At 48.4% G+C, this 143,216-nt stretch overlaps 3 long non-coding RNA genes across 5 annotated transcripts; 2 read left to right on the top strand and 1 right to left on the bottom strand.

Moving 5' to 3' along the window:
* Positions 1-42,810: 42,810 nt before the first annotated feature.
* Positions 42,811-44,355, top strand: LOC137484386 (uncharacterized). Its single transcript, XR_011004856.1, has 3 exons — positions 42,811-43,674; positions 43,961-44,017; positions 44,211-44,355. It is a non-coding gene; the product is annotated as an uncharacterized lncRNA (long non-coding RNA).
* Positions 44,356-50,355: 6,000 nt separating this feature from the next.
* On the top strand, positions 50,356-51,933 carry LOC137483948 (uncharacterized). Its single transcript, XR_011004685.1, has 3 exons — positions 50,356-50,441; positions 51,136-51,273; positions 51,733-51,933. It is a non-coding gene; the product is annotated as an uncharacterized lncRNA (long non-coding RNA).
* Positions 51,934-78,033: 26,100 nt separating this feature from the next.
* Positions 78,034-122,174, bottom strand: LOC137483965 (uncharacterized). 3 transcript variants are annotated; one of them, XR_011004694.1, is made up of 6 exons: positions 98,513-99,470; positions 97,564-97,675; positions 92,707-93,471; positions 84,851-84,913; positions 84,165-84,254; positions 78,034-78,664 (listed from the first exon to the last, which is right to left on the bottom strand). It is a non-coding gene; the product is annotated as an uncharacterized lncRNA (long non-coding RNA). The 3 variants fall into 3 exon arrangements; XR_011004692.1 differs by lacking the exon at positions 78,034-78,664 and adding an exon at positions 82,394-82,690; XR_011004693.1 differs by lacking the exons at positions 78,034-78,664; positions 97,564-97,675; positions 98,513-99,470 and adding exons at positions 82,394-82,690; positions 122,103-122,174.
* Between the last annotated feature and the right edge of the window lie 21,042 nt (positions 122,175-143,216).

The raw sequence follows: 143,216 nt of genomic DNA, 5'->3' as shown, positions 1-143,216 counted from the left end.
AGAGGGACTTGGGACAAGGGCCAGGAGTGCCAGGACAAGGGGAATGGCTTCCAACTGCCAGCAGGCAGGGTTAGATGGGATATTAGGAATTAGGAATTGTTCTCTGTGAGGGTGCTGAGGCCCTGGCACAGGGTGCCCAGAGCAGCTGTGGCTGCCCCTGGATCCCTGGCAGTGTCCAAGGCCAGGCTGGATGGGGTTGGACCACCCTGGGATGGTGGAAGGTGCCCCTGCCCATGGCAGGGGTGGCACTGGATGGGATTTAAGGTCCCTGTGAATCAGCCCCTAGGACCTGCCAGCCTCACCACCCTCACAGCCACCTCCCCACAGCTGTTTTAGCACCTCTGCAGGCTCACACATCTGGAAATCCTGAGGTCTCTGGCCACAGGATCCTTCCCTAGCTCCACCAAACCCAGCACGGACCTTTTACCCTGTACAGAGATATATGGTGTGTGTAACAGCATTTGAGCACCACTTCAGTGCTTCTTTTGGCCAAATTTGTGCCTTGGTGCCTGAATTGCACCAAATCCTTCTGCTCCTTACACCAGGGCAGCTCTCTGAAGAGACTCAAGCAATAGAGGCCTTTACCCCAGTCCAGACCAATGTAATGGGGAAAAAAATTTAAATTTCTGGCTAAATTCAGAAAAAGAAAATTTAAGTGCAGATTTTGACGTGTTCCTGCACTGATAATCCTGCCCTGGATCAATCAAGGGCAAAAATGCCCTAGGAGCCACATTCCTTATGAAAACAGTGATAATTTCCCTTTGCTAATGTTTTGTGGGTTGCAAGCCCTGCACTCCATTATGGCAAAGAGCTGAAATTTGTACATTTGCCTGTATTCTGTTTTCTTCTAAAGGCATTTTTTAACTGCATTTTATTCAGCTGAATGAAAATGGAAATGACCTGCTCAGCTCAGGCAGGGACAGCCCTGTTCCAGCTGGGCTGCACTGTCCCAGTGCCACCTTCCCATCCAGGGAAGCTCTCCTTGCAGCTTGCATTTAGGGGCTTTTCAGTGGCAAATTAATATTTCAGCAAAGCTTTCCTGACTCTTGCTCTGGGAGAGAAATCCAGCTCTTTCAAACACAGAGCAGCCCAGGGTGCTGGGCATGTCCTGGGACACAGGTCTAGGGAAAGGGAGGATCACTCTTCCTTGTCACCATTTGTCCTGAAAGGAGTTTTGCTGACACAAAAAAAAGGAAAAATTAGCCAGGGAGACTTTAGGAACCACAGAACTGCCAGCATTGTGCCTGAACCATGCATTTACCTTGCTCCAGGCCATGCTCACAGGCTCCAACTCATCCACAGGAATAATTCACGAGAAATAAATACGTCTATATATAAATTCCATATCCTCTGCAGCATTTTTGCACGGATAAGGATATGACAACAGCAATTAAGCACCAGACTGACTAGAAATGGTCTCCCTCTGGCCACAGGGAGGATTTTTCAGACAAGCAGCTTTAACACCTGCCAGGGATTGGGGTTTAGCTGCCCTAGGACCCCACAATGCAGCATGAACTGCCTTCAGAAATGCAGCTCCTCACCGCTGACCACGGTGTGCAAACAGCTGCTGCATCCTCTGTGCAGATCCATGTCTGAGGCTGGAAATGGGGTTGTGTGGGTTGTCCCCATCTGTCAGAGCTGGGGCAGTTCTCTCTGTTCACTGGGCAGTTTTTTCTTCATCTCTGCCACAGCCAATCCTCCCTCCAGGAGATCTCTGCTGTCCATGGCCAGTGAGTGTCCCTGCATGGCTGAGAAAATTCCAGCATCCCATGGGGAGATGCTCCACCCAGGGGAGGAGCCAAGCATTCCTACCTGGATACAATCTGACTTTGGAACCCCACAGCAGCCTTTGCCCACTGCATTCCCAGAGGAGCAGCTTTCTTGCCCACTGCATTCCCAGAGGAAGCCCAGGCCCATCTCCAGCAGCCCTGGAGCTTCAGAGGAAAACTCCACCCTTGTGCAGGATCCCTGCTCCAGCAGAAGCACAGCTGGCACTGCAGGAGGGCTGAGCCACCATGGCATGGGACTGCTGCCACCTCCCTGACCCACAGGCTGCCAGGGCCTGCTCTCACTCTGGCAGGGGTTTGGTTTTTTTTTTTTTTTTTTTTTTTTTTGTACTATTGCATTTGTATTTTTAGTTTTCCTAGAAAAGAACTGTTATTCCTCCTCCCATATCTTTGGCTGAGAGCCCCTTAATTTCAAAATTATAATAATTCAGATGGAGGGGGTTTGCATTTTCCATTTCAGGGGGCTCCTACCTTCCTTGGCAGACACCTGGCTATTCAAACCAAGACAATCCAAATGAAGCTTTTCAATTGCTTTGGAGATGTTGGACCCAGCAAAGGTCCCAGTGCTCCTGCACATGTGATGATGCTGGGAAAGGTGCTGTAGGAGGTGTGAGCATTTAATGACATTATCACAAAAAAATCAGGATTTTAGAAATCAAGGCTTAAAAATTCCAAGTGTCCAAGGCCAGGCTGGATGGGGCCTGGAGCAACCTGGGATAGTGGGAGCTGTCCCAGCTCATGGCAGTTGGGTTGGAACAAGGGTGAGCTTTAAAGTCCTTCACAACCAAACCATTCTGTGATCCTCTTAGTCTATGATCTTGTAGGAACTCAGAAATAAGTTGAAAATCTTGTTATTTCACTCTCTGCTTTGGTTTTGGAGAGCCTGTCCCAAGCTTTTCCCAGCAACAGGAAAAATCAAGTTTATCATCACAAAGAAAATTGCAAGGAGAAGTGCAGAGCAAATTGCAGTTTACTCACAGTAAAATCAAGGAAGAATTTGGTTTAAATATTTGATTTGATAGATGAGCAAAGAAAAAGTAGCGGCCTCTTTCATACATATGTGCCTCGGTTCTAACCATTAACTCTGTTGTATTTCACTTACAGACCACAAGGTTGATATTTTCAGGGAAACCAGGAACAAATCCATCTTAGCACATTCAGTGGTTCTGGGAAATATACTCTGCAAATCAGGCCACGTAAGGTATCTTCAGTTAAGAACTGAGAATGGGTCTGTCTACCCCATCAGGGTAAAAATCCTTGTCTGGGATTCCAGTGGGAGGGGAGGGTTTGGTGCTGCCTGGCTCTCCAAGCCCACCTTGGCTCGTTGGCCTCCTCAGCCCTGCTCTGAATTCAGCTTTTCCTGCCTGCTTTGCTTCCCTGTCCCTGCTGCCAGCAGCTCTCCCTGCCCATGGATGCTGGGGATTCCTGAGGGAGGGAAATCATCGCTGTCCTCCTCTGGAGCCTGTCCTTCATACGCCACAAACTTCACCTACTCCGGGGTTTGGTTTGGGTTCCTCATGGCCTGGAAAGGATGGATGGATGGATGGATGGATGGATGGATGGATGGATGGATGGATGAGGGATGGATGGATGAGGGATGGATGAGGGATGGATGGATGGATGGATGGATGGATGGATGGATGGATGGATCATGGATGGATGAGGGATGGATGGATGGATGGATGGATGGATGGATGGATGGATGGGGGATTGATGATGGATGGATGGATCATGGATGGATGAGGGATGGATGGATGGATGGATGGATGGGGGATGGATGATGAATGGATTGATGATGGATGGATGGATGGGGGATGGATGAGGGATGGATGGATGGATGGATCATGGATGGATGAGGGATGGATGGATGGATGGATGGATGGATGGATGGGGGATTGATGATGGATGGATGGATGGGGGATAGATGGATGGATGGATGGATGGATGGATGGATGGATGGATGGATCATGGATGGATGAGGGATGGATGGATGGATGGATGGATGGATGGGGGATTGATGATGGATGGATGGATGGATGGATGATGGATAGATGAGGGATGGATGGATGGATGGATGGATGGATGGATGGATGGATGATGAATGGATTGATGATGGATGGATGGATGGATAGATGATGGATGGGGGATGGATGGATGGATGGATGAGGGATGGATGAGGGATGGATGGATGGATGGATGAGGGATTGAGGGATGGAAGGATGGATGGATGGGGGATAGATGAGGGATGGATGGATGGATGATGGATGGATGGATGGATGGATGGATGATGAATGGATTGATGATAGATGGATGGATGGGGGATGGATGAGGGATGGATGGATGGATGGATCATGGATGGATGAGGGATGGATGGATGGATGGATGGATGGATGGATGATGGATGGATGAGGGATGGATGGATGGATGGATGGATGAGGAATGGATGGATGGAGGGATGGAAGGATGGATGGATGATGGATAGATGAGGGATGGATGGATGGATGGATGGATGGATGGATGATGAATGGATTGATGATGGATGGATGGATGGATGGATGGGGGATGGATGAGGGATGGATGGATGGATCATGGATGGATGGATGGATGGATGGATGGATGGATGGGGGATTGATGATGGATGGATGGATGGATGGATGGATGGGGGATGGATGGATGGATGGATGGATCATGGATGGATGAGGGATGGATGGATGGATGGATGGATGGATGGATGGATGGATGGATGGGGGATTGATGAGGGATGGATGGATGGGGGATGGATGAGGGATGGATGGATGGATGGATGATGGATAGATGAGGGATGGATGTATGGATGGATGGATGGATGGATGGATGATGAATGGATTGATGATGGATGGATGGATGGGGGATGGATGAGGGATGGATGGATGGATGGATCATGGATGGATGAGGGATGGATGGATGGATGGATGGGGGATTGATGATGGATGGATGGATGGGGGATGGATGGATGGATGGATGGATGGATGGATGGATGGATGGATCATGGATGGATGAGGGATGGATGGATGGATGGATGGATGGGGGATTGATGATGGATGGATGGATGGGGGATGGATGGGGGATGGATGGATGGATGGATGGATGGATGGATGGATGGATGGGGGATGGATGAGGGAGGGATGGATGGATGGATGGATGGATGGGGGATGGATGGATGGATGGATGAGGGATGGATGGGGGATGGATGGATAATGGATGGATGATGGATGGATGGATGAGGGATGGATGGATGGATGGATGATGGATAGATGGATGATGGATGGACAGATGGATGGATGATGGATGGATGGATGGATGGATGGATGGATGGATGGAGAGATGGATGGATGATGGATGGATGGATGGATGCATGGATCCTGCCAGAGAATTTTGTGCTGTTTCACAGGATTTGTAAACCCATTGCAGGGGGAAATACGTAAATATTGTTGTGGCTTACAAAGGAGTCAGGTGTTGTGGGGACACCTCAAAATTTAAACAAACAGATTCTTAGTCTGGGTTCCAGTGGGAAGGTGTAAAGATTTTAAAAGTCCAGTGTGAGATGCAGAATGAGACCTCTAGCACGCAGTTTTCTGCTCTAAACTCCAGACTAATCACAGCTGACATGGTGATTGACTAAATAATCCTCTCTTGTTTTCTTTTTTTCCTACAAATGATCTGCATCTCTGCATTTTCACTGCTGCAGCAAACAGCCAGAGCTGAGTCTGTCCCAGCCCTGCTGTCAAGGCCAGGCATAGCCTGAGGTGACCCCCCAGTCCCCCAGAGTGGCTCTGCACTGGGAGGGACCCAGCTGTGCTGCCTTCTTAATTTGCAGCTTTCCAAAGCAATGGCATTAACGCCCGTCCCCAGCGTCCCACTTTCCCAGCCTGTTCCTCATTTCCACAGAATCACAGGATCCCAGAATGGGTTGGGTTGGAAGGGACCTAAAAGATCATCCCAGCACCCCCCTGCCACGGGCAGGGACACCTTCCACTATCCTAGGCTGCTCCAAGCCCCATCCAGCATGGCCTTGGACACTTCCAGGGATCCAGGGGCAGCCACCACTGCTCTGGGCACCCTGTGCCAGGGCCTCAGCACCCTCACAGGGAACAATCCCTTCCTAAATTCCCAATCTAAACCTATTCTCTCTCAGTTTGAAGTAATTTTCCCTTGTCCTGGCACTCCAGGCCCTTGGAAATTCTTTCTTCATCTTTCTTGCAGGCTCCCTTCAGGTACTGGCCACATTTAGGTCACTCTGAAGCCTTTCCTCGTCCAGGTGAACAATCCCAGTTCTCCCAGCCTTTCCTTCCTGCAGAGCTGCTCCATCCCTCTGATCCCCCTGGTGCCTCCCCTGGACTCTCTCCAGCAGCTCCAGTTCCTCCCTGTGCTGGGCCAGGGCTGGGGCACTCTGCAGGTGTGGTCTCACCTGAGCACAGGGCACAGGGGCAGAACCCCCCTGCCCTGCTGCCCACCAGGGCAAGAGTCATCCCTCAATGCTGACTGTTCTGGAGGGTACAGACAGCTCAGGGGTTAAATAGAATTCTGGCCCTGCAGACCTTATTCCCAACTGGAGATTTTAGGACTTCTTCCCTTTTACATCTCCCTGGAGACATCTGACACTGCCAGAGCAGCAGTTCAGAGCTCTCTCCAAAATGGGACACTTCCTCCAAGAGGGAACATGGAGCTGTTTGCTGCTCTTACAGGACAAGGACATTTATGTTCTCACACAGCTGGGAACAAAACATGAAGGGTACCAGAGTTTAGGTGACAATGTTCCTTCCCAGGTCTGCAGGCTGTAGTGTGGAATTTTGTAGGAAAGGAGAAAAAAAATCCTCTGAGATTGGAATTGGAGAGAGAGATGTGAGGAAGAAGGGAACTCAGAGAGGGGGAAAGGCTCCAGAAGAACAAAAAGGACATTTGGGAAAGGCACCTCAGTGATAAACATATTAAAATCAGGGATTTCTGCTGTGTTGTGCCCATCTGGGAAAGGCCCCTTGGAGCAGGGATCCCAAGGGTTACCTCCATGCTGGGGGTAAGCTCCCCTGGCTGCTGTCTCCTCAGAGGGGTGGGCACAGCTCTGCTGGCCCTGGCAGAGGGGACTCTGCTCTCCAGGCTGGCAGCAGTGCCATGGCTCCAAGGAAATTGCTTTTCAAGGATGCACCAGAGCAATAGGCTTAGACCCAGGGAGCTGGGTGATGTGGGAGAGGCTGAATGGGAGAATCCTGAAATGGCTGAACGTGGGACAAAGTGGCAGCCCCGAGGTCACCTCCAGAGGGAGGAGGGTCCATGAGTTCACCAGCACCTCCAGTTTGGTGAGGTCATGTCCATAACTGCACTTTGGAGGCAACACAGCCCTTCCCAGGCAGCTGCCCAGGCCTGAGCAGCACCAGCCAGGGTGATACCTACCAATAACCACCCCAGAAATGTACAAAACTGGGGTAAAATAGGGGCTGTGAGGGGAAAAATCCAGTTTCTAGCAGAGCCCGCACCCACTTGGTCCTCCATTTCCACCAGTGCACAGACCTGGCCATGGACAGGAGCTCTGGGAGGTCCCCAAAGGTTTCCTTCCCCCTGTTTCCCCCAGTACAGACACAGCCCTCAGGAGGAAAACCTGGCAGAGGCCCCAGATCCTTCCTGCCAGGTGTTCCCTCCTCTGCACTAAGATCCAGGTTCAGGGGCTGACAAATGTGCTGAAGTCACTGCTAAACCAGACTGTTTGTGCAGACTGATGGCAGCTGCTTCCTGCCCAGACTACAGGTAAAACTGAGCTCATTCTGTGGTAAGGAACACAACCGAGAGCTAAAAATAGAGAGGATGATGAGCAGATGCACGAGTGTCAAAACAGAAACAGAGCCCTTGCAGCCCCTCCCCGTCACTCAGAGCAGAGCTGGCACTGGGAATGGCAATTTGGCTCTCCCCTGCTCCCATTTAGGAACTTTATTTTAAATCAAGCTAAGGAAAATTGGAATTTCTGCAGAAGTGTTGAAAATTTCCAGGGAATACAGGGTTTGGAAAGCTTCCAGTTTCAGTTGCTGGTAGAGAGAACTCAGTGGGGCTCATACCAGGCTGGGAAGTTCCACCCCCAGTGGGATGTTCAGAATTTGTTGCCATTGAGCCCAGGGCCAGATAAAACATTTGACTGCAAAATCAAGTGTTTCTAATGCCTTTTTGTTGTTGTTGTTGTTGTTGTTTTTTCTGCATGCTAAGAACAGCTGCTCCTCCGAGCTTCCTAGGGACAGCACCTGGCAGAGTCTCACCCGTGACACGAGGGGCAGCTGAGCCTGGCAGGGCTCTCCGGAGCAGAAATCTGCACTGAGGGAGCGGCTCCAGCCTCCCCATCCCTTACAGAAGTTCTCCAGGTCTGTTCATCCTTCTACAGAGAGGTGAAATAGGGGTGTAAAAACAAACTCCTAAACTGTTTTGTGTGCAATTTTGGGTGCCCAGTGAGAGGTGCCCCATGTCTCATGGATGGGACATCCCCAGGAATCAGTCAGGAGTCCCAGAAAGGTTTGGGTTGGAAGGGATCTCAAAGCCAACTCATCCCAAACCTTCCTCTAGACCTCTAGAAGGTGCCCTCTGAGCCTCCTTTTCTCCAGGCTGAGCTCCAAGCCCTGTCCAACCTGGCCTGGAATCCCAAATGCTTTTGGGAAAAAAGCCCCACACTGCAAGAGTCACTCCAGCTCCCAGCTGTGTGGGAGCCAAGTCTTCCAGGCTCTCCAGGATCTGGGCAGAGAAGGATTTCTTCTTCCTTTAGCACAGAATCAACATTTTGTTCTCAGTGTTCCTTTTATTTTAGAAACCCTGCTTGATAAATTACTAGAGGGGCTCATTAACTGCAAAGATTTGTCAGTTTTCCCAAAGCAATCAGGGTGTTAGTTAGACCAAAGGAGCAAATGGGAAACTGAAGGGGAAGCCAAGCACAGCCCCATTAATCCTGGGTTATGGATCGACATTTGTCAACTCTATTGAAGTCTGTTGTACCAAATAGAGCCCAGGAGACCACTCAATTACTTTATCTCTGAGCAATTAGGATCCTGCTCTTTCAGGTCAATCTGTTAGCACGGAGGAAAAAAAAATTGGATACAAGATTAACAGTAGAAAATCCACTGCCTTGTGTTGTGGGGTCTTTTAGAGGGGAAAAGAAAAAAAAAAAAAAGCCCAATCAGATTTTCCCTTTGAAATGCTGGATTTGAGAAGTAAAGTTCACTGAATTGAGCATCGGCAAGGGGCTCCCAGTATTGCAGTGTCCCCAAATATCCTCCTCTCCATATCTTCCCAAGCATTTCTGTGTTTGCCAGGTGACTGCAGAAGGATCAATCCATTCTTGGAGCCAAAAATCACCCAGGGCTGCCTGTGTACTCTGCACTGGGACATGTCCAGCACAGCCACACTGAAGTGGCTCTTGTGCCACATAAGCAAAGCCCAGTCAGGGTTTAGGCTGGGTAAACCAGGAGCCCCTTTTAGCTCTTCCTGAGTGAGAGTGAGGGATTATTAGAGAAGGGTCTTAGGCTGGAAATGGCCTGTGTGTTCTGTCCCCACCTGTCAGAGCTGGGGCAGTTCTCTCTGTTCACTGGGCAGTTTTTTCTTCATCTCTGCCACAGCCAATCCTCCCTCCAGGAGATCTCTGCTGTCCATGGCCAGTGAGTGTCCCTGCATGGCTGAGAAAATTCCATCATCCCATGGGGAGATGCTCCGCCCAGGGGAGGAGCCAAGCATTCCTACCTGGATCCAATCTGACTTTGGAACCCCACAGCAGCCTTTGCCCACTGCATTCCCAGAGGAGCAGCTTTCTTGCCCACTGCATTCCCAGAGGAAGCCCAGGCCCATCTCCAGCAGCCCTGGAGCTTCAGAGGAAAACTCCAGCCTTGTGCAGGATCCCTGCTCCAGCAGAAGCACAGCTGGCACTGCAGGAGGGCTGAGCCACCATGGGATGGGACTGCTGCCACCTCCCTGACCCACAGGCTGCCAGGGCCTCTTCTCACTCTGGCAGGGGTTTGGTTTCTTTTTTTGTACTATTGCATTTGTATTTTTAATTTTCCTGATAAAGAACTGTTATTCTTCCTCCCATATCTTTGCCTGAGAGCCCCTTTATTTCAAAATTATAATAATTCAGAGGGAGAAGTTTTGCATTCTGCATTTCAAGGGAGGCCCCTGCCTTCCTTAGCAGACACCTGTCTTTTCAAACCAAGACAAGAAGAAAAGGAATTTTTTGGGTACATATCCTTTTTTCTGTAGCTCATAATTCCCCTTCAGAAGGCACAGATGTCAGGAGATACACAAGTTTGGAGGAGTTTTTAAAAGGGTACAGAAACTTACAGAATTTATAACTGAGTCATAAATTTCCAATACTGAGGGATGCTCATATTTAACTTGAAGGCTGCAGCTTCTGCTTCTGACCTTAAATAAGGCCCACGAGTGTGGAGGTGGGTCCTTTAAAGCAGGAATACCTGGGATAAAAGATCCTGCCTCTCCCAAAAGCCTTCCCTTCACATCCTCATGCCCAGAGTGATGGTGGCACTTGGGAGAACTTGGCAAATGAAGCTGAGTCCACATCATGACCCAGAGATGTCTCTGCACTCAGTGCCACCCTGCTGGGCTGCTCTGACCCAGCTCATCTGAGCCAGGCAGGACTTCAGGCTGCAGCTGCCAGCTCCTGGGGTGATGGATGGACCTAAGGGACACCTGGAATGTCACAGCTTCCTTCCACTGCTGTTCTGGGAGGGCTGCTGAGGTGACACGGAGCTGCAGTCAGGAGCTGCTCACACAGAAAGGAGCCTCCTGTAAATCTGTAGCCTGGTTTGGTCATTCCATGATTGTCCGTCAAAGGATTCTTTTTTCATGTCAAGTAGAGATGCTGGAGAATGGAAATAGCGAAACCTTGGATCTGGGGCTGCTTCACATTGCTCTTGAGATAATTTAAATATTGGTCTACAAAAAATGGTAGGGAATGAGCAACGAGAAGCAGGTTAAACAAATTATTACCTCCAGGTTCAGGATGCTGTTTGACTCATTGAAGACTAGAGAGATGGAAAGAGGTTTCAAAAAACCCCAAAAAAGCCAAAAATCCTATGATAAATGGCTTTCAATGAATGATTCCACCTCTTTGTACAGCTTTTCTTTGCTATTTTAGAAGATGGAAATAATATATTGGGATTAATTTAACCAGTGAGTCAGGTTTGGTGATTTAAATCACTCGCTTCCCCCCTCCTCTATCATTTCTGCAAACTCAATCCTTCTTTTTCTGTTCGTGAATCATCCCTGCTTTCCAAAATTCCATCCCTCACTCTCAGCTGTTGAATGAACACAGTGAATGGATGTGTTTTCTCCTCTGCACTGTTGACTCACTGCTCTTTTTTCAGGAAAGGCAGCCTGACCATTAGGCTTGAGCTGCTGGCAGGGGGGTTTAAAGAGGAGGAAAATGAGCTGAGCCTGTGCAGCTGGGTCACTGAGACCTGTGCTCAGCTGATGGTGCACACACCTTGTTCCTCCTGTTCCACCTGCAGGGATTTAATCAGAGCCACCCCTGGGAGCTCACTGGGGTTGCAGTGATGCTTTCAGTCATTAATGCCACTCTGTCGAGAGGTTGGCTGTAAATTTCTTTTATTTTCCACTTTACCTATAGGGAACTAAGACCAAGGGAGATTTTCTGACACACAGGAGGGCTGGGTAACCCCAAATATCGCAGGCAGGATGTTTGGGCACCAACTGAGTCCTGTGTCCTGGAACAGCTGGGGAATGTTCGTGCCTGACCCCACAAAGAGCTTGGCATTGATGTGCAGGGATTTGTGTCAGGAAGGGCTGAGATGGGGACAGGGACACAAAGAAAGCTCTGCTGTTGTTCAGGAGGAGGGCTGGGAGTCCTCTTGACTTGAAACTCCAATCTCCCCATGCACAGGGGCACCAGGAAGACTGCACTGGATGGCTGAGCAAATATTATGGAGATGTTTGTTGGCTCAGAAAATCACAGAAACCCCAAATCCTGCTCCTGTTTGCTGAGACTCTTGTCTATAGGCTCTGCCTAAACTGGGAACACTTCCCAGTCTGCTGGGAATGTGCATGTGAGGCACCTTTTGTGCTGCTGTGAGGAGAACAACTCCAAAATTAACATAAAGACGTACATATATTTCTGGTATGTATATGTATATATATATAAAAATATTAGAGACATATAGATTGTATAGATGATATAGATATTTATATAGGTGTACATTACATAGATATAGATACAGATACAGCTATAGATAAAGATATATAGATATAGATATAGATATAGATTAAATATAGATACAAAAGCCTCCTCCAGGGTGGCTGGGAGTGTCTTTTCCCCCATGGAGAGCCCCTGTCTCCAAACACCTCAGCAGGAATTCTCCTTTCATTCCTCAAACCCTGTGGCTTTCAGCATCAGAGGGAGGAGCTGGACACATATATCCCTGGAATATCCTTTCCTCCCTGGCATGGAACGCTCTGTCACAATAGCAGAGCTTAGTGCCAAGTGCCAGCCCCTGGGTTCCTGGGATCACTCTGTGATGCCACTTTAATATTTAATGAAGGGTAACTCGTTTGCCTCCTTATTGCAGAGATAAGTTGAAAAATGCAGGCTGTGGGTATTGAAAAGGTCCAGAGAGCTGGAGGCAAATAAACAGATTGTTTTTATTTTAAACCTCATGGGTTTTTGCCCAGCCCCCTCAGCTGTCCCCTCCTGTCAGGAGTTGTGCAGAGCCACAAGGTCCCCCCTGAGCCTCCTCTTCTCCAGGCTGAGCCCCTTTCCAGCTCCCTCAGCTGCTCCTGGTGCTCCAGACCCTTCCCAGCTCCGTTCCCTTCCCTGGACACTCCAGCACTTCAGAGCAGCATTTCTTTCTGCCCTGTAAACCCTGTTACTTTTTAATCCATCTTGGATGGCTTTTCCCAGCTTCTGCCAGCCCTGAAATATCCCATAAAATAACTTTTCCACAGTATCCCTCTAGATGCTCTCTAGGTCCCCCTTTAAGCAATTTCAGAGGGTTGGAGAGCTTTCCATGCTACATTGCCCTCAGAAATGGAATTCTCCTAAAGCACAGCTTTGAGCAGCACGTACATCAGTGTCTGGAATTATGCTAAGCACTGCTCATCAGAATTATTATATTAACTGGAAAGGGGGAGCACACACAATTTAACAGGGGAGAAAGAGAAACAAATCCAAGAAGAAAAATTGGTGTTTTACAGAGAGAAGAAAGCCAGGAAAGCAGTGACTGTAAAAGCTTTGCTGCAATTTAGGGACCTTTTATTGTGGGCATTTAAAAGCTTTTACTTTTCAGGGTACACATTATGGAAGGCAGTCCAGGGATCTGCTGGGCACAAGGGTGTTGGCAGGTGCCCAGGCACCAGGGCTGACAGCAAAACCTGGCTTTTATTAAAGCAAGCTTTGGTAGACCTCAGAACTATGTCAGACATCAGCAGGACAATTACTAGCTCCAGCCTGCCTGAGGAAGAGGCACGAGTGGCAGCAGGAGAAGGATCTGCTGGATTAGGGATTTCTCCTTCTCCCAGCCACCTGGGGCTGGTCTCAGCTTTGTCCTAGGCTCAGCTGTGTCCTGGGCACAGCTTTGTCCTGGGCTCAGCTTTGTCCTGGGCACAGTTCTGACCTGGGCACAGCTCTGACCTGGGCTCAGCTTTGTCCTGGGCACAGTTCTGACCTGGGCACAGTTCTGTCCTGGGCTCAGCTTTGTCCTGGGCACTGCTCTGTCCTGGGCTCAGCTTTGTCCTGGGCTCAATTCTGTCCTGGGCTCAGTTCTGTCCTGGGCTCAGCTTTGTCCTGGGCTCAGCTTTGTCCTGGGCACAGCTCTCTCCTGGGCACAGCTCTGTCCTGGGCTCAGCTCTGTCCTGGGCTCAGCTCTGTCCTGGGCACAGCTCCGTCCTGGGCTCAGCTTTGTCCTGGGCTCAGCTTTGTCCTGGGCACAATTCTGTCCTGAGCTCAGCTTTGTCCTGGGCTCAGCTTTGTTCTTGGCTCAGTTCTGTCCTGGGCTCAGCTCTGTCCTGGGCTCAGCTCTGTCCTGGGCTCAGCTCTGTCCTGGGCACAGTTCTGTCCTGGGCTCAGCTTTGTCCTGGGCACAGCTTTGTCGTGGGCACACTGTCACCCTCTGAGGCTGCTCCTGGCACAGACCAAAGCTGCACTCCCAGCTCTGCTGCCAGGGGTGCCCGTGGAAGAGAAGCCTCACTAAAACATCCCCAGCCAGGGGCAGAAATGACATTAAAATATTTATCTGCAAAAAGTTAATGATTCCTGTGGCTGTTCATTCAGCACACGAGAGGTGTGCTGGGATCAAAACAAAGAGAAAGGGAATCAGAAATCCTTGCCTGGTTCTCCCCATAGCTCATTCCTTTGCAGTGGGAAATGGTATTTAACCATCTAAGAACTTTTCTTTCTCATCTGGAAACAGAAACAGATAGGAAAATGTGTATATAGAGACAAATGCAAGCGTGTGTGAGCACAGGCATCTCTGGATGAGCATATTTTACAGAGTGTTGGGAGCCAAATAATGAGCATTTTGGAGTGTTTGTAGCTCTGTTATTGACAGCAGCTGAAGCAATGCAAAGCATCATTCAACGTTTCAGAGCTGCTTCTGCAGTGCATGCAAGGAACTCAGCTGGGGGAAACAGAGTAACACATTGTGTTATGTTGTATTGAGAGAAAACTTAATTTGTTTGATGGTTTTGCTTTGAATATAAAAAAGACCAGTAAAGGAAAAGTTTTGTTATTACTGCAGAGCATATTGGCTGAGATCTCAGAAGCAGTGGGAGGTTAATTTATCATGGAACAGCTGCAGGAAGAGCTAATATGGACATAAACCTCCCCAGACCCAAAGCAGACTGAAGGAAAGAGTCCCAAAAAGACTCTGAGAAGACAATGCTAACTCATAAAGTATTGGTTTCTTATTATATTGATTATATTGCTGTGATAAAATATAAATTTGGTGTATCCAGCAATGACAGCTTTACTGCCTTATTGTGCTGATTATTACAGAAAGCATAAATTGGGTCATAATTCTGAAGAGTCATCGAAAGCCATGTGCATCTCTGAGTTATTCATTTGAAGTAAGGCTTAGGAGACCTTTGGGAGAAGATCAATACATCAGTGAGTGTGGTGGTGCACGAGCAGGGCCCTGACACACACCCTGGGTTATCTCCACTGCACACCTGGGCAGTCCTGTCTCGTCCAGACCCACGGCCAGCTCGTGCTCCTGATGTCCCCCACCCCCAGGAGTGGCTTAACACCTCTGCTGTGGGGAAATGCTGAGGGAATTGGGGTGTCCAGCCTGGAGAAGAGAAGGTTTTGGGGTCACCTAATTCATTTCCTGAAGGGAAGCTGTCAGAAAGATGGGGAGTCACCTGGGAGAAGGCGTTGGTGTGCCTGGACAAGAGGGAATGGCTTCAAACTGCCAGAGGGCAGGGATGGATGGGATATTGGGAAGGAATTGTTCCCTGCAAGGGTAGGCAGGCCCTGGCACAGGGTGCCCAGACAAGTTGGGGCTGCCCCTGGATCCCTGGCAGTGCCCAAGGCCAGGCTGGACAGGGCTTGGAGCAATCTGGGATAGTGGAAGGTGTCCCTGCCATGGCAGGGGCTGGAATTAGAGTATTTTTAAGGTTTTTCCAACCCAAACCATTCTGTGATTCCATGATTGATAAGCAACTGAGGTCAGCAGCCCGATGCTGTTTGCAGAGGTGATTAATTACAATAGTCAGCATTTCAGTCCCCTCACTTTTGATGCAATCTCAGAATTTGGTAAAAATGTGCCTCAGGAGCTGAAGGGACTGAGGAGAGCCCAGGGCCAAGGCCTGTCACAGAGCACTGTCACCTTACACCTCCAGCTCTGAGTCCTGGGTGTGTGCCCCTGCAGTCTCCCTGGATCCCACCTGAGAAATCCATGCTGGACAGGGAAAGCCATCGTGGTTAGTCCGTGGCTGGGCAGACTTGACCCTGTCACTCTGAGGAGCAGCCCTGCACAGTGCATTTTGGCCACCTTTCCCTAAGTGCTAAGCAAACAACCACTCGTCTCCTCCATGGGCTGGTTTCACAGGGGACACAGAATTCTTGGGAAAAACCATCCCAGCTCAGGTCCCAGTCAGCCCAGGGCCCTTCTCTGCATCTCCCACAGTGGGGCCAGCTGAGATGCTCTGCCATAAGTCCAAGCTACAAACCTTCCACAGCTTGGCCCAGCCTGTTTGGTTTCCCCAGAAGCCAGAGCTGGTTTTGAGAACATGACATTCCCAAGAACATCTCCCAGTCCTGCCCTCCCAGGGGGAGCAGGGGCTGTGGGTGATGTTCTTCTCCCAGCAGCCACCCAAGGGACAATGCCCAGCATTGGTGGTGTCCAGTATCATAAATCCCAGGATGGTTTGGGTTGGAAAATACCTTAAAGCTCATCCCATTCCACCTCCTTGCATAGGCAGGGACATCTTCACTGTCCCAGGTTGCTCCAAGCCCTGTCCAACCTGGCCAATATCCCTTGGGAAGTTTGATTGCAGTGAATAATTGGTCACTTTAAGCCTCAGACAGAATGTAATGGTCTCCAAGTGCAAATGCAATAAATTTGGTGAACTTAAAGGTACCACGACATCAGATAAGAAATGGAATGCGAAGTCCTCTCTCTTCCATTGTATTTTATCAATTAACCTTCAGCAAGCACAAAGGTTCCCCTGGATCTGGTGCTCCTGCTGGCATCTGGAGAAAAGATACAAACTGTACAGATTTCTCTTTTTTGAGGAGAATACCTTTAATAACCAAAAATGTTTCTGAACTTGGAATAATGAGAGTGGCTTTTCTCTTTCAAATGCTAAATTATTTCAAGCTGAGCTGTTGGGAACCATTAATAATTCAAGGAACTCTGCTTTCGGTAAGAACAACATCTGTTGGAAGGTGTTAAGGCATAGGAATAACCTGACTTTCAAAGTTATTTTACCATTTCTTTATTCTCTTTGTGAGGAAAAAGGGCTGCTTTGGTAAATTATAGGAAGGAGCTGCTAAATTGGCACTTGCAAAACAAGGAGGGCTGGATGTCTGCAGTGCCAGGGGCACCAGCTCTGCTATGCTTTGCCTTCCTTCTCTGGAGCACCAGCTTCTCAGAGATGTGGCCTTCAGCCTCTTCTCATCTGCAGACCCCAAAATGTTCTTTCAGACCCCTCATGGTTATTTTTATCAGCGCCTCATGATTATTTTTACAGATTTATTATTTATCAGCCTTTTAACATTAGGCTGTGTTTCCCAGCTCCTTTTCCTTGGCTCTTTAGAAGTTGTTCACAGATTATTAGCAGACCATAATCATCTCAGAGGGTGGTTGAGGTCAGGAAAGAGCTTTAAGATCATCAAGTTCAACCATCAACACACCACCACCATGTTCACCAATAATCCATGTCCCCAGGTGCCACATCCACAAGTTTTTTTGTCACTTCCAGTGATTCCACCACTTCCCTGGGCAGCCTGGCCCAATGTTTTACAACCCTTTCCATGAAAACATTTCCCTAATGTCCAATCTAAACCTCTCCTGCTGCAGCCTGAGCCATTTCCTCAGAATGAAGGGAAGAACTTCCCCAGTTCTTCTTGCCAAAGAGGAACGAGAGACATGAAAAGCATGGATGGATCTTTGGAAGGCAACTCATCCCTTAAGTGTAGGATCATATGGATCACACTGTGGAGGTGCCAGCCTCTGGCTCTTTCCACAGACACCTGTAAAAGAGTTAGATGACTGAATGAGACCCAAAACCTAATTTTTGAGGGGTAAAGCTGAGAAACATCTTGTCCTCCTTCCAAAAATGAGTCAAATAACCAATGTACTTATGAGATTAACAGAATTTAGAAGGCAGACCCACATGCAGAGTGGCATTTCAAGGTCTCCACATGTTTGGAGATGGGAACTTGAGGCAGCTTATTGACAAAGCTGCTTTTCCCAGACTCAGTCCACAGGCAGGGTTGAAATTCCGTGCCTCTGCAAAGTTCAGCCGTGGAATTTTGTGTGTTGCTTATGTTCAACTAGAACTTTCTTCATCCTGAAAAATTCCTCTGTCAGCCCAGCTGAAGTAGGAGCAGTCCTAGTGATTTTTCACATGAGTTGCATAGAGATGTTGCAACCCAGGTACGAGTCTCCCAAAACAGAGCTGTGATGTTACATCTGTCCCTATTCCCTCATCAAATATTCCTCCCAATTTCCTTGACTTTCCATACAATGTCTTTCTTGAATTCTCAACTCTTGAGAAAAGTGCATATCAGAGCAGGGGGTTCATTTTTTCACTGTTGCAAAACTGAATGAAGAGACTCCAAAGAAGGAATAAAAGGAAATTTTCATTAGACAATCTCTCCCTGGCAGCTGGGAAGGCATCCCTGATCCACTGTCCAGCCTTAAGGAAGTGATCCTTTGGTGGCCTGCAGGTGAAATTGTTTTTTTTTTTTTTTTTTAAACATGTCCTGGCACTGCTGAGGCTCCACCTCAAATCCTGGGAGCAGTTTTGAAGTACTCATGACAGGAAGGAAATTGAGGAGCTGGAGTGTCTAGGGAAGGGAACAGAGCTGGGAAGGGTCTGGAGCACCAGGAGCAGCTGAGGGAGCTGAAAGGGGCTCAGCCTGGAGAAAAGGAGGCTCAGGGGGGACCTTGTGGCTCTGCACAACTCCTGACAGGAGGGGACAGCTGATGGGGGGGTCGGGCTCTGCTCCAGGGAACAGGGATGGGAGGAGAGGGAACGGCCTCAGGCTGGGCCAGGGGAGGTTTAGGTTGGATATTAGGGAACATTTCTTACTGGAAAGCGTTGTCCAGCCTTGGCACAGCTGCCCAGGGCAGTGGTGGTGTCCCCATCCCTGGAGTGATTTAAAAGCTGTGTGGATGTGGCACCTGGGGAGATGAGTCAGTGGTGGCCTTGGCAGTGCTGGGTTAACAATTGAACTCACTGATCTTGGAGGTCCCTTCCTAGTAAAATCCATCCCAATTCTCTACAAATGATAGCTGTTTTACTGGAAATCAAAAGGCAGCTTTGGGTACCCTTCGTGCTTGAGCCCCCCTAATCCCAGTTTCAGAAATGATGGAGTTTGTCAAGGCCAAGTGAATTTAAAGGCTAAGCCAAGTCCAAGCTTCTGCAGCCTCCAGTTTGGGGATGGAGTTTGATTGGAATGGTTTGGATCTGAGCACAGATGAAAGCCCTGTGCTGTGGTGATTTGACAGCAACATTACACAGCTCATGTTATTCATTGAACCTCATTAATTTAAGCTTAGGGTTTAAGAAGCTGCTGGAAGGGGAGTTGTTGTAGGGGTCATTCCTGTGTTAAACTTGTCAATGTGAAGGGATCCTGGGAGATGAGATCTGAAGGAGTTGTTTAAAAATCACATTGAGCAGCTAAGGCAGCCATCAGATACTCCATGCTGGGCTTCTCTTTATACTTCTGTGCAATCCTCAGCTGGGATAAATACTGACAACATTGGGATCTTGTGGGCATTGTGAACAATCTAATGGGGTTTGTAATACCTCATTCTGGTACTGATGGAGCTGCTGATTCAGGAGGTTGCTCATAGCTTGTGACACTTGGAGGGAGCAGATGTGGCTGCTCAGCCATGGGGATGGCAGGGGACTCTTGTCATCCCTTATGGCTCTGCTCACCTTCTAGAGAGGAAACCAAGCAAATTACCTCAGAGAAAAAAAAAATCTTGGAAAGAAATTAAGGTTTAAAGCACCTCAAAAAAATTATGGTGGATGAGGGGTGACAAAAGCACAACCTTTAAAAGAACAATACAGGACAGACTTATCCTTCACTAGAGGGAGACTTTCCTTCCAGGCCAGAATCAACTCATGTATAAAACTGTGGTGGAGAGTTGGGAGATCACTTTGGACAAGGCTGAGATGTGTCCTCTGCTTGTGGTATAAACACCCTTAAAGCACCTGTGTGCCCTCATGGCACCAGGGAGAGAAATCCCTGCGCTGACATTGAAGCATCATAAAGGTCTCCCCATGTGGACTGAAGGAAATTCTTCTGAGGCTGAAATGATCAAAGGATGGGAAAGATCCCTGCTCCTTGGTCCTGCCCTCCTCAAAATGGGGAGGGCAGAGAGGACCCAAAGTGCTGAAGGGCTGCAAGTCCCACCACCCCTGAGCAGGGGAAGAGCCACTCCTGAGCTGCTGAGCTCCAGGCCCACTGAGCTCCTGCTGGTGAGGTTTGGTTCCTGAGGCTTTTGGGAAGTGTCCTTCTCCACCAGAAACCTGGAAGGATGAAGGATTGGCTTTTGTTTAACAAAACATATTTCTGCAACAAAAACCTGTTAAGACCAGATCATTCCTGTGTTCTCTCTCCTGTTTTACTGTGTCTACATTCCATCTTCCCAGTTTATAATCTCTTATATTTAAAGCCTGTTCTAAACCCTCAAGTTTTATGTTGGACTTCAGAATCAGCTTGTTTGTCATGCACTGCACTTCCTTACCTTCCTATTTCCCTCTCATTTTGTAGGACTCTGGAACAATAACCAAGTCAAGAAGAAAGTCATCCGATAAAAACATTCTGGAGGACAAGCATTGATTTTCCTGACAAAATTTGGAACTCATTAGCATTTTCTGTTGCAGTGTTATATCACCCTTTCTATCAGGTGAGCTGCCTTGGACTGTTTTTTAAGAGGTTCTGTCCTGAGAGCATGTGGACTATGGGGTGAAATCCAAAGAAAAAATCCCAAGGGATGCTTAGCAGTGGAGTTATGAGTGATAGAAATTAAAGGCACAGGATCAACCGTGCTTGATGCTCTGCAGATGAAAGTTGCTGAGAGCTCTGTCTTGTACAATACCAAGCTGTCCTGGTCCAGTTTCCAGTCTCCATCACCACCAGGAATCCTGGCAGAGGCAGCTTTTGGCCATGGGCTGTGCCTTTCCAGAACCTTCCTCACAGTCCCTGGGAGCAGGCAGGGCAGGAGTGCAGAGGGTGAGACAGGAGGGAAGCTCAGGCACAGCCTGACAGCCAGGCAGCAATCCTGGGAATTCCATTCATGCAGGCACAGACACCTGGATTTTCCATGCCTGGCTGGAGGGGACAGGGCATTCAGCAACAGCAGGGAACCAGATTTGCCTGCCGCACCCAAGTCCTGTGAGTCCTGTTTTCATTTCACAGGACTCAGTGGCTGAGAAAGAAAGGAATCTCCTTTCTTTATCCTGGCTCAGTGTCTTAGGCTGGAAATGGGGCTGTGTGTTCTATTTCCCGTCTGTCAGAGCAGGAGCAGTTCTCTCTGTTCACTGGGCAGGTTTTTCTTCATCTCTGCCACAGCCAATCCTCCCTCCAGGAGATCTCTGCTGTCCATGGCCAGTGAGTGTCCCTGCATGGCTGAGAAAATTCCAGCATCCCATGGGGAGATGCTCCGCCCAGGGGAGGAGCCAAGCATTCCTACCTGGATCCAATCTGACTTTGGAACCCCACAGCAGCCTTTGCCCACTGCATTCCCAGAGGAGCAGCTTTCTTGCCCACTGCATTCCCAGAGGAAGCCCAGGCCCATCTCCAGCAGCCCTGGAGCTTCAGAGGAAAACTCCAGCCTTGTGCAGGATCCCTGCTCCAGCAGAAGCACAGCTGGCACTGCAGGAGGGCTGAGCCACCATGGCATGGGACTGCTGCCACCTCCCTGACCCACAGGCTGCCAGGGCCTGCTCTCACTCTGGCAGTGGTTTGGTTTTGTTTGTACTATTGCATTTGTATTTTAATTTTCCTAGTAATGAACTGTTATTCCTATTCCCATATCTTTGCCTGAGAGCTCCTTAATTTCAAAATTATAATAATTCCGGGGGGGGGGGGGGGGGAAGGTTTGCATTTTCTGTTTCAAGGAAAATGCCTTCCTTAGCAGACACCTGTCTTTTCAAACCAAGACACTCAGACATAGCAAAAAGGCAAAGATTAATGCCATTAAAACATAAGCAATTGGTACTTAAATGCAACATGGCAGATTTACTCTGAGCACATTCCAAACTGTGGAGTTTTAACAGTGGTAATAAAGCATTAAGGGAGACATTGAAGCTTGAAGGAACAGCAGAAAAACAGTTGTGTGTGGTGGGAACAGGAATGAATCCCATTCCATGTGCAGCCTGTTTGGAAATGGCCTTTGAGCCTAATGGGAGAAAGAACCATTTATTCCCTGGGAGTTCTTATAACAACTCCAACTGCTGAGCAATTTAAAACCTATGCATTTTTATAAGTGTCCATTTTTTACATTGGATGAAAAGAACCCTTTGGCATTGGTTAAATGATAAATAAGGCAAGCGGGGGGATGCACTGCCAGCATACCTATGGCACAGCTGGGAGGCACCAGCAACACTGCAATGTACAGCCAGTGTGCCTTAGGAGTTAGAGCACACCTGTGGAAAGGTGATCTCATGGGAAAGGTCCCAAACCAGCAGGTCTGGAGTTGTACAGCCCTGTGGGAAAGTCTGGCAAGCCTGGGAGGTCCTGTGATGTGGGGAGCGGTCTGCAGAAGGGGAGAAGGGCACTTGCAGGAGGGCACATCCCTGAGCTCTGTGCCCAGGCTGTGCTGGGCAGGCACAGCAGCCAGTGGCTCCTTCCTGCTGGAATTGTGTGCTTGGATTCAGTGTGAGCTCAATGCCTTTGTCCCCTCCCTGCCTGGTGCAAACAAAACATATAAATAGGAAGAGCATACACTTTACATCTCCTGGTTGCAATGCAGATTCCATCACCTCTTCCCTTCTCCCTAATCCACCTCCCAGGATCTCATTCCAGCACTCAGAACCCTCCAGGAGCTGAGCTCTCTCCTGCTGCACAGGCTGTGGGTGGCCCTGATGCACGTAAGGATGTGTGTGCCCTCCTGGATGCTGTGCTCCCTCCCTCCCAGTGTGTCCCAGCCTGCAGCTCATCCAGCCCATGCAGAACAAGGTGCCACCACCCATGTTCCTGGTTTGGGACCTTGTAAGTCCATGGGAACACCAGCAGACAGCTGGGCCCCTTCTCCCAGACCCCAAAGTCGTGCTGGAGCTGGGGGCTCAAAGGCAGCACAGTCACATCTTTGCTGGCATGAGAAACACTTTGGTTATCACACTGAATACTCACCTTCACCATTTTAGAAGATATCTGGGTTAAGTGGGATGCTGGGAAGAATTCCTTCCTGTGAGGGTGGGCAGGTCCTGGCACAGGGTTCCCAGAGCAGCTGTGGCTGCCCCTGTATCCCTGGCAGTGCCCAAGGCCAGGCTGGACAGGGCTTGGAGCAACGTGGGTTGGTGTTCCTGCACATGGCAGGGGGTGGCACAGGGTGGGCTTTAAGGACCTTTCCAACCCAAACCACTCTGGGATTCTGTGATATTTGTGTGGCACATCACAAGCATGTGAGACACAACACAGACACGCTTGAAGCTGAGAAGCCAGCTCAGCTTTCAGGGCTGAGTAGCATGTGGACAGATATTTTCCAGAGAGATACACACAGCAAAGGCAGAATTTAATCCAATTTCATGAGCCAAAAAAATGACAAGAGAAAATTCAGATACTTAAAAAAAATTCAGCTGAGGAACACTGAGGAAGCAAGATAAGCACCTCTGAATAAGCCCTCTCTTGGTATCATGTTTGCACTTACCACAGGTGGTGAGCAGCCCTGGAACACCTTAGAACTCAGATTTTTTTATACCCAGAGTTCAGTAAACACAACCTTCAACATGGAATTTTAATTTTTGACCATTCCCAAAAAGGTTGACTCCGAATGGCTGAAAAACTTCACAGAGAAGGTGCTTTAAGAATTGACAAATCTATAGAAAAATAAAGAGGGGTTTTTTTTTTTTTTTTTTTTTCCATTTTAAGGCTTTTCTATCAATGTGCCAGGGTATGAACAAGCTGGCAGTGCTGTCTGCATGGCCCAACTCAGGAGTGCGTCACCACTTGTCCCCAGGCCAGCTCTGCTGCTCTCAGGGGTGCTCTGTCCTGCCAGGAACCCCTGGATGAGGAATGGGGTAGGCTGTGACTCCCAGAACTGGTTTTGGCCCCAGTTACCCAATGCCCTCCCCTTTAGGAGGGGGACATTGCCTGGGGACCAGTGGCAAAGGCCATGGGGCAGCCTGGGCTGTCCTGCTCCCCAGGGCCACCTGGCAGAGCAGGGAGCAAACACTTCCCAAGGGCCAGTGGGGACAAAGGAGACGTTCCCGTGCCAGGAATGTTCCTCCTCTCCCTCGTGTGACACATGGAGTGAAGGTGTCCCAGTCCATCACAGGCTGAGGTGCCAGCAGGCGCTCACCACATTTTGGGCTTTCTGCTGCCCCTCCAAAGGGAGGTACTGTGGCAGCAGCTCTCTAGCCACAGAGAGAAACACAACTTTCCCAGAAGGTCAGAGAAAAGAATGAGAAACAATTCTTATCTTAATCTGCTGCACCTGGTGTTGTGCACATGTGGAATGTGTTGAGGAGATTTGTTTACCAAAGGGTTGTTTCAATTAGCCAGTGGTGATGGTGTTTTAATTAAAGGATCAATTAGGTCAACCTGTATCGTAACTGTCTGTAAAAGCAATGGGTTTCTTAATTATGATATATGTAGTAAAGAGATTGATCAGCCTTCTGTGACTCATGGAGTCAATGCTGATTAGTACCTGGCTGGGGGCCCATTGTGATGACCAAGGTTCTGCTGCTCCCCACCCCTGTCCAAGGGCAAAGAGCAGCTGCAGCCCCTGGGGATGCACTGCCAGCCTGTGTGATGAGCTGCAGCTCATCAGGAGACCAGGGGTGCACTTGTGATAACTTAGGCTCTGTGGGTGCTCTCTGTTGTTTGTCAGCACCTAAAGGTTGTTCCATCCACTCTGCTTCATAAATGTGAAATAATTCATACAAATTGCCCTGCTGGCGTCAGCCTGACTGACAAGATTATTTTCTTAAATTTACTCCTTTACTTATATTTTTTAAAATTTACTCCTTTTGAGTAAATAGTTGCACTGTTTGAAGTTTACCCTCTGTCCTTACTGGCTGTACAAACTGCTCCTCCTCATTCCCTCTGTTGCAGCATGGTGGACAATCCTGGAGACACCCAGTGAGGCAGAAGAGGAACCCCCAGCACCTGGGAATGCTGAAGGGCTCTCCCAAGCTTTTGCCAGGACTTGTTCTTTTGAGGATCCCTCACACAACTTCCACTGGGGTGTCCAGACTGGAGAAGAGAAACTCCAGGGAGACCTCAGAGCCCCTGCCAGGGCCTAAAGGGGAGCCAAGAGGGCTGGAGAGCGACTGGGGACAAGGGATGGAGAGACAGGACAAGGGGGAATGGCCTGAAGCTGAAGGAGGGTTAGTTTAGATGGGACATTGGGAAGGAATTCTTCCTGTGAGGGTGGGCAGGCCCTGGCACAGGGTACTCAGAGAAGCTGTGGCCACCCCTGGATCCATGGAAGTGTCCAAGGCCAGGCTGGGTGGGGCTTGGAGCACCCTGGGCTGGTGGAAGGTGTTCCTGCCCATGGTAGGGGGTCAGGTCCTCTTTAAGGTCCCTTCCAACCCAAACCATCCAGTGAATCTTTGTTTCTATGATCCCTTCCTCTTCCCATCTTTTTGTTTTCTCATGTATTTTCACACTCTCCCACTGCCAGTGTGTCCCTTCAGACCTGTGACTGGGTCTGGCTGTGGGCACTCTCACTGGAGAGTCTGATACAGACCAAGACCGATAAGAATAACATCATTCACTGAAAGGCATAATAATGTTAATTAGCCATTGCAGTACCTGGTACAAATACAGCTGTTCCTGTGAAAGTCAAGCCTTGGTGCACTACCAGAGGTGCCCAGATTCTGACACCCAGGGGTGTCAAAATACCTCATTCCAACGTGAAATGCATGCATTTCACTGCTTAAAATAGACATTCCAGGCAGGCACTCTGCACATTTGAAAAGCCACAGCTCATCCTCCTTCTCCTTCCCTGAGCAGGGAGTCCGTGGGGAGATGGTTTCATCCATACCAGAAACTTCCAGAGCCTGAGGATTCATGGAATGTCCTGAGCTGGGAGGGGCCCACAGGATCACCCAGCCCAGCTCCCAATCCTGCACCAACAGCCCCACCCTGGGCACCCCTGGCAGCGCTGTCCCAACGCTCCTGGAGCTCTGGCAGCCTCGGGGCTGTGCCCATTCCAGTCCTACAGGAATGCCACACCTGCTCCCTGAGCCAGGCAAGGCTCCTGGGCTCTGATCCTCAGGGTTGCACCCTCCAGCCTCAGCCCATCTCTTTCTCTTCCTGCTCTCACTCTGCAGGAGACAAAGGTGGTTTCTACTTTAACTCATTCCCCACCTTCCCTGGGGAATCTTAATAGTCAGTTACAAATCTTGAAAAAAAATCTTTAAAATCGTGAAAAAAATTTGCTGAGAAAATGCAAAAAGTGGAGAAAAGGAAAGGAAAGAGGGTTTATCTGGGTCTGAAAAGGAGGGAAAGCAAGGTTCTGCTAGATTTTAGCCATCAGAAATTAATTCCTTATTTGTCCTGTGGAACCTGGGGGAAACCCTTGCAGATGCAAGGGAGAAGCAGGCAGGAAAAGCAGCTTCAATGTGAGGGATGAGTGACTGCATTTTAAAATTCCTTCAAATTCCCTGCGTGCTGTGCAGCCCCAGGGCTGAGCAGAGTTGGGAGCCCAAACTCACGGGGGATTTCAGCATCCTCCAACTTGGCTTCATTCCCAGTCAGAGCTGAACAAGAAGCCTTTGAAATGATCTGCTGTGACAAGGGCACATCCTTGTTGTTTGTTCCCATTTTGCTGTGATTCAAGATTCCCTGGGTGTGGTACTGAGCCAGGGGCTGGCTGGGAGAAGGTGCTGGAGGAGCAGGAAGAGAAAGAGATGGGCTGAAGCTGGAGGGTGCAACCCTGAGGATCAGAGCCCAGGAGCCTTGCCTGGCTCAGGGAGCAGGTGTGGCATTCCTGTAGGACTGGAATGGGCACGGCCCCAAGGCTGCCAGAGCTCCAGGAGCGTTGGGACAGCGCTGCCAGGGGTGCCCAGGGTGGGGCTGTTGGTGCAGGATTGGGAGCTGGGCTGGGTGATCCTGTGGGCCCCTCCCAGCTCAGGACATTCCATGAATCCTCAGGCTCTGGAAGTTTCTGGTATGGATGAAACCATCTCCCCACGGACTCCCTGCTCAGGGAAGGAGAAGGAGGATGAGCTGTGGCTTTTCAAATGTGCAGAGTGCCTGCCTGGAATGTCTATTTTAAGCAGTGAAATGCATACATTTCACGTTGGAATGAGGTATTTTGACACCCCTGCAGCTGGAATACATTCCCATGAATTAAGAGGAGCACAGAAAGCTCTGGAAGAAGCGTGAGGGCTGCATGGCTGAGCAGCTCCTGCATGTGTGTAGCTGCTCTTGCTCTGGGAGCTTCTCCCAGAGTCCCAGTGGAGGGGAGCTGGGCTGTGGCTTGTGCTGGGCTTTAGGAATTCCTCCCCAGTTTTTCTGTGCGGGCTCAGGTGTGAGTTTGGCTCCCTGGGCCTCCACTGCTCTCATCAGTTCCCTGCAGGGAAGGCTGAGAGCCCAGCAGTGCTGGCTGCAGGATTCATTATTCAGGCTGGATACAGCACAAGCTGGATTTGCTTTGAGCAAAGGGCAGCAAGGGCAGCTGAAGGCTTTGAACTTTGTTTTTACCTGGATCCTGCAGTTCCCCCAAGGACCCCAGGCAGCTCCTCCAATGGAGCTATGAACAACTTCTTCCAGCACAGCTCTCCTTGGGTCTCATGGTTTGGATGAGGGATGTGGCTGTTCAGGATTCATCTGGGGAGAAAAGCAGCTTCTCTCACAGGCCCCTTGCGGGGACCAAAAGAAAACATTTAGGTTTCAAGCCAGATTTTTAGTGAAAAAAAAAGTGTTTTCAGTGCTTTCTTGCTGCAAGCAGAAACCCCAAATGGTGAAGTTCTCCATCTTTCATGACAAGTTTTCATCACCTACACCTTTCTGCAGAGCATCCACACTCTCACTGGGCATCACCACCTTCTCATGTGGTAAAAACTCAATTTTCAGGTAAGAAATTGAGATGTGATGGATTAGCCATCAACCTCCTCTCCTATCTCCAGGCTGCTCCCTGGCAGGGTGTTGGAGGCAGATGGAATCCCTGAGAACAGAGGGAGTTGGGAGGCTCAGGGAACATGTGCAAGTCTGTCCCACATGGCCCATGGAGGTAATTCAGCAGCAGACACTGAACAGACCCAAGGGATGCACTAAACACAGATTGGGATATCTAATTATGACCAGCTGCTTACTGGAAGCAGGATTTAAAGCACAGAATGTTTAGTGCCTTTAAATATTTTAGAGAAATCCATAATATTTGCCATTAAAGACATTCTTATGTGATCCAGTGTCACTTGCACTGCTTAAGAGATCCATTATGCAAGATACACTCAGCACCAGAACACATCTTTGCCATGTTTGAAGTGGTACTGGAGACAATTTCTGTGCTAGTCATGAAAGGATTATGGCAAAATTCTCATATTAAAAAAAAAAAATAGAAAAACTAGTTATTGAATCTTGTTAGAGTATCATCATTAAATGATCATGATGAAATTCTCAACTGGAATGAAATAGAAAATATTTATGATAATGGTAAGAAGAGAAAAGCAACTCTTTAGGCACCTAAATCATCCTTCTCCAGGGATTTCTACTCGTATTTTTAATTACTGGAGGGTGTTGGATTCGTCCATTCTTTTCATTTTGGGTCTGTCATGATCCAGAACTGGAAATATATTCAATTAGTCATTGCTTGTGTTTGGGAACAGACCTGTGAGCATCTCCTCGGGAGAGGACCAAGCTGCAGAACACACCATTTCACACTGGCTTCATTTGAAAGGCAGCAGAGCCTTTGGGCATGAAACGGGAACCAGCAGCCATCCCCACAGCTGGGGTAAGCTGGGAGTGCTCCCATGGGGTAACCCAGGAGCAGCTCCTTCCCTGCACAAACCAGGGAAGGGGAAAGTGAGGCTGGAAGAGCTGCAGATTTGGAGCAGAGGGAGCCCCAGGACTGGAAGTGGCTCACTGGAGAAGAGAGGTCCCAGATGGGTCCCTCTGCACAGCTCCCAGGGATGGGGAGGATCCCTCCTCCTCCAGGGTTGCAGCTGGAAGGGAGGGCACAGCTGCATGGACCAAGGTGCCACGGCAGAGATCCCATCAGTGAAACCAAGGCTTTGGCCTGATGCAGAGAGAAACAAACACTGTAACGTGAAAATTGGCATTCTCTGGGTGTTTTCTGACATTTGCAGGTCATTTATCCTTGGCAGGTGTGGTCTGAGCCCAGCCCGCGGGGCTGTGCGGCTGGAAGGAGAGGGATGTGATGGCAGGAGGGTGCCAGAGGCATTCAGGTGTGTAAATCTCTGGCAGTACACACAGAAATACCTTCAAAACTATTGCTCTGGAAAACTTGGCTGCCTCACACATTCCCTGACTCCCCAGAGAGGTACAAGTACAGGGACTTTTTTCCAGGAGAGGAGCTGGCAGTGCTGCCTGTCCCCTCCCTCCCCGGGGCAGGCTCCCTGTGGTACCCCACACTTTATTTCCAATGCAGAGCCATTAACATGCTACTGAAGAATTCCCTGGACCTGCTATTTTTTCGTGCCTCTGTCACTCTTTGAGTTTGAATCAAAAGGGGAACACAAAGTCCTTTGTTTCTGCCTCCCCTGAGACTAAGGGATGGCAATTATCCTTCAAACACAGCAGAAACTTTCTGAAAACTCTGGGGGGAAACTGGCTAATGAATCCAACTTGAGCAGCAGCACAGAACTCACACACAACTCCTCTTCAGATCACATCATGTCAGCCCTGAGCACAGGAAAGCTTGGCCATTTGGCTGGGTACCCTCTGGGACAGAGAAATTAAATGAGTGAAAACAGATGCTCCAAAGTTATTCTGAAACTGGGAGATGTCAAGTGCCTTGTAATTCTCTCACTGGAGCCACATGAATTTAACATTGTGAGCAAGAAATCTTTCCTAGGGATGAGTGTCCTTCTAGGGAAATTTAGGGTAATAAAATTCAGTGTGTGATCTTAGGACAATATTTGGTTTGATGCTCTTTCACACTCACAGGCTCACCAGCACCAAGACACATTTATCCAAGTGCAGGGACCAAGGTGACACGTGTGTGACACAGAGAACAAGGAGTTCTGGTTGTCTGGGTGCCTCTGAAATTTCTTTGCACTGGCAACAAAAAATGTGGGCACAACAACTCTCCTAATCCTCCTACAGTGCACATTTCAGTGTGTGTCTCTGTTTGAAAAGACAGGTGTCTGCTGAGGAAGGCAGGAGCCTCCCCTGAAATGGAAAATGCAAACCCCTCCCTCTGAATTATTATAATTTTGAAATTAAGGAGCTCTCAGGCAAAGATATGGGAATAGGAATAACAGTTCATTACTAGGAAAATTAAAATACAAATGCAATAGTACAAACAAAACCAAACCACTGCCACAGTGAGAGCAGGCCCCGGCAGCCTGTGGGTCAGGGAGGTGGCAGCAGTCCCGTCCCATGGTGGCTCAGCCCTCCTGCAGTGCCAACTGTGCTTCTGCTGGAGCAGGGATCCTGCACAAGGGTGGAGTTTTCCTCTGAAGCTCCAGGGCTGCTGGAGATGGGCCTGGGCTTCCTCTGGGAATGCAGTGGGCAAGAAAGCTGCTCCTCTGGGAATGCAGTGGGCAAAGGCTGCTGTGGGGTTCCAAAGTCAGATTGTATCCAGGTAGGAATGCTTGGCTCCTCCCCTGGGCGGAGCATCTCCCCATGGGATGCTGGAATTTTCTCAGCCATGCAGGGACACTCACTGGCCATGGACAGCAGAGATCTCCTGGAGGGAGGATTGGCTGTGGCAGAGATGAAGAAAAAACTGCCCAGTGAACAGAGAGAACTGCTCCAGCTCTGACAGATGGCGACAGAACACACAGCCCCAAACCCCATCGTACCACCCAGGACAGGACCCATCTGCTCCAGCTGGGAACTGGAAGTGCTGGTCCAGGGAAAGCAGGGAGTGTTGTGGTCACACCAGGGCTGAGTTCAGTCCCTGGAGCAGCTCAGCTGCAGCACCAGCCCTGTCTGCAGGGAACCACAAACCTGCTGGTGCCAAACCCCTCTGAGCAGCGCCCTGTGCTGCAGGGATGTCCCTGCACAGCCAGAAGACACCCCTGAGAGCCAGGGCCTGCCAGGGCAGGAGGTGGCTTTGATGGGAAGGACACACAGCCAGCAGGGAGCTGTGCTGGAGCCACCTCCTGGTTTCACAGAAGCTCCTGAAGAGCCATCAGCCGGTGGTGACTGCCCATGCTACTGACCTGGGCAGGCTGGAGCCTGGAACTGAAACACTCCACAGCCCGTGGGCAGCCCTCTTCCCACCCCCCTCTTTATTGTGCTCCTCCATACAGTCCCACACCACTCCCATAACGAGCTGGGATGTGCTTTGTGTTCAAACCACAGGAACTGCTGAGACACGCTGCTGCCACTGCAAAGCCAGAACACTTTAATGTTCTGGAATAAATCAGGGATTTCTGGGAGCCATTTAAATATTTACAGCACTTTGCATCCTCTACCACAATCCCTGTTGTCTCTCTGTGACCTTTCCCAGACCTTGCAGAAGAAAATTAATTAGTTTTCTGCATTTCACATCACTCCAATTACACTCACCTTGCTCCTCACTCATTATGATAATTTTGCTTTGAGAAACTTGACTTATTAAAATGACTCCCTCTTAGAGTTTAAAATGTGGTTGTTTGCTGCCTTAGCGTGTGGATGCTCACTCGTGTTTCTGTCACTGGAAATGCAGATGAAGAGCAGCCTGGGACTGGCAATAACAACAAGGTTTGTCATTTATGGGGCATTGAGGCCTAATGGAAGGCTGTGAGGACCCTTCTCCACCAGGCCCTACACAAGTACCCAAAGCACTCACGGTCTGCAATGGGTAAATATTGCCTTATTATCTCAATTTTGCAGAGGCACAAAGGAGACAAGAGATTAATGATGCTTTTGCCAGTCCTAAGCATCCAAAAATCACAAATCAGTTCATTCTCCCCTTCAAAGGATGAGTGATTTAAAAATTAAAATATGCTTTGGGTCCTTCTTAGCATCCATTGGCAGTTAGGTTTTTATTTGCCTACTCTCCTCCTAAGCTCCATTTCAAGCATTCTGTGCAACGACAGAGAGCAAAATGTTGCAAAAATGAAAACTGAGACATTCACTTGACTCCAGGTGATGTGACTTCAAACAGAGTGATAAGTAGAGAAAGACTGCAGAGTAATAACTCCCTTGCCTTTGAGTGTGGAAGGAGCCAGGAGTTAAATCTCTCCAGTTACATTCTAGTGCACGGGCTTTGTATTCAATGCCCAAATCTTTCAGAATGAAGAAAATTCAGAAAAATATCTGTATTTCCTGTCATTCTTTTTATCCCCTGGCTCAGCACAGCTCTAACTTGTATTGTCAGGGTCTGACACACAACAGCAAAATCTCTCCCCATGTTCAGAGCTGACTCTCTCCAGAAGGAGACTGTTCCTCAGATAAATACCCTGACAGGATTTGGGATTCCCCACTGGGAGCCAGGCACTGTGCTGGGCCAATTTTGGTAAAGCTGAAAGAAACCAGAGCTGGAGTTGGCTCTGCAGCTTGTGCCTAAGATGCCTCTTCACTTTAGCTTCAGAACAATGCAGGAAATAATAATTTCCTTTTGGTTTTTGATTAAGGATCTTTAATTCCACACGGCATATGGCTACATCAAAGAGCCTTTTCAGCTTTGGATAAACAAACAACAGTCACAAAACCACTTTAGAAGTCGGTCCTTGGAGCAGGCACAAGAAAGAGCTTCCCTTGCAGTGTGACTGTAACCTGCCTGTGTCTGTTAATGACTCCAGGCTTGTTAGCTGGAGCAGCAGCTCTGTCCATTGGGACAACCTCTCATTCCAGGCTGCTTGGTCGCAGTTCAGTCTGGAATATTGTAGTGGTTTTGATTTGTTAATTTGAGATTTTGCTAATTTTGAGATTTTTTGGTTAATGTACTAATGAGTGTCGTGGGTTTTAGTGCTGGTTAATTATTAGTGTATTCACTTTTTGCTGTGAGGTAGGATTAGGAGAAAGGCAAAGTAGGTTTAAAACTTTAAAGGGGTATAAAGAAAAAATTATTAATAGTAACTAAAGAAAGAGTAATAAGAACCAGAATAAGACCTTTAGAATAATTCCCATCTTTTTTGGCATATACAACTTACCAATAGTTCTACAGACTATCAATTTTTACATCACTTCCCTAAATACATCCCATACAAAACCACCACAAATATCAACAGCAGAAACATGGAAGGTTCAAACACAGCCAGTGAGATCGATACAGCACAGCCTGGCTGCTCCTCCTGGGCAAGAATCGCTGTCACCAGGCTGGATTTGATGGTGGATCAGGGAGTCCCAGCATGGCTTGGGCTGGAAAGGACCCATGGGCAGTGTGGTAGGCATATTCTTCTCTCTCTCAAGATTTTTTTATAGAAGAGTATAGAGAGAAGAAAGAAAACAATTTCTATTTCTGCTCCTTGTTTTTCCCATGTGGAATGTGTTTGGAGAATTGTTTACCTGGGGTTATTACTTAATTGGATTCTGGTGAGGATTGTATGAGCTGATGGCCAATCCAATCCACCTGTGGCTGGACTCTCAGAGAGGGTCACGAGTTGTGAGGGAGTTAGATATGGTAGTTAGAGAAAGTAGGTTTGTAGTTTTAGTATCTCCTTTAAATAGTATATTAACGTATTATAGCATAGTTACAATAAAGAAATCATTCAACGTTCTGAACTGCAGTCAGACATCATTTCTTCCCACCAGGTTTACCTACATTTACAGTATTGGCAGGGACACCTTCCACTAGCCCAGGGTGCTCCAAGCCCTGTCCAGCCTGGCCTTAGACACTACCAGGGATCCAGGGGTAGCCACAGCTTCTCTGGGAACCTCAGTGAACCTTTGGGAAGAAAGAACCCAGTGATGCTTTAGGAAGAGGCTCCATCCAAAAACAGCCTCTGCTCATTGGAAAGGCTGCATCCTCTTTTTTCTCTCACATCAAGCAAATTAGAATAAAATTTCTCCCTGCCTGTTAATGTTTTCCAGTTCTTTAAAGATCTGACACATTTGAAGTTGAAAGTCCTGTTGAGATGAAAGGCCCATTCCATGATGAGTGGTATCTACAGAAGACAAAAGCAAGGAGGAAGGCTTTGGGGGTTCTTGCTAGAAGCCTGAAAAGAGAATTTGCACTGGCTGCAAAGCACCAGTCTGTCTGACTGTTGATTATTTATACTGGTTCCTCACCAGAGAAGTGGGCAAACAAACCAAAGTGGAGCCAGCCACAGTTTCTGGGTGGAGAAGGGATGGATCAGCATGGAAGCAGTCTGTCCATCTGTCCCAGACTGAAAAGCAAGATCTGCTAGAGGTGGGGGAGTTGTTTGCTGTTCACTGGGCAGTTTTTTCTTCATCTCTGCCACAGCCAATCCTCCCTCCAGGAGATCTCTGCTGTCCATGGCCAGTGAGTGTCCCTGCATGGCTGAGAAAATTCCAGCATCCCATGGGGAGATGCTCCGCCCAGGGGAGGAGCCAAGCATTCCTACCTGGATCCAATCTGACTTTGGAACCCCACAGCAGCCTTTGCCCACTGCATTCCCAGAGGAGCAGCTTTCTTGCCCACTGCATTCCCAGAGGAAGCCCAGGCCCATCTCCAGCAGCCCTGGAGCTTCAGAGGAAAACTCCAGCCTTGTGCAGGATCCCTGCTCCAGCAGAAGCACAGCTGGCACTGCAGGAGGGCTGAGCCACCATGGGATGGGACTGCTGCCACCTCCCTGACCCACAGGCTGCCAGGGCCTCCTCTCATTCTGGCAGTGCTGATTTGTGTTACTGCATTTTTATTTTATTTTTATTTTCTTCCCTAATAAAGCACTGTTATTCCTGCTCCCATATTTTTGCCTGAGAGCTCCCCTTAATTTCAAATTTATAACAATTCGGAGGGAAGGGGTCTACATTTTTCCATTTCAGGGGAGGCTTCTGTCTTTCCAAACCAGGACACCATCCCAGCCCACGTGGCTCCAGCATATCCATGGGTCTGAGGGGTCAAACTCTGGGCTTGTGGAAGAAGGGCCTTGGAGCTTTGGTTTCAGTGTGACAAATGCTGTGACAGCAACTCTGTTACACACCTAAGCCAAGCAATAATCTCATTTCAGTTTTTATACATTCCCTTCTCTGCCACTAACATGAATACTGTTATAAAAAAAGGCATTTTAGAAGCTTTTTTTTTGGATAAATATTAAAACTTTGAATTCTTCTAGCCCACAAATTAAATTATTTTGGTTCTGAAAATCACTGTGAATATCTTTGGAAGCTTCTGCTTTCCCTTCCCAGCCATGCTTTGGTTTTCCAGCAGTTCCCATGGGGTGTCTGGAGGAAAGGCTCACTTTGAGCTTGGGGCAGTGACTGCTCCCAGGGCCACCAGCCAGCTCTGCAGTCTCTTCCCCACTGCTGCTGCTCTGGGTGCCAAGGACAGCTCCAGGATGGCACAGCTTGAACCTGGGCTTAGCTCAGTGGGTACCACCCTGCCTCATCACAAGATTTACAAGAAGAAAATGAGTGGGAAGCTTGGCATCTCCCCATGTCTGTCTTCTCTAATTGCTGTAAGAATATTTGCCATTTGCCATCCAGTACCTCTTTCAAAACCAGTTGCTTCAAACTAACATCAGGCTAAATAAATGAAACTGCATTGGCAAAATTCCATCTGGTCCCTAAACCTGCTGGGGCACAACCAGCACCCCATTGCTCTGTCCCCTCTCCAAGCCACTCATGCTCATCGTGGTGGCCATTTCTACCTATGCCCAGGCCACTTTGGCTCAGCTGCAGCAGCCATTGACCTGAATTTGAGATGTGGCAACATTTGCTGGTGCTGAGAGTGCCACAGGCAGCTGCAGTTCCATGGGGATGAGCCCCCCCCAGCCCTGCACAGAGCCCTCACTCCTGTGTGGCATTGGCTCACACCTCTGTGCCCACGGGATGGTCAGAGGGGTGGAGAGAGCCCCTGAGGGCTGAGCAGGACCTCCCTGAGGTTTCTCCTTTGTCAGCTGAAACACAAAAGCACAGAACAGCTGAAATCATCCAGGATCAGCAGGAGAACCAGGCTGTCTCCAAGGACAGGACCAAGACTCTTGCCAGCTTTCACAGGTTGGCTCTAGCCACACCAAAACACTCTCTGGTGACTTTTCCACCTCTCCTGTGTTCCAGCCCTGAGGAGGGGCCTCCTGCAGCAGCACCAGCTGGAGCATCCCTCCCACAGCAATCCCACCCTGCCTGTCCTGCTCCCTGCTGGGCTTCCTCTCCAGGGGTTTCCATCACTCCTTCCTTCTCCTGCCCATCCTGCTCCCTGCTGGCATTCCTCTCCAGGGGTTTCCATCCCACCCTGCCCATCCTGCTCCCTGCTGGCATTCCTCCCCAGGGGTTTCCACTGCCCCCAGTGCTGAACTCAGACCTGCTGCCTGAACTCATCCTGGTGTCTGTCATACACAGGAGCTGACAGATGAGGTCAAACCATCCCTTCTGGCCTCCCAGGACAGGAGTCTGGTGAGGACCAACCCTCCTCCCTGGGAGAAAATCCTCAGAAATTTCTTTCTTTCCTTTGACCCTCGACCTTGACTTTCCTTTGCACTGTAGAGCATCTCTTGCAGGGACTGTTATGGGGTTTGCATTGCATCACAGCCATGGGAAGCAGACATGGGTGTCCCCTGCTCACAGGCTCCTCCTGTGATGCTGAACCCCTGGTGTCACTGCTCACAGTCAACACTAAAAGATGTTCTGATGGAGCTAGAGCAAAAAGTGTTTCCTGAGCTCCCTGTGCTGGGAGGGATGTGTGTGAAAGCCTTGCTACAAGGAAAGGAAGAGAGATCAAGATAAAGGCCAGCTGCCTGGGGACAGTCTCCAAATTGATCGGCTTTTCAACAGAGGACAATTAAGTGTCAGGGTCCCAGAGGCCTCACATCATCTCACTCCTGCTGGTTCTGGCAGAAACAGCTCAGAGAGCAGCAGCTGCTGCTTGGAAAGGCTCAGCTGCTGCTTGGGAGTGCTTAAAATGTAACGGCTGCTCACTTAAAGGTCGTGATGATGATGATGATGATGATGATGGTGAGGGGAGACCTCACCAGGGTCTGCAGCTTCCTCCTGAGGGGCCGTGGAGGGACAGCCCCAATCTCTGTGACAGGGACAGGACCCAGGGAACGGCTGGAGCTGTGCCAGGGGAGGCTCAGGCTGGAGATCAGGAAAGGCTCTTCCCCAGAGGGTGCTGGCACTGCCCAGGCTCCCCAGGGGATGGGCACGGCCCCGAGGCTGCCAGAGCTCCAGGAGCGTTGGGACAGCGCTGCCAGGGGTGCCCAGGGTGGGGCTGTTGGGTGTCTGTGCAGGGATGGGGCTGGGCTGGGTGATCCTGGGGGTGCCTCCCAGTCAGGACATTCTGTGATTCTGTGGTTTTCTCACTCACTGGTGCACAAAAAGGCACTGGGGACTTTGGGAGCCCTCTGCAGAAGAGCAAAATTTTAACCTGTCAACAGCTGCCTTTCTGCTGTTTACCCAGACACTGGAACTCTGTGAAACTGAGCAGAAAAGGAACATTCCTCAGTGCCCCAGAATGAGGAGATCATCCCAAATCCTCCTCTCTGGACCCCCTCTGCCACAGGGAGCCCTGGCGTCAGTGCCCTGAGCAGTGGGTGCAGAGGTTGTCACAGCCTTTCCCTGCCTCAGCCACCCTTGTCTGTGCTCCACGAGGGAAAAAAAATCCTGTCCTGGGGCTGATCATGTGTCACTAAGCCTAAACACAACCTCAGTGTGACCAGGATTTGCTGAGTGAGGACCCAGAAGGGCCCATGCTCGTGCTGAAGGCAATGACCACAGGAACCCCGTGCTTTAGGGTCAGGGTGTGCATCATCAAAGTCTCCAGTGCCCATGATGGAAAGGCTGGTGAAAGGAAGGAGAGACTGTGCAAAAATTATTGCTAGCCCATTACAGCAGCCCCTGAGAAGCTGTGTCTCTTGCTTTTGTGCATGGATTAAATAAATCATTAATTAAGAAATGCAATTATCCTGAAAATACCAACTTGGAGCCATGCTCTCCTCCACTTGGAACCCTGCACTTGCAGGGAAGGACTCTGGGCTAAGACACTCTCCAGAAATATTTAGCTCCAGAGCCTGTTTTTTCAGCCACTTAAGATTCCATGAATTGTTAATGAGCATTTAAATGCAATAATAAAGGAGGTATCTACACCATTACAGAGGGAAAAAAAAGTGATTTGGCTCTGCAAAACTGGTGCCAGGAAATAGTTCAGGGCCTGGTTATTTTGTGGACAAATAAATGATTGTCAAGATGAGCTGGAAAGAGCAATTTCAAAGCAAATAAGAGAAATATACAGCAGCTCATGTACAGTAACTGTAGCATCAAAATTACAGCCATAAATAAGAGACAAAAGGTATAGCTGGGAGAGGCAGATGGAAGGAACTGGGGAGAAAGCTCTGCAAATGGCATTTTCTGCTGCATGCAGAAAGCACTAAAGCTCCTGATGAGCTCCCCACCTCCACAGGCTGGCATGGTGTTCCGGGGATCCCATTAAAAGTGGAATTACCTTTTGGATAGATACCCTATCAATTAAAAAATATCAGATCTGTCCTTTGTCCTGACTGAGGCTTGTGGTGATTAATGCCAGCCAGGGTGGGTGGGAGAATGACACAGAGCTCCAGCTTTTACTGATGAACTGCAGCCTTCTCTGGCTCTGGGGAGGGACTTCTGTGTCCATGGGATCTTTGCTTCCCGAGGCAGCTGGGGCCAGGCAGCTCCAGGGCCTGGGGGTTAACAGCCTAATAAAGTGGGTTTTAATCAGTGTAAAGCAAACAGCACAACTGCTGGGTGTCAACTGGTGTTTTTATGTGCCCTCAGATGAGCAGGTTGTGTGGGGAGGGGTGGAGTGAGGGAGAAATGCCAGCTGGAAGCAGAGAGCAGGCAATTCCAGCTGCTGGGGGAAGTGGGAGCTGGGCAGGGCAGGGCAGAGGGGCATCCCTGAAACCTCTGGAAACACGTGGTGTCTTTGCACATGTCCCATCCCAGGGTATCACCCCCTTCCTGGCACCCAAGTGTCATGGGAAGAGCTGGTATCTCAGTGTTCTTCTCCTTATGGAGAGTGGAGACCAGTTAATATGGACATGAATCAAAGGGGTGGAAGCAGAAAATAAGTGAAAAAAAAAAGCTTTTAGGGAACCTCAAGTGTAGGGGGTTTCCACACAGATTTTATTGAGGGATCTTTAAAAAATAAATAACCCAAAATACCAAAAGCCTTTTGTCTCCCCTCCTTCCCAAAGTGCAGAGCAGGCTGTGACAGTGCATCAGGATTTGCAATTTTAGGAGGCCCCTGGCAGCCCAGCTCAGCTCTGGTTTGAACAATCCCCACACACCACAGGCAGCCACAGCTCAGATTTTCAGGGACAACTCCAGGAGCCCCCCTGAGTCTCTGCCATCCATCAGCAAATCAGATCACAGAACTACCAAATTTCGGCGAATTCTGCCCTTGTTTACCTAACCAGGTTCCTAAACAGAAGTGTGGACATTTATTTTTGCATCAGCCTCCCTTCCTTCTGGAGTCTTGGATAATGCTTCACCTTCCCAGGTGCTGGCAGGTGACAGCAGCCAGGGGACAGCAGCCAGGGGACACACACTGATGGGAGCTGATGGCTGCATCCTCCTCCCACCTGGGTCATTTCCAGCTGGGAACTGGCAGCTCTCTTCAGAGGAAAGCAGCGCTTTGATACCTCCCCCAGAATAAACACCTCTCCCCCTGCGAATAGCGGCTTTTAATCCTTCCCTTCCCTTCGTGCCCCTGGCTGCTCTGCCTTTGAACCACACCTGGGGAGGGCCAGGCGTGCCAGAACAATCCGGATTTTCCAAACTGCAACACTCTGAGTAAACTGCTCATCATTTCAAAAAGCTGAAGTGTCTGAGTGCAGGCAGCCAGTGCGAGAGGGATGGTTTCCAGAACAATTTCAACAAAACAAGGGCATTGTAAAAGAAACATAGTGGGGATGTTTTGCAAGCCTTTCAAAGTTGTCAGTTCTCAGGTGTTATCAGCAGAGTTCATTTTGAAAGCTTTGCTGTGCATCCACCTTCAGCCCTGACAGTGACAGAACACAGAGCCTAAATAGGTTATAAAAATAAAATGAAGGGGTTTATTAGGGAACAAGGAGTAGTACTATAATTAAAGCATTTTATGGCATATAAAGCTCTGGCACAGGGTGCCCAGAGCAGCTGTGGCTGCCCCTGCATCCCTGGAGTGTCCAAGGCCAGGCTGGACAGGGCTTGGAGCCACCTGAGACAGTGGAAGGTGTCCCTGTCATGGCAGAGATGGAGTGAGGTGATCTTTACGGTCCCTCCAACCCAAACTTTTCTGTGATTCTGGGATACATTGAATTTCAGTTTGAGAGGTGCAGAACTGACAATGGGGAAAACATGTGTAGAAGTTTGGACTTCATGTTCTTGGAGGTCTTTTCCAACCTTAGTGAATTCTGTGACTGACTTTTCACCAGGAGGGGGGTGTGGTTTCAGAACAGGTCAGCACAGAAGAAACATCCATCCTGGGAGGGCTGCAAGGTTTAGCTGAATAAAATCAGAACCTAGCAAACGTCGGTCAGGTCGGATGTCACAGGAGGTCATGCTTAAAATGTGGCTGAAACATTTTCTTTTGTGTGTTTTCAGAAGTGCAGAAGGTCTCCCTCCTCTGAGGTGGCTGAGTTGCCCTGTTAAGATGTCACCCGGAGAGCAGCCCCTGCACAGGATTCACTCCAGCTTTATTCTTCCCGTTTGTCAGCCACTTCTCACTTTTGTTCTTCTAGCTGGAGAGCTGGGAACTGCACAGCATAATCAGTGATCTTTAGCCTGTCAGCAGCAAACAAGGACTCTGAAATCCTCGGGAAGCCTCTTTTGAAAGCCATGATTATGCACTGACCTCCTCATTTACTGCATGTGCCCTAATTCTTGGCACTTTCTCCAAGTTTGTCAGGAAATCGATGATCATTTGCATTGAGAAACTCTTTCTCACAGCAAAGCTCAGCGTGGCTGCTGCCTGAGCTGTGTTTAGGACTGACCCTCGGGGTGTTTGCTGCTCAGACCTCACAGTGCTGCACCATCCTGGGACGTTTAGAGGGAATCTTCAGTGATGTGACAGTTTCTAGTGCAGGTTTTAGGGGCTGCATTCTACAGGGTACGAACCCATGGAGTGCCACCCCCTCCTGCCTCCAATTTGTCTTTACTATGGCGATGCTCCACTAATTCAGCCACATTTGGGGAAATAGTTTTTCCTTTCCCCCCTTTTTTCCCTATTCCCCTTTTTTCCATTTTTTTCTTTTTTCTCCTTTCCCCATTTTTTTTTCTCTTTTTTTTTTTCTTTTTTTCCGTCCCCCCCCCCCCCCTTTTATTTCATTCTGTGGGCTAATCAAAAACCCTCCAACCACTCAGGCATTGGTTGTTCTGCAGCACATTCCCATTCCATGCAAACATTGAGCCTTGTTGCTTTAATGGTGCTATTAAACAGCACAGGGGGTTGTACTCCCCACTCCCCATCACAATAAGGAAAAATACCCTATTTTTTCCCCTGTCCATTCCACCATTGGAATATGTTTTCCTGTGCTGGTGGCCAGATTATTAGCATGTTATTTAACAGCCCATATTTGCCCCAAAGGGGAAAAGAGAAGGTGCTGCATGGGACTGAGAGGAATGACAGATTTCTCTTTACAAACAAGCTGTGGGTCTGCTGGTGGACAAAGCCAGCACTGAGAGAAAAAAGAAACAATGGGAAGGATTCCACTGAGTGATGAATGGAAAAATAAATTTGCCTTTACAAATAAACTTTAGGTTTGCTGCTAAATGAAATTGGGTATTGACAGATGAAAGAAACAATGGGGAAAACCCCCAAATTCTGTAAGAATTAAAAATTAAAAAGGGTTATATATTAGAGGGAAATCTTTGGTATCAGGTGTTCTAGGAAGTCTGAACCTCTCAAGTACCTCAGCCAATGGGAAAAGAGAGAGGGAAATACAGCTGGGAAATCTGGATAAAAAGGAGGCTGCGTCCTCCAAAAAATTTGAGAGACCCCAGGGGAATTCCCCATGGCTTCTTCCTTTATTCAAATAAAGTAAGAGGACTCCTCTGGCTCCTTTTTGGACATAACCTCTGATGTTTGTGGATTAATTTTCCTGACAGGACTGTGCTACAGAGGATCAGAGAATCATTAAGGTTAGAAAAGGAGTCCAGTCATTAATCCAGCACTCCCTCTCTCAATTCCTGCCCCTCCCAGTGGCCATGGAGCTCTCTGGCTCTGCATAGGGAAATTGGAAGAGGATAAGTGTGCGGTGGGAGGAGGCAGCAGTGCAAAGACAGCAGTCCTTAGGAAAACTGCTCCTTTTCCTGGCTGGGCTCCAGGTGGAAGCTCCCCCAGCCCCACCAGCTTCCCCGGGGGTTCCTGCTGGTTTGGTCTCTGTTGGAAGAAGAAACATTACTTGCTAGAGAAGGTCCTTCCTCCTCCTCCTCACCTGACAGCCACCACAAACATCTGATTATTCACAACCCAGAGATAATCCAATGCAGCTCCATGGAGTTACTCCACCTGGTTTCTACTTCCAAGAAGATCCTTCCCTCCCTAAATGCCACCATCCAGCCTGCTTCTGCCAGGATTGCCACATTATCTTCCAGAAAGGTTTCATAACCACATCCAAACAAAGCAAAAACATCCTGGCATGACAACCTACCAAAAAACAAAACAAAACAAAACAACAACAACAAAAAAACCCCACCAGGTTTTCCTGGGATCCTTCTCTTTTTCTTCTCCTGTTTGGGAGGAGAGGCACTGACTGCACACACAACTGGGAAAAAAGTTGTATTTTTATGAAGCAAAGGGCCTTTGAGGTTTTTTAAGCATCACAGATGTTCCACATGTTGCCAGTGAGCCCCTGCATGTCGATTTCAAGACTGGAATGATGTCTGGAACCACACATGACCCTTCAGATGGAGCTTGCTGGCATTCTGTGAGTTGTTCCATTATGTTGACTGGAATGACAAGACTGGAGGGTGTTTGGTGGTTTTTGAAAGCAAATAATTGCTCATATTCTGTTCTTTCACCCATTCCCTGTTTTGCAGTCCCAAGCCTTTTACAGCCTATAAAGAAGTTGCCAAGGTACCCTTGGGGAGTCAAGTCCATGGTCTCAAGCCATCAGATTGCTCTGCCATCATTGATATTCTTCTCACCTGAATTTGGGATCAGCTTCATGAATTTGTTATCACACACCTACAGGATTAGGGAGACCTCTGGTCTCCTTTTGAATTCCCCACTCCACTTCCCTGTGTCTGTTGGATTAATGAAATGGACAGCGTTTTATGGATGAATTATCAGATCCAGCAATCTGGGAGCAAAGAGGGAGTGAAAAAATAACAGATTAGTCAGTGAGTGATATTGGGCAAGGCAAATATTGAACCAATTTCCCCTTTATTACAGATACAGGGTAACAAGTTAATAAGAGAAGCAGCAGAATGTGGGTAATGGCCATCACACTGCTGGGATGAATTATATGAGAGAATAAAATCTTATATGCACTGCATACATTTTTTTATAGTTATAATGAGCTGTACTGGAAAACACGGGAAAATGCCTGGTGAAATTTAAATATTCGGAGTCAGTGGCACTTTTGTCTTTCTCTGTAGCTACCAGAACTACCCTGTTCATTGGCTTGTGCAGGACATTCCCTCTCTCCCCTAAAGGTGAAGCTCACACCTCCAGGAGTCACAGCCCAAAACACAAAATGGGTTTTGGGAGACCTTACTGAATTTTGAGGGATAACCATCTGGAGCACAGCACCTGCACATCCCTCCTGACAGCTGGGGCCAGAATCGGAAAGCTCAGACCCCAGATGTGAAACACATGTGAGGATTTCTGCAAAAACATTTGGGATTTCACCTCAAGCAGGGCAAAAACAAAAAATATTTTACTGCACAGTACTGGAGAACACAGACTGATGCATTTTCATTACAATCCTTGCTCTGAATTTAAGACAGGGAGCAAGATGGGTTTGGTATCATTTAAATTCTCCTCTGTTTCTAAGCACTCCAGGCACTGATGAGACTTAATTATCTCCTGAACAATTTTAGTAAAAAAAAAATTAAGACAACTAAAACTAATAAAATATTAATAACAGGGTTTTGCTCATAGGCTGGGGCTGACCTTTTGCTGACATCACTTAATGTCTCGCTGATATTGAAATACCAGGTGAGTCTCATCCCTTTGAAGCTGGAGCTGCCTTGTGGGCAATGCCAGACTCAGTGGAGCAGTGAGCAGAGACTCTTGCTAACCATTAATTATAAGATCTCCCATTGGCAAAAAACTGTCTGAATCGTTGGTGACACATTATAAAACACACTGCAGCTTCATGAGACACACTGCAACTTTGATCTGTTTGCAGGTGGTCATTTGCATCTGGAATGTCCGTGGTGAATTTTACTCCTTTCTCTTCTCCCCCCTTGCCTGGCTGAGAGCAGCACTGACAACTCCAACCACTTAAGAATCAGGGTTCGGGTCTAAGAAGCACAAGCAGAGTGGTTGGAAAATCACGGTGTATTACAGCCTGGGGCTCCTGGGGTCCGTGCGACCCCGGCTGCCGTAGGTGTCCCGGATAGCGCTGGGCTGATAAGCACAACCTGTCCCGGTCCCTCAGGCATGCTCCCAGCTGCAGGCAATCTTAGCAAGCAGCTCAGCTCTAAGTGAGATCAGCTCTTTGGTGAATTCAGCTCTTCAGTGATTTCAGCTCTTTGCTCGCTAAGTGCCTTGGCAGACACAGGGAGAGAGAGGGGAGAAGGTTGTGTGAGGTTCCACAGGGGTGTCTTTATTGGCAGCTTCTGCAAAGGGTTTCAGTGACAGCTCTTCTGCCAAACTGGGCAGAAATGGGGCTTTATATAGGGTACAGGGGTGTTGGAAACAGTCCAATAGTAAGGGTCGAGGCAAATGTGACCCATGGTCTTACAGAGAGATAACGAGGGTCCCAATGTGGAAGAGGGGCTGCTTTGGTCCAGTCATCATGACTGGGCATTTCTTACTGTAGGCAAGTGACCGCCAGGGAGGCCTTGCAGGGCCTCTGGCTGCTACAGTGGTGCTTCTAAAAATAGGGCAGATGGGGGCTGCTGGGTTTGCTGTGTGAGGCCCAACAGGATGGGGGTGACCAATGGGCACTCATTTGCATGGAGAGGCTCAAAGCTAGGCTTTATTCACCATCACCTCCTCGGCTGCAGTCTGCTTTTCTGAGCAGCTCTGCATCCTGACAGGGGCTGTGCAGGAGCACCAAACTCCTGATCACAGGATGGATGAGCCTTGGGTAAGGCTCAGTCCAGCCCAGGACAGCCAATGAGCCCTCCTGAATGGCTGCTGGCCACCAGGTCTGACCAGTCCCTGGTGAAAGGAATGACAGATTTGTCTTTACAAACAAGCTGTGGGTCTGCTGGTGGATAAAACCGGCACTGAGTGATAAAAGAAGCAATGGGAAAGATTCCACTGATTGAGGAATGGAAAAAGGTATTTGCCTTTACAAACAAACTGTAGGTTTGCTGATAAATGAAACTGGATATTGAAAGAGGAAAGAAACAATTGGGAAAAACCCTAAATTCCGTAAGAATTAACAATTAAAAGGGAGGGTTATACATTAGAGGAAAATCTTTCGTATCAGGCGTTCTGGGAAGTCTGTAGCTCTCATGTACCTCAACCAAGGGGGAAAGAGAGAGGGGAAATTAGGATAAAAAGGAGACTGTCTCCTCCAAAATTTTGAGAGACTTCAGGGGAATTCCCCAAGGCCTCTCCCTTTATTCAAATAAAGTAAGAGGACTTCTTTGTCTCCTTTTTGGACATAACCTCTGATGTTTGTGATGAATTTTCTTGACACTGGAAAGCCTGGAGGGAAGGAGCAGAGGTGACTCGTGACCAAAATTTCCAGAGAGGCTCTGTCCCCTGGTCTATATCTAGCCAACCCTGCTCCACTGTGGGACAACAAGGTCCCTGTGAGATGTTGTCACCTGTGGGTGTTAAGTTTTGGCCCTCTAAGAAAGGTTGACAGGGCAATGGAGCTGGGGAAGGGGCTGCAGCCCCAGGAGCAGCTGAGGGAGCTGGGGAAGGGGCTCAGCCTGGAGAAAAGGAGGCTCAGGGGGGACCCTGTGGCTCTGCACAACTCCTGCCAGGAGGGGACAGCCGGGGGGTTGGGCTCTGTTCCAGGCAACCAGTGAAAGGACCTCAAGCTGTGCCAGGGGAGGTTCAGGTTGGACATCAGGAGGAATTTCTTCCCTGAAAGGGTGGTGAGACATTGAAAGGGGCTGCCCAGGGAGGTCTGGAGTCCCCATCCCTGGAGGTGTCCAAGGAAGGGCTGGACACGGCACTCAGTGCTGTGGCAGGGGACACTGTCACATTATGACACAAAATAACTCACACACGGACGCTAGATGCAAAGGGGGAAAGAAAAGAACCTAAAAAAACCCCTTTATTTTCTGATTCTACTATATATAGCATAGCAAAAATGACAGTGGATTGGAGGGTGAAACTGCCACCTCTCCAACCACATTGGTCAAACCAGCAGCCCATCAATTCTCTTCACCTAAAAAGAAGAATGCAAAACAATCATTATTTACATTAACAGCATGAGAAAATTCAGTAGAAATATGTAATATCAGAAGGCATAAGAAACTTTTAGAAGAACTTTAAAACTCTCAAAAGAACAGGGTGACAGGACACAGTAGGGATTGGGCACAGCCTGGACTTGATGGTCCTGGAGGTTCATCTGAGGGGTCTGTCCCATCTGAAGCTCTCAGGGAGCAGCTCGTGGCTCAGCCTTATAGGACTTGTCCTGGCAGATACCCCAGGGGAGCTGGGCAGTGGGAGCAGAACTGCTGGGACAACAAAGGGCACAGCCTTGACCAGATGAGCACATTGCTGCCAGAGAGGTGCCAATCCCATCTCTCAGCAGGGAAGGTATAGTAAAGAATGTGGCGATTCCCAGCTCAGGGAAGAAATGATGATGTCTGGCTTTAGATCAGGAGGCTGAAGGACAGCTTTATTACAACTCTCCTATATGACATCAATATACTATTTAAAGAGAGACTATCCTATTCTACATACTTACTTCTTACTTACCTATCTATCTAACTCAAACTCATGACTCTGCTGAGAGCCGAGCCACAGCTGGATCCCATTGGTCACTGACCCCAAACAACCTTCACCAGAACCAACTCAGCAATCACTGCAGGTAAACGATCTCCACACCACATTCCACATGGGGAAAACAGAGGGGCAGAGATAAAGATTGTTTTCTCTTCTTCTCTCTGTGCTTCTCCTGAGAGACAGAGTTATGTCTCTCTGTCCAGAGAATGGGAATGTCACAGGAGGGGTGTCCATGATTTATGATTCTATGAATAGTTGGACCCATGGGCACAGGAAGACCCAGGGCTGGGCATGGCCAGGTTCTGTCTGGCCCTCAGGGGCTGGGGCTGTTGCCAGGGCAGGACCCAAAACTCCGACAGAGTCAGGGAAATGCCTTCCTTGATTCTTTTACCAAGTGCAGAGAGTTGCAGCACAGAAAAAGAAGATTGCACAAATTGTCCACAAACAACCCCTGTGCTCCAAAACCTCCAGCAGTGACTGAGAACAAATCTTTGATGCTCCCAGGGGTGAGACATTAAACACAGAGGTCACAGGTGAATGGTAGCAGTGCTGCTGTGACTTTCCTCTCATGTCTGTCACCAGGCCAGCCCAGAGAGCAGCCAGCTGTCCCCAGGGTCCCAGCCAGCTGTCAGGGCGGAGGGAACACAGCACACTGACACACGTGCTACAAGAATTTTGCAAGCTCAGTCAGCTCCTGGCTGAACAGGACTCCTGGAAGACCTTGTGCAGGTTTTTCCAGGTCAGCTGCACAAGTGGGAAAGGCGGTGCTGGTACAACACCAGCACTTTCCAGTTCCCAGTGGTCAGGTGTGGCTTCCTGCTGCCCATGGCTGTTGTACAGCTGGGAGCCAGGTGTCCTCCAGCGTGTCCAACACCTGTGACAGTGCAAATAGCTGAGCGTCACACTGTGATACAAAATAACTCCCAGACACAGGCTAGATGTAAAAGGAAAGAAAAATAACTCAAAAAAGCAGACTTTATTTTCTGACTCCACTATATATACACCAGCAAAAGTGACAGTGGATTGGAGGGTGAAACTGCCACCTCTCCAACCACACTGGTGAAACCAACAGTCCATCGATTCTCTCCACCCGCAAAGAAGAATGCAAAGCAATCATTGTTTACATCAACAGTGTGAGAAAATTCAGTAGAAATATATAAATATCAGAAGGCATAGGAACTTTTAACTTTAAAACTCTCAAAAGAACAGGGTGACAGCTGAGACAATGCTTTTGGGATGTCCTGAGAAAGACTAAGATTCACCTTGTGTTACATTGAATTAAATTCCATGTTCATTCCTGGGATTGCTCCTCCTTAGGTACAGGACTTGGCACTTCTCATTGAACTCCATGATGTTCCTGCCAGCCTCTTCCCAGCCTGCCCAGGTCCCTCTGGGTGGCAGCATGGCCTCTGAGGTAGCTGCCACTCCTCCCCGCCTATGTGATCTGCAAATTTGTTTTAATGAATGTGTTAAAGAGGGCTGGACCCAGCATTGACCCCGGAGCCTCCCTGGGCGCCCATCCCACCTCACACTCTGCCTGTGACTGTTCCCAGCCCATCTCCTGTCTCCCTCTGAACGGTGGGATGGATCCCCTGACAGCCCAAACACTCCATTCTGTCACTCTCAGAAACCTGGAGACAGCACTAATCTAAACAGTGCGTAGGTAACAAGAGCTGAAATAGCAAACAAGCAAGAAAAAAAAAAGAAAAAAGAAGTGAATTCAAACAAATATTGTCTGTGCTGCTTCAGGAGAGCACTGTCTGGAGTGTAATTCTGTCAGCATGCACCCAAACAAGGGAGGTGAAACATGGTCACACAGAGACATTTAAGCCTGGCACAAAATCTCTGAGCCTGGCTTTCTACCTCCAGTAGAAGTGGCCTCACATGGTTTCTTGTGTAGGTTTTAATTTCTCTTAAGCTTTTAAGGAGTGCAAAACAGACGCTTTGCTTGAGCCATCAGCTTTGATCTCAAGGCTCGTTAATGGGGCAGGGCTGGGGCCATCCCCTGGATATCTGCCCTGGGGGCTCTGAAGAAGAGAATGACCAGCAGCAATACCAGGGCCTTAGGCCCTCTGCCTAAAAGAACCTGGGAAAACCATCCCTGTCCCCTTCTGCCCCTGGGGCAGCCCTGGAGATGAACAAGTCCTGGGGCACAGCTGTGGGATGTGTCTGCCCTGTTCTGCCTCTCTGCCATGCTGGGCTCTGCCTTTTGTAGTTTACAGAGAAACTTTGGTTAAAATGAACCTTTGAAGATCTCTGACCCCAAACTGAGCTGAAAATGGATTAGGTAGATCAGGTTTATGAAGGTCTCTCTGTACTGAGCCCCTGCTCTAGTGTTTGATCTCACAAGAGAATAGTTCTGGTGTTCTGGTGTTCAAAACCTTGTGCCCGTGGTTTAAACATTGCTGAAGAACAACAGGTGATGAGCAATGCATGGAATCAGAGCAGGTTGTGCCTGATGTGTTGCAGAGGTGTCTGGAGGGGTCTGGCAGGGTTCATGGTAACCTTTAATCCTGCCTGGCTGCAATCCCTGAGTGCATTGTGCAGAAGGAGCTGCTGGCAGCAGCACAAGGCAGATTCTTCCTGCCTGGTGAACAAATAAGCCCCAGCAGGTCAAACTCTGAGCCTGAGCTGGGCCAGCTCTGTGTCAGCAGAGGAGGAGCTGCAGCATCCTGGGGTCCTGCCCCCACAGGACAGCAGGGACAGACATTTCCAGCCACCCCTGCTCCGCATTTCTCCTCTGCAGGCACAGAGTGTCACCCCCGCCTGGCTCAGCTGCTCGTCCCTTCTTCACCTTTCCCCACCCTGGTCTGTCCCTCTGCTGTGTGGGACACCTGGCCTGGCCTGGCCATGGCAGGGGATGCCTGAGATAGGTGGGAAAGGCTGCAGGGAAAATTCCTGGGGAGGTGCTGGAGCCTCCAGCCCTGTCCACTCAGCCTGGGGGAGCTGTCCCCACTGCCACAGCAACTGCACTCACAGCCTGCCCTCTCCATCCTCCCCAGCAAACCAACCCCAGCCAAGTCCTTCTTCCCAGCATGCAGCCAGCTCCCAACCCTGCCCAGCTCACTCTGGTGGAGTATTGTCGCCCTGTTCTTTTGAGAGTTTTAAAGTTCTTCTAAAAGTTTTCTATGCCTTCTGATGTTTACATATTTCTACTGGAGTTCTCATGCACGTTCATGTAAATAATGATTGTTTTGCATTCTTCTTTGTGGGTGGAGAGAATTGATGGACTGTTGGTTTGACCAATGTGGTTGGAGAGGTGACAATTTCACCCTCCAATCCACTGTTACTTTTAGAATCCTATATATTGCAGAATCAGAAAATCAAATCTCTCTCTTTTGGTTCTTCTTCCCTCTTTTACATCTAACGTGTGTGTGTGAGTTGTTTCGTGTCCTAGTACGACAGAGTTCCTAGGCCTGGGAACAATTCCTGAGCTGGTTTTTCTGATGGGCTCCTCAGGGTGAGGGGTGGGACCGGCAGCTGCCTGCCCCAGGGCTGGGTGTGAGACATTAATTTTGAAAAATTAAGAATTTTAGGAAAGCTAAGATGATAGTTAAATTAGATGTTGCTGAGTTAGCGGAAGTAGATAAATAGGCTTTGCTCATAGTTAACAGTAGCAAGATCTTAGATAAGATATCCAGGATCTAGTAACTCATTGCTTGTCAACTTTATGTTTGGGTAGCTGTGCTTATCATGAAAAACAGAATGTGATAAACAGATTTCAGGGACACAAAAAGAGTTGCAGACTTCCCATACTTGAGGAATCCATTGAACACAGGAAAACTACAAGGATTCATTTGTCACGTATGCACGGGAAAGGTAGAAAGGTCAGAATGAGGAAGACTTATTTTACTTCTTCATTTTGGAGACCCCTCCCCAAAGTGGACCCCTGACTCATTTCAGGGAACAAAACTACGAATGCTTAATAGACTTTTTGCCAATTAGCATACGAAGCAGAACAGAAGAAGTGACAGGGACATGAATATGCATTCATATTTTGTGTATTCAAGACTTCTGTAAATAAAAGGGCTTTGTAATGCCTGTGATTTTTGCAGTGCACATTAGGGAGTTATCCCATGTGCTGCCCGGCCGTTGTAATAAACATACACTTTCTAACTTTAAACTGTTAGAGAGTTTTGTCCGTCTAAGGTAGATATCGATATTAGATCGATATTCATATTTTAGTAAATCAGGTGTGCTGTGTAGCACAGGGACCAGACACCCTGAGCTGCCTCAGAACTGTCCCTCTGTGCCATGCAGACCTGATCCAGAACTGCAGATCCTAAAGAAACATGAGGTATGGATGTCTGATCGAATTAAAAATCTGCCAGGTGCCTTCCTACAACTTCCACTTAACATTATCCATAATGCAAGGCTCTGTTCCCTGCGATCCCGGGAGCAGCACGTCCATCCTTCATCATTACTCTGCCCACACTGTCCTGATGGGCTGGGAAGTGAATTATGGAGGAGACATTACCCTGGGAAGAGCTGACCTTGTCCTTAACCTCAGCACATTCTTCAATTAATGCCCCACAAGACAAATTAATTCTATTAATCCTGAGAGGCCTCTAAGCAGATGAATTGGGATTTCTGCCTTTCTCCCTAAACCTACTCCTTCCTTCCCCTCCCTAATGAACCTGTGCTTGCAATCAATAGGTAAAAGTCTGGCACTGTTTGAAAGCAAAAATAAGCAGAGTTGTGCTTACAGCCTGGCTTGCCTCCTAAACCCTGCTGTGAAGGAGAAAGGATTCTAAAAGCTGATATGTATTTCATTTTCCTGTCCCCAACAGGCTCGGCAGCTTTTCCTCACACAATTGGTGCTGCAAAATCCAACCTTAGCAGGAGGAAGAGTCACTTCCAGAGCAGCTAAAATTTGCTCACTCTGCCTGTACTGCAAGCAACAGGCTCTGCTGAACATGAGGGAAAATGGAAAGGGTGGTTCTGTAAAGATTTTGGGGTGGAAAAGGCTGAGATTATGTTTTGGGGATTTCCCAGTGAGATTCTCCAGGGAAGTGCCCTGTAATCCCCATTCAGTGCAGGAGAACACTGAGCATGGCTGTGTCCATGGGGCCTGAGCATGTGGGGTCTTGTCCAAAAGATCCCAAATTACCAGGATAGGGCGTTGTGCTGGGGCGTCCTGGAGAGCCGGAGGGGGCCAAGTTGGAGGTGAAAAACTTCCAGTGCACAAAGGAAAGGTTTCAGGGGTGAGAAATGGGCTACAGGAACTCCTCATGGGGCCAACCACAGACAGCCCCACGCTGCCTCCTGACTCCTTCCTGGCTCCCAAACCTTCTGTAGCCCTCCTGGGCTCTTCCCAGAGCATTCCTGCAGGTACAGACCGTTCTAGGAATGCTGCTTCCCTCTAGCTGGCTGCTGGCACCTGAGCAGGGTCAGCAGTTCAACAGGAACAACAGTGTCAGACAGGCAACAGGAACAACCAGCTTTGGGAACAGCAGGAACGGCTTGCTCAGACTGAGTCTGACCTCAGAAAACACCAGAGGGAACCCAAACTTCACTGGTTTGCAACCCTCTGACCACTGGTTTGTAGCCAAGCAAGTCCCTGCATTGTGCCTTGGCTCCTAAATCATCCTTCAGACAGTTTGCCCTTGGGAAAAAAGTGGTGCTTGGACATGAGGTGTCCAGCTGAGACCTCCTGGGCTGCACTTCCCAGTCCAGGGACAGCATTCAAGGGACTGGTTTAAGGATCTTTTCAAAAACTTTGCCTGACTGGCAATCACCAGTAACACTCTGAGCACTTGTCCACTTTGCAACCTCAGTTTTATTATTTTATTTTATTTTATTTTATTTTATTTTATTTTATTTTATTTATTTTATTTATTTTATTTTATTTTGTTAGACAGCTGTGAGTACTGTCAGTACCTAAGACATGCCCATGGTAATGAGAGAGACCATTTCTTGTGGCATAATGACCATAATTAAGGATGGGATTTTTCAAAAGCAATCAGGGAAGTCAATAAGAGTCCATAAGAAGTGGGTGCCTCATTTCCTCGAGGTGCTTTTGCAAATCCTACCCTAAAATATTGATATTTCATGTGGGCACATCTAAGTCTGTGTGGGAGAAGCCTCAAATCCTTTTTGAAAAGTGCTATGCATATTGTAATTGGAACAGATTAATATGAATCTCTGTGGCTGCTTAACCTTTTATTCTCCTTATTTCAAAAATCACTGAGTATTTCAGTCACAAGCAACTGTATCCTGCAGTTAATGAAGGGCCAGATCCAGCTATGTCACTGGCACGGCTGCCCTGACTGCAGCAGAACAATCCTGATCCACCCCAGCCAGGGATCAGGGGCTAAGAAGCAACCAGAGTCATATTATCAAGCTGCAAATATATGCAGAGAAGTGTGTGTTATCCAGTGCTCAGCATACTTAATGTCTCTGCAGGCAGCCAGCATCCAGCCTGGAAATAGGGCACACTCTCCTGGCAGCCGGGGCAATTCGTGGTGGGGCAGCTTCACCTGGGCAGCAGGATCTTCTCCACGGGGTGGAATTCCCAGGCAGGGGTGGAGATCCATTGGAAAGAGATGCTCCAGGGCACACAAACAGGGTGCTGAGTGCAAGGATCACAGGGGGAAGCCGAGTTTGAGTAAAACAGGAGTTTAGAGCTGATCATCAAGGCAGGCTCACCATGAGAGCTGGATGTAGCTATTGGGTGTAAATTCTGCTGCTGTCCCCAGCAGCCCAACTGCCTGGGACACGAGTGGATGTTCCCTCTCCTCTGCAGTCACTTGTGCTTACTGATCACGTGCCTCACTTCATTTGATGCCTTTGATCAAACTCAGAGTCCCAAAAGAAGCCCCATGCAGAAAAGCCACATCTCACCTGGTGTCACACCAGGGCTGGGACACCAAGCCCAGTTCATCTGTTCAAGCCCATGGAATGGCTTGGGAGGGTTCACAACTGCCTCTCTCCATCCACATCATCAGTTATCCCCCAGCTTGCACCAGAACCTCAGCCCAAATCCCTTTCCTATCAATGTTTCGGGTGAATTGACTCTTTCCCACCTCCGAAAGCAAAGACTTAGTAACAAGCAAGTGCCACACATCGGTGAAGAGAAGGAGGTGGGAAAACACAAAGGAAAAGGAAGTGTTTGGGCTGATTAAGGAACACTGTGCGGCAATTAATTTCCATTTGAATGCTGACAGACAGGGATAACCTCTGCATTCCAGAGGGCAGTGCCTCATCAGATGCTCCTCAGGTACTCCAGGCTGGATTTATGCAGCAGGCAGTAATCCAGCTCGAAATGGAAGTGAAACAGGGTGGAAAGTAAATCACCGACTTGTTCTGAGTAAATAGAAACTCTGTGTTATGGCTGGCACGTGAAAATGGGGAGGGCAGGGTGTGCAAGTGGTTGGCTCATCCCTGGGGTTGAGGGGCTGGAGCAGAGCAGGGTCACCCTGTGGAGTGGGAGGGAGGGAGGGAGGGAGAGGTGGCAGCAGGAATCTTCTGGTATTGCTGCAGGCCCCCAGGCACAACTCCCTGAAGGATTCCAGCCCTTCTCAGGGGTGGTGGGGCATGCCAAGTGTTGTTCTCTGGGGCACTCTGTGGGCTGGGCCACCCAGAGCTGCACCGAGCCTCTGTCCTGTCCCTGCTGGTGGCCCGTGCCAGGGCAGCCCTCCAGAGCTGGGCAGGCACAGCGTGATGCTGCACCAAAACAATTCTGTGCCTCACCCTGCAGTCCTTCCAGGCAGTCACTCCTTCCCGGGCTCCAGGAAAAGCAAAGTGTTCCCATCATCACCCAGTGTTCAGCTGAGCACCTCCTGAGGCACCTAACACTGATCCACCTTGTAGCTGCACCCGCTGTGGTCCTGGTGTGAGAAACGACCGCTCACTTTTTAAAATTTTAAAGGTTTATTAAACCTTAACAAAAAATGCAACAAAAGGACTAAATAAGGAAAAATTACAGCGCTGGGAGTCCCCCTGGTGACTGCCAGCCACGTGCTGCTCTTCAAAATGGATGCTCTCCCTTTTATACCTCTAGTCCCTCCTAAAGTCCTGTCAGTCGGCTCCTTCCTTGCTGTCCAGGGGTGGAGATCACTTTCTTACACCTTGGTTGGTCAGGTTTTACCACAGTAACAAATCAAGCTCCCCAAATGCCCCGAGTACCAAGGCCATCCCATGATAACAATACTGGGGGGAACACATTGCAGTAACATAACTATACCTTTATAAAACTTCTCTTAACATACATATAATGTTCACCCTTTAACTGTGAGCGCCAACTATCTCATTACTCATCCATAACATCCTCCTTGCATTGTTATCATGGGATGGCCTTGGTACTCGGGGCATTTGGGGAGCTTGGCTTGTTACTGTGGTAACACCTGACCTCCAACCAAGGTGTAAGAAAGTGATCTCCACCCCTGGACAGCAAGGAAGGAGCCGACTGACAGGACTTTAGGAGGGACTAGAGGTATAAAAGGGGGAGCATCCATTTTGAAGATGAGCCACATGGCTGATAGTCATGGGGGGGACTCCCAGCGCTGTAATTTTTCCTTATTTAGTCCTTTTGTTGTATTTTTTGTTAAGGTTTAATAAACCTTTAAAATTTTAAAAAGTGAGCAGTCGTTTCTCACTGGGAGGACATATTACAGTAACATAACTACACATTTATAAAACTTCTCTTAACATACATGTAATGTTCACCCTTTAATTGTGAGAGCCAACCATCTCATTACTCATCCATAACACTGATGTGGCTCAGCTTTGCCCCCTTCCTTGTCTGGGCCTCCCTGCACAGCCAAGCTCCCCCAAACCCCACTGTGTCCAAAGACCCTCAGGATCAAACTGGCCAGCTGCAGCTCCCGTCTCGTGCCAAACCTTCCTCCTCCCCACACCTCTGAGCCAGCTGCCTGGCCCTGGATCCCTCGCAGGGTCCATATCTCTATTTCTCCCTCTTCCAGGTGTGTTCTTCTAGGCATCCCAAATACTCTGAGCCAGGCTACAGCCTCCTGGCCAGGCTCCTGCTGCCACCAGCCCAAGGTTAAAGCCACCAGGATTCTGGGGACAGTCAGGTCCAGTGGAACACTACCCATGGATTCCATTCCTCTGCAGCACAGCACAGACCTGGACGGGAAATTGCTGGAGCAAAAGCCTCGACAGCACCTACTGAGAAGAAAAAATCAGTTAAAAAGCATGTCCTGGACTGTGCAGGGCCAGAGACTGAATGTGTCCCCTCCATGCAAGCACCATGAGAGGCAGCAGAGAGTCAGGTGTGACCTAAGTCTCAGCAATCTTGCAGGAAAAAATGAGACTGATCCTTCCTCTGCTTCTGGATCAGGCTGAGCTCTGGGTCATGATTTACTCCATCATGAGGGAGAACAGAGCTGGGCCAAGAGCTTCAGTTTTGCCTCCCCATCTCCTTCTGGTTTTGTCATTCTTTGAAATATTTGGGGGCTGTGAGAACAGCTCCCATTAAATGTATCACTGGCTTTTCCTCTTGGTATTTATGATTTAATAATTCCTCAATCTGTCACAATCAGTATTGAAAGAGCGTGGCTGGGTATAATGGAATAATTTGAAAGGGAATGCTGGAGTGCAGGAACAGCCTGAGCTCTTTTCAGCAGATGCAAAAGTGAATAATATTTAGGGAGGTGTTTATAAATCAGCACACCCTTTAATTAAGCAAAACATTTTGCTAAGGAAGAATCAATTAGCAATTCATGGCACTAGGCCTGGCCTATTATCAAAGAGCTTGTACATGATAAAGCACAACTGCTTGTGTGTCTTTGAGCTAATTATCAGTAAATTGTTTTAGCTGTCTTTCAAAGCTCCGTGTTAAGAGACAAGATAAAGATCTACATGGGCAGGGGGGCTGGTGCTTTGCTTTTCCCTCCAATCTCTTTGTGTTTGTACCAATTGCCAGGAGTGGAAAGTGGATGGTGTGAAGTCCTGGGATGGAGAGGTAGGGCATGGAACATCACTCTGGTCCAGCAGCGGAAAAAATGGGATCAGGCTCATCCCTGATCCCCTCCCATTCATTTTAATGTCTCATTTTCTAATCTTTACAGCCATGACAGCAGCACTGCTGGCTTGGTGGGGGTTTGCTGAGGGGGAACAGGTGAGATTTGAGGAGGGGCAGGACCATGGGATGGTCCCTGCTATGGATCAGTAGGTGGGAGACAGAGAGTGGTGACTGAGAGTCTGGGGATTCTCAGTGTGGCTCCCCAGCCTGCAGAGCCCAAAGCACAGCAGGGGCTCATTCTGGGCTGAAGGAAGAGAGAAAGCTCTCTGTTCCATCAGAAATCCATAGAAATGGCAAAGAGGGCTCAGATCCTGTCTGGGGTTGGGGAACATTGCAGCAAAACCTACAAATTTCTGTGTCTTTTGGGCACGTGCCAACTCAAGAGCTTAAACACACCATGCTAGCACAAGTGACAGGATTATGAGCAGTTTCAATCTGATGCAGATGGTCTTCCCATTTGCTTCCTTGTTTAAACAGCAATTTGGCAAGTTTGTCATTCATAAAGCTTTTATAGTGCTCCATCCGCTCCTCCCCAGGGCACATGGGATGTTTGTGGCTGCCTGCAGCACACATTAGTCTGTGATGAGGGTGTGTTGGTACACCCTTGTGTCTCCTTCAGTCAGAGGAGCCTTGGGAATTCCACTCTTGTCTTGGTTTGAAAAGACAGGTGTCAGGCAGGAGCCTCCCTTGAAATGGAAAATGCAAACCCCTCCCTCCAAATTATTATAATTTTGAAATCAGGGGGCTCTCAGCAAAAGATATGGGAGGAGGAATAACAGTTCATTACTAGGAAAATTAAAATACAAATGCAATAGTACAAAAAAAGAAACCAAACCCCTGCCAGAGTGAGAAGAGGCCCTGGCAGCCTGTGGGTCAGGGAGGTGGCAGCAGTCCCATCCCATGGTGGCTCAGCCCTCCTGCAGTGCCAGCTGTGCTTCTGCTGGAGCAGGGATCCTGCACAAGGGTGGAGTTTTCCTCTGAAGCTCCAGGGCTGCTGGAGATGGGCCTGGGCTTCCTCTGGGAATGCAGTGGGGAAGAAAGCTGCTCCTCTGGGAATGCAGTGGGCAAAGGCTGCTGTGGGGTTCCAAAGTCAGATTGTATCCAGGTAGGAATGCTTGGCTCCTCCCCTGGGCGGAGCATCTCCCCATGGGATGATGGAATTTTCTCAGCCATGCAGGGACACTCACTGGCCATGGACAGCAGAGATCTCCTGGAGGGAGGATTGGCTGTGGCAGAGATGAAGAAAAAACTGCCCAGTGAACAGAGAGAACTGCCCCAGCTCTGACAGATGGGGACAGAACACACAGCCCCATTTCCAGCCTAAGACAACTCTGTAGAACAGATCTCCACTTAAAAACTCCCTCAGCCAAGCCTGGTGTCACAAGCACCCCATGGGAGGAAGGAGTGCCCTCAGATGTGCCAGGGGCTAAGGAAAAGCTGCAGGCTGCTGCTCAGATTCAAGTGGGAAGTAGGATTCAAGGGCAGAGGCAGGACCAGGAGGCTGCTCTGCAATTAGCCTGCAGGGAAGAGAAGGTTGAAAAGTCTCACCGTTCGTGGTGATCAGAGATCTGGATCATCTCTGCAGGGTGCTGGGAGAGCTGGGGGTTTCCAGCCAGGAGGGAGAGAAGGCTCTGGGGAGAGCTCAGAGCCCCTGCCAGGGCTAAAGGAGCTCCAGGAGAGCTGGAGAGGGACTGGGGACAAGGGATGGAGGAACAGGACACAGGGAATGGTTTCCTACTGCCAGAGGGCAGGGATGGATGGGATATTGGGAAGGGATTGTTCCCTTCAGGGTGCCCAGAGAAGCTGTGGTTGCCCCTGGATCCCTGTCAGTGTCCAAGGCCGGGTTGGATGGCACTTGGAGCAGCCTGGGACAGTGGAAGGTGTCCCTGCCCATGGCAGGGAGTAGAACTAGATGGGCTTTAAGGTCCCTTCCAACCCAAACCATTGTGAGATTCTGTGATTTGAAGAGAGGTTGAGAAACCAGATCTGGGCATCATGTGGTCCAGCTTCACAAACCTTGGCTAAAACACCCTTTAGTGAACCAGGCAGATGGACTGTAGGAGTAGAAAGGGCTTTGTTTGCCCACAAGCACCCAAGCAAAGCACAATGAATGTTTAATCAATTAACAGCTTCCATGTGGTTTTGTTGAGTGTAAAAAAAGGAGGCCTCATGGCTTGCATTGGCATGAGCTGCTCACATCTTAAGACAAGTAAATATTTAGCCAATAATTCTGATATTTTTTTGGCAAGACAAGGCATCTTTGTTCTTCATCTGTTTACTTGTGTTTTTATTGTGGCTAATACACAGCAGGGTACTGGATGTTAACTTCCTCTCTAATGGGATATCCAGAGTCTTTGCAGGAGCTGAATAGAGAATTGGGGGTGGTCTCAGGTTCCTGGGCAGTGATTAATTAGTGTGTAATTATCACCTCTAGAGCTATCTGTGCTCATAAACACTCATGGTCCTTATTGTTGTGAACACAGGTTTATGGACAAGGACTCCTCGTTTCTTCTTCAGCCTCCTCAGAGGAAGCCCACCCTGTTCCACTCTAGATCAGGCTTATCTCCAGGCTTCACTCCATGATAACATGGAAATCTTAACCCTTTTCTTATCTGAATGCTCTTATTTAAAAATATTATTTCATGGGGCTTGCAAAAAGTGTGAAATGAAAGAAGCGGGGTGGGGAGGCATCTGGGGACAGGACAGACTGAAGTGGCTGTGGCACCTCAGACAACTCATTTAACTCTTCTGATTCTCACAGTGTGTCGTGAGACAACAGAACAGCCCAGCTAGGAGCAGGGTAGGAGGCCTGACAGCAATTAGCTGATGACACCCAGGTGATGAGGTGCACTGAGTGAAGATGGTGGCATTGACCCGGGTTCATGACAGGGTGACTTGAGCCAGGCTTTGCCTCTGGACTCCTGTTTGGGAAGGAAGCACCAGGCAGGCCATGGGCAGGCTTTTCTAGGAGATGAGAAGTGCTGTGAGGGGCCAAAGGTTCCTCTGGTGTCCTGGAGGACACCCAGGGCCATCACCAGAGGAAGGACATGGGGACAAGGGTGGGACACACTACTCCCAGCCAGTTTCAGGCCAGGGTCTGCCTGAGCTGGGGCTGGGGAAACTCCTGGGCCAGCTGAGCAGGAGGGACAGGTAATTCCATTCTGCCCAGCCTGAGAGCTGGGACAAGCCATGTGTGGTGTCCTGTTTTGGGGGGCAGGTGCCCAGGACAGGGGTGCAGCCCTGAGGGATGGGCACAGTCTGGCAGAGGCACTGGTTGTAACTCGGGAGTAGCAGCTCTGCCCTGAGTGGTTTCTGCACTGAGAGGATAAAAATAATTGGGAAAGCAACTTTTTCCGCCTGGCATACACAGCTCCTCCTGCATTCCTGTCGAGGCTCTGGGTGCTGCTGCCATACAAATGCCTCTTTTTCTCTGCTCTTTGTGCAGCTCCCAGGGAATGCATTATCAGGAGGATGAATTGTGACATTTCTGCAATCCCATCCTCTGTACCGTATTCCAGAGCATCTCCCTGACAATGGATTTCCCTCACGTGCAGCTCCTGTTATTAGTGCCCTTCCCAGGGAGATGTTCTCAGGAGTGATGGCTTTGAAAAGCAGTGACAACAGTTGGGTTATAAAAGGGGACAAGAGGTTATGCAGGAGTCCTAATGGATTTCAGTAGAGACAGGGTTGAAAGCACCACACATCTCCATTATTGGGAAAACACAGCCCCAGAATTCAGACTTGGTCTGGGCACTTTCCGTTTATTTATTTATTTATTTTAACGTGCTGTTTCTTCTCTGCCATTTACTCTGAAAACAGATTTGGTTGAGGCAGAACTGGTCAGGATCTTTCAGTTTGTCTCTATTTCATGTTTGATTTTCTCCCAAATAAAAGGAATCAATTTCATTTCTGAAAGTATCCTAGGAAAGTCATGCACACACCAACTCTGCAAGGAAAGCTGCTACAAATGCCTTGATTGTACTCCTTGATTGTAAGTACAAATAGAGATGGAAAATATCTTCACTTTCATGCAATTCTGATCAAATTTCAATTAGAACTTGGCTTGGGACATTGTCTTGTGTTGATGGGCATCAGGATGTGTTTTTACAAGTGCTTTAAGGCACAAAGAAAAAAATAATCTTGAACATCTGTGGAAAATTGGATTATTGAGCCCAATGTGGCTCAGAAAATGCAGTCCCCTTTGGCTGGAGCTCACCCACAAGACTTAGGTAGGAGCTGATTTGGTTCTTTGTGTTGACTGCAGTATCTTGGCTCCTGTTTTGGAGGGTAAAAGGATTGAATGGTACCTGTATTTACCATCCACCTCTGCAAGGGTTCTTAAAAATGCTGGGCTCCAGCTTTTCAGGTGGTTGGCTGTACCTGCAGAGGTGTTTGAGCTGGGCAGGTGAAGATTTCCCAAAATCAAAGGCTAAAAAATACTACTTCCAAACGTTTAGGGCTGCTGGAAAACCATGGTGTTAAAGTGGTTTGCCATTTGAATTTCCTAATTATTCATTTCAAAGGTGATTGTGGAAAAGCAGTGATTGTTAATTGGAGCAGGTGAGGAGATAGGAAAGAGTTCCTTGGGATCATTTAGAGGGACAAGGCCCAGACTGCTGAATGGGAGCAGAGGGAACACAAGACAAAGGCTGGACACTATTCCAGCCTTGCTGCATTTCCTCTACAACCACCACAGCCACGAGCTCCTTATTGCTAATTAAAATATAAGATGCAAGCAGGGAGAAAATTAAAAAAAAAACTGAAAAAAAAGGCAGATAAAAGCACGGCCAAAAGCTGAGGATTATGAAAAACACGCAATAATGAGAAACAAAGCAAATAGATCCAGGATGAGGGAGGGGAAGCATCTGCAGTGCTCCTCAGGAGAACCAGGTTCTCTGCCCTGCCCCATTCAGCTGCTGAACACCTGATTTTTGTCAGTGCTGCCTGTTTGTCCCACGTTGGGGACAATGGCTGGGTGAAGAGAGGAGGGATTTTGTCATCATACTGGAATTCAGTTTCCTTTGCATTGCCATGGCAATGCAGGCAAGATTTTGATCACTGGCTGAGACACTTCACAGTAGATATTAATACAGCTTTTGCCAAGGAGGGAGCTGAATGACAGCTCTGCTTGTAAGGCTGATTTGAACCTTCTGCTTTTTAGGCTGGATCAAAAGCCATGCACCCAGAGAAAGTGGAAAGGGGTGGAAAAAAGGATCTTACTTAGGGCAACTTATGAAAAACGCCTGAAGTTGAGAGAATACATTTAATTCCTACTAAATTGGCATCAACATCTTTGCCTGACTGCAAGGCAAGAAAGTGCAAACTCCCTTGAGGCAGCAAGTTCTAAAATAACCTTCTACTGCAGCACTCTGCTGTCAGAAGTTCTAACTCGTGTTTCTACTCCTCTGTCTCCTGAACGTCTCCTTGCTCACGGAGCTGCTATTTTATCCCTTATTTGTATAAGGTGTGACATAATAAGAACACCAAACTCATGTCTGAGACCCCTCAGGTCAGGAGAAGCACTCACAGCCCCACTTTGTGCTTCTGAAGGAATTAATTTTCCCTATTCTTACTCTTTCATAACTATGAGAATGTTAATTATGTCCCTAATGAATGTTTTAAGCCCAAGCAGAGGATGCCCAGCAGCAGCCAGGGGAGGGTGGCAGGAAACCAGGTGAAGTGGCTCCTCTGAGCACTACACTCAGACACAAAGGGGCAAATCCTGCTCCCTGCATGGGCAAAGTCAGTTCCAGCTGCCTCCTACAAGCACTGGTGACCACCACGAGCAGCCAAGGGGCTCCAAGTGTCTCCCAGTCCCAGCTGGAGCTGAGGAAATCTCCCACCACTACACAGGGTTTTGTTGCTCTGGTTGTTTTTCTGGAATAATTAAAGCTGGCTTGACCACTGGAGGCAAAACTCCTCTGAGGGTGAAATAATGACTCCTGAAAGGTTTGGAAAGCTTCAGAACAGGCTGAGCCCAGCCATGCAAGCTGACATCAGTGTGGGATACAAGGTCCATCCCCACGGAGCATTCCCTTGGGTAGGAGAGCCTGGGCTGACATGGCAGCTGCGACAGAGCTTCTGCCAAAAGTCTCTGAATGCTGAGAATTGGAGCCTTTTGAAGGAGCTCCTGCTATGGAAATGTGCTTCCTGTTCCCTGTCAGATCCCATTGCTCACCACCCCACCTCCTGCTGACACTTCGGGCTCTCCAGGCAGGGTCCCTCACGAGGAACACGCCGGATCTGCAGCCTGGATCTCTCAGCTGGAACAAAGCCACAGCCTGTCCAGCCCATGGCTGAGAGCTGTGACAGTGCCTGAGAGCCAGAGTGACATCCTTCCCACTCAGATACACATCCCTGTCAGCTCGGGGAGCCCTGGCATGCTGGGGACCTTTGCACTGCTGATCTGCTGCCTGCAGACTCCCAAGCCTTTCTGCACAAGTGCATTTTGTTCTCCAGATCGTTCTTTTTCCCCACTTAGCAATTTATCCCAACAGGAAATGTTCTGTAAGGCCACCAGCCTAATTAAAAAGTTCTCATGTCGAGGCTGTTCTGAAATGTGCACATTTCGAGCTCACTGCACATGCAGAACAGGAACGTATGCATATGGATATCTGCAACCATCTTCCTATTTTTGGCTGAGTGAGCATATTTTCTGGGATCACATTCTGATCTCTGACTAATTAGTGTGCAGGATTAATATTTTTCAAGGGTGTTTAGCTGTGAAAAAACATGTGTTTGGCTACATGTTCAATTTGCAAGTGTGCTCCCTGAACTGCCACGGACTGATCGGGAATTGTGTGGGGAAAAACAAGGTCTTTGTCCATTTGTATCAGTGGTTTTTGGTTTACCAGCACAAGGAGACAGGTGGTTGAATTTAGATTTTGTGAATCTTGTGCATAGCCAAATCCCTTGGAAAATCTAGGTCAAACCCTGCAGACAACATTTGGGCTGACTTCTGTTTCCACACACTCTTTGCTCTGCAAGAAATCGATTCTAAGCACATCAGAGAAGGGAAGTGGCAAAAGAAAGTTCTGCTCAAGCCAAATGGATTTGAATCACCCAGCCTCCCCCAAACAAAGGTATGAAGACTTCCTCAAATCTTCCCATTTTGTTCAAATCCATTGAAATGGAATCCAGCAGTGCCACCACTGTGCTCACTAACACAGCCCTGCAGTCTGACCCACATCCTGCTGCTTCCCTTGGAGTTCAGACTGGGTACTGAGCTTCCCTGGGGATTGATCCAGTGCCTGGGTACAATTCCTTCAATTCCAGCTGCTCCTGTGTCCCTGCAGGCCCCCAGCCAGGTAATAATTAGCATTGACTCCATGATTGCAGAAGGTTGATCAATTGCTTTATTATATCATCTTATATTATACTATACTTCTTAAGAAACTCAGTAACCCTTACAACCAGCCCGATACAGCTTTGACCTAATTGGTCAATCAATCCAACCATCCAGTGTCCAATTAAGAAATCACCCTTTGGTAAACAAATCTCCATGGCACATTCCACATGCGCACAACAGCAGGTGCAGCAAGTGGAGATAAGAATTGTTTCTCACTCTTTTCTCTGATCTCACAGCCTTCCTCAGGAAAATGCCTGGGAAAGTCTGTGCCTGCTCTCTGTGAAGAGAGCTGCTGCCACACTCCTGCCCTTCATTCTCTAGAAAGCCCCTCAGATTTACTTGGTGGGAAAACAAACACACCTGGAAGAGCTGAAGCATCACCTTGTGATCTGAGTCTTTGTCAAAACTCAACCTGAACCATTTTGGTGGGAGGAAAAAAAAAAACCCAAAACTTTCTCTTCTCTTAAATGCCTGTCACAGTTCTGGGTCTTTGATAAAATGACACCTCCAAACATTTCATTTTGCTGAGCCCATCACACACCTCAGAATCATCCCAGCAACTTGTAAGGCAATTTGATGAACATACAGGCAGAAGTTGTTTGAAACAGGGAGCTGGTTCATAGACAACTCTGGCTTAGGGTAAGTGGGTGATGTCTAGAAGAGAAACAATGTTCTCCAGCCTTCATGTTTGTGTGACAGTGATCACTGTCAATCACAGTTAAAATGAATTCAGCTTCACACTGACAGGACCCTGCTGTCACTGCACTTATCTCAGAACAATGTAAAGAAGGCAGAGAACCAAAACATAAAGATTGAGCTTGTGGAGAGAGGGAATGACAGGCTTGGAAAGAGCCACCAGGGTAAGCAGTCCCAGGCAATCATGGCATTGACCACCACTCCCATGGGATCCAGGGGTATCTCCCTCTGAACATTCCCACCAGGCTATAAAACATCCTTCAGCAATCTCAGGGGTGTCACTGAGCAGAGCAGTGACAGAATTCCCCGAAACAAAGAGCCCTGAGTACATCTCACCCCGTGTGGAGGACACCAAGAGCTTCTTGCTGTCTGTGCTTCCTGTGTCCCACAGTCCCTGCAAATGCCAGGAACGAGCAGGAATGAGCAGGACTGGGATGTGTTTGTCCAGTGGTTATTTCTGATGGCACAGGGGACATTGTCTCACTGAAAGGAGGAGCCTGTCAGTGAGAAGGGCACTGGTGAATACATCACAGAAGTTGTGAGCCCTGCGTTTTATTGGGCTGTATTTCCATGAAAACACAGGAAAGACATGGCTGTCCAAAGGGAAGAGCAATCAGAAATGGGAGTTTTCAGAACCTGCTTGAAGATGTCCCTGCCTCGTTCACTGGTGCAAAGTTGGTGCGTGAAAGGTCACTGAGCACAGCAGGAGAGCCAGGAGCTGAGGGGAGGGCAGGAGCCAGAGAGGTAATGAAAGAGCAAGGGGAAGAGCTAGTTCTGTGGCACAGGAGAAGGGCTCCTCTCACAGAAATGCCAGCTCTGAAGTGTCCTGAAGGGACACACTGAGCAACAGCTGAGCCCTGAGCTAAATTATACATAGGTATTAATGGTGAGGTTGATTATTGGACTCATGTTTAAAAAAAAAGGATTACAAAAGGAATCTTGTTTCTTTCTTCCCATCTGTCTTAGGTTGGAAATGAAGGATGCGGCTGGGGTGTGTGTTCTATCACCATCTGTCAGAGCTGGGGCAGTTCTCTCTGTTCACTGGGCAGTTTTTTCTTCATCTCTGCCACAGCCAATCCTCCCTCCAGGAGATCTCTGCTGTCCATGGCCAGTGAGTGTCCCTGCATGGCTGAGAAAACTCCATCATCCCATGGGGAGATGCTCCGCCCAGGGGAGGAGCCAAGCATTCCTACCTGGATCCAATCTGACTTTGGAACCCCACAGCAGCCTTTGCCCACTGCATTCCCAGAGGAGCAGCTTTCTTGCCCACTGCATTCCCAGAGGAAGCCCAGGCCCATCTCCAGCAGCCCTGGAGCTTCAGAGGAAAACTCCACCCTTGTGCAGGATCCCTGCTCCAGCAGAAGCACAGCTGGCACTGCAGGAGGGCTGAGCCACCATGGGATGGGACTACTGCCACCTCCCTGACCCACAGGCTGCCAGGGCCTCTTCTCACTCTGGCAGTGCTGATTTGTATTACTGCATTTTTTTTTTTCTTCCCTAGTAAAGAACTGTTATCCCTACTCCCACATCTTTGCCTGAGAGCTCCTTAATTTCAACAATTACAATAATTCATAGGGAGGGGGTTTGCATTGTCTATTTCAAGGAAGGCTCCTGCCTTCCTTAGCAGACACCTGGATTTTCAAACCAACACACCAGCCTGATCCAGCTATGAGGAATTTGGGGTCTGCATGCAGCCACAGAGCTGTGACCTCAGAGGTCAGAGGGACATGGTGGGGTGGCTCCCAGCAGGGATGTGCTGCCAGGGATGGACACCGGCTCGGTGGAAAGCACAGATGGAAGACAAGGTGAGACAGGGACAATATTAGAAGAGTCCTGCTGGTGGCAGAGGGACAGTCTGGCCTCCAGACCCGAGCCACAGAGGTTTGGAGTGCTGAGGAAGAAGGGAGAAATCCCTGCAACCACACCAAGATTCCAGGTGAAGATCCCCTGGGTCACACCGCCCTGCCTGTACAATGTCCATGGTTTCAATCAAAAAGTTCCCCTTGAAGCCACTGACAGTCACCCTGTCCAACACCTCAAAGAGCCCAAGAAACAAGCCTGGAGGTGGCAAACCCAATATTTACTCAAAGACTGGTCCTTGTCTTGTCCGACCCTGTTGCCCTGATTTTTAAAAGTATTAAGTTTTGTTTTATAGTTCTTTTGAAAGTGTTAAGGTTCTCATAAAACTTCTTTAGCCTTCTGATAATGTTTACATATTTGAGAGTCAAGGTTCCCACACAATGTCATGTGTAAATAGAGCAGTTTACATATTTCTCTGTAAGTAGAGAGAAATGATTGATTAATCTTTAGACCAGTGTAGTTAGAGAAGTAATAATTCCATCCTGCAATTCACAATCACCTTTAGAATTCTATAAATACCAAATGTTCAAATAAAAATTCCTCTTTTTCTCCTTTAAACATACCAAACTTTTGTGTACTCATTTTGTGTCCAATAACAACACCACCCCTAGATCCAGCCCAAGGCAGGGCAGGAGCCTGCAGGGATAACTCTGGCTGCAAGTCTATCATTCCTGCAGTAAACCCCACACTGGCGATAAATCAGGTAGCAAGCAAATGTGATAGCAGGCAAATAGATCCTGCCAAGTCATTTTAAACTGCAATTGCCGGGGCTTTTTTTGTAGCATTCTGATGTACATATTTGGCCCATTAGAAAAACAACTTCATTTTCAGCCACAGCTTCTGTAATGGAGCAATTCCCTGCTTCAGTGCAGATCTCTCCGGAGAGTTAGGGTGAAAAGCACACGGTGCTTGGCTCGGGGTGGAGGTGTAAACCAGCTGGCAGCGCACAAAATCCATTTCTCAGGAGCCTGGTGAGACTGTTCAGCCCCCTCTGAAGGGCAGCACTCACAAGGGCCGGGAAATGGAGACAGCAAATGCAGCAGCATCATCACCCCTGATCTGCTGGAGTGTGGATCCAGGTTTCTGGGAGAGCAGAGCCAGCCCAGGCAGGCAGGGATGGGGCAGAGGGATGCAGGACACACACCAGGGCAGCTCCAGGCAGCTCCCCTGCAGTGCTCACTGGGATTCTGCGCTGGAGGACTCTCCTGAAGGATTTTATGGCTGCATTCACCCTGTCACAACCCCCCAGCACAGACAGCTCTGTGGATAAAGCTCCAAGCACACTCTGTGAGACCACGGATACAGCACCAGGCCTTGGGGCTGTATGAGCTAACTCTCCCCTGGAAGCAAATCTGCTGGCAGTCAGGGCTGAGCCCTGCCCTCCCTCGTTCCTCCTCACAGCCCCTCTGAGGATTGTCCTTCCCCGGCTCAGGGGCCAGACCCAGCCCTGGAGCCGTGGGATGGCCCCTGTGGGGGCTGCAGGGCCTGGCTGACCACCTGAGTGCGTGAACCACAGAATGGTTTCGATTAGAGGGACCTTAAAGCTCATCCCATGCCACCCCTGCCATGGGGACACCTTCCACTATCCCAGGCTGCTCCAAGCCCTGTCCAGCCTGGCCTTGGGCGCTGCCAGGGATCCAGGGGCAGCCACAGCTACTCTGGGCACCCTGTGCCAGGGCCTGCCCACCCTCAAAGGGAACAATTCCATCCTAATATCCCATCTATCCCTGCCCTCCTTCACCCTGAGGCCATTCCCCCCTGTCCATCCACTCCATGGCCCTATGAAAAGTCCAACTTGTCACTCCAGCCTCAGGAGAGACTCCAGCACCCCTGAGGCCAGGATCCTCCCAGCATAACCACCCACCTCACAAGAGCAACGTGGACATAAAAATAGGAGTAACACCAAAGAATTCAGAGGCAAAACTGAACTTAAATGCAAGAATGGAGAGCAAGAAGTATCCCAGAACTGATCCCAGGCACAGCCCCTGGGGCTGGGAGCCCCCTCAGTGAAATGCAATCTCTCCCCTTCCCTTCCAGCCTCTCCAGCATGGCCTTGGGAGATGCTGCTTAACATTTTTCAAGCCTAGGACAAGGCAAAGAATAATTTGGTTGAAAAATGGCCTTTAGTAGAAAATGAAAGATTTTATGAAAAACTATTGGCTTTTTAGAAGTGTTTCCCCCTTTTTGATTTTTTTTGGTGACATCCTCTATTCGTCTTTTTTACTGCAGCCTGCAATGTAAACCAGCCTTTGCTTTCTCTTCTGGAATTATTCTATGTTAAGATACTTTTTCAATCAAAAAAAGTATCAAAATAATTCATGTGCAGAAAATCTGCTGTGGGGAAGAAGCAGCAGTTTGAATTTTCTGGAGGGTGACCCATGGAGGACAGGCATGGAATCCTGGAGGAATTCCAGGAATCATTCCCTCCTGGAGCAGAGGAACAGGTCAGGCTGCTCCCACCCTGCCCCTGCACCTCTGCACAGCCCTACCAGACCCTCATTTTCCTGCTGCCCATTGCAAACTGCCCTTCTGATTTCCCCAGCCAAATTCCCTGTTCTTGCTCTGCTTTACGAATTCCTGATGCAGAAGCAGGAGCCTGCTCTCCTCCAACTGCTCCCCTCACCCCAATCCTCCCTTTCCCCAGAGCTTTGGGTAAAGCAAAGCCAATGTGGGGCAGAGAGCTGCAGCTCAAAAGGGCTCTTTGTGCTCATTTCATCGAGTGCTGCGAGCTGAGACTGTGAGAGCAATATCTGAACAGAGATTTGAAGAAGTGCTTATGTGATGGTTTTGTTAACAGCACTGAGAACATGCACAGGGCAGCTGATCGATCCCTTTATTGGGCAAAATTTGCTTCCTAGAATTCCGAGCTGGAGAGGGGCTGTGACTGAAATGCCAAATTGCTGGGAGCTGTCTGTCTGGAGCAGCCAGCCTCATCCCTCTGCTGAGGCACAGGTGCATCCTGACCCCTCCCAAGGGTCAGGAGAGGAGCAGGGGGGAAGAAAACCAAAAGGAGAGCAGCAGGAGAAGGTTTGTGGCAGGTGTGTGTGGCATTCTCTGTATGGGGGAAGACCCACCCTGGGAAAGCTGCCCTGCTGTCCCAGGGACCCCTGCTGCTGCTGGGGGCATCCCACTGATGGATATGCAGTGCTCCATGGAGACAGGGAAAGCTGGGCCCACAGCCAGGCATTTTCAGGCCCACACAACCCTTTCCCACCCTAAGCCCTCCTTTTAAACTTAGATCAAATGAAAAACTGAGGTGCAGCTTCTGGTCCAGCAGGTTTGGAACTCTGAGTGCTCAGCAGACAGGAGCTGCCCCTGGGTGGGATGAGATACCCTCCCCTCAGCCTGCTCAGAGGTCCCTAAATAAAAACTGGGAATTGTGGGGGCTGGTGTAATGACACAGACAAAGAGGGAAATGGGGGGTGTGGAAGGAATGGGTGAAGAATCAACGATACTCTTGGAGCTGAGTCAGCAGCAAGTGCTGGAAGGAAGAGGGGGAGAATCACAGTCAGCCCTCAGAGTTCTCCACAAAACTCCTCATCTCCCACTCCTGGAAATGTTCCAGGCCAGGCTGGATGGGGCTTGGAGCAACCTGATCCAGTGGAAGGTGTCCCTGCACATGGCAGGGACCTTATCCCTCCTGCAGAACCATGAGGGAACTGAGGGATCTTTAAGGTCCCTTCCAGCCCTGTCATTCTGTAATTCTGTGACCTTCATAGATTCATGTTAAAAATCTCTCGAAATCTGGTGTTTCTCATCCTGCAGACCCCACACAAATCCCTGGGTCTGTGGTTTAGACCCCTGCCCCACTCCCCCACGAGCTCAGCACGGAGTTACACAGCTGGGATCAGCCCATGGTCCCTGCCCCAGCACACACATGGATGATTCCTCTGTTGGTTGTTTTAGGGCTGTTTTCCCCATATTTGCAGCTCCTGGCCCCTCACAGAGGAGGGTTTCAAGTGCCCCAATGTGGATATTCTCAGTTCAGTCAAAGAGAAAAAGAGAAGGTTTTTTAACCAGGCGAAGAGCCTGAGAGACAGTTGGGAAAAAATGTAAATAATCCTCTAATCTATCTTGTTGTTCACATTGTTTATAGATATGTTCTGCCACTGTGCGTCATTCACTGCACACCAATGGTGTGAGATGTTTTTACTCTAGGACCAATGAAATTAGTCTGCACGATGTTCTCTATAAATAGAGCGGCACATTTGAAATAAATCAGTCCATTCTCTAGCCTTTGACTTGGAGTCATTTTGTTCCCGTCCTGCTCTACAGCGACACCCCAAAGTGCAGAAAGGGAAGGATCCTGCATCCTCCCTTCCTGCTGGCTCCAAAGCACATTCCCACACAGCTCAGCCCCACGCTCTGCTCCACCCTGCACCTGGACAGGTGTAGCCCAGGCTGGGCCTCCCTTTCTCAGTAGCTCATCCCTGCTCCATCCCCCTCTGCTCCTCAGGACAACCAGTCCCTCGTGCTCCTCTGCTCCATGGTTCTGTAGGAGGGATAAGGACATCCCCTCCCAAGTTACCACTCCCCTTCTGCAGCCAGGGCTGGACTTTCTGTGAATTTACACATCTTTCTGTTAACTCCTAGATGAGTGAGCATCAATGTGGTTGGGGATCTGAAAAATTGGACCATTTGATAACAGCCTCTTGCTGGAGCTGCTTCCGCAGCTGTCCTGCACGGGGAACCTCACCAGCACCTTAGAGCTCATTCAGTTGGTTTTTTTCCCTTTAATAATACCCCTTATCTCCAGAATTATTTCCATTCAGCAGAAGCTGATCAGTAATCAGCCCTGTCTCCTCCCAGGAGCCATCGTGTCCTTTGGGAGCAGCATGGGAGGGGGAATTGTTGGTGTAAAGGGAGAGTTGTTGGTGTTGAGGGGGAATTGTTGGTATAAAGGGGGAATTGTTGGTGTTGAGGGGGAATAGTTGGTGTAAAGGGGGAATTGTTGGTATAAAGGGGGACTTGTTGGTATAAAGGGGGAATTGTTGGTGTAAAGGGGGATTTGTTGGTGTAAAGGGGGAATTGATGGTGTTGAGGGGGAATTGTTGGTGTTGAGGGGGAATTGATGGTGTTGAGGGTGAATTGATGGTGTTGAAGGGTAATTGATTTTGTCAAGGGCTCAACCCAGACCATCCCAGCACCTGGAGCACAGGGACATTGCCATGTTTTCTCTGGAAAGGTGAAAGTTCAGCAAAACTCAAAAAGCTCCCCAAAGCAATTCCACAGGATAAACCTGAAAGGGAAGTGTATGTTTGTGTGTTTCTATGCAATAGTTGATTTGTTTGCTCTGGCTTCTCTCTGTTCCTCCACAGCAGAGTAAAACATCTAGATAACACTGTAGAAGCAAAATATTTTTTAAAGAAGAAAATTCAATTAAAAATTTAATTTAAGAACATAAAACACCTCACCATGATATTATAGGCGTGCTCTGACTTTACATTTCTTGCACAGTACTTCTAATTTAATCCTTTCAAAGTTAGCTAAAACTGTGTTAATTTTTAACTGATCCATTTCAAGGTAAGAATTATTTCTGAGCTTGTAAACATCCTCCAGGCTAGGGGTTGAAAGCCAAGGAACACAAGGCCAAGAATGAAAACTGAACTCGTGGGTTTGCTCCTCTCTGCCTTCTCAGTGTCTGTGCTCCCAACAGCCAAGAGTAAATTAATGAAAGGTGAAAATAGAAACAAAACTCGCTGTGATTTCTTTAAAACTCTCTTTGCTGTAGGAATAAACATCACCATAATTCTGTGCCCCAATAATGGGAACATACTGAGGACTTACAGTCCTTAAAAATCTGGATGTGACATATTCTCTATTTTCCTTGCACTTAAATTTAATTAATTCCAAGTTTCTGATGCTTATTTCATGGAATTACAGAATGGATTGGAAGGACCTTAATGCCTGTCCAGTTCCAACCTCAAACCTTCCACTGTCCCAGGCTGCTCCAAGCCTCAGTGTCCAACCTGGCCTTGGACATTTCCAGGGATCTAGGGGCAGCCACAGCTGCTCTGGGCACCCTGTGCCAGGGCCTCTCCAGCCTCACAGGGAAGAATTTCTTCCAAACATCAGATTCTCTTTTAGTTTAAAAACCCTTTCCCTTGTCCTATCACTGTCTGCCCATCTAAGAAGTTCATGGAATCATGGAATGGTTTGAGTTGGAAGGGACATTAAAGCCCATTTAATTCCAACCCCCAAAGTTGCTCCATTGCTCCACTGCCTGAGGTGCTTTAACTTGACTTACAGATCTGAGTTTCCATCCTTCTCTTGCCCGTGGTGTTTGTGTAGAAACAAACCCAGCTCTTGGCCCAGCACTGTCCTGGCCCAGCTCCCTTTGCACAGATGCTCTGCACTCACTCTGCTGCCTCATCTGCACTGAAGTCGTTCCAAATGCTTTCCAGCTGGGGGTTACATCTTTTAGGGAGGTAATATCTCGGAGGAAAAAATGAATTTAGTACCTTTATTGCTCCTGAAGGAGTCACACCAACTCCCCTTTGTGGTTTTGTGTCCCCACATGGAGGGCAGGGCCCCAGCCCTCACTCTCCTCCTGCTGCAGAGGCACGTCAGCCTGGTGTGTTACAAACAAGAATTTGTCATCAACCATTGCCCAGCTGTCACTGGGATGCTGTCACAGGGGAGGCCACACAGCTCTAATGGCACCTCAGCTGGCATTCATCTGCCTCCAGCAGAGACTCAGCAGCTTTCTCCTGACCATCTGCATGGAGACATTTGAAGCACAGGTACCAGTGTCCCAAGCACAGAGCATCTGAAAGTGCCCACAGGCACGTTCCTAATGGAATTCTGGATATCCTGCAGTGGCCCCAGGCCCATCTGCAACAGCAGCAAATGCATGTTAGGCACTGTTTCATTATAATTCCTCAGAGGGCTCAGTTTGTGTTGTGTCTGGGCCACGCCAGGCACTGCGCCACAGGAGAGGGACATTTCCACAAACTGTGGAGGGGAAAGCCAGCAGCTGCCAGGCACTGCAGCAGGAGATGTCACCAGAATGATCCTGCTGTGCTGCAAACACGAATTTTTCCATCAGATCCACCTCCAGAGCTCACACTCCATCCTTCACAGTCACCTGTGCCACCCAGCACTGTAAAGCAGCAGTTACCAGGGTATGAAATATTTGCTGCTCTGGATAAAAGGACACCAGGGCCCTGGGAAGGTCTAGTCTGTAAAGGGAGCGATGCAGAGCTGCCAGCTGAGTGCTGTGGTGTGGAACACCATAAGAAAACACTTCTGAGTTAGCTCTCCTCCAGATGTGATCCTCAGAGTGTTTGTATTTTGATGATTTTTAATCAATCAGCAGCTGCTGATGTTCCTCCAGTGGAAGCAGACACAGGAACCACGACTGTGTGATGTGATTCCCTGCAATAATATTACCTCCTTTTCTCCAGCTGAGCCCCAGCATGGAGTGGGGAAGGCTCTGGACCACAGGTCTGCTGAAGAGTGGCTGAAAAAGCTGTGGATGTTTAGTACTTCAAAAACAACACTTGAACGCTTCCTTAAAAAAAAAAAATCCCCTATTCCTATTTTTTCTGAGAGAGAAAACAAGACACTTTCAACCACATGGGAAATGTTCTCATTTGGGTCAGGCTGCTATTTTGAGTGCAGGGCTGGCAGCCCTCTGCAATTATCCTGCCCAGACAATGGGATGGATGTTCCCGTGCAGCCAGAAAGGGCAGGACACTCCAACAGCTCCCACTCATTAAAAGGAAGGAACAGCACAGGGATGTGGCACCAGTACCTCCAGCAGGGCTGGCCTGCTCACACTGGGCTGTGCAGGGAGGGGCTTCTACCAAAGGAGAGGAGGGACAATCACCAATCCTATCTCCATGCCATAAATACTGGGGCTCTGGGCTGCGGGGTGCAGCTGCACATGGGGCACTGCAGTGCTCAGTGCTGTGTGCACAGCAGGCCCTGCTCTCACAGCTGGGGCACTCTGGGGCTGATGCCTTAGGATTTTAACTTTGCTATTTTCCATCTATTTTTAATCCTGTAACTCTAAACTCCATGTACAGTGTGAGCTGCTGCTTTCCCATTTTGAGCAGACACAATTCCACTCCAGGCCTGGCAATCAAGGACACCTCACTGCCTCAGGCCCTGAGAGATGGAAACAAGAGTGAGTCGGGGGGAGCAAACTTGGGGTAAATGCCTTCATTACCTGAAGCTGTAATTGGGAGATGAACCCCCAGTATGTAAATGGACCAAACTTATAAAAGTGTGAAAACCTGTGACGTGTGGTCCATTTTTGGGTGGACCTGGGGGGCTTTGTCTGCCCTGGATGTAACTGAAGGCCCTTCAATAAATATAACTGCTTTTTATTCCCTAATTTTGTCTGGCCTCTGTTTTCAGGTAGTCCTGAAAAGGCATCACAGGTGCAGGACACCTTGTAGCAGGTCGCAGCTCTCCTGGGTGAGGATATTTGAGTTCCCTGAGTTTTCCTGCCTGTCTAATGGACAGGGTATTTCAGTGTTTCCTTGCGCACACACAGCCCCAAAACACTGCCCTGTTTCCTGGGAAATCACAAGAGCCATATGGCCCTGTCCCACTGCGGTGACAGGCACACTGCCAGCGGGACAGATGGGCACAGGAGGGAGCAGGGACTGGGGTGTGTGCCTTGGGAGAATCCCTGTGTCCAGAAACACGGAACTGATGGAGCTCACACTGCTGCTGCCAATCCTGCCCTAAGGGAGGTCCCTGGAAAATGTGTCCCAGCTCAGGGCAAAGGAAATTCCTGTCTATTTTCCATCTTCAAGGAATTCTGCTGGGAATGGACTTCCCTGGTCCATCATTCCCATCACAGTTATATACACCCACACAGACACATCACAGAATCACAGAATGTCCTGAGCTGGGAGGGACCCCCAGGATCACCCAGCCCAGCCCCATCCCTGCACAGACACCCAACAGCCCCACCCTGGGCACCCCTGGCAGCGCTGTCCCAGCGCTCCTGGAGCTCTGGCAGCCTCGGGGCCGTGCCCATCCCCTGGGGAGCCTGGGCAGTGTCCAGCTTCTTTCCCTCTGGGGGAAGAACGTTTTGCTGACTTCTAACCCCAAATAAATAAATCCCTACATGATAATATCCAACCCCCCAAATAAATAAATAAATAAATAAATATTATAAAATTAGAAAATACAAAAATATAGAAATATAAAACTAGAAAAATAGAAGGATATAAAAATATAAAAAAACAAACTCATGCATTTGTGCCCACCCTATACCCATATTTTTACTTCTCCTGCTGCTCAGAAATTACCATCACACCATTCACAGCACATTTTTATTCCTTTAGGATCCCTCCAGCTCTCAAATACTGAAGGTGGAGCTGCCCCTGAGGTGTCCAGTTATGCTGCACATGGAGATGCAGAGCTGGGCTGATGTGTGCACTGTCCTCTTGTCTCAGTCTGAAAAGCCAGGTGTCTGCTAAGGAGCCTCCCTTGAAATGGAAAATGCAAATCCCCTCCCCGTGAATTATAATAATTTTGAAATTACGGAGATCTCGGGCAAAAATGTGGGAATAGGCATAACAGTTCTTTATTAGGAAAAAAAATTAAAAGAAAATATAAACCAGAAATGCAGTAATACAAATCAGCACTGCCAGAGTGAGAGCAGGCCCTGGCAGCCTGTGGGTCAGGGAGGTGGCAGCAGTCCCATCCCATGGTGGCTCAGCCCTCCTGCAGTGCCAGCTGTGCTTCTGCTGGAGCAGGGATCCTGCACAAGGGTGGAGTTTTCCTCTGAAGCTCCAGGGCTGCTGGAGATGGGCCTGGGCTTCCTCTGGGAATGCAGTGGGCAAGAAAGCTGCTCCTCTGGGAATGCAGTGGGCAAAGGCTGCTGTGGGGTTCCAAAGTCAGATTGTATCCAGGTAGGAATGCTTGGCTCCTCCCCTGGGCGGAGCATCTCCCCATGGGATGATGGAATTTTCTCAGCCATGCAGGGACACTCACTGGCCATGGACAGCAGAGATCTCCTGGAGGGAGGATTGGCTGTGGCAGAGATGAAGAAAAAACTGCCCAGTGAACAGAGAGAACTGCCCCAGCTCTGACAGATGGCGACAGAACACCACCCACATCCTGCATTTCCAACCTGAGATAGCCCTTTAACCACACATGCAGGACTTGCAGCCACAGCTGCAGTTCCTGCCCACTCTCACCATTCTTTCCAGCTTCTCACAGCCCCAAGGCCAAGCACAGAGTCCTCAATTTACGTCGGGCTGTTAAAATTTTTAAACCTTTGTAAATGACGAACAGTTTATCAATGGAACTGCTTTTGTCAGCCTTGGCTGGGGAGGGCAGGGAAATATTGGCAATTTTCCAATCACCATTCATTTTATGTCAGTTTTTTTCTCATTTAAAGCAGAAATTGGGTAGAAACAATATCTATTATTAATAGATAAATGTTTTATTAATGATATAAAGACCACAAAGATTTGTAACTTTAATAATAGTTTCTTGTTTTAAAATTCTGTGGCATTATTATTTATTGAGCAGCTGGGGCTGTTTTCTTGCAGGGCCACAGTTATACAGAACCAAGGGAAAATAGATAACTCAGAGTTATCAGGGGAGAAATATTCCAGCTAACTTAAGTGATTCCTGGCAGGACTTCTTTTTTTTAATAATTTTTAAAATAAATTTGTCACTTGCTGTTTACAATAAGGCCTATAAAATCTCAAAGGAAAATCATTTTTCCTGAACTTCATTTCTGGTGCTGCCCATGCTGAACCATCCTCAGAGCCCTGCTCTCATATTCTGCAAATTATTCTGGTTTCTGTGTTAAACCACTTTGGTTTTAGTCTTTGCTGTGCCAGAGCAGAGTGATAACTGCATTTCCTTCTCCCTGCAGGGGTATCTGTGGCTCTCAGGTGACTGAGAAAATTGAGAGGAGGAAAGGAACATCGTTTTTGAGCTTTATTTTGTCCTCCCTCCTTGGACTTCACTTCATAGGCTTTTTTCTCCCCCATCATCTTCTTTTCTTAGTAGATATTTCAAGGGCTGTGTGGATTTCCAAGAGTTAGGTGTGATAGTTCAGAAAATACAAAATATAAAACCAAATAATTTGAATGACCTGATATTTTATTTTAGTCTTAATTTCAGAATAAAAAAAAAAAGCTTGTGTTTGAGATCTCTAAAACAGCAGAAGGGTTTTGCAAATAAATGAAGAAAAATAGTTAATAATAATAATAATAATAATAATAATAATGATAATAGCCATGCTAATAATAGCTGTAGTTGGCAAGAAATAATTTTGCTACAATAATCTAAAAACTTACACTTTCTGTCTCCAGTGGAACTTGTGAGGCTTTTTCAAAAAGCAAAGTTTCTGTTTTCTAGAAAGCAACTTTCTGCCTTTATCCAAATTCTTTTAAGCCTGGACAAAATCAAACTATCAACCTGCAGTAGTCAGGGTTCAGCTGGTGACCAAACATCATCAAAGGCCCAAAACTTAAAAGATTTCAACTCTTTAGCTCTGTTCAGCGCAGAAAACTGAATAATAAATCTTTAAATCCCACATTAAAACTCTTAGCACAGAACACTTGGCAATTTCAGGCTACTCCTCTCTCTTTGTTCATTTTGGATGTGAAATATTCCTGCTGAGGTGAGCAGCTTTCAGAGAGAATATTCTGTCTGCTGGGATCTGTACATTCCATAAACACATTTCTGAATCTGGAGAGGAGCTACATTCAAAACTCAGATCACTGAGAAATTATTGTTAAAAAAGTGCAAGTTTTGCTTGCCCCTTTCTTGTAGAAATCTGATTGGATCTACCTTAAGCTTTTCCATGAAGTCTTTTGCACAGAGTAAATACCAGTTAATGAAACCAAAACTGTTCAGGGGAAAGGGACATAGTCAATTAGCTTCTTCAATCACACTAACAACAATATTAAGTGAAATTAGAAAAAGATTACATTTCAATATTTTGTAAGCAGAAATCTCTGCTTTTCCTATGTGAACATGGATTTTAAAAAGCCTTAATTACAAGAAGTATTTAAAGTGATCTATTAAATAATTTATTAAATACTAACTACTTTTTAAGCACCTATTTTACAATTTAACCATCTTTTTAAAAATATTTCAACAGACCCAAGTGAAGAGGTCTTGTTGAAGCTTCAAATTGCAGGAAAGTTGGTGACTTGGGCTGTTATTTGTGAGTCAAAGAGGGCCATTTGCTGGTTTTGAAACTACAGAAAATCCCCCAGAATTGCATGTCCCAGAGAGCTCTGAGAGTTATTGTAAGGAACTTCAGATCTTCCAAAATCGTATTTTGAGTATTTCCTGTTTTATATTTCACTCCAACAAATAGAATCAATGGATGGCAGGGACATGCCCCAGCCCTGCCAGATGGAATCCTCATCCCTGGAAGTGTCCAAGGCCAGGTTGGACGGGGCTTGGAGCACCTTGGGATGGTGGAAGATGCCCCTGTCCATGGCAGGGGGTGGAATGAGGTGGTTTTTAAGGTCCCTTCCAACCCACCCTATTTCATGATTCCATGACAGGACAGTCATGGCTCCTTTTCCAATCACAGCCATTCCCTGGCTCTGGACACACAATACTCGCATGGAACTCAACCTGCCAGGAAATGAGCTGAGATGGTGCACCAGGCTCGCTTTTCACCTTGCATATGGCCAAATACCAACTCAAAACTTTCCTATCCAAAACATCATCCTTGAACAGCGCCTGCAGTTGTGAACAGAGGCTCTGGCATGTGGGCACAGATGTTTGGGCACAGTTGGCGTGCAGCTAAAGGCTGATGGTGCCATGTGCTGGTGGGTGGTGTTCAGAGTGCCGTGACCTTCCCAAAGAAGTGTCTTGAAAAAGACACCTCGGGGGCACAGGCATGTCTGTGCTCACACCAGGTGATTTCAGCTCTTCTGGGATCCAGGCGACACAGAAGGACAGACAGGGTCTTCACGTGGGGTTCCAAGGAGAGCCTCTATTGAGCTTCTTCCTCGAAGGGATCCAGGGACAAAGAGCCACTCAGCAGGGACAGCAGGGTTCATATAGGGATCTCGAGGGGCGGGGCAGAACACCAGGGCCAATGGGATGAGGGCACAGGGGTGGAGCGAGGGGGGAGGGCCAATGGGATACGTTGAATCTGTATGTCACAGCAAGGCATGCTGGGAGAAGCCTTTTTCCTCACCCTAACAAGGGTAGTTGTCACTTGAGGGGTTTTTCCTCCAGGGTTGTGGAATTTTTCCCTGTTGGCCCACTGGCCTCCACAGTGGCATCCCCCACTTGTTCATATTCTGCATTAAATGTGGAACTGGGTGTCCTGGACAAGCTCCAAAGCTCCTCCTTAACACAAAATTTTGTGTGATCTTGAACCTATTTTGCTGAGCCAGGAGACAAATCTTCCTGGATATTAGGAAGAAGTTCTCCACAGAAAGAGTGATAAAATATTGGAATGGCTTGCCTGGGGAGGTGGTGGAGTCACCATCCCTGGATGTGTTTAAAAAAAGACTCAATATGGCACTGGGTGCCGGGGTTTAGTTGAGGTGTTTAGGGCATGGGTCGGACTTGATGATCTTGAAGTTCTTGTCCAACCTGGTCATTCTGTGAATTCTGTGAAATTGTGTTTCTGTGAAACCCAGCCTTGCAGGAGCACCTTCCCTGACCTACCAGTGCCCGGCTGCTCTGTCCTGCAGAAGTTCCTGCCAGGAACTTCTCCCTGCCTGGGCTGGGCTTTCCTGCTCTCCTCTCTGGCACAGCAGCAGCAGGATGTCTGTGTGGGCTCCTGGGAGGGAATTCTGATTTCACTCCAAGCCTGTCCCAGGAAAATAGCACTTGATTGCAGAGCCACAGGGGATAGAAACAGACCCTACCCTGGCTTTGAGAAGGAGAAGGAGCTGCCTGCTCTTCCTGGCACTGGAACAGGATTTGAGTAGCTGATAATATCAAGAAACTCAATGCATTTATAAAACTCTAGAGAAGAAATGCTTTAGAAATTAATGCTTGGATTAAATTAAAACAGTTAGCAGGTGAACATAAAACCACAGCAGAAGGGGGGGGGGGGGGGGCGGTTCTCTGAGCTTTCTCTGGTGCCCTGTGACTCCACATTAAAAGCAAATGAACCAAGGAGGGAGCAGGCTGATGCTTTGAGGGAAAAGAGCTTCACTGGGACCAGTAGCAATAATGATGTTACTTCTGCCTCTTGTCTCCTGCAAGGAATAGCTGCATTTTTCTATAACCATTTATAAAATGTCAATCTAAGCAAAAATCTTGTTATTTAGACTTCCCATCTTGGACTGACCCAATACTGAGGATCTCTGTCTACCACTACTGCTACCAGTAATGTTGAACATGCTGTTGGTAAGTTCAGCCATGCTATCAAGTGGCGTCCAAGTGGGAATGCCCTGGGCTCAGGAGCTGCAGGATCCCACATCAGTCAGGGATTTCAGCCAATTGCCTCTAAAAGCACTGAGAAAGCTGGTCAGGGAAACCTTGGAGGTAAAAAGCACCAAGGTTTGATGAAGATGCTGCAGGTTTGTGCAGTGTGTCCACACCACAGCCAGCTATCTCATCATCTAAATAGGGCTCTGCAGGTAGAAGGATTTAACTCTAATGACAACGAAGGAGTCTTTCAAAACCTCAGGAGATGCTCCCAGCAATCCTAATAAAGTTCAGGTACTGGGAGACCTCAAACAAATACTTCTTGCACCAAGCCAGCAAGCAAAGGAAGGCAGCAGGAAACAAAGGTGAGGTTAGGGAAGAGTTTCTGGGGCTGCTGTTGAAGACCAGCTAGGCTGCAGCAGGGAATCCCCAGAGGCCAGCCCTGCTGGTCACTGGTGTCTGTCACAAGGTGGGGGTCACTCAGCCCTGCAAGTGCTGAAGTTTTCCTGCCCAAGCAAGTTCCCAGTACAAGAAAAATCCCACTTTTCCCACAGTCTGCAGGGGAAAGATGGAGAAACAAACACACAAAGGAAGGACGGAGTGGGTAAAACTTGCTTAGGTGTCATGAAGCAGAAGGAATGAGAAGAAGGGGTGAAAACAGGATAGTGCCAGGTCGATGCTGGCTGTGTGATTTATCCCTCCCCCCCTCCATCCTTGCACCCCACAGCTGGTGTGAAGGAGAGGGATGCTCCAGTTCCCGTGTGCTGCCAGCCCCACGTGTCCCCAGGGAGAGCTGACCCTCCTCAGCAGCCCCAGTGCAAAGCCCTTGCTGGGACACAGAGGTGAAGAGCTGCTGTCCCCAGAGTCCTGACCTGGGGTCTGAAGAAGGAAACTCTACCAAAACAAACCCAAAAATCCACATTAATATCTCACCCTTCCCCGAGGAATCCAACAGCCTGAAAACAGCAGAGGGCCCGTGGGTGGCAGGAGAATACTCCAAGACTTGTGGGCTGTCTGGGATCCTGGGCTGCCAGGCATTGTCCCCTTCAGGGCCATCTCTCTAAGATCCCTTTGTCCCTTGCTGTGCTTGCTTTCAAAGCCAGATGCCATGGGAGACGTGGTCCTACAGGACACAGGAGAACTCCAGGGTAACCCTTCAGGTTTCCAGCTGCTGACGTAGATTAAGAGCCTTTCAGGTGTTTCTGCAAGTTTATGGCAGTGGTAGTGTTGGAAATGATATAACATCCCTAATTAACTTCTAATTAGTTGTTTTAATTAATTGTAAGAATTGCCCACTTTTAGCCAGCACTATATAAATTTCTTCACAGACTCTTATTGATACTTTGATCATGAAATCATCAAAACCTTAAAGGTGTTAAAGCTAACCCTGACAAGCTTCAATAAACAAAGCCAAAGGGATTTGAAGATTGGGCATCTGGAATCTTAAATTTATGGCCCTTCAAAGAAGTTGGAGTTACCAGAAGATGCAGAGGAGATTCAGGCTTAAAAAGTTGGAAACTCCCTGTGTGAGAAAAAGATAACAAAAGGACCACAGAATGTGGACCAGATTAGCATAAAGAACAGGAATCACAGACCCAACAGAGAAGAGAATGCAAATTAATGAAGAGGATTATGTAATTTTGAACCAATGAACATGAAGTTGTTTGTTTGTTAAAGATGTATAAATAAGTGAAATGTTTTGTATTGGTGTGGAGGCTGGAACTTTGTCAGCCACACAAACTTTGGTCAAAAATAATGGAATGCCTGACTCTGTTACACTGAAAAGAGAGTTAGAGGAGTCTTATTTTGCTGTCATTTTATCATGCTATCACCATAATTTTGGTGACAGCAGCACCAGTCAGAAATGTACTCTTTTAGAATTCTTTTGGCAGATTCTTTGCATCCTGGAGTTACAAGAATTTACATCCCCTAGTCCTGGCACCCCCTTTTATTCCCTTTTCTGCTAATATCAGTGGGGTGGAATTCCAGCTGGTAACACCCATGGAGGACAAAGCAGGAAATCAGTATTTCAAGGTGAAACTTTGGAAAAAATGTGGTCCATCCTTAAGGCACCCTCTTGGTGGTCATCACATTCATTTCCATTTCAGCCCAAAACAGAACTGCTTAGAGCCAAATCTTCCCCATTTCTGGATCTACAGGCCACCAGGGAGAAGGAAGGAGTAGAGGTTCTGCTGGGAGTGAGACAGCCAGGATGAGGCAGTGACACTTCATCCGCAGCAGCCCATCAGCAGGGCTGGAGTGACTGTCACAGCCCCGTGGGGCAGAGGACATAAAGGGCATGAATAGGGTTTGTCATGCTGAGCAAGTGCTGTAAAGGGTTTTACTGCCTCGTGTGGGGGAAGTGCCTCGCACCTGACAGTGATGGAGTCCTAAGCTGAAGTTATTTATCCACAGGGATAAATCGGGACTTGTTTTACTGAAGAGCTGATCTCAGAGCACAAAGGCACTGAGTGCTCCCAGGGCTGCTCTCATGTCAGCCCTACCTCCCCCAGCACAAGGTGGGCAGCACAGTGGGGGAAGAGCTGTGCTTGCAGGGGCTGCATGTCTGGAAGGGACAAAGGCTGGAGAAGTGCAGCTCACATTGCATAGCAGCTTGCACCTCACTTGCTCTTTACTCACTGCTAATGCAAACACCCACGAGCCCTGCCCTGGCCAAGAGGAACAGCTGCCCCTAGCACACAGAGCTCAGGAATCACACCATCACTGCTTTGGGGTGGATTAAAGACCATCGGGTTCCAGGCCCCTCCATGGGCAGGGAAGACGAGTTTGGCTGGTCCCTGGTCAGTCCAAGCAAGCCAGGCTGGTCCCATCAAGTCTGGTCAGGCCCAAGGAGCCAGAATGGCCCCACCAAGCCTTGCACAGTCCAACAGAAGCAGGCTGGTCCCACACAAATCCCTCTGCTGGTTTAGGAACAAGATGGGAAATCAGGGAAGAGTGGTCTGAGGCTGCTTTGACCCCAGTTACTCATTACAAACCTTCCGTGCAGGCTAGAGCAGGATCAGGCCCAGAGGAGCTCTGCCCTCTTCCTCCCTCCCTTCCCCATTTTGGGGCTGACACCAAACTTGCTGAAAGGCAAGTGGAAAAACCTGAAGTGCTGAGTTGCAGCTTGAAAAACGACAGAGAGTGATTATTGCTGTCCAGGATACAAGGATTAATACATCAGCCCAACATGGAACTCATATTTCGGGCAAAGTATTTTTATGCAGGCAAAAATCTACATCATTTTCCTCAGCTGTTTGATTCACAGGAAAACATTGCTGAAGAATCAAGAGAGGGAAGAAGAAAATAAAGGCTCAGAGCACACTTTATCTATTCTGGCATTAATGTACAGCAAGGTACCAGTGGCAGGAAGAAGCTGATTCTCAGGGCATGCTAACAAAAAGCATCAAGCTGAGGTAGGGGATCTGTTGCTTATTTTGTGCCTCTGCTCAGAGTGTCAGGAGAGGGGAGGGAGCCAGGCCAGCACTTTGCCAAACAGGAGCAGGGGAGGAAAGGTCTGTTAAAGGCTGGCTGCTGTGTTCTGCTCAGGCAGAGTGAGGGTGATGGATGGGGAGGTTGCTCGGCATCAGGCAGGGTGCAAAAGGGCCTCAGTAACATCTATTAAAGCCATCCATTTTCCCAGGCTCATCTGGCACTCACTCTTTGTCACCACACTTGTTACCTTTCCCTGATGGTAAATGCTGGGGAACTTCAAGGTATTTGAACAGTCAGAGACGACAAATCCCTGCAAAGAAGAAAGTGTAAAACAGCAGGAGGAACATGCTGGCTTCATCCTGAGCGAGCATTAAATACACTTCCCATTTGTCTGAGGAGACACTTAATGGGAAAACGGGCTCTTTAATTGAACAGCCTGAGAGTCTCACGCAGCTGCAGATAACAAACGCCCAGCAGAAAGCCATTTTTCCAGCCAGGGATCCCGGCCTGGGTGAGGCAGGAGGAGCATTTTCCCCAGAGAAATAGCAGCACAGGCCCTGGCTGCTGAGGACAATCCAAGGGGAGCTGCTCCCAGCGCGGCGCTATTGAAGGGAGCAGAGGGAGCTCGGGCCAGGCCCGCAGCGCAGGCTGGCCAGAGGGGAGAGCGAACACGGGCTCATCGCTGCTGGCTACAGCCGCTGAGCGTGGGCTGCGCGCTGCCCCGTGCCAAATGCTGCCCTGTGCCACCCGCTGCCCTGTGCCACCCACTGCCCTGTGCCAACTGCTGCCCTGTGCCACTCACTGCCCTGTGTCACCCGCTGCCCTGTGCCACCCGCTGCCCTGTGCCACTCTCTGCCCTGTGCCACCCGCTGACCTGTGCCACCCGCTGCCCTGTGCCACTCACTGCCCTGTGTCACCCGCTGCCCTGTGCCACCCGCTGCCCTGTGCCACCCATTGCCCTGTGCCACTCACTGCCCTGTGTCACCCGCTACCCTGTGTCACCCGCTGCCCTGTGCCACCCATTGCCCTGTGCCACTCACTGCCCTGTGCCACCCGCTGCCCTGTGCCACTCTCTGCCCTGTGCCACCCACTGCCCTGTGCCAACTGCTGCCCTGTGCCACTCTCTGCCCTGTGCCACCCACTGCCCTGTGCCAACTGCTGCCCTGTGCCACTCACTGCCCTGTGCCACCCGCTGCCCTGTGCCACTCACGGCTCTGTGCCACTCTCTGCCCCGTGCCACCTGCTGCCCTGTGCCACTCACTGGGCCACTGTGGCCTCAGGAGCCCCTCTCTGCGGACTCGCCTGGCAGCGTCACACACCAGGGCACTGCTGTGCCTCTGTCACTGCTGTGCCGCTGTCACTACTGTGGCGCTGCTCCTGCTTCCTGGCACTGCTGTGTCACTGTCCCTTTGTCACCGCCCCTGCTCTGCTGGCACTGCTGTGTCACTGGCACTGCTGTGTCCCTGCTAATGCTCTGCTGGCACTGCTGTGCCACTGTCCCTGGTCTGGTGGCACTGCTGTGTCCCTGCTAATGCTCTGCTGGCACTGCTGTGTCACTGTGCCTGTGTTCCAGGAACCATCCCAAGTTGCTCCAAGCCCCATCCAGCCTGGCCTTGGACACTTCCAGGGATCCAGAGGCAGCCACAGCTGCTCTGGGCACTCTGTGCCAGGGCCTGCCCACCCTTACAACACAGAACTTCCTCCCGATATCCCACCTAGCCCTGCTGTCTTTCCCTTTGAAGCCAGTCCTCCTTGTCCTGTCACTCCAGGCCCTTGTAAATAATTCCTCTCCATCTTTCTTGTCAGCTCCCCTCAGGTATTTCCCACCAACCTCCAAGGTACGAGGTACCAACAACAGGTGCCAGGCAGAGTAGCCCAAAACTTACTAAAAATGGTTAATTAGCCTTATAAAATGAACTTTCCCTGACAAAGGATGCCTGCTGCACATGTCCATCTGCAGTACATCAACCTTCCCATCTCCCCTCAAATCTTCCCTCCCCGTGCATGATCCTTCAAACTCCCCGTGCTGCAACACAGCCCCTTCCCAGTCTAAGGAGTGTCTGACATCCTGGGATTGACCTGAATATAATTTTTCTTTACTCGCTTGAAGTGTTGCTCAGCCACGGAATTGAGCAATCTCTGGCCTCTGCAGGGTGTGCAGCAGAGGGTGGTGGGGCACAGCCAGGGCAGGCACCTGCTTCCACTGTCATCATGCTAATTAATAACATGCTAATTAAATAAAGAAAGCCGTTAGTGGAGTATCAAGGGGAGGGCAGAGATAAGAATGTAGTGAGAGAGGGGCTGAAGGAGTCTCCTCTATTGTCAAGTCCTCTTCCCTGTGATTCCCATCACACCAGCTTATTAAACCCTGCCTTGAAAGCAGAGGCTTTTCCCGTGCTCCCCAGGGGAGGCTGTTAAAGAACTTCCCTTATCATGTATCAAGGAATCTCCTCACTTGCAATTAAAACCTACACTTAACCAGTTTGTTCTTGATCTGTGGTTTAAATCACTTCTCCTCCACGGGGTTTATCTTCCCCCTGAACAGCAGCCTCTCCTCTCCTCTTCTCCACAAGAATTTATGGCTGAACAGGCTGAATGAGCATCCCTTCTTTTTCCTTGTATCCTTGTTTCTCTTCTCCTGTAAACCCAATTCCCCTCAGTCAGTGCAGAATCCTGCAGTGACAGGCAGTTTTCCAGGTGGTGAGGACTGGAGGCACTGCTGGGGACAGATGGGGGTCAGTGGGGTGTGAGAAACAGATTTGTAGACAGTTTTCAGATCAGATTTTAAGGTTTTAAGATAAACCAAGAAACACTTATAATATATTGTAATTAAGAAATAATTAGCTTCTAATTGTAATAGCATAAATTGTAACATCTGTATTATCTCACACTTCACATGAAACTAAAAATAGAATAAAATTTTTTAAACCACCTCTCAATTACCTCTATGTCAGGAAAGAACTTAATCCAACTGTGGGGCTCATCCTGCCCAGGATGCTGGAAGGAGCTGGGGCCAGCAGTGTTCAAACAGCCCCTGCAGGTCGTTTGCTTAAAGGTGAGGTTTTCGGGAGCTCCCTGCAGCTGCCTGTGGACAGGAGGCAGGAGGCAGCACCGCACCTGAGTGCCAAAGTGATTTTGTGGTCACTCTGACAGGATTTAGGAGCCTCCTCCACACCAAGTCCTGCCTCAGCTCCTCCGTGCCGTGCAGGACAGCCTTGCAGGAGCAGTATCTCCTAATGGTGGTGACACAGGCCTTTTGTCCATCTCTTCTATTTTTTTCTCTCATTTTCCCCACCTCTTCTCCCTTTGGTTTATGTGGAACCAGAGCACATCCCCAGCTGCCCCCATCCAGCAGCAGGAAGGCAGCTGAAGGGTTTTCTCTCACCTCAGGGTCTGCAGCACTGATTCCAGAGCAGCAGCACAAACAGGAACCCTCATCAATACCAGGACACTCTCACTGTGTGTTAATTGAGTTCATTTAATTACCAAAAGAGCAGACAAATGCAGCAGGGCTGAGGCCTGAAAGGCCACACACAGGGAGCTCCCTTCCTGGCTTGCCTGGCTGTTATAGATACATATTATAATACTGGTTTTTCGCAAGTATTAAAATGGATTTTTTATGAGTGGTGTTAAAATAACTTTTTTATAAAGATATAGTTTTTATTTCTGTTGATAACTAAGCTTAGACATAGTAGTGAAATAGCTGATGTAAGTAAAATTCCTGCTTGAATGGGATAACATCCAATGAACATAAGATGATGACGCCTTGTAAGAGGCCGTCTGAAGCCCCCACATTTGCCTACCGATTGCCACGAGGAGAAACCCCTTCCCCCACTGCAGTTCCAGCTTGGAGAGAGCAGCAGTGCAGGTGCAGCTGCTGCACCGTTACGTTAGCTGTTCCGAACGAGGCCTGGCAAGGACTTGGCAAGGAGCTGGCAAGGACTTTGCAAGGAATCGGCAAGGACCTGGCATGGGCCCAGCAAGGAACGGCCTACTGCATCTTGGCCCACTCTCCTCCTGAAGCCAAATGAACTTTTGGGGTGACCCTAGTGGTCTCTCACTGAAGACCTCTCATCTGCCCCGTTACCACTGTGACAGATGGACAGAGATGGAAAACCCTCCTCCCAAGGACTGAGACTGAGACCCCTCCCACAGGGAGTGGGGAAACCACTAATGACACGACCTGTTCTTCTTCAGTAATTCCAACGGACTTATTCTTCATTGTGTTTGTCCTGCCTTGGTGGTTTCAGTGGACTCACCTGTTCCCCCGCAGCAATCACAATAGACTCTCATTGTCCTGCATGTTTCCCCCTCTTTCCTCCGTGGAGTATAACTGGACCCCTGAGTTGACCAGAACTCAGGAGACTTCCCTGACATGACCAGATGGATCCCCATCGTCTGGACCACTGAGGATCTCGCCTGTGTTGGTAGCTATTCCCATCCCCCTCTTTTCTCTCTCTCTCTCTATCCTTTTATCTCCTTTCAGATCCCCGCTATCACATTTATTGTTTTGGCCCCTAATAAAGGTGCATTTGTTGTGATTAATTGATAGTCCCTTGTTGTTTGCCTTTTTGCACTTTTGGGATTGGTGAAAAGAACCATCACGACACCCCGCACAAGCGGATCGTGACACACCTGCTACAGATCTCCCAACTATCAGCACTCACTGTCTGAAGACAGTGTGGACAAAGGCCCAAAAGCCGAAGGTTACAATAAGAATGGGCTAAAACCACAACCAAGGAATACTCATCCTCTAAAAAGGCGGACCTGAGGAGGAGCCATGCTAAACAGTTCTTGGAATATGTAAACTCATTTTGGGAAAAGTTTACTATGCAGAATTGTTTATGAGTATGTAACAGCCTGATGCAATAGAAATGGTATCTAAAGGGTGTTTCCAAAATAGCAGGTGTGCTCTTGGCTGAGCCGTAATCTTTGCTTTATTTTCTTTGTCTCCTATTGTCCTCTATTAAACTTTTAAAATTTTCACAGGAGAGTGAAACTGTTTTTCACACTGGCCCTCTTCACTGTGTCATCCCAACAACTGCTGAACCTACAGAGATTCCATGGCTGTCCCAGTTCAAACCAGTGCTGCCCCACTGCCAGGCTTTCAGCAGGACCAGCAGGTCTCATGGGATAACCCTGGGTTGGCAGACTGGGCGCATGGGTGTGCTCAGAGGAGCCCTGATTCCTCACAGACTTTTGATCAAACACCTTCAGGCTTCTTGATATTCCTTTCTTATCCCAGAACTGAATTGGAAAATCAATTCCAGCCACAGACAATGAATGACCAAGTACCAGGCCTCCCAGTCTTCCATGCATCCAAGGAGAAGACTCAAGCTGCTGGCCTGGAATGAGGGGAATCCTTTGGTACAGAAGTAGAAGTCGTTGCCATGAGGAGAGGAGCTGGTGCTTTAATCCCTGCTGTGATCCCACTCTGGCTGACCCAGATTTTCCCAGTGGGGTGTGAGGAGTTTTCTGGGAGTCCATGAAACTCCAGGCAGGGCCAGCCTGGGGAAGGGCTGTGTCTGTCAGGGACATGGCCACAGCCCAGCTGGCCACATCTGTGCAAAGACAGACAGATGTGCTCACAAAATGTGCTCTGTCATGTCCTGCCTCAAGGACTGCAGGCTCTTAATTCCCATCAAAGGCAGAAAAATGACAGAGCACTTGGCATAGGCATTCAGTAAGTCTGTTCTGCTTCTTTAACATAAGGCTGGGCACATTGTTCCCACTAACAGAGGAAGAACAATTAGCCTCAGAGAGCATTACCAGTGCACTGTAATAGGGATTTGCAGGGCAAATCGCCTTAGGAGACTCCAGTGAAGCGAGACTGGGTTTTCCAAGGAATTTGCAATGCTAATCCTGGCAGTGCCACGTCTCCAGTGATGCTGCATGGCAAGGAGGGCTGTGGGTGCCATGTAAACCAGAGCAGGGAGAGTTATTAAACATGATATCAGCCACACAGCAAATGAGTCATTCACAAATGTGAGGCAAAGGCTGAGGAAATGAAGAAAAGGGTTTCTTAAAGGGTGAGCTGCTCTCCTGGGCACACAGCCCTGACCTCTCTGACTTATCTTGTTTCTGCTCAGTCAGAGGAGCTGTGAGTTTGATAATAAGCTGACAGGATTTGCCTGTTAGAAGATGTGATATTAATAAGAAGGAATATTAAATGTGTGTCGTGTTGCTTTTGCTGTTGAGGGAATAAAATCCTTCCCTAAGAACCATCCTGTGCCTGTTTGGAAGGATGGACCTTGTTAAGGAACAGGTATTTCAATATCTCATCTTTACTCACCAGGTCATCCTCCACCACTGCCAAACCATGGAGCAAACAACTCCAAAATTCACTGGTTTCAGTTTAGGGATTTATGTGCAACCTGCCAGAGCTGTATCCACACCACGCAGCTCCCAACAAACCCCAGCAGTGGAGATGGAGCCAGAGGCCAGGGAAGGAGTTCCTGGGGGAAGCTCCATAGTACTGCTTGTGGTGAGCAGAATTTGGGAATTTCTGAGCTAGCTGGGAATTCTCCAACAGACCAGGTCTTCAGCAGAAAAAAAAAAAAAAAACAATACTTCAACACTGAAGGAGATGATCAAATTCTCATGGAAAACTGCCAGATTCTCTGGTTTGGAGACCTGGAGGGGAGCACACACTGCCCTTTAAAAACCCTTCATTTTCCAGTGACACAGAGGTTCAGATCTCCTTGGCAGACCATGATCATCCCTGGAAGTCTGGGCCTTGGGATGCCTGGTTCCAAGCACCAATTTCTGAACCCAGACCTCTACTTTGTCCAGCACTAACCTTGAGAATCCAGTCCTAGGGCTGGATTTACCACATCTTTTAGGTTCAGCAGGATGTCAGAAACTCTGGATGTCTGAAACCCTGGCTTCCCCTCCCAGATCACCTCCTCCACTCCCCTCACAAGAGCCTGGGCTCCAGGAATGTTGGGGAGCCTTGAGAAAAGGTTTTAAATAGTAAAAAATGAAATGGCTGGTTTCATATTTATAAAGCCACCTTACAAGGGCTTTGTCCCTCCTTAGGAAGCAGCGGTTTTCTTTCCGTTTTGTTGTACAGAAATATTTTATTTCCAGAAAGGAGTTCCCATCTCTGGTCAGCCATAGTGGCTGTAAAGTTGTCAGTTGTGAAATGTGTAATTTTGATATTTGGGGATGTGGTTTACTGACACTGATGAAATAGGGAAAACTTTGCAAATGAAAATGATTTTAAAAATGCAAAGATGTCAGTCTTGATGGGCTTTCCCTGGCAATTTTAACCAGCAATAGTTTCCAGAAACCAATTCAAACACCTTTGAAATCAATTGGCATTCACTTTAATGTCATTTTGATCCTTCCTTAAAGAGCAAATTAAGCTTTACAATTACAAGGAAAAGCTGTCCTCTTCCACCCCATTGTTTGCTTCCCTCTTGTCCTTCCACACACAGAACTGGAGCCATCCAAGCAGCGTTAATTATTTGGTTTATGTATTCTTTAATTATTTGGTTTATGTATTCCCCCATCCCTCCCCTGCGTTAGCAGGGAATTGTATTTAAATGGCATTTGCTGCAGCACTGTTATCACAATTGTGCTGGGAAGCAATTTGGCTTCCAGAGGTGTCCTGAGAAGCAATTTCTGGCTCCACACCAGTGGCTGTGCCTTGGCTCTGCTCATTCTTTACCCCACTGATGTCTGCAGCTGAAATAGGAATGAGCCTGCGCCCACAGACATCCCCAGCTGCTCACTGGAGATTCATGAACCAGGAAATGCTCCCAGTTTGCCAAGCAGATGAATTGGAAGGGGCACACAGGAGTTCACCCCATAAACTGGGTAATAACTGAGCTGGTAATGGTGCTCCCTGCAGTAAATGCCCCCAGTTTGCTGCCACATAGAAACAGCTCCAGCCTCTCAGAGTGGGGTGAGCTCCAGGCACTGGGGACACAGGAGGATTGCTCTGCAGCTCCAATGGCCACTTGTGCTGGTCCTTTCAAAGCCCTGTCAGTTGTGGGGGCTCTTTAATCAGAGATGCAGCTCAACCTCCTCTGGGCCAACCCCACTTCCCATCCACCCAGCATCCCTAGCTGAGATAAAAATACAGATAATGGTGCTCACAATTTCAGTTGCCATCCATTTTTGGAAGTCTTCTCCTTGTGTGGGATGTCAAATCAGAAAATTGGGCTCTTTGAGTGTCCTTCTCCACAAAGGAACAGTGCGGGCAGCATCTGAACGCAGCTGATAACCTTGTGATCCTTCCTCTCCTTTTAGAACAGAAAATATTTGTAGATCCCAAACCACTGTGTAGGAAGGCAGAATAAAGCTAAGAGCTGTAATTTTCAAGGACGTGCTCTCTAAAGATGTGCAATGCAGCCACCCATCAGAATCTCCCTGGGAAGGAAGGAAGCACCAAAACCCGTGGCTTTTTTCCTTTTTGTTTTCCTCCAGCTTGCAGTGGAGCATCGCACAGCTGAGAACAGTGGGTGGCACTGGCCTGGCCTCACATCTCAGGCTTGGCAGCGTGTCCTAGATGAGCTCCATGCAGAAATGTGGCCAGACACCACTTGGAGTCAGGAAAAAAATAGTCCACGAAATTGCCTTTGAAAATGGTCTTCAGTGCTGCAGAATTTCAGCTCCCCCTGATTCATGAAGAAACCCTGGCTCGCTGCTGTCTCCCCATTAAAACCTGGCTGGGTTCAGGCAGCTGTGGGGCAGGAGAAACAGAAAGCAAAGCACAGAAGAGGGAAATAAATCCAGGCAGATCCAGCTTAGCCCTACTCTCAGCTTTGCTCGCTCACATCCATCATACGTTGCACCAGGCAGACTGGACTGTAGAGCACTGAGCCAAAGCCATGTTTCACTGGGAATTCCTGCTCCTAAAATCTGGAAGGTGAGGGATAAATACTGGTCATTGGAAAGCCAAGGCAGAGACACAGCAGGAGGGAGTGGGGGAGAGCGTGGCTTGGGGAGTGAAGGAAAAATGGGTGAAGAAAAGATTTTCCCAAATAAGAAGTGATGGAGTTTTGAACCAGTAATTTTCTCCTTCTCACTGGTAAATCTGCATGTTAACAAAGCTTCATTTCATGACTACTGATGAGTTTTCTCACACTGGAAGTTGGGTTGAGCGCACCAAGAAAGAAAATCAGGAATGAGGGTGGTGCTGGAGGGAACGCTCAGACTGCGTGCAGGCTGTGTACATCACATTGTCCCTGATCACCCCAGAGCTGCTCCCCCTCAATCCAGGGTTTAAAGAAACTGAAAAAGTTAAAAGTTTAGCTAGATTTAGTTAGGGGGGATAGAAACAATTAAGAGTATAGCAAGAAGAGTAGAGATAATAAGGGATAGTTAATTAGTAGCAGACGGAATAGTTAAGGCTAAGATGTAAATCATGTATTTGTCTTTACTGTGTTTAAAGAAGCAGGATGGGATGTGGATCTAATTGTGAAAAAGAAGAGGCCCATGGCTGCACCTGTGCCCTGAACCTTGAGCTACAGCCAAGGGGTCCAAAGCCTGCCAACAAGGCAAAGGTAAAGGCTCACTGTGACCTCAGAAGACCAAAGACCCATTTCAGACCCACTGACCCATTTCAAACCCACCGACCCATTTCAGACCCATGGACCCATTTCAGACCCACCGACCCATTTCAGACCCACCGACCCATTTCAGACCAACCAGCCCATTTCAAACCCACTGACCCATTTCAGACCCATGGACCCATTTCAGACCCATGGACCCATTTCAGACCCACCGACCCATTTCAGACCCACTGACCCATTTCAGACCCATGGACCCATTTCAGACCCACCGACCCATTTCAGACCCATGGACCCATTTCAGACCAACCAGCCCATTTCAAACCCACTGACCCATTTCAGACCCACTGACCCATTTCAGACCCATGGACCCATTTCAGATCCCACTGACCCATTTAATGTGAAGGACTGTGCAAGAGTGAAGGAACTTTGGACTCATTTAAATACATTTTAATACAAAGCAGGGGTGGGTGGGTTTGGGTAATGAATATGCATTAGGTGTTTAGGGAATGATATGAATATGTAAGATGTTTTTAGATAAATAGAGAGCCAAAGCCTGTGATTCCACATGCCTTTGGAAATTATTCCACCTGTGCCTGGCACTGTCAATAAACATACCCCTTTCTAACTTTAACTAGTTGGAGAGTTCCTTTCCGTGCCTCACTCCTACCTTGCCAGCCCCTCAAGGGTGGGCAAGATCCCACAAGGGCCTTCCTAAAATCACCAGGGAGATGGGTTTTCCAGGTCAGCTGGATAAGGACAGGAAAGGTGTGCACAGCTTTCCATGGATGCACAGCAAACATCAACCTCTGCCCTGTCCTGAGGGCACCTCAGTGACCCAAAGGGTCAGAACAGGTCCTAAGTGACCCTGGACATGCCAGGTGCCTGAGCAGGGCTGTGAGGGACACCAGCAGAGTTCTCTGCTCCAACTGCCTTTCCACAGCTCAGGCAGCTCTGTCCAATGAGCTTTATATGAATAAATAAAGTTTCATTTAATCTGCAAGGAAATTTGTGATTTTGATGTGGGGTAATGGGGGAAACTTTCCAAATGAAAATTATTTTAAAAATGCAAAATCTCCAATCTTTGAACACACAAGAATGACATTGTCAGCCTGGGAGGTTTCCTCTGTCCCACTTTATTTTCCTGCTAATACTTCTCTTATAAATCCAGGACTTAGATCACAGAATATTTCAGTATTGCCAAATTTGAATTCTTTGTCAGGAAAAGGTTCTTAATCAAGAAGGAGGGGCTCTTCAGGTGGGACATCTGGGTCTCCTGCAATGTTTCCTGGCAAAGCAGCTCCCTTGCTCCTGCTGAACACACTTCTGAGTGCAACATATGCTGAAAACTTCCCCCATCAAGCTCCTTGGGTGTCACCACCTCCAGAGAGCATGAGGTGATGCTGGAGGTGAAATCCTGGTTCCCTGCACTCAGTGAGAAGCAAGCTGGGTAATACATCCACGCTTTCACTATTTCTCCCACCACAAAGGCATGCAAGAATCACAGCTTTCATTTTAAAAATAAATAGTTAAATAAAAATATGTTTCTAGGCCAGATGAGAGGCTCTAAGGAACATTTTCCAACAAAACAAGTATTGTGTCATCTAACACCAAGGCTACGTATTTTTTAACAGGTCCTCTCAGGAATTTTTCTAAGGTTGGCTCAGCATCCTCTTTCCAGAAGAGAACAGGAGCAGCCCCCTGCAGTTCATCCCGAGGAAATGAGGGCAGTGGTAAGAAAAGAGGGAAATAGCTGAAAAGCCAGGGGGAAAGGTAGTGACAAGCTGGTGACTTTGAAACTGGGCTTTCCCTTCTGGAAAACCCTTCTTATGGCGTACCCTGCACATTAATAGTGCATTAATCCTTCAGGAATGACTTGATTATTTGCCATCAGACATGCAGCTGGTGGCTCCAAAGGGCTCTGCACATCAGCTGCACAGTGACCTTTATAATGAGCTTCAAATCTTGGCATTTCAAAACTCTATCCCCAACAAAACCCCAACCCTGAACACACAGATTCATAAAATGGTTTGGGTTGGGAGGGACCTTAAAGCTTATCCTATTCCACCCTTGCCAAGGGCAGGGACACCTTCCACTATCCCAGGTTGCTCCAACCCCATCCAGCTTGTCCTGGGACAGTGCTCAGAGCTGGTGCAGCCTCACCTCGAGTCCTGGGAGCAGTTTTGGGTGCCACAATAAAAAAAAAAAAAACAAAAAACAAAAAAACAAAAAAAAAAAAACCACAAACAAACAAAAAAATATCTAATAGCCATTAGAGAGTGTCCAAAGGGGGAACATGAGGATGGGGAAGGGTCTGGAGGGGAAGCCCAGGAGGAACAGCTGAGGACACTTGGTCTGTCCAGCTGGAGGAGGCTGAGAGGAGAGCTCATTGCAGTTACAACTTCCTTGCAAGGGGAGGAGAAGAGGAAGACACTGATCTCTGTGATGACCAGTGACAGGATTCCAGGGAATGGCTGGCACTGCCCACGGCCCCGAGGCTGCCAGAGCTCCAGGAGCGCTGGGACAGCGCTGCCAGGGGTGCCCAGGGTGGGGCTGTGGGGTGTCTGTGCAGGGATGGGGCTGGGCTGGGTGATCCTGGGGGTCCCTCCCAGCCCAGGATATCCCAAGATTCTACTTTCCAGGGTTGGGGCATCCAGAGTTTCCCTGGACACCTACGCTGATCTCCCTGCTGCACTCCAGGCCCATCACACCACCCTGAGCCCCATTTTAATTTGTGTATTAGAAGGTTACATAGAAATTCCTGTCCTGGGCTGAACCCTTGGCAAATGTTTCGTTATACTCCAAGTCCTGCCCCTTGTGTAATCCTCATGGTCAAAGTAATTTGGTACAGCTTCCTTTCCTGTTTTCAGCCCACAGGAAGAACTCTCCCAAAGGAGAACCTGTTCCCTTTCCAAGCAGAATGCTGCCTTGGTACAACAGGTACATTTTCACTATTATCCATCATTTGCAGCAAACATCATTTTCATAAAAGCTCAGCAACAATATAAATGTGCAGGGGGTACAAATACAGATGCACCATTATTGAAATTGTTCCTCCTTTGCAGTTCTCATGCCTGCCCAGTTCCATTTCCAAAGTTGATATTTGCTTTCTTTTCTTTGGCATATTTTCCAACCATGCCAGCTTGAACCTAGCTTACTCAAAAATAGCCAAAAAATGTTCAATAATTTTGGATGAGAAAAGGAAAGAAAAAGAAGCCACAGAGAAAGTTCCAAGTTTGAACTTTGGTGGAAATGCACAGTTTTTCTTGGTTTATGAAAATAATTTTTGACATGGCTAATTTAAAGGAATTTGATATTCAGGCTTCAAAGGCTTTTCATGGAATCACAGAATAGTGGGTGGGGGTTTCTTGGAAGATGCTTTGCTCCATGCAGAGTAATATCCCAGGTAAACTGTATCATCTGCTGCTGGCATTGTGCCCACCACAGGACACCTGAGGCGATTTTGAACCACATTCCCCAGCAGCTGCTTCATCCCATTTCAGTGGCTGCTGGGCCTTTGCTGAAAATCCATGGAAGTAAAAGCATGAGTGTTCCTGCAGAGATAAGGCTGCTATATTCCTCCTGAAATGAACACCTGGATCCTTCTCCCACATTTTCTCTGCCTGGAGTTCCCTTTTTTCCAGCTGCTACCGGCACAGCTGGATCTGAGAGTAAACAAGACCTGGGCATTCCAGCAGATCCAGGTGTGCCCTCCTCCACCACCTTCTCCACCTCCCCTGCCTCCAACACCCCTGTCTGCCTCATCCATGAGCATCAGCACCTCATGGAATCATGGAATCACAGCAGCAGCCACACCCAGGCTCTAAAATGCATTCACAAGAATAAATTCATAGTAAGAATAAATCCATAATAAGGATAAATGCACTTCTCTCCAGGAAATGGCAGCAGAGCTGGGCACTGCCAGGGGTAAACATGCCAGTCACACCTTACACACACAGGTTCAGGTGTCCTTAGAGTCATCCATGTGCCAGCCTGAGACTGTTGGAAGGAGTCACCTGGCCTCTGCAAAGGAACATCAACCCTCACTCTGACCACCATTACTGAAACCAACCTAAAGAAAACTCTTCCCTAAAAATAAACAAACAAATAAATAAATAAAATAAGGGGTGTACACCAAGTGCTTTCAGTTACACAGAAAAAAAAAAGAAATTGTGACTATGAAAAACACAGATAAAATAACAACAACAAAACAAAACCAATTAAAAAGCAGCAAAATGCACCATGGCCTGAAGTGGCCAAGTGGCCACAGCCATCATTCCAGGCCCCAGGGGCTGGCTGGGGAGCAAGGAAATTCAGCCAGGCCTGAATTCCCCTGCCTGGGTGAGGGCACAGCACAGCCACACGTGCCACATGTGCTGCTGTGCACACACCTGGGTGAGAGTCCCCCGCAGCTCAGATAAAATAGCTCTGCAAAATCAGCAGGGCACTTGTTTTGGAGGGGAGATCTTGGAACAGAAGGGGTGTGACCCCAGCAGTGTGTCCACTCCACGGGGAGATCCAAGCTGCAATGGCTCTGGATGGATCCAGGGCTGGAAAGCACTGGAATGTTGGATTACAGCAGGAGGAATTTAGGAAGCAAATCACCATCCACCCTACTGCCTGATCCTGTCTCAAAGGCCTTTCTGGTTCCATCTGAGGGCCGCAGGCTCAGAAATCAAACACTGTGCCACACATACCTCCTTGCCACTCAACTGTTATGAATGGATGTGGGGATTTGGATAAGTCCCTGCCTTTTGCCAGGCCTCTGGCAGCAGGCAGGAGCTTTATTGGGGTGGCCAGCACCCCAAAATCCCCTCTGCTTCACGAGTTCTTTAATAATGGCTGATTCTGTGTCTTATAGAATGAATCATTTATTTAACAGACACAAGACAAAACAAACTAATACTACACAGGAATAAGGACAAAAAGAAACTACTGGTTGGTAAATACAATGCAGAGTTAAAAGTACCATTAATTTTACAGCTGGACAAGAAATAATATAACTTAGGAGCCAATGTTTCTTGCCAAACAATTTGTGCTATACCAGACATTGAAATCCTCTCCCTCAATCCCCAGGGAAGTAACCACGGATTTACATCCAAACTCTGGAGAGAAGTCTCAAACACTTACAGGGTGTGTGTAAGAGGCTTCTACCTCCGTGATAACTTGTGTGTCTTATATAGTTTGTAAAAGAGTGTCTCTCAGTCAGGAATATTTCTTTTATCTCTTCCCACATCCGCTCTCCAGACAGAGATGTTGATTCTTAGCTGGGACCTGAGTCCTTTTGGCACTAGAGAAGACCCCTGCTGGGCCTTTAACCCTGAGTTTTCTCTTCCATATCTGCACCAACATCTGTCCTTCAGCCAGCCCAGGCACGGAGCTGGCAGAGCTCTCCCCACATGGCTTTGGGACTCTGGAAGATGTTTGCTCCAACTTCCTCCAAGCTGTTGTTTCCTGGCTCCCCAGTCTCATGGAGTGTCAGGGCAGGCAGTGTTCAGAGTGCCCTGACCTTTCTGAAGAAGCATCTTGAAAAAGACACCTCAGGGGCACAGACAGGTTCGTGCTCACACCAGGTGATTTCAGCTCTTCTGGGATCCAGGCAACACAGAAGGACAGACAGGGTCTTCACGTGGGGTTCCAAGGAGAGCCTCTATTGAGCTTCTTCCTCGAAGGGATCCAGGGACAAAGAGCCACTCAGCAGGGACAGCAGGGTTCATATAGGGATCTTGAGGGGCGGGGCAGAACACCAGGGCCAATGGGATGAGGGCACAGGGGTGGAGCGAGGGGGGAGGGCCAATGGGATACATTGAATCTGCATGTCACAGCAAGGCATGCTGGGAGAAGCCTTTTTCCTCAGCCTAACAAGGTGGTTATGGCTTGAGGGGTTTTCCCTCCAGGGAGAGTTGTTGACCTTTTCCCTGCTGGCCCACCGGCCTCTGCATTGCAGCACTGGGGAGACGCTTCTCTGCTGCAGGAGCAGCTCTTTGGGAGCAGCCACACCACAGCAGCCTCTGAGTGTGCCCCAGGCACAACCTGAGTGCCAGGGGCCACTTGAGGCATTTAAATGCCTCATGAACAACCATTTCAGGGCTCTCTGTGCACCAATGCTTTGTTTTATGTTGCTTGAACATAACTGAATTATTGAATTCATATTCCAAGTCACCCACAAGCCAAGTAACCTCAGTGAGTGGCACAAGACCAACACTGAACTGAGCAGCTGTGCTGAGTTCCCTTGGTAGCAAGACATTGCAGGAAAAAAAATCACCAGAGCTTTAGCAAGGTGACATTAGGATAATAGGAAATTCTTTCGTTACATTAGCAAATTATTGTAATTGTGCCTGGCGTGCCTTTAAATAAAGCTTGTACAGCAGATTTATATATCAATAAATAATAATAAGCATCTTCAGGCATTAGTGGACACAGCCCACTTTATTGAAAAGTGGCAATAGCTGCCTAATTTAACCCTAATAATCTCTCATTTTACAGCAGAAAAATCAGCATCAAGAGCAGCCAGTCACACTTGGCTTGTCACAGGGATTTTTCTCTTTGTTTCTGAATAAGGGTTTCTTCCATCTTATCCACCTTCCTCTGTTTTTTGCCTCTCTTTTCTCCATTGGACACTTGCAGAAGCTTCAGTCCATGAAGGGAGTGCCACCAGGGCTTTTTGCAGTCAATGAAGACAAACTGGTAATTTAGTGCAGGAACCTGGGCCTTCTGTCCCACCCTCCAGAGCAGTCCATGTTCCCAAGCTCCCAAGGTGAGCCCGAGCTGCTGGAACTGCATTTCCCAGGAGCTGGGCTCAAGAACTGAATGGGGACAGCTGTGGAAAAACCCTCCTCACTTGCAGAGGAGCCACAGGCTGGAGCAGTGGGCAGGAGCTGAGGTCCAGCAACAACGGACCCTGGGGTGAAGCTCTGAAGCCTTGGGGAACAAGTGATAGGATGAGAGGAAATTGCCCCATGTTGCACCAGGGAAGGTTTAGGGAGAACTTCTTCACTGAAAGGGTTGTCCAACGCTGGCACAGCTGCCCAGGGCAGTGGTGGAGCCCCCATAACTGGAGGGATTTAAAAGGAGCATGGATGAGACACCTGGGGACATGGGTCAGTGGTGAACACGGTGGTGGTGCTGGCTGATGGTTGAACTTGATGACCAGAGAGGCCTTTTCCAGCCCTGATGACTCTATTCCATGGATTCATTCCCCTGCAGGTGTCCTGGTCAGCCTCAGGAGCTGTTGGTTTCTGTTCTCACTTCACGTTTCACAAGAGACAGGTGAGACCAGGGCCATGTTCTCCCCGTACCCCCAAGGCCAAACAGAACCACAGAGTCATTTAGGGTGGGAAAGAGCTCCAAGACCATCAATTCTATCCATAACCCCCTGAGGTGGGCACGGCGGTGAGGAGGCGCAGCCCTGGCACCTCACCCATCCCCATAAGGGCCACAAGCTCGTTCCCTGCCCAGTCCCCACCGCTCATTCCCTCCCTGGCCTTTCTGCCCACGGGGTCACACCACTCTCCATGTCCCCAGCTCCTTCCACCCAGGCCCACAAACAGCTGGCAGAGGGTTTGGGGGGGCTTCAGACACTGCTGAGCAGAGTTCCAGCTCCATCACCAGCGTCCCACAACCACCACAGTGGGGACACTCACCAACCTGAGGACAAAACCACCTCTCGAAGCTGAGTATGACACCAGTTGGAAAACACAGCAAGAGGGGGAAATCTCAGCAAAAACCTGGCAGAGCAAATAAAACAGCATTTCTGCTAAGTAAATGTTCTGCTTCTCTTTATCAGCACCTTAAAATAGACATCAGCGTTGTTCAGCTTTGGGGTTGGGTTGTTGGGGTTTTTAAAGGATGCAATCAGCCTTATGTAAATTGGTTTGGTCTTTTGCCTTGTGGCATCACCTGGAAACTTGTTCTGTAATGGGGATGATTTTATGGGAGATGTATGGGCAAACACCTTGGATTCTTTTGGTTTTCATTAATTTGATTCCTTCCAGGCAAGAAAAGGCTGTAATAATGTGATAAAACGAGGAAACTGGTGACATTTAATATTATAAAAGAGCACAGAGGGGGGCTTGGTGTTTTTAAGTGTCACCAGCACATTTTCAGAGATGGCCTAGCCCTGAGAATCAGGGCTGTGAAATAATTTAATCCATGCATGATAAAAGAAACTGCTAGGAATAATTCACTCCTTGTCTTATTGCGTATAGACTGGTTTGGGAGCTCATTATTTATTTGGCAAGTATTTAGCATAACAAATCAATTTCTAGTGACACCTCAGATGAGGTAATTTATACTGAAAGTCAAAAGAAGATTAAAAAAAGGAAGATTAAACTTTGTTATTTTAGCAGGAGCCTGGATCCTGGTGTCTATGCAGGGCTGGCAGCAGGCAGGACAGGGGGTGGCACTTCCCCTGCCCAGCACTGCCAGCTCGCCACCAGAACAAGGACAAGCAGCCCAGCTGTGCTTCAGGGGGTTGGGGAGAGGCCTGGATGGCAGAAACAGCAATGAGTGGAGCTGTACATCCCCATGGGAATCCTGGACTCCTGTTTGGGCTCTCTCTGATTTCCCCTGCTGCCACAGACACCCCGGACAGGACCCTCTGGAAACATCTGGGAAGAAGCATTCCCTCAACCTGCAGCATTTGCCATGTCCTGTCCTGCTCCTGGTGGTTGGAATTCAGATGAGCAAAAATTGCCTTCCACAAGCATAAGGTCGGCTCCAGAAAAGTTTAAAGGAGACTAAAAGGCTCTGCATATTCGCATGTTTTCTGTGTTTGGCTCAGTAGGGCAGGAGACGCATCATTTGTCAAGCACAGATACCAAACCAGTCTTTTGTATAAGCTTGTGCAGAGCCATGGCACAGGGAGGTGAGAGGATGCACCAGAGACTTCTCTGGAGGGCTCATCCTGGAGAAAAGGAGGCTCAGGGGGGACCCTGTGGCTCTGCACAACTCCTGACAGGAGGGGACAGCCAGGGGGGTCCCAGGGAACAGGGACAGGAAGAGAGGGAACGGCCTCAGGCTGGGCCAGGGGAGGCTTAGGGTGGATATTGGGGAAAAAATTCTTCACTGGAGAGTAGATAAACATTGGCACAGGCTGCCAAGGACAGTGGTGGGGTCACCGCTCCTGGAAATGTTCAAGAAACAAGTAGATGTGGCACTTGACAATGTGGTTTAGTTGACAAGGTGGTGTGTCACACTACAACACAACTCACACGGACACTAGATGCAAAAGGGGAAAGAAAAGAACCCAGAAAGAGATTTTATTTTCTGACTCCACTATATATTGAATAGCAAAAGTGACAGTGGATTGGAGGGTGAAACTGCCACCTCTCCAACCACACTGGTCAAACCAACAGTCCATCAATTCTCTCCACCCACAAAGAAGAATGCAAAGGAATCATTGTTTACATGAACAGTGTGAGAAGATTCAGTAGAAATATGTAAACATCAGAAGGCATAGAAAACTTTTAGAAGAACTTTAAGACTCTCAAAAGAACAGGGTGACAGTGGTGATCAGTCAAAGGTTGGACAGTGGTGATCAGTCAAAGGTTGGACTTTATGATCTTGAAGGTTTTCTCCAACCCTAATGATTCTGTGATTTAAAGGTAGCAGCAAATGTATTTGAGTTTCACTGGCTTCTGCTGCTGCTTCCAGATCAAAATCTTTGAAACTAGAACTGTTCTAGTGGATTTTTTTTTTTGTTTTTTTTTGTTTTGTTTTGTTTTGTTTTGGTTGATGTATTCAGATGAAATTTCTTATGAAGGGGTCACAGAAAACTTGCTGGTGTCAAAAAAATGCTTTTCCAAAGCCAGTGGCAGCTGTTTAAGTTTGAATCACTGAAAGAAACAGGATCATTTTCTGGCTTTCTTTGCTCTGAGTTTTCTTTTCTCTTATGTTTCAGTTTCAAAGAAGGAAAAAAAAAAAAAAAAAAAAAAAAACCAACAGTGTCTGTCTGGCTTCAGGTACATCTGGGAACTCACAGCCAACTGCAAGGTGCCCTTTGGCCAAAGATATTTATGGAATAATACTGCTGGGGAGCCAAGAGCACAGGGCATGACCCTTCTCTCTGCCCCCACCTCCTGCTCTGCACCACCAGGTGATGACATCTTACCAACCACCTGGAGGTGTTCAGCCATGGAAAACCTCCACATTGATTTCCTTGTCCTGTTTGGAACTTCACAGCATCAACAGCCCTTTCCAGTACCCTGTTCAGAGAATTCACAGAATGACCAGGCTGGAAGAGACCTCCAAGATCGTCGAGTCCAACCCAGCCCCAACACCTCAACTGAACCCTGGCACCCAGTGCCACATCCAGGCTTTGTTAAACACACCCAGGGATGGCGACTCCACCACCTCCCCGGGCAGGCCATTTCAATGTTACAGCATTAAAAATTCCAATGTTACAGCATTAAAAATGAAGCTTACTGTCTCTGCCTGACAGAGCACCCAAATCTGGGGCCAGAGCAACCCAAAGTGGGCAGATGAAGCAGAAAAGGAGCTATTTTTGTGTAAATACACTGTTTCATCTGCTGGGTCCTACTGAAATGAGTAAGTGGAAGATTACCATGGTCTGCTCGAACTGGGGGTAAGTCCTGAACGTTATGGCTCTAACCAGAATATGGTTGGTGCTAGATCTGCCAGAAAAGTTGATTTTAAAAGTGAAAGGAGCACCAAGAGGCATCCAGCACCCACTCCTTATCGTGGGTTCACCCACCTTGGAGAGCATCCATTGCTCCCTCTAAAATCCAGCAACACTTTTTGATTTGCTGGAACACCCCAAGGTATCACAGACATTATTTTCTGAGGTTTTTGGGTTTTTTCATTGTGAAGTCTCAGATGCACTTCAGTATGTCCAAACCACACCAGAGAGCCACAGTTGGTATCACCCAAGGCAGTGTTGATTTTATTCTCTCTCTGTAAATGATAGCTGAAACAATTTCCAAACTGAGATCAAATCTCAATGTGAACAGCTCTGAATCTGGATGAATATCATTCCTGCACCAGAAATTGCTTCTGGCCCTTCATTATCAGATTAAATTGCTCCCCCTGCTTAATTAAGCCCTGAACCCCATACAGACATAACTTGACTCTGCCTCAATTCCCAGCATGTTTTAGGAATCTTGGGCAGAAATTTGCATAGATTATAGAATCCTGGAATGGTTTGGGTTGAAAGGGACCTTCAAGCTCATCTGACTCCAGCCCCTGCCATGGGACACCTTCCATTATCCCAGGGTGCTCAGAGCTCCATCCAGCCTGGCCTGGAACACTTCAAGAGACTGAGCATCCATTTTCCAGATCCAGATGTCACTGGGTGTCTTTGTGGACTACAGAACCATGTATCCCAAAAGGAACAGCCCCCCCAGTCCATGGGAACAAGCTCCTCAGGGCAGGTAGTCACCACCAGCTGGCAGTGGGGACATTTCCAGGTCCTGTAGGATGGCAGGGAGGGGGGGATGTGTGTGCACCCAAAATGTGTGTGTCCTCACCTTCTCCATATTTGCATCCAGCAGTTAATTAACAGTCATTAAAGCTCTGCAAACATTTAAACAGACTTTAAATAGCCATGAAAACACAATTGCCATGGAAAGCATGCCCATGGAATTAATGTAATTAAGTGCCAATTCCAGAGCCTATGCAGGCGCACACGCGGCCCCCCGGCCCCTCCTGCCCGCACAAACTCACTCCAGAGTCCCTCACTCCTGAATTCCTCATTCCACAGACCTGGAGGGCTGGCTCAGTGGTGGCAGCCAGCCCAGGCTGGGGGCTGGGGGGTCACCACAGCAGCAATTCCCTGCTCCTCGTGGATCAAAGTCAGGGATGTGCCTCCTCTCTCCTCTCCCTGGTTGCCACCCTCCCCGTTCCCACTCCTTTCCCCTGTGTTGCTTCCTCTTCAATCAGGAGTTGGTGATTTCCTTCTCCTGTCCTCCTTGGTGGGGACTCCAGGCTGCTCCACAGGGTTTCAAAGCCCCAAATCCTGGGAAAACTCCTGCCTTGGCTTAGTCTCTCTTTAAATGAGGGTGGTTTATTGATGCCTCCAATATCTGCATCACAGAAGGGGAAGACTCCTGATTTTTCCAACAAATCTCTAGGCAAAATGCACTCTATAGCTTTTTTAGAAGAGATTCTCCAAGTCAGAGAAATGCAGAGCTGGGACTGGAGCATTCCCAACCCTGTACACAGAGAGAAGACCTGGACAGTAACACAGTGACACGTGTTTAACCTCACAACAGGTGGTGTTACCCAAACAATTATTTCCAAAGGCAAAAATCCAGGAGAAAAAGCAAATGCAGGGAAGTGTTGGTGTGACTGTGACCTCGAGAGACAGCCCCGAGCCAGAGAAACACCAACAGCAGGACAAACTTTTCCAGCAGCACATCTCCGTGAGGGAAGGGCTGACCCCACTGCTCCTGTCACTGCAGGTTCACTCAGGGCTCCTGCTTGTCCAACTTGCCAAAATCACTTTGTGCAAGGTCGCTGAACATCCCTCAGCAGGAAAAACTTGTGCTCATCACTAACTTGGCTTAAGTTCAGACACAAGACCTGGGGGACAACAGCATCAGCTTTAACTAGCTCAAGTGAAATAAATTCAAGCCTAAATCTCATTGTTAGTCATCTGGATCATCCAATTCCCCTCAGCTCTGCAGACAAATCAATCTCCCAAAGCCCACGTAACCTCTGGCAGGGAGAGTAAGAAGGTCTGGAGAGCTCTCCCGTGCCATTATCCCTTTGAATCTGTCTGGGATTAAAGGAACCTCTCCAATAATACTTCTGAGCACTCTGTCTCTGCATTAAGCCCTCTGCTATTTTCTCACACACGTGTTTATTTGTTTAGTCCTCTAAATTCAGAACACAAACTTCTGCCTTGGCTCATTCTGTGTCCCCATTCCTGGGACATGGCTGTGACAGAGTCCTGCAGAGGAGCAGAGCCAGGAGCTCTCCTGGGGCTCCATCCTGCACCTCTGACAGATTGCCCTGCTCAAAATAAGACCCAACCCAGCCCTCAGAGCAGCTCCTGTGCCCAGGGTGCCACATTTCCTGATGAAGACAAGAAATGGCTGCGAGCAATCTGTTCCAATGCCAGAATTTCCCTTTTCTTTTCATGGAGCACGTGGTAACCTCCAGCCCTGCCCTTCCCACCCTACCTCCCCAGTGCCTTTGCCTGTGCAGGTGGCTCAGGGTGGCTTCAGGGCACCAGGGCCTGCCCGGAGCAGGCAGAGGAGAGCCAGGCCATGGACCTGAGCCAGAGAGGAGGCTCAGCTGGACAGTCATTAGCCTGTGTGTACATCCTAATTAATCATACCAGGTGTGAATAATTAATAATAATTAATGGTGTGTCTCTCAGCAGAGGAGTCTGTACATTCCCTGGATCTGACCATGCCTCCCCCACGCTACAGCTGGTACCCAGTGTTATTCCAGAATAATCTGAGTCTTCGCACCACACCAGACAAGCAGCTCTGGTTTCCATCCCCTGGCTGGTCATGGGCTTCCATCCAAATTTGGATAAATCTGTCCTGTAGCACCAGGACAAGGAGTTCGAAACTAAACCAGGGTTGATTTAGATAAGGAAGAAGAAGGTTTTTGCAGTGAGGGTGGTGAGGCCTGGCACAGGTTGCCCAGACAGGCAGTGGATTCCCCATCCTTGGGAACAGTCAAGGTCGGGTTGCTCTGAGCAACCTCACAAATTGAATTTAGCCCTGCTCATTGCAAGGGGCTGGGAGAAGATGGCTCTAAAGGTCCCTCCTAAGCCATTCTGTTGTTCCAAATCTCCTGCATTTCTTGCTGGATGGGGATGCAGCACAAGTGTGACTTGTCCCTCCTCTGGAGAATCGTGACAGCCCTCACTGGGGCCACAGGAATAATCCCACCCTCCCAAGGTTAATTAGGTAAAAGAACAACATGCAGAGGGTTATTTCATTACAACCTCAGTCATTTGTGTCATTAATAATGGAAAATGACACCTCATTAGCCTTTGAGGAGAAGAAAGGTGCAGAAGTCTGTTGAAGGCCCACAACAAGGAGCAGCAGCCTTTCAAAAGGCAGCAGCATTTAGCACAATCCATTTGAAGCTGAGCTATCTGAAATGTGCAATGTTGTTTTACAAAACTCCAAATGAGTGTTGCTGCAATTGTAAAACACATCAGGATCTTTGTTCTGCCTTTAATCTGTCAGTTCACCTTCACAAATTTAATGAACTCGTCTAGGTTACAAAATGTTTTATTCAAGACAAAGGCTGGTATTATCATTTAAGATGTAAATCCTAAACTAATAGAAGCTGAAGTTGATAATAAAACAGCAATTAATCCACATTGAGAGTAACAAAAATTAACAAACTGCTGTTCAAATATTTATAGCAGGAAAGTTCTCTTCCTTGCTCATTGATGTTGGCTGACTTTGAAAGTACAAGCCCAGCTCCTGTCAGGAGCTGCCAGGCATTGGCTGTGACAGAAACAGCCCCAGTGACAGCAGCACCCACTTCCAGGGCGAATCACAGATCGTCCTGAGCTGGGAGGGACCCCCAGGATCACCCAGCCCAGCCCCATCCCTGCACAGACACCCAACAGCCCCACCCTGGGCAGCCCTGGCAGCGCTGTCCCAACGCTCCTGGAGCTCTGGCAGCCTTTCCATTGACCATTCCCTGGGGAACTTTCATTTCTAATGGACTCAGTTTTCCTCCTGCTGTTTGCTGTCCTGAATATTTAACCTCTTCTCCATTACAGCTAGAGAGCTGGGGCAGAAGGGGCAGGGAAAGGATTCCTGAAGATCTGTAATTCTGCAGCTGGTGGGTTCCACCTCTACCTCACTGCACTCACCTGGCCTGATTTAAACGTGTGCTGTGCAGTGCACTCGGAGCAACTTCACAACCCTGAGGACAGACTTGTATGTCTTGAGTTTTGTAAACTCAGTGCAAAGAAAAACAGAGGGGAAGGAAGTGTCTACAGAGCCAGGAGCTGACCCTGGAGCTCACAGCCTCATCCTGCTGTTGAAGGAGAGGCATCAGAAACAGGTGCAGATATTGAAGAAATTGAATTATTTGAAGAACTCCACAAAATGGGAGGGTGAAAAAATGTCCAGTTTCCATCTGAAAACCCAAGAAGAACCTTCCTGCCCAGAGCAGCTCCTCTGTTCCTCCCCCAGCGGCAGTGTCTTCCAGAAGCACTGAAGACACAGAGCTGGGAAGAGCTCCTTGGGTACAGAGGTGGCTTGTGATGGCTCACACCACCAGCAACAGGGAGGGGAGAAGGGAGGGCATGGCTCCCAAAACCCTTCCCACCAAACCACCAGCCTCAGCTGCTCCCTTTATTCCTTTGTGCCTCCTCCTGGATTATGGACTGTTGAATCCAAATCTCCAAGGCATTAAAAAAAATCATCTGTGCACTCCCAGCCCCTTCCCCAAATCCTCTGGGGGATCAGACACATGAAAAAAAGTGAGAGAGGGAAGGAGAAGGTGAGTGCAAACATTTGCAGTGGCTGCTCACCAATGCATGCAGTGATTTCAGCCCCACCACCACTCCCAAGCCAAAGTTAAAATTAAAGCTGGCATGACACTCTGCAGCCAGATGTGTTTCATAATGCATGGGCAGGGTATATTTTATTAATTCTGTTTTTTGTAGATCTCTGTTTGCATAAGTTTCATCCTCCCATGAAGCTGCATGGCTCTGTGTGTTGTGTGTTGTTTTTTTAATTTATATTTTTTCTCCCTGTGGGATGCTCCTACAGGCCACTGGGGTGATCTGAGCAGGTCCCACAGTGGGAGAGAGGGAAGAGAGTGCCAAGAATCAGGCAGGGAATGTTGTTCTTGACACTGTGTGAGGCTTTTAAGCACAGTCACCTCTGCCAGCCAGCAGTTTACAACGTTCCCTCGACACCAACCTAAACCTGTTTGGGGACATTTAATATTTTCCTTCAATAAGGCTTTTGGAAGTGTCATTTGCTTATGGGATCTAACTGGTGAAGGGGAAACAAAAAGCAGGGAACTTTTTATTTCCCCTTCACCAGTTAGATCACGAACAATATTGAACCCACTTGTCAAATGGGTCCAATAAAGACTCTCTCATATTTTTTAAAGGGGCAAACCCCCATCTTTTACCTAGGGAGCTTTCAGTGTTCTCCGTGTTGGCAGAGGTGTGATAAAACCCCATTTCCTGAGGTCTGCTCTGCCCTCCCCATCCCTCTGTGGAACACATCCACCATCCAGGCAGCCTGGCCAGCTTGGGGACAGATTTTCCAGGAGGGGCTGGAAAATCTGCTGGGGTCAAGGGAGAGGATTTGGGTGATGCTCCAGCCCCACACCTGCTGCTCCAGCCCCGGTGGTGCCAACGGGAGAACTCCCACGGAGAATCCCAGCTGTCTCCAGGGAAGTTCCACGCTCTCCTGGCTGTTCTCACGGGTTTCCTCTGGCTCCTTCAAGCAGTTCCCAGCACTCCAATTTACCATCAGCCTTCTCACAGCCCAGAGCAGCTGTGGCTGCCCCTGGATCCCTGGAAGTGTCCAAGGCCAGGTTGGACAGGGCTTGGAGCAGCCTGGGACAGTGGAAGGTGTCCCTGCCCAGAGCAGGGGTGGCACTGGATGATGTTTAAGATCCCTTCCAACCCAAACCAGTGTGGAATTCTGTGAATTCTGTTTTGTAAGTCTTGGTGAGAAAGACTGGAAAGTGTGGGAACTGGAAAAACAGAAACTTCCACAGACACTGAAGGGTTTGATCTGCAGCCTTGGAAGGAGCTTGGATTGATGCAAAGATCAAGTACACAGACATTAAATAGAAAAATCATAAATTTATGTTTCTATAGCTGTAAGTAAGAATATGTCTTAAGTATGCCTTAAGAATATGCCTTAAGTAAGTGAGAAACTGTATGGATAAGATGGTGAAGGGTTTCTAATGCAGGGGTGTGGTTGTACAGAATAAGTTTAGAAGTTATAATAGAAGCAGTGCAATCGAAGTGAGTAAAGGTGATAGATCAGAAAAGCAAAATAAACCTAGTGGCGACTGTCCACTGCACTGGAAAGTTATTTATTGCCTTGTAACAAAGAACTTGTGACTACTTTTGAGCCGTGGCAAACTGCTTACTCCTCTAAAATCTCACAACCCCTGAGACTGATGTTTATCTGAGCAATAAATTATACTTAGCCCAACTGTGGTCCCATCTCTTCATTAAATAGTGATGATAATTACAGGAAAGTACCTGAAGACATCTGATTCACCACGAGTCTCCTTTCTAGTGTTGAATGACACAGATTTAAAATGTGTGGGCAAAATGGTAAAGGACAAAAGCAGTGATTACAAAGGAATGATAAGTGAATGAAGCAGCACAAGCAGAAAGTTCATACAGAAATATGTCTTTTTTCTTCTGTAGAAGTCTGTAGATAGAAGGAGGTTTGAAAATAGAGTTTCTGAAATGAACTGTTTACAAAACTCAGTTTTTCCTGCTAAAACCAACTTCTCAGGGAATGTTCTGGGTGGCACACATTGCTGAGGAGCACGATGGCTGCAATATTGGAGATTTAACCACATTCCTACACTCTCTCAAATACAAGTGCAGCGAATCAGGAGCACCAATAACCCAATGCCAATGCCAGGAATAAATAAAACAGACTGAACATAGCATTAATTAAACGTCCAGACTAGTTCATGCAGTGAAATCAATGTCTGCTGTGCAGATAAACTTCAGCTAAGCAAGAAATAGTGGGGTGAAGTGACAACAGGTTCCAAAAATCCATAATCCCCTGGGCTATCCAGTCTTTTCCCCAAAAAATGCTCGTAGTGGATGGAAAAAAATGAAAATACACCTGTACCTGCCTTCACCCCTGCGTGAGTCAGGGTGGGGATATGTCCCTTTCTGTCACAATACCATCAAATTCTGGCCCTGAGCAGTCACAGGCTGCTCTAATATTTGTTTTGCCAGCGTTTCTGGAATATTTTTAATGCCATATTTTAAATGCTGCTGAAATATCCAGGCAGCAAGACAAGGCAAAGGAAAACATCATCATTCACTGCTGTGAGCAGCACACACTCTTCAACGTGCTCATTTTCAAGGCTGAACAGACATCTTTCCTGATGTTTTTTAAATGCAAAAAGCTATTAACTATGCTGCTATTTCACATTTAATATCAAAGAGCGAGTCTCACTCAAGCCAAGATTGTTTCTGATTCCCAGTGCTGGCTGCTCTCTGCATTCCTTCACTTAATAAATTTCTGATGGAAAATACACAGGTAACCAAGTGTATTTATTATCAAGAATTATTTTTGAGTTACAGAAAAACAATCAAACAAATAAAAAAATCCAAGATAAAATTCTAACTGTAAAGGGTAAATTAATATTCAAGATTCCCAGGGGAAAAAAAAAAAGTGAGGAGAAAGAAAGAGCCCTGTTTCTGCACAGATTCATAGAAGAAAACTTGTCAAGAAAAGAGATTTGTTCAGAATTCAGCCATTTTTTGCTATCACATAATGTACAAATAAATACTGGGTTGGAAAATCTTTTTTTCTGACAAATCCTGTGCTAGAAGATCACTCCCAAAGGCTGGGTCACCCCATCCCACCACTGGAATTTCACTTCTAGGTCTAAATAAAACCTTCCCTGGACTCTGCAGTGCCCCAGCATTCTTCACACAGAGCATTTCAGTGCCTTGGCATTGAACCTTTTATTGTTACCTGCTCCCAAAGGTGGCCTTATCCCATGGGAACTCCATGGGAATGGAAACTCCCCTTGCCCAGACAGCCTCAGCTGCCCTGCCAGCACACTTTAAAACCCCCCAGGTGCCATTTGCTGCCAGGGCTCCTTGGGAAGGGGGAGCAGGAATTAGCCAGCTCCACAGGGCTATTTATGTGGTGATAAATGAGGAATACTGATCGCTGTGGGGTTCCCTTGTGGATGTGACAGCCTGGTCAGAGACAGAGAAAGCTAGAGAAGTTCTGCCATGAATTGGTCTGGGAGGCTTTAGGGAGCTGGAGAGAAATGATAGTCAAATATTAAAACAGTCTGCAGGTGGTGGTTTTAAACAAGTTGTTTTTCTCCTAAAGTTGTTTACATTGGGTGTCTTTTAATTAGCCAATCATGTGCAATGTGTTGATTAAATGACCAACAGGTGCACCTGTACCAAACCAAGGTACAAAAGAAGAGGATTGACTAAAACGGGCTGCTTTTAGCCTTTTGCCTTCTGATCTGGGTCTGAGTCGTCTCTGACTCAATGGTGACATCCCCTCACCAGCTCTCCAAGTGTTTTTCCTGACCTTGTTAAATCCCATGGCTGTGAGCGCTCAGGTGGGCTCTGGAGGGGAGCACGGGAGCTGGGAGGACGCTCTGAGGATTCCAAGAGGAAAATGAACACAGAATAACAGAATAGAGCAAGCTGGGAGGGGCCCTGAGGGATCAGCCAGCTCCTGGGTGGATGGGACAAAACACCCTGAGCCTGGCATTCAGACCGGTCTCAGGGTCACCTCCTCTTTCCCCCTGTCCTCTGCTCGCTCCGTGTTCCCTGCAGAGCACAGCCTTGTCCCCCTGCCACTGCTGCTGCCTGGGCACACCTGTGGGGCTTGGGACAGGGAATGGGTGTGGAGGAGAAGCAGGACTCCACTTACACCCATCTGCAGTGGAATCCCAGGATCCCAGGAGGGTCTGGGTGGCCTCGAGGCTGATCCAGTGCCCCCCACCCAGGGGCATGGACACCTTCCACTCTGCCAGGCTGCTCCAAGCCCTGTCCAAGCTGGCCTAGAGGCCCCAGCCTGGCTCCAGTCAGAGCTCCCATTCCCAGCTAACCCCTCCTGCCTGGCTCACCCACGTTAAACAATGTGCAGTCAGCCTTTGGTGGGTATTGACTGAAGGAGATTTTTAGCAGCACACAAACATCTCCTTGCTCTCACTTTGAGCAGTTTTCCTCGCTGGGCAACTGCTGGGAGGGAGGACAACCTTTCCTAGCCCACTCACTCTTCTTTTCTGATGACAGCAATTGAATCCAGTCAGCTTCATGCTCAATTTGGCATTATTTAAATGACTACAAGAGGAATAAAATGCTTGGAAATACGAATTTCCATGCACTCATGTGCTAACACACCGTGCAGATCTGACTGCTGCAAACAAAAGGCACATCTAAGTGGCAAGTGTTTATTACAGAAGTTCAACCTTCAGGATTGTCTTTGCTTATTTCCAGTCCCTTTAATTTAATTGCTTTATTTCAGTTTATCCCTCAGGAAAGCTGCTGTAAAGCATTTCCTAAAGAGAGTTTTATCTTTAATCTATAACTCATGTATTTCTTGATTGTCCCTTTAAATCTGTGCCCCTTCCTATAATCTCCAGGGTTTTTCTTGCCTGGAAAAGTGAAGGAAGTGATGTGAACTCACCTAATAACTGCAAGAACAAGTTACACACCCACGTGGGGATTTGTGCAGAGCAGTTAGGGCACTTTCCTGCTCAATTACACTAATTACCTGCACTGAATTAAAGAGCATCTTCATGTATAACTGGTTTAGGATGGGGGCCCTCTGCATATCTCTTTCGGTTTCTATCTATAGATATTTCCCTGGAAAGCCTCCACTGGTGTTTGGTGCAGGTTTTAGGGAACTAAAGCTTCCTGCAGAGGAATTTCAACATTCAATTTAGAAAAATGGACTTGCCTAAAATTTTCTTTTCCAGTAGAAGAGCTGCTCTCAGTTTTTTTACAGCAGAACCCTGAGCTGGTGAGCTAAGAGCAACAAAATATGGTTAAAGTAATGAGAGTGTCCTGCACCATCAGAGAATCCCAGGATCCCTGAGGTGGGAAAAGTCCTCTGAGAGTCCAAGCCCTAACCCAGCACTGCCAGGACCTCCACTAAACCTTGTCCCCAAGTGCCAAATCCACATTTTTGGAACATTTCCAAAGACAGTGACTCCACCACTGCCCTGGGCAGCTGTGTCAGTGGCTGACCAGCCTTTCAGGGAAAAAAAGAAAAAATCCTTTATAGCCAGTCTAAACCTTCTGTGGTCAAGTTTGAGGAGGTTCCCTCTCCTCCTGTCCCTGTTCCCTGGGGGCAGAGCCCGACCCCCCAGGCTGTCCCCTCCTGTCAGGAGTTGTGCAGAGCCACAAGGTCCCCCCTGAGCCTCCTTTTCTCCAGGGTGAGCCCCTTCCCCAGCTCCCTCAGCTGCTCCCCATCCCAGCTGTGCTCCAGCTGTGGTTCTGTTCAGTGTCCTGGCTTTGGGAGCACAGGAATGGGAACCCATTTTCTCACACTGAGACATGGAGCCAGAAGTGCTTCAAGAAAAAACACAACAGCTCGTCCTGTCAGGGCCTTTCTTGCCGAAAAAATGGAAACTTGTGGCTGCTCCTTCCCTGGCAGTGTCCAAGGCCAGGCTGAATGGAGCTCTGAGCACCCTGGGGTAGTGGAAGGTGTGGAAGGACAGGAATGGGATCAGCTTTAAGGTTCTTCCCTATCCAAACCATTCTGGGATCCATCACCTATCCTATCAACCTCAGAGAGTGTTTCCTCATTTGCTGCCTCCTGACTCATTCCAAGGAGGGTTTCTACACAAAAAGAAGAGGCAGCACCAAAATTAAATCAACCCCCAACCTCCCCATCATCCCAGCAGCAGTCTCTGGGTGTGGAGGGTCCTAATGAGGACACTTGATGAGAACCACACCAGTTCCCAAGAGCAGGGGGAGAAGATCAGAGCCTGAAAAGCACAGGAATAAAAAGGACTTGGAATAAGAGTTTAAAATTAGTGCATGCAGGGGAAAAAAACTCTGAAAGGTTTTTCAGTGCCTTGGCATTTAACCGAACCCTAACCTTGACCCTGACCCAGCTCACACACCCCTGCAAGGGGAGGTGTGAGCTGGGAGGATGTTCAATTCTCCAGGTCTCACATCTCCTTCCCACAGCTAAAATAAGGAACTACAAGCAGTGCTGCCAGACCTGGCACAGGGAGTGAGGAGCAGTCACCCACCCGTGGCTCAGCCAGGAGACCTGGCTGTCCTGGGGGGTTTAGTTCCCTTGAACTGGGAGGGGAGGTCACAGCAGGGCACTAAAGGCCAGCCTGGCTCAGCAGCCACCCTCTGGGAGGTGACACTATCGAGTGCCTGCTTCTCATTTAGGTGCTGGGCTTTGTGATCTGGTTTTCTGCTTCCCTCCACTCTTCACCCTTTCATGGAAAGCCTCATTTGGCTCTTGTTGTGAAAAGGAGAAAATGCATCCAGTGAACACAAGAAAATAGGGACACTTTGCCAAGTTCCTGGGTAGGTGTGTGGAAACTCAGTCCTCATTAAGAGCTACTAAATCCTAAAGAAAACCCCCCCAGGATCATCCACTGCCTAGACTTGTCACTGACCTCCCTTCCCCCTCAGTCCACATCTCACCTCTTTGTTTGCTCACAACTGAAACACAGCATGACAAGAAATCCCACACATTTCTTTCTTCCCCAGAGTTAGAATTGCTCCCACAGGCCAAAGGAAACTCGGAGCACACCCAATACCCAGGGGTAAGGACAGACCCTAGAATTGGATTTTTTTACCCCATTCACCAGCAAATAAAAGAATTGTGGAAGATGGGAAGATGGAAACTTATTTGGCATTTTCAGAGAGGCCTGCCCTGGATGCCTCCTGTGACCAAAGCTGCACTCCAGGCTGGGTGACAGAGTTTGATCCTTACCTAAGGATTTTGAGGCTGCTGACACCTGGCACTGAAAAGCTGCTTGCACCAAAGATATCCCAAGAAATCAAAGCTTTGGATAATCTCTCACTCCCACACTGGGGAAGTTTGGTGCCCAGCTGGTAGAGGGGTGCAGCAAGGGCAAAGCCCAGACCCAGGAAAAGGCTTCCCTGTGATCCCAGCTGGCTCTGGAGTGTGGCTGGGAAGGCAGGGTAGAAACCAGCTGAACCAGGGCTCTGCTGGTATCTGGGATTTTCCTCCAGAAAGGCAGTGAGCAGAAAAGCCAGGATGAGTTCCTGATCCCTGGGGAAGCTGCAGATACTAAATGCAGTGCCAGAAGCAGAGGTGGGACCTGTCCCAGCTTTCAGCAGCTCCACAGAACTGTTTTGGCTGTGAGCTGCCAGCGAGGCAAAGCACTTTTTTTTTTTTTTTTTTTTTTTTTTTTTTTTTTTTTTTTTTTTTTTTTGTCAGAGGATTCCTGGGGAAAAAAAAAAAAAAGAGAGAGAAAAAGCAATTTCCATGACAACAAGGATGAGAGAGGAAATCCTCATTTTCATGGAGAATGGTACACAGAAAAAAATTAGGATAATATAATAAGAAAGGCCCTATTCAAACCCAAATCCCCTTTCAGCAGGAGCAGAGAGGGGTGAAGTCAGCAATTCTGTCTCCAGTCATTCACATGATGAGCCCCAGCTCCTCCTCTGCAGAAACATGATTAGCCCATATATCCACAGGCACAAAGCCCTGCAATGAATGAGGGTCTCATGGCAAGCACATGGAACAATTCATTCCTCCCACAAAAGTGGCAAATAAGGACAATTCCACCTCATTGCTGAGACGCTTTTTGGCCTGGATGCAATAAAGCTGTAATAATTGTAATGGCACGGGCACACAAATTAGCCTCTGTGGAATTACAAACTTTTGAGGAATTGGGCATTTCACTGCATAAATCTGCCTGGCTTTTATTTCAGGGACATGGGCTGTGACCCAGGACAGGCAGCACTCACAGCCCAAGAGAAAGCAGCCACATTTTCCAGAGGAACTGACTCAGTGGGAAAAGGGACCCTGGCCACAATTCAGGGTTTATCAGTGGACATGTCAATCTTTCCACACAGAGAAAGATTTGTGATAAGGTTAAAGATACTTCAGACTGTTCTTCCCTTCCCCTCACACAGATTTACAAGCCCAAGGACACCTGTTAGGACGAGTGGAGATAAGAAAGGACAGTCATATTTCCTTATCTGGAGCTCTCTGCTTTATAGCCCTTCAGCCTTACTGGGCAGGAGTGGTTTTATTCCCAGAGAAAGTCCCTGGGAATGTCGTGAACAGCTTTGTAAACACTCAGAGTCTCCTGAGGAGGCAACAGCTGGATCCACACCTGGAATAAAGGCCTGCTCCCCACACAGACACAGACAGAAATCCATGGGAGTTCATCCAGCTCCCCCTCCAGCCAGAGGGTCCCCATCCCATAAATCCTCCAGGCTTGTTTTGATCTGGGATACCATCCAAACCTAGACTGCCCACTCGGTCTGTGCTGGAGGCACTGGCACGCTGAGCATCACGACTTTGGCTGGGAGGTTCAGCAATCAGAGCCCGTCCCTGCATTTGATTCCTAAGGTAATCTGAGAAACATCCCCAGAGCACACAAAGGCACAGGAGTCCCAGCATCCTCTGCCACCTCCTTGTCTGGATTTTGAAACTGCTCCTGTTTGACACTGTGCTTAATCTACTGTTAATACATTCTTTCATTATAACAGTACTTTATGAATAAATTCTTCTATAAAACCTTACAATGATGCAATCCAGCCTGAAGCTCCTCTGATTTTGCTAAATTTGGGCTTGGGATGCAACCTAGAATTAGTACTTAGGCAAGGTTTGAGAAACGCTAGAACTTTAAAATTAGATGGCAGAAAAGCTCCATTTGTGAGGACAACATCAAAGTCAAAACATGGGAAATGCTGAGATTGTATTCAAACCTTCGTAAAGATTATTATTCCATGCAAGGAATTTCTTCTTCCTTTCAACAATAGGCCCATAATTAGAATTGCCTCCTGTGCTGAGCAGCACACGGCTCAGTGCCCAGGAGCACACCCTGCTCCCAGCAGGACGTGTCAGGGATGGGTGGCAAGGGATTTGTCCTTGTCCACAGGGAAAATCAAGGGCCTTCAGGAGGCAGTGGAGATTCTGGGTGGACTCTCCATGACCCACTGGAGAAATTTCCTATGCAGGGACTGTGGCAGATGCTGGAGGTGGCTACACTGATGTCTCAGAGGAATGACTTGCTAGAAGGAGCTGAGCAATCCCATTTAGATGATGAAATCTTGGCGAGGCCACTCCTGCCCTGAGGTGACTTGTGCACATTTCTTGGGCTCCTGGTACCATCTGTGCCATGAGCCTGCAGCTCTGGGCCGTGTTGGGCAGGATTCATCTGCTGGAACATCCCCTTGAGCTCAGCCAGCAGCTCTGCTGAGAGGCCAGGCCTCAGGAGATGTGGACATCCAATTCCAGCTGCTCAGGAATTCTCACAGTGCTGTGTGCGCAGGCAAAGGTTCTCACAATGCCTTTGAGAATCATGGAGTCATTTAGATGGGGAAAGAATTCTAAAACCATCGAGTCCAACCACTGACCCAGCACTGCCAAGGCCACCATTAACCCATGTCCCCAAGTGCCACATCCACACAGCTCCTGAATTCCTCCCAGGATGGGGACTCCACCACCTCTATGGGCAGCTGTTCCCGGGATGGATACCCCTTTCCATGAAGAAATTTCCCCTAATATCCAGTCTAAACCTCCCCTGCCCCAGCCGAGAACACTGAGTGCCATGTCCAGTCCTTCCTCCAGGGATGGGGACTCCACCACTGCCCTGGGCAGCCCCTTCCGGTGCCTGACCACCATTTCCAGGAAGAAATCCTTCCAGAAATCCAACCTGCCCCTCCCCTGGCCCAGCCTGAGGCCGTTCCCTCTCCTCCTGTTCCTGTTCCCTGGAGCAGAGCCCGACCCCCCCGGCTGTCCCCTCCTGTCAGGAGTTGTGCAGAGCCAGAAGGGCCTCCCTGAGCCTCCTTTTCTCCAGGCTGAGCCCCTTTCCCAGCTCTCTCAGCTGCTCCAGACCCTTCCCTGGGCACACTCCAGACCCTCAAGGTCTTCATTCTTCTCCTGAGGGGCCCAAAACCACCCCCAGGCCTGGAGGTGCCCCAGCAGTGCCAGCACAGGGGATGGGCACTGCCCCAGACACCCCAGTGCTGATCCAGGCCAGCAGGAGCTCTTGTCCCGGGCTGTTAAAGACATCCAGACACGGATTGTCCACGTGTCCAGCCTTTGGCACCCACCGTGCTGGCTGACCCTCCACCCCTGCACAGGTGAAGCACGGACAGAGGACTCTCCAACTAATTAAAGTTGAAAAGTGGAATGTTTATTACAGCGCCAGGCACAAGCGGAAGTATTTCCAAAGGCATGTGCAAAGAATCACAGGCTCTGGCTCTCTATTTATTCTAAAAATATTTTACATATTCATATAATTCCCCAAACACCTAATGCATATTCATTAACCAACCCCACCTACCCCTGTATTGTATTAAAATGTATTTAAATTAGTCCAAAGTTCCTTCACTCTTGCACAGTCCTTCACCTCAAATGGGTCAGTGGGTCTGAAATGGGTCAGTGGGTTTGAAATGGGTCAGTGAGTTTGAAATGGGTCAGTGGGTCTGAAATGGGTCAGTGGGTTCTGAAATGGGTCCATGGGTCTGAAATGGGTTGGTGGGTCTGAAATGGGTCAGTGGGTCTGAAATGAGTCGGTGGGTCTGAAATGGGCTGGTTGGTCTGAAATGGGTCAGTGGGTCTGAAATGGGTCAGTGGGTCTGAAATGGGTCTTTGGTCTTCTGAGGTCACAGTGAGCCTTTACCTTTGCCTTGTTGGCAGGCTTTGGACCCCTTGGCTGTACTCAAGGTTCAGGGCACAGGTGCAGCCATGGGCCTCTTCTTTTTCACAATTAGATCCACATCCCATCCTGCTTCTTTAAACACAGTAAAGACAAATACATGATTTACATCTTAGCCTTAACTATTCCATCTGCTAATAATTAACTATCCCTTATTATCTCTATCCTTCTTGCTATACTCTTAATTGTTTCTATTCTCCCTAACTAAATCTAGCTAAACTTTTAACTCTTTCAGTTTATTTAAACCCTGGATTCACAGGCCGTGGGTCAGGCTCACCCCAGGCAGCCCAAGCACTTTCAGCTCAGCCCTGCCCCAGGCCAGGCTGGGTTTGGAACCAGGAACAGGAGGGGGATGAAGGAAGGCAAGAGATAAAGGGGAAATCTCTGCTATTTGATCTGCTGAAATGAGAATGTCTAAGGGCCCTTCATTGAAGAGCACGAGGATGAAAGGAGCAGGAACGCAGCTCCGTGTGCTTATGCCTGCATTTGAGAATAAAAAGCAGTGAAGAAAGAAAACTCCTTTCTCCTCATTTTATCTGAGGACAGAATGCAGACAGCAGGGTTTGTATTTACCTCTCATTTGGATTCAACAAATGTGTCCTGTGAATACATTTTTAGAAACTATTTTTCTTCAGGTATACATTTTTTATTAGCTGTTATTGCTCAATTTGTGCTGGTTTCTAAAGAACTTGTGCCTTGTAGGGACAGATGAAGACAAATGATTCATGACTCTCTGCAAAGTTCCAGGTTTTATGGAGCCTCATCAGTCAGGCATTTCACAGGTTTTCAGTACAGGTGAACACACTGGAGCAGTTGTGGCCTGTCTGGAAACACACCAGGAGCAGGCACAGGGATAGAGATCCAGGTTTTTCCCAAAGGAGAGCCACGCTGGAGGCAGACAGAGATCTCAGTACACATCCACGGCATTTCAAATCCTTTAGTTGCCTTCCAGCCCCAAACCAATGGATGTTTCCCCCCTGCTCCTCTTTTCCCCTCCCCTCCCACCACTGTAGCTTACCACTGTAGGACAAATTTATTCAGTTTAGAATTTTACTTCTTCATTCACAGGGTCATTTGAGTCACAACACCATTTTTTTCAACAGCAGGACAAGTTTTCTCATGAACATCCAAAGGACAAGGCCAAACTGGGAACACAAGAGAAAAAAAAAGCCCAGAAAATGTGTTCAGGTGCCTGGTACAGCAGGGCCAGGACATTTCAGGCTGCACAGGATCCCTGAACTCCTCCTGCAGAGATAACAACACCCTCACACTGATGCATAAGTAGATGCTCTGCAATGCATATTCCCCATACAAATATGTTTTCTGGGTGGGGATATATGTGGAAAATATTCCATATGTGGGAAATACATCTCTCTCCATCTGAAGATACCATTTGGGATCTCAGACCCATTTCCTTGGTGATGCTGAATGACTTACCACTGAAATCAATCTTTAACTAACAAAAATCCATTCTCTACTCCCATTATCAACTGGAGGAAAGAAAAACGAGTGAATAGAACAACTGAAAGGGAAGAGAAAACAACTCCTGCTCTACCTAATCCTACCTCACCACCTGGAGGCTGGAGGACCTTTCCAGGTATTTTGTGGGCACACTCCCAGAGGGGGGAGGTCTCACCGTGTGCTCCAGCAGCCCCAGGGGTGGGGCCCTGGGTTAGGTGTGAGGTTCCCTCAAGAGGGGATGACAGGCTGTGAAGGGAGTGAAGACACGGCACAGATTGCAGCCAGCTGCCCTTCCCACACAGGGAGCCTGGGGCAGGGAAGAGCCAGGCAGGGGAAGCCAGAGGATCACTGCTACTTCTCCCAGCCTCTGAATTACAAGAAAAACACCTTTTATTTCCATTTTTTCTCCCTTCTGAAATAATCACCCAAGCCTAGAGAGATACTCGAACAATAATTCATATCCTAAATTGCTTCCCTTTCCTGGTCAGCTTACTTGGAAAGTGTCCCACAAATTGCAGCCCAGGAATGTTCTTTTGTTCTCCTTTGAATTAGCTGGTACAGGGGTGTAAAACAGGAGAGGTTTATAATGAATATTAGGAAGAAATTCTTCCCTGTGAGGGTGGGCAGGCCCTGGCACAGGGTGCCCAGAGAAGCTGTGGCTGCCCCTGGATCCCTGAAGTGTCCAAGGCCAGGCTGGATGGGGCTTGGAGCGCCCTGGGACAGTGGAAGGTGTCCCTGCCATGGCAGGGGGGGAAGGAGATGATCTTTAAGGTCCTTTCCAACCCACACCATTCTGGTTCTTTTATGAGATGTCTTCTCATCCTTTTCCGGAGGTAAACCTAAACAAAAAGAGCATTTAGGAGCTATGGATTTGTGCAACACAAAATGTCCTACATGAGAAAAACTGCAAAAGAGTAATTAAAAAATAATAAAAAGGAAGATGTGGCCTTTTGCAGAATTCAGTAATCAAGAAGTTCATCTGCTCAGCACAAACCAAATTATTTTCTTGGTAGAAATGTCTAAAGTGGTATTGGACTTAAGGAGCTTGCAGAAGTAGGTACACATTTTAATTGCTAGGAAAATGAATTAAAGGCAACCACAGTGCACTGAGCTGACTGATGAAATTAGGGTGGAAGGGTGTAATTACATTATTTTATAATAGTTATATTATTTCAGAGATGGTATGATATAAAAACTAGCAGGTGAATGTGACAAAGGCTGATTTTTCTGAGCAGACACTTAGTCCTGTAAGGAATGAGGAGTGTGTAAGGAAGGAGGAGTGTGTAAGGATGAGGAGTGTGTGAGGATGAGTGTGTGAGGATGAGGAGCGTGTGAGGATGAGGAGCGTGTGAGGATGAAGCTGAGCAGAGGCAGAGCTGGGCAGGTGGCAGGAGGCTGGGCCAGTACCCAAGCCCATTCCCCAGTGACACCACTGCCATCTCCCCTGCTCTTTGGGGCCCTGCTGAAGCAGAGCTCACTCGCTCTTCCCACAACCCACAAATGCAGCAGTTGGTTTTATTTGATCAGCTCAGCGATCCTTCAGTCAGTTCCTGTGGGGATCCATGGGAGTTCCCTCCTGTAGTCACTGCAAACACACTGAGAATTTCTCAAGAGTGACAAGAGCACTCTTCAGCAGCAATGTCACCAGCAAAACAAGCTGAGAAACAGATAAATATTGTGACAATGTCACTTCATCCACACGATGAAGACAGAAACCTGCTCCAGGAGGACCATTTCAGAGAATACTGCTGTGTTCTACAAAACGTTTTGGATTTAACGAAGTGTCCATCATAGGAGAAAAGTTCTAATTCAACCTTTGAAGCAACTATACCCTGGTGGGGTTTAAAGGCCCTGTGGATGTGGCACTCGGCGACATGGTTTAGTGGCTTTCCCACTGTGGGAATGGTTGGACTACATGGTCTTGAAGGTCTTGTCCAACCAAAACAATTTTCAAGAATCTGTAGGCAGAAGGGCTCTGGATCTCCCTCCTGGACTCTCAGAATGCTGGGAGGGAACCATAAATCCATAAATTAGCAGGGCTTCATTGAAACCAAGGGAAATAGAAGACTTGACAGTACTCACAGACCTGCCCTCCCATGTTCAGCTCTTGGTGAGAGCAACTAAAAAATCTTAAATTCCTTTCCTCTAAGATCTGGAAAGAACCAGAGGGAATTTCACTCTGAACACTGTCCCTGTGATAAGGGGCATGAGCAAAGCTCCCAGAAGTGGAGTAAGAGCAGGTAACTTCTGAAATGTTCTGCACCAGCAATGGCAGAAGAGGGGGCTGTCACCTGGGAACAAAGGACATCAAAGTCTGCAGGCAAAAGCTGCTTTTCTTCTGTTTCCCTCAAATATGTTGGGTTTGATGCCAGCCTTGGAAGTGCCACCTATTTATAGCTGTTGGCCAACGACAACAACAAGATTTGAAAATCAAATGCAGAGCATCCCAACCCTTTGGGAGCAGCCCTTCCTGCACCTTGGGCTCCTTAAACAAAGCTGGCTGAGAGGATAAACTGAGCACTGTAAAACAGGGAGGGCAATGATGGTCTCTCATAGTCTGTCATTCACTTCTCTCCAAAAATATATAAGAAGTCACAGCAAATCAGGAGGAACAGCCCATCGAGGGTGAGTAGAGATGCAAAGCCATCCTGGCTTCCCAAATGTCACACTCCAGCTCCTCACCCAGTCACTGCTCATCTCCAGCCCGGTGAGATCAGGGTCTGCAGCATTTGTTAGACATGAAATCACAGCAAGGATTCCTTTAATAGCCCCAGTGTGGGCTAGGAAGTGGTCCTGAAAGGTGCCGTGGCTGACTACTCCTTTCCATGGTGACCAAAGCCAAGCAGGAGGCTCACAGGGATTGCTCATGGCTCTGCCTGGGCTGTGATTTTCCCCATGGATGCTTTCCTCCACCCATGTACAGCTCTGCCTGTCCTCAGGCTCTGTCAAAGGCCAAGCCTGCCCACACCTTACATTTCTGTTCTCTTTGTGTCTTTTCTTCTTAGGATCTTCTTTTTGTGACTCTCTGGGGCCTGGCAGTGCTTTATTGGGACCCGAGAGGGACCCAATCCCTGACATTCTTCTGGAAATGCCCTGAACAAGGAAATCTCAGTTCACTTCTCTTTCTGCCCATTTCATGTGCAGGATGCCCCTGCTCTGGGATGGTGGATGTTTTAAGGAGTGCCTGTCACCAGAGGTGCTGCCCATGTGTCTTTGGTGGGAAGATGTGGCTGGGGTGTGTATTCTTTCCCCATCTGTCAGAGCTGGGGCAGTTCTCTCTGTTCACTGGGCACTTTTTTCTTCATCACTCCCACAGCCAATCCTCCCTCCAGGAGATCTCTGCTGTCCATGGCCAGTGAGTGTCCCTGCATGGCTGAGAAAATTCCAGCATCCCATGGGGAGATGCTCCGCCCAGGGGAGGAGCCAAGCATTCCTACCTGGATCCAATCTGACTTTGGAACCCCACAGCAGCCTTTGCCCACTGCATTCCCAGAGGAGCAGCTTTCTTGCCCACTGCATTCCCAGAGGAAGCCCAGGCCCATCTCCAGCAGCCCTGGAGCTTCAGAGGAAAACTCCACCCTTGTGCAGGATCCCTGCTCCAGCAGAAGCACAGCTGGCACTGCAGGAGGGCTGAGCCACCATGGCATGGGACTGCTGCCACCTCCCTGACCCACAGGCTGCCAGGGCCTCTTCTCACTCTGGCAGTGTTGTTTTGTATTACTGCATTGTTTATTTTATTTTTATTTTCTTCCCTAGTAAAGAACTGTTATTCCTACTCCCATATCTTTGCCTGAGAGCCCCTTGATTTCAAAATTACAGTAATTCAGAGGGAGGGGGTTTGCATTTTCCATTTCAGGGGAGGCTCCTGCCTTCCTTGGCAGACACCTGGCTTTTCAAACCGAGACAGCATGGCAAGGGGCTGGAACCTGAGGATTTGGAAGGGCCCTTCCAGCTCAAACCATCCTGGATTCCCTGATTCCCTGATTCTGTGCTCTCAGATAACTCTCCAGGACAAGCCTCATACCTGTGTGGCCTCAAAGTGCTTCTCCAGAGCCACTGACTAATTAAATGGCAGCTTTGGTGCCCACTGAACCCCACGTTTTATACCAGTGACCCATGATCAAAACTCCCAGCTGAGGGTCCTCCCTGCCTAGAGGATTTGGGATTTCTGGCAAATCCCATGGAAGCTTTTGGTACAGGGTTATAAATCCTTGTGCCAGCTCTGGCCTTTCATCCCTGATGCCAGCTGGGCACAGCCAGGATGAGCAGAGGGGCAGGGGCAGCACAGACAAGCACACACAGATGGTGCCAGAGCAGCTCCAGCAGGGGGAACACCAGGAGAACCCATCTCCATCCTCCTGGGAGTGTTCCAAACACAGGCATGGGCAGCTCCTCCAGCAGCACGGGTTCAGGGAGAGCTGCAGGGCTCTGCACAAACCCAGCCCAGCCCCTGCGGGGTTCTCAGGCAGCCTCACAGGCAGTGCTCTGCTCCTCCTGATGATGTGTGATGGTCCCAGAAGCTCCTGACTCATTTTCTGATGTTTCCCCACCCTCGTGCCCTTCAGGCCACATCCTCAGATAGGCTGAGAGATGCTTTCCTTACTTTAATTTTGCTCTGAGACCAGGCAAACCAAGAAGCCAAGGCAAGCCCTGCTGTTCCAAATAAATGACACAGCGAGGCTGTTTTGAAACACAAAAGTTAGAGTGAAGCACAGCCAGAGTAGAGTTTAATTTTCCATAAAGAATCTGCTGAGAAATGTTTTTGGAAAGATGTAGAGGATGAAGGATTTATAAAGTCATTTTTTTTCTGCTTCAGCTCCTGGATGCCTCCCCACCAACTTCTCCCTCACTCTCCCCTGGGCCCAGCTCTCCAGCTTTACCAGGTTAGCACTGAGTTAACATCTCTGATGTGCAGCAGCAGAGAAAAGCAGGGGTTTAACAAGATAGAGCAGGAAAATAAATACATTTTCTACAGTTAGTGGCATTGCTGGTTTAAGTGGGGATGGACAGAAGGGCTGTGCAGAGTGAGTTTAAAACCATCCTGTTCTCTGCTGAATGTATTTCAGGAGTCACCAAACAACACAGAGAGCTCAGCATCCAGCCAGCCAAAATGTCTCATGTGGAGTTAGAGAATTCCTGCCCATTTATCCCTGTACAAATCCAATACTTCCCAAGGATAACCCAAAACCACGTCCCTGTCCTTCAGGCACACAGAGTGCCAGGGTCCCTTTTTGGTTTCTTGTAGTGAATTTTCTTCCATAGGTGCAGATACTGCCCAAAAGTGGGTAAAAGGGTCTTCCTGGCAGGAACCTGAGCTGCTGTGGATCCACTGGCACGAAGGGGAGCTCTTATTATCCACAGGACATTGGGTTCCACTCAGATTGAAGCTGAATCAAAGAAACAGCAGCAGAAGCCTATAGCCAGGGGTAATTTAAAATAAAGGAAATTAACACAAAATAAAGCAAAGAAAAATTAAAGCCTCTTCTAAACCACTGCATTTTCAGAAAAAGAGTTGCAAAGCTGATCTTTTCAGCCAGTTCCAGATGACAGATTTCATTGTGAATCCTCCTCTCTCAAGCCTTCTTCACCCCTCTTCATTGCTTTTAAAGATCATCCAGGCTCTTCCTACAACTTTTCCCTGTATTCCTTCCATTGCCACCCAGCTCAGAGTCAAGGCTATTGTTCATTTCAGATTTTCCATGCTCTGCTTTGGGTCATCCACCAGAATTAACAGCATGTTCCAGTGTGCTCCCTTCCAGTTGCCAGCTCTCCTCACTCCCTGATACAAGATGGGGTTTCATCCATCAGGTTCCTTCGTTCAGGGACAGAAACAAGCACAGCTGCAAGGAACTCCTCATGGAGAGAGGTGAGACTCTCTGGAAACAAAGGGTCTGGAAATTGCATTCCCATCTTTCCTTGTGCAGTATTTCCATATCCCTGTTGTGTTAAGCTATGGACTCTCCATTTTATTGGTTTGGAGTTTTTTCCTTTCACACATCGCACTTTTCTTTAATTGGTTATCACGCTTTCCTTGGTTAATTATTCCATTTCCATGCTATGCAGAAGAGGAAACCCCACTCATTTCATGGACTGGTTGTGCAGTTAATCAGATCACCATCACTCACTAATGGTGTCATCCCAAATTCCACACCCAGATGTGTCCTGGTCCATCTTCACTGGAAAATTGCCCCTTCCTGAGACCTCAGACCTCCTCTTTGCAACATTCCCACTGCAAGCGCCCTCCCCAGTCTCCAGCAGGGATTCAACCCCTCTGCTCCATCTGGGGGCAGGGAACCACTCCCTCCCCAGGAGAGGAACACAGCAGGGCAGGGACAGCGCAGTGGCACCACTCCATCCCTTCAGCAGGTCACAGCCTTGCCTAAAAGCTCTTTTTAGCCCACATCCCACCTCCCCTGGGCAGGGCAGCTGGTCCAGCACAGGCAGCTCTGGAATCAAGGCGGCCACTCCGCTCTTCCTGCTGCTGGAGCAAGTAAAGCCCAGTGGGAGATCCAGGGCTGGCAGAAAGTAACTCCATTTGATTGCTGAGCAGCTTTGCTCTTCCCTGCCTCACTTTTCTTATCCTCGAATGCCTCCCTCTCTCCTCTCCCACACAGAGAGCATTTCCAGGAGAACTGAGCGCCTGTGGTGTCTCCTTGCAGTCAGCTTCCAGAGCAGCTTGGAATCTCAACACATCCCTCAGAGAACCAGAAGGGAAAGTCACCAGGAGTGGACTTCCCTTGCTTTTTTAACTAATAATTTCTTGGTTTTTAGTTTTCAAAGCCAAGCCCTTATCACTTAAAAAAAAAAAAAAAAAAAAAAAAAAAGTAAAACAGAGAAGACATCAAAGTTTCCATCAGATTAGTCTTGAAACCTCAGAATTTTATTATAAATAAAAAGAAATAATTTCTCCTTTCTTGAGCGTACAGATTTAAGAGACTGAATAAACATTTTGGCTTTTAATAAAACATCCCTTTTCTAGTCTTACGGTAGCACAGAGAATTTGGAATCATAGACAAATTCAAAGCAGGCAACTTCAGGGTTGGATCAGGTCACCGGAGCCTTGTCCATCTGTGTTCTAAAACCCTCCTGGAATGTTCATCCCTCATATTCATGGCCAACCTGTTCTGGTGCCTCACAACTCCAGAAGCTCAACAGCTTCACCTAAGGCTCTATAAAAGATTCAGAAATCTGCAGAGAACTAAACAAAAATGACAGAATAAATTGCTTTACACAACCCGTGTGATTAAGGCAACCTTCATCAGAATGCAGATGTAAAGAGTCGTGGCAAACCAGGTCAGGCTGGCTCTGCTTCCCTCTGTTTGTGGTCTGTTAGGAAGAAGTCCAAAGTGATAAATATCTGGTTGCCTCACCAGTTAAAGTGCTTTAACAGTTGGTTCTCTTTCGGTGTTTCATTTTCTTTTCAGCCCATCTCAGCACAGCTGGTTTAAGTGGACACGTCTCCACGAGAGCCCTCCGGAATCTCTCAAGTGCATGAACACTTTGGAAGAAGCACAGGGAACATGATGAGGGCCCAGCTTCATTCGGAGAGCTCACAGCCTGCCCACCCATCACCAGAGGGCTTCTGCAGAGGCTCCTGCCCAAAGGGATCTGCTGCAAGGCTCTGCTGCCGTCTTGGTTTGAAAAGACAGGTGTCTGCCAAGGAAGGCAGGAGCCTCCCCTGAAATGGAAAATGCAAACTCCCTCCCTCCAAATTATTATAATTTTGAAATTAAGGGGCTCTCAGGCAAAGATACGGGAGCAGGAATAACAGTTCTTTACTAGGAAAACTAAAAATACAAATGCAATAGTACAAACAAAAACAAACACTGCCAGAGTGAGAGCAGGCCCTGGCAGCCTGTGGGTCAGGGAGGTGGCAGCAGTCCCATCCCATGGTGGCTCAGCCCTCCTGCAGTGCCAGCTGTGCTTCTGCTGGAGCAGGGATCCTGCACAAGGCTGGAGTTTTCCTCTGAAGCTCCAGGGCTGCTGGAGATGGGCCTGGGCTTCCTCTGGGAATGCAGTGGGCAAGAAAGCTGCTCCTCTGGGAATGCAGTGGGCAAAGGCTGCTGTGGGGTTCCAAAGTCAGATTGGATCCAGGTAGGAATGCTTGGCTCCTCCCCTGGGCGGAGCATCTCCCCATGGGATGCTGGAATTTTCTCAGCCATGCAGGGACACTCACTGGCCATGGAGAGCAGAGATCTCCTGGAGGGAGGATTGGCTGTGGCAGAGATGAAGAAAAAAGTGCCCAGTGAACAGAGAGAACTGCCCCAGCTCTGACAGATGGGGACAGAACAAACACATATCTCACAGCCCAGGACACTGCCCTGGGAGACCCCTGGAAAATCCACCGTGGATATCACCATGCTGCATCCATTCCCTGGAGCAGGTCCACGCTTCAGAGCCTGTTTAGATGCTCTTATTAACGGCTTTGTTCTCTCACTTCTCAACCTGACAGTTTATTTTCCCTCCTCCAGGTTGCTGCCATCACACCAGGGAATATTTACAGCCATCTATACCCCCTGGCCATGCATTTTCCAGACAACTGGCTCATGGGATATGCACTCTCCCTGAAAGGAGAGATAGGGATCTCTAAATAGAACTGAGGATGAGCCTCTCAGGGTGCACAGGCTCCTTGTGGCTCCCTTAATTTCCTCCCAAGCTCCCCAGCATATGGAAAATTAAGACCCCACATAAAAAGAGTTCAAAAGTTGTCTCTAAAAAGCACCCCACAAGGTGGGGAGGGAATTCAGGGGGGATTTCTTCATGGAAAAGGCTGTTCATCATTGGAAGGGACTGCCCAGGAAGGTGGTGGAGTCCCCATCCCTGGAGGTGTCCAAGGAATGACTGCACATAGCACTCAGTGCTCTGGGCTGGTGACAAGGTGGGGATCAGGCACAGGATGGACTCGATGGTCTGGGAGGTCTTTTCCAAGCAGAATGATTCTGGGATTCTGGGATTCTGTGACCCAGCTCTGGTGCAGCTGTAACCCAGTGTTGGGCTGTTGGGAATGAGCTGGGAGGGCCCTTGGTGGAGCTACCTGCTGTGCTTAAGCCCTTTGCTCCCAGCCTGGCCTGACCACAGCTAAGCCTGGGCTTCACCTTGCTGATCCCAGCTTGGCTTCCCGGCTGGATCCAGGATCTGTCACCATGAGCCTGTCTGGACAAGACTGGCTGAGCCCAGCCGTGGCTGCTGGACCCTCTGTTCTCAGCAGGCCCTGAGGGCTGCAGCAGGACATCACTCCTGCCTCACTGTTCCCACTCCTGCTTCGTATTCCCCCTGGAACAGCTCCTCCTGCTTCTCCTGCCAATTTATATCCGACTGTACTTGTTGGAAAACACAGTGCAGAAAGGCAGGGAGATGTGGGAGAGCATCTTCCTTCCTCTTGTTATAAAACAGAGCTGAGTTGTTTCTGCGTTTGCAGAGCTTGTTGCTGATATTTTCTTTCCTGTGCTTTTCCCTTAGGCACCTCTGCCCACCAAAAAAAAAAAAAAAAAAATTCCCACCATTTGATTGGAAAGGAGCCAGTTGCTGGGTGAGTCATTCCTGTGGATTCACACTTAGGGCTGTCTGTCACTCTTCTTGGCCTTCTCAGTCGGTAATTGGGATGTGCTGTTCCCAGTGCCAGGCAATCCTGGGAAAGGCCAGTTCCTCTGGGAGCTGGGACACCACAGAGCTCTCCATCCTCGGGACACCTCAGCCACATCCCAACCTCTCTGCTGCTGCAGATAGGGAGCCTGAATGGATGCTCTGTGCAAATAGAACATTAATTTTCCTGACAGGGTAATAATAAAGCCACTAAATCAGTAGCGGGGTTTTTTGCGTTACACACACTATTTAAATGACTTGTCATCCCTACAAATTGTGCGCTGGATAAATGACTGCTCCAATGTTTACACATGTGACTTGCAATTGAGACTTTCTAGCCATGAAGTGGCATTAGTGAAGAAAAATGTGCTGGGCAGTGATAGTCCTCGAATAATTCACTCTTCCTGAACAGGAACTGTCTCTCCTGAAGTGCTTTAATGCTGAGATCAAAACATGACCTCCTGAGCCACTGTTTAATCTACATCAAAAAGTGAATATTAGGGGATATTCTCCAGGATCCTGCTTCTTGCAGGTGCAGGTGCTCAGAAAGCTCAGAGCATGCAGCCATAAGATGTGAGCTCCTCTCTCCTCACCACTAAGGGTTAACCACAACCAGGGATGGCTCCAAGCAAAGTTCAGCCTCTGCTTCAGCGTGGATGGCATGGACAGGCTTGCCAAAAGCAGTATGCTCCAGGGAGAGGAATTCTGGTATTAGGAGTTGCTCTCCAAGACCCTGAAGCTGTTCTGACCTGTGCCTGGTGTCTGCTTTGCTCCAGAGCGTGTCCTTGGGAAGGCCCTGCCCTGTGGAGGCTCAGCAGGGAGACCGGCAGCACCTACCATGCAGTGCTGTGTTCTTTGGGCACAGCTCAGTGTGCAAGACAAAGACTCCTGAATCACAGGGTCAGTGAGGCTGGAAAAGACCTTTGAGATCACTGAGTGATCCAACACTGCCTTGTCAACCAGACCATGGCAGGTCCAGTCTTCCCTTAAACACCTCCAGCCACAGTGAAACCACAGCATCCTGCAGGAACAGCTCAGGGCTGTCGCCCTGTTCTTTTCAGAGTTTTAAAGTTCTTCTGAAAGTTTTCTATGCCTTCTGATGTTTACATATTTCTACTGAATCTTCTCACACTGTTCATGTAAACAATGATTCCTTTGCATTCTTCTTTGTGGGTGGAGAGAATTGATGGACTGTTGGTTTGACCAGTGTGGTTGGAGAGGTGGCAGTTTCACCCTCCAATCCACTGTCACTTTTGCTATTCAATATATAGTGGATTCAGAAAATAAAATCCTGTCTTTGGGTTCTTTTCTTTCCCCTTTTACATCTAGCGTTGGTGTGTGAGTTATTTTGTGTCACAGTGTGACACAGGGCAGGCTGACAGAACACACACATGAGGACTTATCCCACACCTTTTGGCAAGGTCAGACTGGATTCTTTTGTTTTATTTCCCTGTGGCCAAGTCTAAATTGTGAGCTGGTCTCCCATGCACTGGAGGATGTCCAGACATGATTTGGACACATCAAACCAGCCAGTTTTGGGGGCTGATCCCACCCCATCCACAAGTAACAGCTGGTTTTCCATAGGAACAGGTCCTTGTGGAGGACTGAAAAGAAAAATTCCCATTCCTCCCTGCCTGCTGGAGCAGCAGCTCAGCTAAGTGACAGGGAGTTGTGGGTGGACTGACATTTATACCTCTTAATCTCTGCAATGCTCTCACAAAAGATCATGCCCTGAGATCTCTCCTGGTGCATGTGGAGGGCATTGGATGAAATATTTACAAGGACAACACAAAGTTCTTTTCCATTGAGTGGCTTTTCTGTCTATTTAGTGTCGGAGTCAAGTATTCCAGGAGGAGGTCTGAGCCTGGAAAAGAGCTGTTTCTTTCAAGCCTCCCATCTTAAGCCGTAAGAGAGCAGCAAATGCAGTGAAAAGCGTGCCCTGTCCCAGGAGCACGTGTTTGGTGACAAGGGCTTGAGTTCAAGTGGTTTTGGCAGGAAAGGACCGTGACCTGCAGCTGGCAGGTCCCTCTCACATCCTGCACAATCACTGTGATTTCGAGATCCTCGTGTGGATAACAGCAATTGCTCAGTTTGAAGCACTTAGAGCTGTCACGGGGGCTGGAAGGAATCACTTCTGGGATCAGGAGCTGCCTGCAAACCCTTTGCTGGCTCTGCTGAAAGGAGATTCAGAGTGTGGGGCTGGGCGGGCTCGGGGGAGCAAGTCTGCACTGGAAATTCCTGTCAATTCAAGGCTTTGCTCCAAGGACAGCACTGGGATGTCAGGATTGGGACTAAGGTGGGCAGATCTGTGTGCCCAGGGCCAGATGAGGCAGGAGGAACCCCCCCTTTTGCCCTTCCCCTCCCCATCCTCACTGCTGGAAGCATCCTGCTGCCCTTGGGACAGCCCCTTGGTGTGAAGTCCCCTCCAGCTTTCTGCTTTTCTCTGCATGTACAAAAACATGCTCTACATGTAAAATAACAGCCTTAACACATCAAGATCAGTAAAGAAAAAAATCAAGTCCCAAATAAGAAAGATAAAGAGATACCTTAATCTTAAAACTGAAATCCTCTTGTAAAACTATAGAGAAAGACTCTTTTTTTCCTAAAACACATGAAAGTATAGGGAAATGAAAGTGATCAAATTGCAAATATCGAGCAAACACTTCTGGGCCACACTTCCCTGTGTATGGCCATGAAACAGTCACTGTCCTTCCCTGCACCTTCAGATGCCCTTTCCCATCCCAGCCTGTGGAATATTCACTCACTGGACCAGGAGTGCCTCAGATTTACAGCCCCGTGGGGAACACTCTTAGCAGGTACAGTCCTTGACTGAACCCAGGCAAATCATCCCTGTGGGAATCACTTCAGGACTCTTCTCCTTGCCACTTGAGAAATTCCTTTGGCAAATGAAGAAATCCTTACTCAGCTGCCCCGCTGGAGGGAGAGGCAGCCATGAAGGTGAGGAATGCTGTGACTTCACCCGGGCCCTGCCCCTCAGACCCTGCTGTTTTGCTGCCTGCTCCAAATTTGCCTCTATATTAAGCTGCACATCTTTGATTCCCCAGCCTTGCTGGGAAGCTTCCAAGGCTTTTTGCTTCGAGGCCCGTGCTGTGGCACCGTTCCTATTACCAGCCAGAAAAGTTTGGGAGTTCAGAACAAGGTAAAGTTACACAACCTCGATGAAAATAACACCACAGCAATGAGCACTGCTCTCCCTGTCCCAGTAACAAGCACTCTGTTCTCTTCCAAGGGAAAGTCTTGCTGAAGTTTGCTGCCTGCACGAGCCTGAGCCCCTGGTGTTAATCCCCAGCCCTCTCCAGCCCCAGATTTCAGCTCCTTGCCATGCCTGGCAGTTCACAGTCAGGCAGCAATGATTTTTCAGGACCATTCACCCTCTGTGCTCAAGTTCCCTGGAAAGGTCTGACTGACTGAGAGATGAGCCTTTACTCCTTTACATGACTGTGTCCCTTCCAAAGTGGGCAGTGGGGTGGTGGCAGGGACAAGCCCTGCTCTGGGGTGGCCATGCAGCACAACAGGGTCAGGCTGGGTCCCAGGGGAGCACTTTCCTCCCAGTAAACCACAAGGAAGCTGCTTCAGTACCAAAACACCACAATTAAAAGAAGCACAAAAGCCAATCCGCACTGAACAGCCAGGAGCACCCTCTGTGTTGGACAAGAGATCACAGAATGTCCTGAGCTGGGAGAGACCCCCAGGATCACCCAGCCCAGCCCCATCCCTGCACAGACACCCCAACAGCCCCACCCTGGGCACCCCTGGCAGCGCTGTCCCAACGCTCCTGGAGCTCTGGCAGCCTCGGGGCCGTGCCCATCCCCTGGGGAGCCTGGGCAGTGCCAGCACCCTCTGGGGAAGAGCCTTTCCCTGCTCTCCAGCCTGAGCCTTCCCTGACACAGCTCCAGCTGTTTCTGCCCCTTTGACCGCCTCATTTTCTTTTTTTTTCCTTTCTCCTTGTTTCTTCTTCTTTTGCGTGCAGCTGTTTCCCTTGAACAAACCCTGCACACCTCGTGCCTTCCAAAGCCCCAGCTCAGTGCTGGGGTGAGATTTCTGAGCCCTCCCTGCCGTGCCAGCTGCTCCCTGAGCACACGCCAACACATTCCTGGGGCCGCAGAATGAGCCGGGCTGTTACTTGCGTGAGCATCGGGTTACAGGCATTTGCAAAGGGCCACTGGCACCTCAGCTGTCGCTGGCTTAAAATAAGCAGAGTTGCTGGGTCTGGTGGCTCTGCACCTCGCTGTGACAGTGCTGTGTTAAAGACAAGGTCCCAACAAGGTTTTGATTCTGCTCTCAGCAAGATGCTGCAGAAGAGCTAAGCTTAGACATCATTTAATCACAGCTTTATAGACCTCTTAAAGCACCATGAAAGAAATATGTTCCTCAGCCCAGGCAGTGCGTTTTATTATGCTCATGCAACAGCATAACCTTAGTTTAACTCCAGGTTAATGAAACTTAGGGTAGCACTGAAAGAATAAAAAGTGCCAGGGAGCAATGTGAATCCTAAATCTACATTTTTCAGTGGTGCAACCTTAGATTTGACCTCAGAAACAGACTTGCAAAAGCAAAAGCCATCTGAACTAAAAGTTTTACTGGAGGCTCCAAAATCAGGCTGAATGCTGTGGGGGTTCTTGGGCATGGACTTGTCTTTCCATCTGTGATGGAGAGTTCCCAATGAGGCTTGTGTTTCCTCTCTTTACATCACAGTGGTGGGCAACAGCTGCCTGCCAGGCTTGGAGCAGCTTTCTAGTGCACCACTTCAAATAAATACACTCACTCCTTCCCCATTAAAATATGCTGGAAAGCCTTTCCATGAGAAATGCTTCCATGGGCACTTTTTAAACGAGCAAAGCTCATGGGAGCCATAAATTGCTGCAGCAGTGCAGTAAGGACTGGGAGAAACCTGCCTGCTCTTGCCTGGGCCAGGGGTGATCTGAAGGCTTTTGGGGTGATCTAAAGGTGTGAAAGCACACGGTTTCAGATCCTCCCTGAGGCTCTCTCAGCACTGCCCCTGCTCAGGAACCACACCTGGAGCCCTGTGCCAGAATTCCCAGGGCCGCTGAGCGCCCAGCAGGAGAACAGAGGCACACAGCACAGAGAAAGCAGTCCTTGTCCTCATGCTGAGTCCTGAGACACGGGGTGTCCCCAGGGTGTCCCTCCTCTGGCAGGTCACACCACGCTTTGGGTCAGGAGGGACCTCAGCTAGCTCAAGGACAGGGATGCCACCCACGGGGTCAGGTGGCTCCAGTGCCCATCTAACTGATGCCAGGGTTTACCTGAGGTGTTGGGGCTGGGTTGCACTCGATGATCTTTAAGGTCTCTTCCAACCCAGCGATTCTGTGAATTGTGTGAACCTGGCCTCCCTAAAATCCTCACACTTCTCCATCCCAGCCCTTCCCTCTTCCTCCTCTCAGAGATTCAAACTTCCATAGCCCTGGGCTACCACTTGCTCCTACATAATCCTCTCCTTACCTCCTCAGATCCATCCCAGAGTTCCCAAATCTGTATCTGACCCAGTGGAACCCCAGCCCCAGCCCAGCTCCACAGCTGCCCTGTCCCACTGGGAGCAGGACTGCAGGGTTTGCCTGGGCTTGTGTGAGAAGGGGACTTGGATTGTGACCCACTTGGCTTGTAGCTGATGTCCCCAGCCCTGAGGCTCGCTGGGAATGAGGGTCACTTGGCTGACATTTCCAGGCAGGAATGCACATCACATCTCTGGGCTCAGCTGCACTCCTCGGGCTGTGCAGGAGGCAAGGGAAGAGGCTGGATTGTAGATTCCTGCAGGAGATGGAGAGTGGGGACAGACAGGAGCTCCTGCCCTCCCAGATCCTGCAGGCAGAGGTGCAAACAGCCCCAGCTGTGCCTTGGAAAAACTGCCATGGAGCAGGAGAGGAACCAGCTCTGACGTGAGAGATGCTGTGCTGGGCTCTGCCTAAGGAGGCAAAAGCCTTTGGCAGAGCAGGAAATGCCTGCAGGAATCCTTTCTGCTGAAGTCATGCTGATGTGACTGGAGAGGAAAAGGCTCTGGGGGACTTCAATGAGGCCTTCCAGTTCTTGTAGGGGACTTATAAAAGAGGGAGAGCCACTTTGTGCATGGGCTGGTAGGGGTAGGACAAGGGGAAACTAAAAGAGGAGAGATTCAGCTTGGAAATTAGGAAGAAATTCTTCCCTGTGAGGGTGGGCAGGCCCTGGCACAGGGTGCCCAGAGCAGCTGTGGCTGCCCCTGGATCCCTGGAAGTGCCCAAGGCCAGGCTGTACAGGGCTTGGAGCCACCTGGGAGAGTGGAAGATGTCCCTGCCCATGGCAGGGGTAGAATGAGATGAGTTTAAAGGTCGATGCAACCCAAATCAGCCTGGAATTCTGTGATTCCACAATAATATCCTTGTTATTTCACCACCAGTGCAACCCCTGCATTCAGGCTAACCCTGCCCGGTTTTGGGTGGTTTTATTTTTGCAGTGGATAAACATGAGCCATCCAAGCCCTTCTGTTGTGCATTCCCACCCAGGAGCAGCACACAATTTGGAAGGATGGTGCTTGCTGCAGCTGAGTTCCTGTATCTGCGGGCTGTTCACAGGTTCTGTTTGCCTTGAACCTCCAGGATGCCAACCCAAATGAGGGCTCTGCTGTGCTCCCAGCCAGGAACAAACCCTGTCATGCACAGTTTGCAGCCAATAAAGGAGAGGCAGTGCATTTCCCACATTATAGACTGGAAGCACAGACCTAGGGAGCCTATTTAAAATACATTTAAGCTCCAGAAAAGACTCTCCTTGACCTCCCCAGGTTTTGGATCCCACTCAGGGAAATTAAACAAGTTGCCAAAATTCACACAGTTTGTAGAAAGGCCAGAACCCAAAAGCTGGATTTGCCAAGGCCCAGCAGTGGTGTTCCAGCCAGCCTGATGCTGGAGGTCCTAGAATGGCAACAACAATCTGCTTGGGTGTGAAATCCTCGCTGCCAGCCTGGCAGTGCTCTCAGTTCCCTGACCTGCTCCATTGCTCACATCCAGGATTTTCCTTGAGCAGGCAGGGATTACAGAGCAGAGACAGCACTGCCAGGTCCATGGTAATTCACAGGCCTCAGGGAGAAGGGAAAGGGGCTCTTTTTCAGTGTCTTAGGCTGGAAATCGGCTGTGTATTCTATCCCCATCTGTCAGAGCTGGGGCAGTTATCCTCTGTTCACTGGGCAGTTTTCTTCATCTTTCCCACAGCCAATCCTCCCTCCAGGAGATCTCTGCTGTCCATGGCCAGTGAGTGTCCCTGCATGGCTGAGAAAATTCCAGCATCCCATGGGGAGATGCTCCGCCCAGGGGAGGAGCCAAGCATTCCTACCTGGATCCAATCTGACTTTGGAACCCCACAGCAGCCTTTGCCCACTGCATTCCCAGAGGAGCAGCTTTCTTCCCCACTGCATTCCCAGAGGAAGCCCAGGCCGATCTCTAGCAGCCCTGGAGCTTCAGAGCTCAGGCACCAAATTTCCAGGCTGTGAGCTTTCAGATGGATTTGCCTTCCTGCAGGATGCATCTCAGGGATGTTTGCTTTGCTGCAAGCCAAGCACAAGTCCTGAGGGTCAGCCGACACTGCCTGCCCCACTGACTCTCTCCCTCTGTGTGAGAAGATGAGGTGGTGGACACTGCCCAGACAATGTATTCCTTTCACTCCACCAATTAAATCCTGTGATTCCCCCTTCTTTCATCCACAAGTGAGTCTGGCATTGTTTTATTTGTTTGTTAAGCTGCACATTCCAGCTAAGGGGCTTTCCCTAAAGAAAAATAGTTACTGCATTGGACAATGGATTATTTGGAATCATTTCATCTATCAATAAAATGCAGCTTTCTCTGCAGGGAAATGCAGCAGCAATTTAACAGCAGGGGCCAGGATTGGAGAAAACTGCAAAGAACAACTGCACCAAGGAAAACTGCAAAGAAACCTGAATGTACCTAGGCACAAACAGACATCTGATTTTGGCTAAGGTCTAGCAGGCAATTGTTAGAAAAGCCTCACTAAAGCTCTTCTGACTAAGTGCCCTTTAGTTTTTGGAACTGATAAAAGCATCTTCTGGAGAGAAGATGAGATGGTGAATCTATTTGAAGCAACCAATTTGAAAATCGAGTATTCTGAGGGGATTTATTTAAAGATCTTGCCACTGTTCTGAGTTCTGAAGCTCTATTTTTATGCCTTTGTTTTCATTTGAAAGAGAACACATTATTCCAACTGCCCTATGACTAGCAAAGATGATTATGAACAAGAAAATAAATGTGCATTTCCTTATTCTCCTAGCCAAGGAATTTGCATGTTAAAATAATGGATGTGAATTTAACAAAGCAGAAAGCCCAGACATCTGTGGTGGCACCATCCCCCAGCACTTTGCTTTGTGTGGGAATGCAGGTGATCAACAGGAGCCCTGAGAAAGGGCACAGATTTGGGAGAGTGTGTTGAGACTGGAAGCAAGCAAAGGTCCAGGATCCCAGCCCTGCTGCGTCATGGTGATGCCTCAGGTTTTAGCTGTTACATTTTTCAGATTCTGTGCTGCTTCAGTGTGCACTTCTGAGCTTCATATTATGGGATGCTGAGCTCTCTGCACAGAGCAGGGAAACAAAACAATTCCTTCTCTAGCTGGGGACCAAGGACAAATGATCCAAATCTCAGGCCCAAGAGCACAAACAACGTGGGCTGGAGAGAGAAAAACAAGCAGGATGGGACTGCATGGGCTAGAGCTGGAATGGGACAATGAACTGCAATGTGCAAATGGAGCAGAGCTGATCACAGTGAGAGCCCCCGGGAGCGCTCGTGCATTTTGGGACCATTTTGGTTCATCTTGGGTGCAGCCCTGGCTGGGCTCCTGTGCTGCCCAAGGTGGATCCATTGAGGCCTCCTAATAAATATTTACTTTATTCTTTAGCTCTGTCTAGTCCCTATTCTAGGTCAGCCTTCCCAAGGCATCAATGGCAGTGCCTCAGTGCTGGTTTTAAAAAGGTCTGGGACACACCGTGGATTTCCTCCACTGGTCAGAGGGCTGTCAGTGCTTTGGTTTGCTTGGGGCTGCCCAGGGGAGAGTCCTCTTTAAGAGACAGCTTTAAAATCAGTCATGTGATGGTACAGAGGTGTTATCTCTACAGCCCAGTGGTGTATTACAAGCTGTCCTTGAACATTTCGTTCCTTGGCTGTGTGGCCCGCAGGAACCCGTGGATGTGATGAGAAGAGGTGTCACTGAGCAGTGCAAGGCTCCACAGCAAAGCAGCCCCTTAACCTTGCCAGGACCTGCCTGGTGCCCACCCATGTCCGCAACAGCTCACACCAGCCTGGCAGAGATTCACACTGCCCTGATGGCAAAGATTTTTCAAATGTTTTTTTCTCCTCCTACACAGAGAAAGAACAAACCCATGAATTTACCTCAGGAAAGGAATGAGCAGCAGGTTAATCAGAGTCCCGAGGGAGCAACGAAATGGAGAGCAAATAGTTGTCTTTGCTCTTTTTCCAACACTGGAACAAGTTACAAAAACCCCAGTGAAATACTGAGTGCTGAACTCAGGAGGAAAATATCCTTCCCAAATTACACCAGCTCCATGGGGGTCTCAAACTCAGGATGTCCAAGGTTTTGAACTTAAAATAAGACTTAATACTTTAATGAAATATAAATTCAGCACTACAGAGAATATTTTTAAGTATATTAAATCTTGTTTACAAGATGCAAACGGACCTCAGCCAGTAAAATGGAAGGTTGAGAACTCCATGAATTTGATCAAACTTTCTTCACTTGCATAAGAAAAACAACAAATTTGAGGGAACCTCGGGAGTTTTTTTGCCATTTCTGGCAAAACCAGGGAAGAGGTAGATGAGATAACACATGAAACTGGGGAGCAGAGTAAATTTTGAACCAGGGTGCAGCCCCACAGTTTTTTGGCTGATTGAAGTTGTCATAAGATCTCTGTAAAGGCTGTTAGATTTGTTTCACAGGGAGTAAATTGTTCTAATAAAGCATCTCGCTGAAGAATTGAGAATATCTCAATGAGGAATCAATAGCCAGTAAGGTGTGTCAGTGTGAGCTTGTCACCAACAGATACAAGCAAAGAAAGAAGGTTAATATTTGGGAAGAAATAATATTCTCACCAAACTTTAGAGTAATCAAACCTACCTGCACGCCCAGTGCATCAGCAACTGGTCCTGTAAGAAAAAGCAAAAGGGGGTGGATGGGTTGATGATGCATTTCAAGTTTGTCTAGATTAAACATTTTGATTTTCTCTAAAGTGGATCAAAAACATTCTTACATTTGACAGACAGAGTCAGGATAAAAGCTCTGTATCTGCTCCAACGTGAGATGTGTGCTGTCAGTGAGGGAAGGGAAGGACACATCCTATTTGTCCCCTGCTAAAATACTCCAGGTGTGGGCTACAGAGTGAAAACACCAGAATCTCCACAGAAATAAGGATAAAGGAGTGGCTGGGAAGGGTCTTCAGAAGACTTGAACATTTAGAATCAGTGGATCATGGAATGGTTTGGGTTGGAAAATATTTTAAAGCTCATCCTATTCTACCTCCTACTATCCCAGGTTGCTCCAAGCCCCATCCAACCTGGCCTAGCTCTTAGACCCATCCCATGGTGGCTCAGCCCTCCTGCAGTGCCAGCTGTGCTTCTGCTGGAGCAGGGATCCTGCACAAGGGTGGAGTTTTCCTCTGAAGCTCCAGGGCTGCTGGAGATGGGCCTGGGCTTCCTCTGGGAATGCAGGGGGGAAGAAAGCTGCTCCTCTGGGAATGCAGTGGGCAAAGGCTGCTGTGGGGTTCCAAAGTCAGATTGGATCCAGGTAGGAATGCTTGGCTCCTCCCCTGGGCGGAGCATCTCCCCATGGGATGATGGAATTTTCTCAGCCATGCAGGGACACTCACTGGCCATGGACAGCAGAGATCTCCTGGAGGGAGGATTGGCTGTGGCAGAGATGAAGAAAAAACTGCCCAGTGAACAGAGAGAACTGCCCCAGCTCTGACAGATGAAGACAGAACAAACACATATCTCACAGCCCAGAACACCATCCCAGCCAAGATCCCACATCCCAGCACTCCCAGTCCCAGCAGGGCACAATGAGGCTGCTCATCCTCCTGGCTCCCCCATTTCCTCTGCAGGACAGGCAGAACCACACAGGTTTTGTCAGGGCACAGCAATGGCAAGGCACTGACAGCTCAGGCTTGCAAAAGTACATTAGGAAGCAGAAACAAAGGCTTTTACAATCACCCTGAGGGTGTAACACATCTCTTCTGAGCTCAGCCTGCCTGGGGCCCTCTGGGCCCTCCTCTGCAGGTCAGTCCTGAAGATTTTCAGGGCAAAGATTTGATGGGGAACCTCAGGAGTCACCAGCTCATCCTGCAAAGGGCTGGAACCTTCTCTTGACTCTCAAACAGGCTCCTTTGAAAGTAGCAAACCTCAGAAATGCTGGTGAAGCCCAGCTTAGGAGGATTTCTATCTTCCTGCACATTGATTTCTTCCTGAGGTTGGATGCAGACTCAAAAT

Source organism: Anomalospiza imberbis, chromosome 17 (assembly GCF_031753505.1).
Source record: "Anomalospiza imberbis isolate Cuckoo-Finch-1a 21T00152 chromosome 17, ASM3175350v1, whole genome shotgun sequence".
Lineage (NCBI taxonomy): Eukaryota > Metazoa > Chordata > Aves > Passeriformes > Viduidae > Anomalospiza > Anomalospiza imberbis.
Note: the sequence above shows the minus strand (reverse complement) of the source record. Positions and strands in the feature narration are given on the sequence as shown.